General features: G+C 44.8%; 4 protein-coding genes across 9 annotated transcripts; all 4 read left to right on the plus strand.

Moving 5' to 3' along the window:
- The first annotated feature begins 41375 nt into the window (after positions 1-41375).
- Positions 41376-42603, plus strand: LOC133930302 (uncharacterized). Its single transcript, XM_062376931.1, has 5 exons — positions 41376-41639; positions 41734-41821; positions 41925-42049; positions 42147-42218; positions 42329-42603. The coding sequence occupies exons 1-5, from the start codon at positions 41558-41560 to the stop codon at positions 42421-42423; spliced, it is 462 nt and encodes a 153-aa protein (XP_062232915.1). The 5' UTR covers positions 41376-41557; the 3' UTR covers positions 42424-42603.
- A 6943-nt stretch (positions 42604-49546) lies between these two features.
- LOC133930359 (uncharacterized) lies at positions 49547-50254 on the plus strand. Its single transcript, XM_062376995.1, has one exon. It carries the CDS (start codon positions 49665-49667, stop codon positions 50121-50123), a length of 459 nt encoding a protein of 152 aa, XP_062232979.1. The 5' UTR covers positions 49547-49664; the 3' UTR covers positions 50124-50254.
- A 478-nt stretch (positions 50255-50732) lies between these two features.
- Positions 50733-52877, plus strand: LOC133883748 (uncharacterized). 3 transcript variants are annotated; one of them, XM_062323171.1, is made up of 3 exons: positions 50733-51279; positions 51672-51870; positions 52683-52877. In XM_062323171.1, the coding sequence occupies exons 1-3, from the start codon at positions 51172-51174 to the stop codon at positions 52730-52732; spliced, it is 357 nt and encodes a 118-aa protein (XP_062179155.1). In that variant the 5' UTR covers positions 50733-51171; the 3' UTR covers positions 52733-52877. The 3 variants fall into 3 exon arrangements, with proteins under 3 accessions (XP_062179155.1, XP_062179156.1, XP_062179157.1); XM_062323172.1 differs by having other exon boundaries at positions 50735-51279; positions 51741-51870; XM_062323173.1 differs by having other exon boundaries at positions 50740-51279; positions 51792-51870.
- A 155-nt stretch (positions 52878-53032) lies between these two features.
- Positions 53033-87264, plus strand: LOC133883747 (elongation factor G, mitochondrial). Of its 4 annotated transcripts, none has more exons than XM_062323167.1 (20): positions 53033-55788; positions 58506-58727; positions 60836-60957; positions 61049-61199; positions 73724-73795; positions 75065-75160; positions 75434-75522; positions 75655-75721; positions 80509-80547; positions 80674-80734; positions 80812-80921; positions 81010-81084; positions 81158-81226; positions 82338-82459; positions 83653-83778; positions 83861-83981; positions 84090-84190; positions 84514-84590; positions 85286-85339; positions 86913-87264. In XM_062323167.1, the coding sequence occupies exons 1-20, from the start codon at positions 55375-55377 to the stop codon at positions 87209-87211; spliced, it is 2487 nt and encodes an 828-aa protein (XP_062179151.1). In that variant the 5' UTR covers positions 53033-55374; the 3' UTR covers positions 87212-87264. The 4 variants fall into 4 exon arrangements, with proteins under 4 accessions (XP_062179151.1, XP_062179153.1, XP_062179152.1 ...); XM_062323169.1 differs by having other exon boundaries at positions 84514-84574; XM_062323170.1 differs by having other exon boundaries at positions 55656-55788; positions 58601-58727.
- Positions 87265-144179: the final 56915 nt, after the last annotated feature.

A 144179-nucleotide genomic window follows, 5' to 3' on the forward strand; every position in this document is an offset into this window, starting at 1 on the left:
TGCAATGTTAAATGTAGGACTTACTCCAAACTCTACAGGCAAATCAAGCTTATATACATTATCATTAGTCCTTTCCAACACTTGAAATGGACCGTCAGCACGAGGCATTAATTTTGACTTGCACAAACCAAGGAACCTGTCTTTTCTCAAATGTAGCCAAACTAGATCGCCAGGTTCAAATGTAACATGTTTCCTACCCTGACTACCAACAAGTCTATATTTAGCATTCTTGCCCTTAATATTTTCTTTTGTTGTCACATGCATTTTCAGAATTAGTTCAGCACGTTGTTTGGCATCAATATTAACCTTTTCCAAAGTGGAAGAGGCAGCAGATCAATTGGTGCACGAGGAACAAAACCATACACAACTTTGAACGGCACAGCTTAGTGGTAGAATGCACTAAATGATTATAAGAAAACTCAACATGAGGCAAGCATTCTTCCCACATTTTTAGATTCTTCTTTAAAACAGCCCTAAGCATAGAGGATAAAGTTCGATTAACCACCTCAGTTTGTCTATCAGTTTGGGGATGACAAGTAGTATTAAATAGCAATTTAGTCCCCAATTTAGACCATAAAGTTCTCCAAAAGTGGCTAAGGAACTTAGTATCACGATTAGAAACTATAGTATTTGGCAAACCATATAACCGAACAATCTCACGAAAAAACAAATCAGCAATATTGATAGCATCATCACTTTTATGATATGGAATAAAATGTGCCATCTTAGAGAATCTATCCACAACAACAAATATACTATCCCTCCCTTTTTTGTCCTAAGTAGTCCTAAAACAAAGTCCATAGAAAAATCCTCCCACGGAATGCTAGGAACAGGTAGCGGCATATACAAACCATGTGGATTAAGTCGTGACTTAGCTTTTTGACATGTAGTGCAGCAAGTAACGTAGCGTTCCATGTCCCTTCTCATCTTTGGCCAAAAGAAATGACCAGCAAGTATGTCCTCCGTCTTCTTCACTCCAAAATGTCCCATTAGTCTACCTCCATGTGCTTCTTATTGTTATAACAAACGAACAGAGCTAGTGGGAATACATAGCTTGTTAGCTCTGAACACAAAGACATCCTGGAGGACAAATTTGTTCAATGTTCTTCCCTCTTTACAATTCAGCAACACATCTTTAAAATCAGTATCATGTGCATATTGCTCTTTGATTGTCTCTAATCCAAATATTTTGAAATCAAGTTGTGTCAACATGGTATATTGCCTCGACAAAGCATCAGCAATAACATTCTCCTTTCCCCTCTTGTGTTTGATAACATCAGGAAAAGACTCAATGACTTGGACCCACTTTGCATGTCTACAATTCAATGTATCTTGACTTCGAATGTGCTTTAATGATTCATGATCAGAATGTATGATAAATTCTTTGGGCCATAAATAATGCTGTCATGTTTCTAAAGTTCGAACCAAAGCATATAATTCCTTATCAAGGTAGAATAGTTCAAACTAGACCCACTCAACTTCTCACTAAAATACGCAACATGCTTTCCTTCTTTTAACAACACGCCACCCAAACCAATTCCACTAGCATCACATTCTAGCTCAAATATCTTAGAAAAATCTAGAAGTTGAAGTAGTAGTGCATTTGTTAACTTATCTTTCAATGTGTTGAAAGCATTCTCCTATACATCTCTCCACACAAACGGTACACCCTTTTTGGTATGCTCATTCAATGGTGCGGCGATGGTACTGAAATCTTTCACGAAGCGATGGTAGAATCCTGCAAATCCTAGAAAATTGCATACCTTGGTAACCGTGGTAGGAGTCGGCCAACTCTGGATTGCCTCAACCTTGGCCTGATCAACTTCAATGCCCTCGAAGTAATAACATAGCCAAGAAAAGAGACTCGATCAGTACAAAAGGTGCACTTGTCAAGGTTACCGAATAAGCGTGTATCACGTAAAGCATCAAAAACAAAATGTAAATGGTTAACGTGTTCCTCTAAAGATTTGCTATATATCAAAATGTCATCGAAATATACCACCACAAATCTACCAATAAAAACATGCAAAACTTCATTAATTAATATCATGAAGGTGCAGGTGCATTAGTTAAACCAAAAGGCATTACTAACCACTCATATAACCCAAACTTAGTTTTGAATGCCGTTTTCCATTCATCCACTAACTTCATGCGAATCTAGTGGTACCCACTACACAAATCAACTTTAGAAAACACCATAGAACCACTTAATTCATCAAGCATATTATCTAATCTAGAAATAGGATGACGATATCTAATGGTGATATTATTGATTGCTCTAAAATCCACACATATGCGCCATGATCCATCTTTCTTAGGCACTAAAATGACCGGAACAGCATAAGGACTAAGAGACTCACGCACATATACTTTATCAAGTAATTATTGAACTTGACGTTGTATCTCCTTAGTTTCTTCCGGATTTGTTCTGTATGGCGCACGATTAGGCAAAGAGACCCCTGGAATGAGATCAATTTGGTGCTCAATAGCTCGAATTGGTGGCAGCCCTGGTGGTACCTCCTTTGGAAAGACGTCAGTGTACTTCTGCAAAAGGTTAGCATCCACTGGAGGCAAAGAAGATGGAATATACTTGAATGAAAACAATGCTTCTTTGCATATCAAACCATAACAAATGGAATTGCTAACATCTAAAGCTGAGATGTCAGATTTAGTTGCAAGGAAACTGGAACCTTTTAATTTTATTGCCTTAGAAAGACTTGGTTCAGTTTTATTCTGGTTATCAGATTGCTCCAACTCACTTGCTACAATCTGATTTTCAGATTTTGGGGTCTCATGATTTCTACTAGCTCGGACACCCTTCTGGTCTGGTCATCAGCCTGCAGGAGCAGTCTTCACGTGCAGGCGGTGGAGCTCCGCAACCGTAGGTGTAGTTTTAAGTAGGCTACTTTTTGTTTTCCTTCTCTTCTTACGGGGGGTTGGAAACTTAGTCTCCTGATCGCCCTCTCCTGCTTCATGTATTTTGACCTTGTTCACCAAATGGAGCCATGTCCACTCCTGCTTGTGATTTTTTGCGTTGGTGTTGTCCTGGAATGCTCGTGCCCTGTGGCTGACTTGAGTAGGGTTTGCACATACGGGTACGGCAACCCGAAGCTGGAAGGGGCCTCACGCCCGGGCTTGGGAGGCCACCTTCGAGGAGGGATCTAGTGCATCCAAAGCGTCTCAGGAGTGGCGGCAGGATCGCTTTGTTCTGCCTCACAATTCCCAAGGGTGCATGGGTCCGGAGGTGGCCACCCACGTCTTGGTTATGGAGGAACTGGAGGACCCCACTACTTCTATTTCTGCTCTTGCCTCGAAGGTGTGTTTCATTGAGAAGGACGACTGGTGGATAGCCTGGGAGGCCACTAGTTCACATGACTCTCGGTGTTTTATTCTTCCGCAGGGTCCGAACGGGAAGGTGCCTTCAGAAATCCTTGAATTTATCATGGCCAAAGTAAAGGCAGAGGACATACATGTTGCAAAGGCTTCACGAAAGGAGGGGGAGGAGCTGGACTTTTCTGCTTTTGATACGTACCCCTTCCCGACAGAACCTCTATCTTCTCAAGCTCAAGGGGACTCTATTTTTGATATGAGGTCTTCACGTGGGGAGTACCTGCGTCGCCACTCCATGTGCCACTATACGAGTCAATCCTCTAGATCCCGAGGCACCTCAAGGAGGCATGGTGATCCAGCACCCTCCACAACCCAAAGTGCTCTGGGGAGGCGCAACAGGCTAGCACATTTGTTAGGCACGTATTCAATGTATGGCAACTAGCCTTGGGTAATATTTGTATGTGAATAAACTTCTACTATGTTAACCTTGCTCTTTTGTCTTTATAATTTTGATCGTACCGACGCTTCGTTCATCTCCCCTTGCTGGCCCCCTCGCACTCTGTGGCTGCTAGCAGCCAGGGGTGTGATTTTTTTAGGGGTACTTAGCTGTGTTAGGTGCAAGCAGAACGAAATTCTTCATTGGTTAGTGATTCATGTGTTTAGGACTTTAATATACCGGAGGGGTTGGACGACTTTGGCATAGAGGCTTTAAGCCTTCAAGATAGCAGATGATTTGAACCTTTTCAGCACAGAGGCTAGGCCTTTAAAATGCCAGAGGATTCGATTTTTTTATTGGCATGGAGGCTATGCCTTCAAGATGCTAGAGGTTTTCCCCTTCCGTCACGGAGGCTAGCTAGGCCTTCAAGATGGTAGAGAGGCTCCACCACTCCGCCACGGAGGCTAGCTAGGCCTTCAAGATGGTAGAAGTTCTACCACTCCACGGAGGCTAGCTAGGCTTCAAGATGGCGGAGGGTCTATACCTCTCCTGCACGGAGGCAATACCTTTAAGATACCGAAGGGTTCTGCCACTCTGCCACAGAGGCTAGCTAGGCCTTAAAGATGGCGGAGGATCTATTCCTCTCTGGCATGGAGGAAATGCCTTCAAAATGTCAGAGGGTTTTGGCACTTCTCCATTGAGGCCATGCCTTTAAGATGCTAGAGGGTCTATACCCGTTTGGTATGAAGGCAATGCCTTCAAGATGGCGGAGGGTCTATACCCATTTGGTATGAAGGCAATGCCTTCAAGATGGCGAAGGGTCTATACCCCTTCGACATGGAGGCAATGCCTTCAAGATGCTAGAGAGTTTGCCACTCCACCACAGAGGCCATGCCTTCGAGATGGCAGAGGGTCTATACCCCTTTCAGCATGGAGGTAACGCCTTAAGATGCCAAAGGGTTTCGCCACTCTGCCACGGAGTCCATGCCTTCAAGATGGCTGAGGGTCTATACCCCTTCGGGATGGAGGCAATGCCTTGAAGATGCTGGAGAGTTCTTAAGATTGTGAAGAATTTTGATGCCTATGCACTATTTAAGGATAACTTAAGCTAAGTATTGCTGGCTACTATTTAAACAGAGGTATAGCTTAAGTTTGACAGTCTACTGCTATCAGCGAAAAGCTAGTTGCAGCATAGGTTGTGATTAGGTCCGAGGACTATGCTTAGCACATGTCAAACTAAGATATAACTTACGTTTTGATACCTACTACTGTATGCCCCTCTGCCAAGGAAGCTATGTCTTCAAGATGGTGGAGGGTCTACCCTTGTTCGGCATGGAGACTAGGCCCTCAGGATGCTGGAGGATCTATAGGGTACAACTCTAGCTAAGTTGTGTGTGTACTGTTATGAGGGAGCATCTATTTGTAGATATATAAACAAAAACTCTAGCTCAGGTGGCTATTCTCAGCATGTGTCAACCTAAGGCTGTTAGCGAGCCATGTAAAGGTTGAAAACGGAACTACAATGCTGAATTGGAGAGGCGTGCGATAGGGTGTACCTTTTTGGAATAGGCCCCTCTGGGATGCTTGAGCCCAGGGGCCTCAGAATGATGCGGCAGCTGATTGCTGGGGTAGTAGGGGGTGGAAGACTTCTACACATAGTACTTGCGAAGGGTCTCCAGGTTCCAACTGTGTTCCAGAGGGGGTCCCTTCTATGTCCGTCAGACGGTAGGACTCAGGCTTGTTAGACTCGATGAGAAGGTATGGGCCTTCCTATTTGTTGCATAGTTTTCCTGGAGCCAAGGCACACCAAAGTACTAGGTCTCCGGCTTCAAAGCTTTGAGGGGCCAACTTGGGATTATACCAGGCCTTGGTTTCAGCAATGTAATGGTCAAGATTCCAGATGACACGGAGCCATGTGCCTTCAGTGAGGTCAAGGAGAGCTCTCTCTCCAGCAGTCTACGGCAGTTTCACCCGGAGTGAGCGTCCTTTAATCTTGGTTAAAGTCATAGCTTCATCTTTGTATAGGAGGCGAAAGGGGGTGAATCAAGTGGGTCATGAGACCATGCTGCGGAGGGACCACAAAAATTTTGGAAGCTCTTTGACCCATAGGCCTCTAGCAAGGCCTACGAGACAACGATTTAGGCCTGAGAGAATGTTGTCATTGGCATGCTCGATGGCCTCGTTGGACTAAGGATGATGGATGATGTCGAAGCGCAGCTTGATGCCGAGGTTGGCACAGAATTCTCTGAACAGCCCGAAGTCGAATTGTGTTCCATTGTTGATCGTGAGTTATCACGGGACACCGAAGTGGTAGATTATGTTTTTCCAGAAGAACTTTTGGACATTATACGATGTCATTGTCGTGAGGGGCTCGGCCTCAACCCATTTTGAGAAGTACTCTAATGCTACCACCACATACCGAAGGTTGCCCTTGGTGCAGGGGAACAGTCTGATGAGGTCCATGCCCCATCGAGCCTGGGGCCAATATAACCAATCGGCGACAAAAGGGCTGGGGGCTTGTAGCTCCGATGTCCAGTCCATTGGCATCCTTGGCAGGTGTGGACAAGTTCCTCCGCATCTGACATGACCATGGTCCAGTAGAGCCCCTGGCAAAGTGACTTACGGCTAGGGTATGGGGCGCTAGATGATTGCGCAGAGGCCTTCGTGAATTTCTAGGAGGAGGTCGGCCCCCTCCTGCTTGGTGACATAGCAGTGGAGGGGAGCACAGAACCCTGCTTTATAAAGGGTGCTGTCAACTAAGAGGTAGCCCCCGGCATGGTGCTTAATGTGGCGGAGCACAATCGGGTAGTCTGGCTACTCCGTTCCACTTCGGAAGGAAAAGAGAGGAGCCCTCCAGTCCAAGGTTTTGATAGGGAGAACGGTGGCATCCGTCTCATCTGGGGAGTCGGTCCTCGACCTATGGTATCGAAAAAGGCACCCAATGGCAGGTCTCCACCCCGGCAGCAGCATTTGTCAGGGCGTCTGCTTGCCCGTTGTCTGTTCATGGTATATTGTACAGATATGCGATAGAAAGACTATTCAGCCTTGCGAATGGCCTCAAGGTATCTTTCCAGGTTCAGATGTCAAACGTGGAAGCACTTGTCTACATGCCCAGCGACGACTTGGGAGTCGGTCTTGATGATGACTCTAGTGGCTCCTAAGGCCCGGGCCTTCCGGAGGCCCAGGAGGACAACTTCATATTCGGCGACGTTGTTGATTGTGTTGAACTCCAAGCGGGCTGTGAACTTGACCCACTAGCCTATGGGGGAAATAAGGACCGTACCAGCCCCTGCACCGATGGCACTATAAGCTCCGTCGGTGTGTATTGTCCATACATCTAGAGGAGGGGTTGTGGGCGGTCCTGCAGGTGCCAGAGTCCATTCGGCGATGAAGTCAGCCAAGACCTACGACTTGATGGCTGTACAGGCCACAAATTACCACGAAGGTGGCTAGCTCCACTGCCCATTTGCCGATACATCTGGTTGCCTCTCAGTTACGAAACATGTCGCCAAGTGGGTATGAGGTTGGTATAGTGATGTCATGGGCGAGGAAGTAGTGTCAGAGCTTGCGTGAGGCCATCAAGAGGGTGTGTTCTTTCTTCTCTAGCTCAGTGTAGTGCATCCTAGCCACGGCCAGGGCCTCCAACACATAGTATACGACCCTTTACGCAGAATGGGACTGGTCCTCACTCTCCTATTCCCGTATTAGGGTAGCACTAGTAGCAGAGGCAGAGGCGGCTAGGTACAGGAGGAGCCCTTCGCTAGGGAGGTGTATTGCGAGTGTCTTGAGGTCAGAAAGGTGGGTCTTAATGGCCTCAAATGTGGCCTAGCTCTCTGGAGTACACCTGCAAGGGTCAGAGCCCCTCAGCGCTTTGAAAAATGGAAGATTATGCTTGGCTGATTTGGCGAGAAAATGGCTAAGGGCTGCAAGGCGGCCGGCAAAACGCTGGACCTCCTTAGAACTGGTGGGATGTGATATTTCCATGATGGCATGGATCTTACCAGGTTTAGCCTCGATGCCCCTTCAGGAGACAAGGTATCCTAGCAGCCTGCCAGACTTTGTGCCAAATACGCACTTCTGCGGGTTAAGATGCACGCCTGCTGCCCGAAGACTGGTTAAATATTTCTTGGAGGTCGGTGATGTGGTCGGTCTCGAGCTTGCTCCTCACAACGATGTTGTCGATGTAGGCCTCGATGTTGCAGCCCAGCTGCTGTTCCAGGATCTTATGTACCAAGCGAGAGAAGGTGGCCCCAGCATTCTGGAGGTCGAAGGGCATCCGGACATAACAGTATACCTCGAAGGGGGTAATGAAACTAGTCTTGTTCTTGTCCTCCATAGCCATCCACACTTGGTAGTATCTGAAATATGCGTCTAGGAAGCTCAACAACTCACAGCCGACGGTGGAGTCCACTAGCTTGTCGATGCAAGGAAGGGGGAACGAATCTCGATGCAGGCTTTCTTTAGCGATGTGAAGTCTATGTGCATACACCACTTCCCGTTGTGTTTTTTTTTGACCTGGACGGTGTTGGAGGGCTACTCAGAGTGAATGACCTCTCGGATGACGCTGGTCTCTAGCAGCTTCTGGACTTCCTCATTTGCTGCCTTCGCCCGCTCAGGGGAGAGCTTGCGGAGCCCTTAGCGTGTATAGCTTGGCCTTTGGATTGACCCGAAGGGAGTGTTTGATGATGCAATGGTCAACTCCATGATGGTCCTAGGAGGAACATACAAAAACATCGAGGTTGCTCCGCAGGATGGTCAGAAGCTAGGTCTCCTACTCTAGGGCAAGGTCTGCCTCGATTTGGAAAGTACTATCGGGTTGGTCCAGATGTATTAGGACATGCTTTACATCCCCCTCCGATGGTGGCATAGGAGGGCTGCAGTGTCCAGGATGCACCAGTGGGGGATCTTTGAGGCTCTCTTGGGGCACAATGTTTATGTGACAACCATGGAGAGGAGCGGGGTGTACTTGATGCACCACGTCAAGTCTTGGTCACCGTGGATGAATATTAGCCCCTGGGGTCCGGGCATCCTCACAGGTAGTTGTTGATGGGGGATGGCTTTGAATCTGTTCAGAGACCCCTGGCCCAGGATGACATTGTAGGCGTAGGGTACATCCACGACGTCGAAGGTAATCAACTCGGTCCGTGTTGTAGAGCCCTCGCCGAAGGCAACCGAAAGCGGGGTCCCCATTGAACCCCTATAAGGGCCTATGGGCTGGAGAGAGTCGGCTCCACAGAATGCAGAGTTGTTTGAAGGCGTGTATGAAAAATAGGTCCACCGAGCTGCCTCTATCGACCAGCACCCTCTGAACTTCGACCTCGACAATGTTGGCTGAGATGACTAAGGTGTCGAAGTAAGGGCACTTTACATCTTCAAAGTCGTTAGAGGTGAACGTCACGGGGGCATCGACCCATCTGAGGGCCTAACGATGGATGCTGGTTGCCCCGATGTGGTTCACCCAACGTGCGTTGTCTCGCCGCTACCATTTTGAGGAGCAGCCAGAGCTCCCTCCTCCTTTTATGGTGAGGACCACCTGCCTAGCCCGGGGCCCCTCGTCGTTGTAGTGCTCTGTGTATGGTGGAGGCGGAGAAGGAAAAGCTAGCTGGTGAGAGTTCGTCAAGGCTAGGTGATCAATCTGGCGGCCCGCCATTGGTCTGCAGCCTTCGAGCCACCCGTCGTTGGCCCCCTCTGCCATGGTGTGGGCTGCCTGCCTCTCGAGATATTCCTCTTAGAAGGTTATGAGGGTTCGGCAGTCCTCGGTGTTGTTCCCGCATCGTGCCCAATGCAGAGTGCACCAGTGTCCCTCTTCAAGGTGTTGGCCCAGGGCATGGTGTCGCTTAGGAAGGGCTTGGGGGCGCCCTTGGCCATGACCCCTAGGATGGGTTGGGCTCGGAGCCTGTGGCCTTGGTTGATGTTGTTGACGCCATGCTGCTCTCATTGTCGTCCTTTGTGGGCTCTGGAACCATAAGCCTCCTCGGAACCCCTTTTTACTGATGGAGGAGGAGGGACATGTGAAGACCCTGTTTACAAGTTCAACTTCTCGGGCTCGATGCTGGGGATTGTGGTGGCTTGCATGAGCCTTCGACAGAGCTTTTCATCCTCTGCACGTGCGTATTCTTGAATTTCCACATTAGGGCCTCCATCGAGCGTATGGGACACCGGTTAAATCAATCGTACACTTCGGCCATACCCTAGGTTGCGGGGTTGATGACCGACGAATCCAATATGCCTCTAATCTGGGCCTTGGTTTGGGAAAACCTCCGGAAATAATCCCAGAGGGTTTCGTCTAGCTGCTGCCTGATGATGAATAGGCTTCTAGAGGTCACCGGCTCAATGAAGGTGCCCTTGAAATTGTTGCAAAAGAGGTCTTGGAGCTTGAACCATGTAAACAGTCCCAACCTCCAGTGTCTAAATCCATCGGATGGCTATCCCCTCCAGAGCAAGGGGGAAGCACTTAGCCATGGCAGTCGATTTGCCTTTGCTAGTCTCTATAGAGAGGGTGTAAGAACAGATGAATTCGTTAGTATCTGAGTCGCCCTGAATTTAGGTAGCTTCAGGGTCTGGAATCCCTCCAGGAAAGGCACGGCCTGCTGGTCCCACTCTGCAGGGGTGAGTAGTGGTCTTATAACGGGGCCTCGCGATGATGGTCCCAGGGCTCTCGAGCCCGCGCGATAGCCGTAGGGGGCGCTTGGTGGTGACGGGTTATGTCGTTGATGCCCTCGCCGGCCCTCACACGAATGGCTCAAGCTTAAGAGAAGAACTGGAGAGGAAGGAATACCTTGTGTATTGATTGTCAAAAGATTTCATCCATTGGCTTGATGGCCAGGGCTTGTAATTATAGTGCCATTAGGGGTGTAAATATATAAGCATACCCTTATAGAGATATAGATACGAACCATCGCTATCCCACATGGACCCAAGACTGGTTGAATCACACGGCATGGGTCTAGGAAGGATGCATTTACCCCTAATCAAAAAATATTATCTATTATGGCAAATACAGATGTGCACGTAGCCCGAAAGGCGTGGTGCTCGACCAGTCACCTATTGCGGCGCTGTGCTGCCAAGGTATCAGGAAAGTTCCTGCTTGCGCTGGGATGTCAGGATGGCTCCCACCTACATCGGTATCAAATGCTGGTCATTTCCTTGCAGGCGGAGGATGACTGGCAAGCCCCCTCTAGCTGATCTTTTCTCCGATCTTGATGGCTCACTCCTCGAGCTTTGCGGAGCCTACCCAGTCCCCGGGAGGCTAGGGCTCCGGTAGGCTGGATCTCCCAGAGGTCTAAAAGGCCTTCCGGGACATGGGGTTCATAGGCACAAGCTAGCTGGGCCAGGGGCCGTCAGGGGTCCTTAATGATGACCCCCAATATATAGCAACTAGATCTTGTTTGTATGTATATTTTAGCAATTAGATATAGTATTTATACTTATGTTTGGTATTAGATGTAGGATTTAAGTTATAAGTTAGGTAGTAGATGTAGGATTTGGAGGTGTTATATGTAGTGATCCGGGAATATTTTGTTGCAGTATAGAATACATGTTGGGCCTTTCTTATAATGAATTTTTCATTGTAGATGTAGTTTTACATAATTATTTCTGTTTTGTCGTAATAATGTTAGGGTTTTTATCGATGGTTGCCAGGTATGTCAAACTTGTGGTAGTTTAGGATTTTTTATGGAGACAGTGAAATATTATATGGTCCAAAAGAGGTAGTAATGTCTATATTTTAGTTAATGGACAAGGATATCTCTAGATCTATGAACAAAAGTATCAGACACTTGTATGCCAGGCTGATGTGGGGGTTGAAAATAGACTCCAATATTCAAGATATGACCATTAGCATTGTAGGCAACTGTCTAAGAGATGATGTGTACTCGAAAGTACCTACTCAAGGAAGATCAAGTGTGGAGGAGGTACCTGCAGGATATTGTGCAAAGAGTTTGGCCTCTTATGTTGGCCTCTTACGTTGCTTGTGCAATGGAAGAATAAGGAGGCAGTTGGGGAGATGGAGGGTAGGGGTACGTAGAGGATGAGGGTGATGACGAGGAGTATGACGACGATGTCAATCCGGATCCGGATCTAGTGAGGTAGACGAGGGGGAACGAATCCCTTCTCTAATTAAAATAATTGAGCGGGATGATCGTGAGGCAGAACAATGTCAGATGATGAGGACTATGCTCCTATTCCCGCGGGCAGGGATAATCCCAACTTTAATAACCTTGTGGTGAATGAGGGGAATCAGGTGCCCTAGAAGTATACTCAAAATGAGGTGACCGAGGATGCTAGGTAGGAGGTACCTACCAGTCAAGCTATGAAGGATGCTGTGACTCAATGGGTAACATCGCTTCGTCGGCAGTTTAATGTTGTCAAGTCAAGCAAGAAGTAATATGGTGTCAAGTACGCGAAGGAGGGTTGCCCATGGCGGGTGCACAGCTTCAAGGAGAAGTGGGTTGAGTACTGGGAGGTGTCTATAGTGGTGTAGCACAGCCCAGCCACAAGAACATCACTTTAGCCTCTGTCGCCAATGTGATGTATGCCTAGATTATGAACAACTTGAACTATGAACCAAGGTCCGTAATCAGGCAAATTGGTACACTATCAGCTACAGCAAGGCATTAAGGGTGAAGAGAAAGGCAATTGAGATGAAGTTTGGGACCTACGAAGCATCATATGACAATCTTCCACACTTCCTGCAGACCATATCTCAAATGAACATGGGGATGTATTACGACATTGATAAGTACACATTATTGTCGAAACCTGGCAAGTAAGTTCTAAAGCGATGCTTCTTTGCATTAGGAGCATATATCAAAGCTTTCAAGCATTGTCGGCCTGTCATGTGCATTGAAGGTACTTTCCTCATCAGGAAGTACAGGGTCTAGATCCCGACTCCTATTGGGGTTGATGGGAACAACTAAGTTCTGTCGTTGGCATTTACATTTGTGGAGCGTGAGAACACCACCAGTTGGTACTTGCTCCTCTACCGTGTCAACATGATAATTGTTGGTGCTCAACCGAACATGTGCCTTATACATGACCGGCATACTAGGATGCTCATGGCAATTCAGGAGCTGCAAAATTGAACGGACGATGGTGTGATGAGACCTGTGTGGTCAGATCTGCAAAATAGGTGGTTCATGAGGCATTTGGGTGTAAACCTCTTCCGCCAATTCAAGAGCAAGAACCTCATGAACATCTCAAGAGGCTGGGCGGTCAGAACCAGTAGCGGAAGTTTGATACGCTTTGGAAGATACTGGATGAACTGACGAAGAAGCAAACACACGAGCATGCAGGGAGGCCTGTTAAGAATCGGAGGATGAACCAGTACCTCTTGAGTCCCTCCAAACAGACAATGAAGCTAGCATAACACGGAGGACTGGGTCATTTACTAGGTCATTTAGCGAGTGGATTGAGAATGAGCTGAAGGAGAAGTGGGCTCTGCTCTATGACACAAACGGGGCTAGGTACAGCATTATGACAACAAATTTGACAGATGTTTATAACTGGATGATGAAAGATGTGAGGGGGTTATTGGTAGTGGGTATTATAGAGTTCATACTTCAAGGGATGTGCAAGTATTTCATGGACCACTATGCCATAGTGCACCTAGCGCTGAACGATGCTTGTCTAATTAATGGCGCGAAGATGACTAAGTACATAGAAGAAAAGATAGAGAAGGCAAAGATGCGCCGGATGAAGATCATGGGAACCGCACATCACATAAACGATGTTCCAAGCAGGGACAAAGGAAGGAGAGGGGGCATGCGTGTGAGAGTTATCAAAGAGTGCACCATCTTCGATGATAGGTTCATTTGCATCTGCTACAAGTCAATGCTACTGCACAAGTCATGCTCTCATGTAATTGCCGCATGTGTCATGACAGGGATGAGGACTCAGAGAGACGTCTCTGATTACTTCAAGAAGGAAACTATGTTCAACACCTAGAACCATGAAATCTATGGTTTTGAAATTTATGGATCTTTCACGAATGAACCTGGTCCCGATTGTGTTTTCATTCTTGATCCCTACAAGATGAAGCACAAGACAGGACGGTGCCATACTATGAGGCTCCATAATGAGATGGATGAATAAAAAATCAGGCATCGAGTGAAATGGTGCATTAAGTGCAACAAAACTGGTCACACTTACTACCGAGCCTCTGGGGTTCTCGGGTATGGTGACCCGAGTATTAACCCCGTGAAGTAGGTCCTTTCGGCTCAGGTGTAGATGGGAGACATCCCCGTGGTCATCGATCATCTGCTTCGTCGAGTTATATGTTGTAATTCATGTTTTGATGAATATTCATGTGCCCAACATTGTAGTAAACTGTTTATTATTGAGATTTCCAGTATGTTTGAGGTTGTAACATGTTATGTTGGTTTTCGTTAACAAATTTGTGTACGCTTTGAACTTCCAATTATGTTATGTTATATTTTGGACACTTACTTCTTACTCCATGTTTGGTTCCTTATAATACTACAAATAACTTGCAGTAAGCAGGTATGGTGCAGTTCGAGCCGCTTGACACTCAACTCGACCTTAGGCATAACTATGAGTCGTAATAGGCAGGTCTCTGTTGCGATAAGCGGATTCTTGACATGGCAGTTCAACACCAACTAAGCGAGCAACCGAAGAGCTCAAGGATCAAGGTGGATAAGAAGCCTCAGTCATGACGACGATCAAAGTGCCTCGAGACGCAAACCCAAAAACCTGAGGGCTTAGTCCATAACTAGTCCAAAGCTTATATGACAGAACCTACGCTACCCTCAAAGTAATAAGGGTCACTGCTTATCAGCTTAATCTAGCATGTATCGATTAGGTTTAAGATAATATGTCTACATAGCTCGTTGGTCTTCAAAAACTCTGTAAGTCCCAAGTTGATATTATGAGTACCTTTTCACAATAATAAAGAACCTATTGCCTAGACAGTTGATCGAATTCTTTTCCTGCCTTACTCGTCTTCCTATGCACCCTCATGCTTGACAAGCGGGATAAGTCGCTTCTCGGGTCCTTCATCCCAAACGTGCACCCGGCGCGGCGAAAAGCTTTTCTCGATTCAAAGGCAATATGATCTCTCTTTGTGTTATTTCATTTCTACTATTTAAATTGCCTACCCAAAATCCTTCTTTCTGAGTAGACAGTTGGGGGCTTAATAAGTACTAGGCGCTGGAAATCGAAAACAACATATTGTGTACCTTCTGAAAGTATATTCTAGCGAGAAGAGAAAGATCGTTGCGTTGCAAACTCGGGATTTCGAAAAGGCTTATTATCGTGTTCCACGAGTGACCTGGGGCTATGACGCCTCCCACTCAAGCGGACCTAAGGCTAGTCACAATAAGAGCTTCGACTAGCGATCAACGCGTCCCGAACTGATCGAAGGAAAAAGTCAATAAGAAGTCCATGATATGCTATCAAAAGAGTCCAGCACAAAGTACTCCTATCAAACGTGAAAAGCATTTAAATTCCTACTGAACTAACAAAAGCTGTCAAGTGTTTATTACATACCTTAGGATAAAGAAAAAGAAAGAGCTACGGCAAGGGTGCGACCCCGAATTCCATCTCATCCTCAAAGGCTTTGACTGCCCCAGTCGCCTCCTCAACCTTCTGCGCCTCTGACTCTTCCCCGAAGCCCTCTTGGAGAATGTCGATATTGACCTCCAGGTAGATGGCCTTCAGGATGGCAAGTACAAAGGCAACTGCTTGCTCCATGCTCCATCAGGATTGGCTTGAGAGATGCTCGGTCACCTTCCTTTGGTGTCCCCTGAACGACTTGGCAAGCTTGGTCGCCTGAGTAGCTAGTCTGGAGGCATCATCATTACCATCAGCCTCCGCTTGGATCCTAACCCTGGCAAGCACCTCCTGGAAGACGTTCAAGGCCACGATGAGTTGTTGATGGGTGGCCAACATCTTGGCCTCTTCCTAGGCTATGGCTTCTTGGGCCATGGAAAGTTCTGCAGAACGACATGTTAGGGCACCAGGGTGAAAAGATGGCAAGCTGGGAATACCAGAGATGTACCCTTGGTCTGGCCCTACAATTTGACGATAGCCCTTTTCTTCTTAACGATCGCCTGGGAGAGTTGCGGGTGTAGCATAGTGGCGTCTTCTTCAAGTGTGGCCACCCGAGTGGCCGCTCGCTGGGCCTCCTCTCGGACTCTCTTTAGCCGCATCGCCTACACCTGTGAAACCTCATGTTAATACCCATCATTACATCAACTAAGTAATTGTTTTGCAGGAAAGATCTCATAGTGTGGAAGGATGAAAAGATGCTATCGGGATCGTGACCGGGAGGACCTTCTACGATCTCTTCCAAGTAAGATCCTTGGGCATCCCATGCATTCAATTTAGGAGACAAGTTTGGGAGCCAGGGGATCATTTTCCTGGATGTCAGCAACCGTCATCGGGGGTTCGCTGGGCTTTCCCACATCTCCCTCGAAGGAGGTCACGACCAAGGCAAGGGAAAGCTGAGGCTTGGGGCTGCAGTAGTGCTCCGAGTAGCCTGCAAAGAGAAGAATTTGAATAATGTGCTCCTATCGATATGGAAAAGATGTTTGCGGTACTTACACATACCTAGGCTGCTCCTTGGCAAGGGAGGGCTTCACTAGGATCAACAAGGACACCAACCTCTTAAGGGTCTTCTTGGGGGTACCTCCCTTGGTTCCTGATCTCAGCGGTCCTGGCCTGAAGGGTAAATGTGCCCAACGCAAGAATAAACTGGCAACAAAGTTTCTAGGTAAAAGCTCAACTTACCAGAGTACTTGCATCATGACCAGATCCCAAAAAGTCATCGCTATGGCCAGTTCCCTAGCTAGCGGGATCGGCACCAGGTCAACGGTAACTGAGGGGGCTGGGGTTATTGGGGTCGGTATCATCCCCCTCTGGCTCTGCTCTACTGGTAAAGGACGGGGCCTGCAATGATGTTCTGCTGCCTCCGCTCTTGCTTGGGCCCAAACTGCCCATGATGACAATGTCATCGGAGTCTGTAGCCGAGGGCCACATGTTCTCGACCTCTGGATCAGGCAGCCCACGCATGGGAAGTTGTTCAAACCCGCGATGACCATCAATATGGTTGCAGCTACTCAGAAAGAAAACATAGTTAAAAAACGATATGGCTCGTGAGACTTACCGACATGATCCTCCCTTGGGTGTCGGGATCCATCTCCACGATGGGGACTGGGGCTCTCAAGCGGGTGGATGAGGGGATTGTGTTGAAGAGAATCCTGGTTTTCTTATTGGCTACCTCCAGTGAGAGCACTGCAAAAAAGCGACAAGAAAATCATAAAAGCTAAGCTAGCAATTCCCTCAAAAGCGACTACTCGAAGTTGGTAGGTACATGTCTCACCTTCTTGGGCCATACCCATCCCGGTCAGGAATCATCAGGAGTCAGTGATCCTCGACTTTAGACAACTCAGGCGGTGCCTAATGAAGTCCCTGGCAACATCATACGCTGTCAACTTCTTCTCCTTTAAATGTGAATCTCTCTGATAAGTTCTCAGTGGAGAGCAGTCATCACTGGCTCTTCTGTCCATGTGGGCCTCTGCAACGGTGGAAGACCCCGGTATGGGAGCCCCAGTGGACTGGGCTGGCAGTAGAACCACTTCCTTTGCCACCCCAACCAAGAAAACTTGGCAGCGAAGTCGATCTACTCCACCGACTTTCCCTCTCGAAGCCAGAATCCGACGCCGTCAGCGACCTTGTTTTGAAACCCCTTTAGTACGTAGAAGTAACTGAAGAGGTCCAAGGACAAGTGAAAGCCTAGGAACGCCTCGCATAAATGTATGAAGATTCTTAGCATGATGATGAATTTGGGGTTGAGGTGGATGAATTCCATGCCAAAGAAATTAAGCACCTCCAAGAAGAAACGAGAAAGAGGGAAAAGGAACCTACAGCGGAAGAAGTTGAGAAACACCACCCTCCAGGTGGTGTCAGAGCTTAGGATCATCTGGCCCACTACTAGCAAGCAAGGGATTAGAGCTCAAGGAGGGATCACCTCACCAATCTCCGCCTTAATCAAGGCCTCCTCAATGATCTCAGACTCCTGCCAGGTCAAGATCATGTTCACCATATCATCGGTGCCAGAGCTCTCTTTCTCAACCTTCTTCCGACCCATGGCGGTGGACAGATTCGGGGTGGAGCGTTTTCGAGTGGTTTTTTGGGGCAAAGGCATGAGGAGCATGAAGAAGATGATGGAAAGCAAACAATGACGGTGGGAAAGGTGAAGTTGGCTCCCCATCTGCTTTTATACACAACAATGGAGCATGGGGACGTCTCTTCGACTAACATCGTGTCACGACTCGAGGCCACAACCTCTTACATTCCTGTCACATCACATTTAATGCCTGGCGCATGCAGGGTAGTTGGAGCATTGGCTTGAGGAGTTTGGCGCACCGCACCACCCGGTGTTCGTATTTTCTAACTGCAACCTTGATTTCCTGATAAGTAAAAGATTCTCACCACTACCCGAAATTTCTACTGCGACAGTCCAACTTTTGAATACCAACCAGTGATAACTTTTCTCCTCTCTATCCTCTCGTGGGGATGAGATATTTTTTTACAAGCCAATTAGAAAATCTACTCGAATGGAACACCTTCTCGAGGACTCGCTTGAGAACTCGAAGGTGTTCAGAATCCTGAGCAGGTGATATGAGAACCCAGAGAACCTAGTTAGATGCTTTACCCTAATCAGGAACCCAAGTCTTACTCGATGGCATAGTCGGATAAAAAGCTTATCTTTGCTAGCCATGTACTTGATCTGTCGAAGCCTCATTTCACGTATTGATTGGGGGCTTGATGATAAATAGTAGATAATTACCATATTCGGGCACTCCTAGGGTTTCCCGTAATTCTTGGGGCATATTTCTATCTCTAGATGAAAGGTAACTACCTGTAAGTACCAGGGTATCCCGTAAATAGGAAGGTTTATCTTTAAGAATAGGAAGAAAGACTCTGGGACCCTGCAGAGGGGACAAGAGCCATTAGAAGTGAAACAAGCTGCTCAAACCTTTCGACAAGCCAAAAGAAACACGAAGGCGAGCAAGAAAGTTGTCGGCTAAGTTTAGATCCATGTAGGCTAGACACATACCCCCTTGTAACAAGCTCATACCAATACAAGACAAATAGGATGTAGTGTTATTATCTTCAACGAGGCCCGAACCTATATAAAAACCCTTGTGTGTTCTCCTGTGATTTGTCTACTTGAAACATCCCCTACCTTTTCAACAAATTCTTTAGATCAGCGATTAACAAATCATCGATAGGTTGTGTGGGTCTCACGTGGGCCCAAGAACCCGCATGGAGAAGGTGTTCTAGCAAGGCTTCTACTGGCCCACGATGGCTCCAGATGCGGTGACGCTGGTTCATTCGTGCCTAGGGTGCCAGTGGATGGGAAGGCAGTCACACATTCAACAATATGGTCTACAACCCGTTCCCCGATATGGCCGTTAGCACGATGGGGAATTGACATCATTGGCCATTTCCCTCAAGCAATAGGGGATCTTTGGTATGTGGTGGTAGTGGTGTATAACTTCTATAAGTGGCCCGGAGCCGCTCTGCCTGCCCGGATCACAGCAAAGAGCATTCATCATTTCTTTTGGAAAACTATTGTGTGTCGATTCAGAGTTCCTCGAGAAGTAACCTCGACAACAGGACGTGGTTTGACTCCACACTAAATTTATGTGAAGGCTTGGGAATGAAGTTGTGTTTTGCGTCAGTTAGTCATCTGCAGTCCAATGGGGCGATCGAAAGGTCCAATGGAGGTATCTCTACCGTAGTGGTTATGCGGCTGGTAGGGCTACCCAAGGGCAAATGGGTGGAAGAGTTACTGAAGTTTCACACCCTTTCAGCTGTTATTTGGAGATGAGGCTGTAACCTCAGAAGAGGCTAGAGCTAAGTCTTTGAGAGTCTTGTCTGTCGAATCCAGAGATGGAGCATTATCAAAGGACCTCACCGAAGAATCCCGCTTGGTGGCTATCGCAAACCTCGCCAAATACCAAGAAGAGATGAGATGATGGGTGGACAAGAAGGTCAGTGGCACCAACTACTAGCCCAAGGACCTCATACTCCAACGCAAGCTAAACCATGAAGCAATAGGGAAGATCCAGCCCAAATGGGATGGCCCTTTCATTGTGACGGAGTCCCGAAGATCAGGCCTATATCTCTTAGCCACTCTAGAAGGCAAAACGATGTCTCACGCATGGAATGCGGATTCACTCTGCATGTACTGGGTCTAAGGACCACACCTCGTTTTATCACTTTAATAGATAGGCTTAGCTAGGATGTCTTTACTTTTTCGCAACATGTAAAAGTAGACCCCTTCGAAGCTTCACTCTTTTCCTTGCAGGGGAAGCTCCATTCTTGGGTGCAAGATTTTTAACGAGGCAGCCTCCATGTGTAATCCCAAGAGGAATGAAAATGAACTCCCTGAAATGAGTATCCAACTTTGCCTCAAGCACAAAAGATAGCAATCCGAGGACTCCCCTAAGGCCGATGCCCAAGGGCTTGCCGCTTCGAAGGAGACAAGCCTAAGGGCTCTGGAAGGTTGATGCATAATGGCTCGCCTATGACAAAAGACGATAGTAATCCAAGGGCTCCCATATGGCCGATGTCTAAGGATTTGCTCGTATTAACAAAGGGTCGTCGCCCACGTATGGGCTCAACAGCTTAGAGAATCAGGTGAACCTAAGGGCCCCAAAGGGCAAATCTCTAAGGAAACACCCATATTAATGTTGGGTCGTCGTCCACGTATGGACTTGACACCTCAGAGAATCGGGTGAATCTAAAGGCTCTAAAGGACATATGCCTAAGGACTCACCCATATTAACAGAGGGTCGTCGCCCACGTATGGGCTTAACACCTCGGAGAATCGAGTGAACCTAAGGGCCCCGAAGGGTAGATGTCTAAGGACTTTCCCATATTGACTTAGGGTCATCGCCCATGTATGGACTCAACACCTCAAAATCAGGCAAGCCTAATGGTACTGATGGGAAGATGTCTAAGGACTCGCCTAGGTTAACAAAGTACGAGCTCGACACCTAAAAAATCAGGTGAGCCTAAGACCCCCGAAGGGCGACCACCTTAAGATTTCCAGTCACCTGGGATCTGGGGAATCACCTCATATGAAAAACCGAGCCAAGCAGAAATAACGGCTGCGAAGGTTGGCACCACAGGGGCGGGTGGCACATACTGAACCATAGCAAAGGAGGTCTTTGTCATCAGATGCCTCGCTTCGTGTCACACTTGGTTTTATAAAGGAACAAAACCAGATGTAAACCATATGTATGCCAGGATCAAGTTTCATACATGCAGCGATTTCATCAGTGTATCACACGTAATGCTATTATTATAATGTTTAACTTAAACAGAATAGAAAGACCTCAAAATTTTAAACTAAAATACAATAACAAAATACAACGAAGCTTCCATCTTCCATAGGCAAATGATGGAGGTCCACCAGCCTAGCAATCTTCATCTTCATCGATGTAGTAGTTTGGTTCCATGTTGCTATACCATTACCAGAATTTTCTAACTCATAGTTGCATAGTTCATTAGTCATATTTTAGCCCACAACCCATCCATACTCTTGTGCAAGACTAAGCATAAGCTACCCATCATAACCACTACTAACAACTAGGTGACAAGGAATATATGGAACAATGTGTTATAAGTAAATGGGATTCAAAAGTAATAGCATGCATGTTTGAATTAAAGAACGCATTTGAAAAACTAGAATCAGAATGTTCAAGGACACTTTCCTCTTCCAACTTGCTACTCAGACTCTTTAAAGACTTGTCCCGGAGATTCTCAAACTACTCCTTGTCTGCTCTCGAAACACATAGGAAAAATATATAATAAACTAACTAAAAATAGTATACCAAATAATAGCTAACATCTATGAAAAGGGTACTAAAAGATAGTATACGCTACTACGAACACGTGAGCGAGAAAACCATCTAAATCGAGCTAAAATAATAAAGTTACGTAAAAAACGTTTAGGGTTAAATTTGAAAAAGAGAAAGACTTATATTGAATAAATCAGAGAGGGCAGGGGCCTTTCTGTAAAAGCAAGAAAGTTCAAGGGCCTAAGAGAAAATTTTCCAATTTTCTAAATTAAAAAAATAGGTAAATGACTAGGTAAAAGCTCTGCTGACGTGGTGGCTAATTGGGCGTTGGCATGGCAGCTGAGGTGGATGCTGATTGGGTTTATGTAGCCATGTGGCGGCGTTTGATTGGATGGCGAAGGGGTATGTTGGATCTAATCTGGACCACACGTTTTAGATCCAATGGCTGGGGAAGAAAAGGGTGGACAGGGAGGGGTGACCGGCAGCAGGGAGGCTTGGGGGTCACGGTAGAGGACTCGCGAGAGAAACATGAAAACCTCATCACCGTGCACAGAAGACGATGGAGAGCAGCGTAAAATGATGACGAGGCTACAGCAAACTCATTTGACAGCACGGGTGGTGCGGCACGGAAGGGAGGTTGGCGGCGAGAGGGACGGCGGTGGCACACAGGTTCTCGACAGGGAAGATGCTCCGATGGACGAAACGTGAAGACGAGCGCACCAACACACTCAGCGGACGTCAACGAAGCTCGCAGGTGGCTCGGGCAAGGCAAAGGGCGGCGTTAACGGTTGACGGCGAGGTCGACTTAAAACAATGGAAATGGGCGGCGACAGCTCGGTGTGGGGGTGAAACAGATCGAAAGGATGGGGCATGGACTTATATAGGAGGGAGGGGGGTATCTCACATGGCAGTCGGAATCGGCAGGGAGTTTGTTAGGATATGGGCTAGGGGAGGCGGTGGCTCTCAGGTTCAGCTCAGACTCGATGCGGCACATCGCAAGGAAGGAGGTGGCCACATAGGGCGAAACAAACGGGTGAAGACGGCTTTCGTCTGGGGTGCCAACCGGGAGGCGGGTGGGAGTAGGTTGCTGGGCCTAGTCCTCGACCGGCCTAGGAGGGAGTCAGGCGTAGGAAAGAAATGGGCTTAGCCCGAGAGGAGAAAAGGAATGAGCCACAAGGTAAAAGGAAAGAAAAAGAAAAGGGAGGCAATTCGGCCCAAGGGAGGTAAAAGAGATTTCTTTTATGAAAGCCTTTTTCAATTTTTTTTTTCAAAATTCGAACGGTGCACCTCGATGTTTTCAAAATTCATTTTTCACCCAATAAAACCCTAATGCCTATTTTCAGCATGGTTGCAACACAAGATATAACCTATGGCAAAATTAAATTTACTTTAGAAAACAGGTTTTAACATATTCTATTTATTTAAACACTATTTAATTGTGCAAAAATTTTAGAAAAATATAAAAACCAAGGTGTTGCATTTCGAATGGAGAATCAAGCTGGATACATAGCGGAGAAGATTACCAACGCATTATTACAGCATATCATGTCACAAGGTTACAAAGGAGCCAGGGGATCAGCCGAAGATCCCAAAGGATCACTTGGGAACATCACCCTATATTTGCCGCTATGCGCCAGTTGGAAGATGAAGCCATGCCTAGCTTCAAAAGAAGCTTTAGGGTCCATTTCCTTGTCGGACCAATCCCTAGAGTGAAGGGTTCAGAGGCAAAACCTCAACAAACGTGCCAAGCACAGCTGACCCGTCCTCTTCAATAAGCTCATCCTTAGGGATCAGGAGCTCTACTTTTGAAACAGGTCACGCACCCTAATGCTTTCTTCGAGCTTTTAGCACTGAATCATCAAAATTCTTCCAAAACTCTCAAGCCTCGATGTTATAGGTGTCCTGGATAGCCCTTCGCTTGTGATAATAATCGTCGACATTCCTGTGGGGATGCCAACGTAGAAATCTTCACCATGTCATGCGAAGCATGTAAAGACCTTTGTACTCCATGTTCAAGGGCATTACATCGAACACAGTCCTCTTCGGGCTGAGGCCCGATGATAGGGTCTTCTCACGCCTAAAAATAGGGTGAGAGCCACAAGCGGCAGTGCGTTTGAAATGCTAAAAGAGCGAAGAAGAAGCATAAAAAGTATGACCAACAAAAACTTGTTCCATTACCAAAAGTATGGCTTATCAAAACCTAACAAGGACTAAAGTTCTTACAAAAGCAAAGCAAAAGACTCGGCCTACAACCTATCCAAGGACAAAATTGAAGGATTGGTGAACCTAGGGTCAAAAATTCACACCTGGGCTCTGCCAATGTTGACTCCTCTGCTTTGCCCTCCCTTCGTCGTGTCCCTGCCATGCGATTATTCGGGCACAGCCACCACTAATGCCGAGGCACTGGCCCTGGCATTTTGAGTGCCAGTGAAGGCTTCAGCCTGGTCGCAGGAGTACCAGTACTTCTAAAAGAAGGCACGATTGGCTGCCCTCACCCCACAATTAGTAGCCTTCGTGCCAATTTTCATTTGGAATTCATAGCTCAACGCACCAAGAGCTTTGAAGTGGGAGTATCCAATAGCCTTCAAAGCAATGAAGGTACCTTTGATGGATGCCCCGGCGCAGAAGTCGCCGAAATTGCATGTGCTAGACATAAGGAAAGCAATGAGGCGATGAATTCACCCAAGGGCACCCTGGAGGTCTACCCCACTCGGAAGAGGGGGAGCATCACTCACACCCAGGTCACGGAGCAACATGGATACCGCGGCAGAGGTAGTGTGAGCATCCTTCGCAAGAGCTACCAACTCGTTTTTTTGGGCCACTTTATAATGCTCAAGGGCAGCACCAGAGGCATGTCTTTGTCCTCGCTCCTTCTTGAGTGTGGCCTTTGTGGCGAGCCATTTCTCCTCTTCTTCCCCAAGGGAAACATTAGAGGAGAGCCTTCGCTTCTTTTCCCCCTCGACGGCATCATTAGAAGCAAATCATCGTTTCTTTTCTTCCTCAAGGGCACCCTCAACTGCAAGCCGCCAGTTGTGCTCCTGCTAGAGGTTGGCCTGAATGTCCTTCACCTCCTCCTCGGCATGTCAATGCTGATGAAACAGTACTTAAAATGAAACGCACGAAGCCTTACCTTCGTGTGCTCGATAATGAGATGGTCTAATGAGCACATGCCACCGGATGCCCAAATCTGTCCCGACCTTTCACGGTACAATATCAGCAACAAATAGTTCTCTAAAATTTGGCCAATGGAACAGCAACAACCAAACTCGATGCAACTCAGAATTTCACAATCAAACCAACATAGCTGCAACCACAACCAAGCTAGAGAACTTAGTTTGACCAATCAGCAACAAAATAGATAGAAGTGAACACTTACTCAAATAGCAATCCAAAACCCTAGATAGTTCTTCCACCGTGAAAAGAAACCCATGATCAGAAGAAGGGATCCATGTAGGGATCAAACGCGCACCCAAGAATAAGCTCTTGATTATGCACTTCTCTCAATCCTTGAGGAACGACAATAACAATATAAGGAAGAAGGGATCACCTCTTTCTAGGGATTCCTCTAGGCAAAGACACAATAAAAACATGATAAAAACAAATTTGAATACAAGGGGTGGCGCCCCTGTGCTTTTATATGCCCCACGGACCTAACGTAACTCATGAAACGACCTGGACTTGACCTAAGCTAAACATGACTCGAATATGACTCGAACTTATATAAACCATGCCTTATTTAAGCCATTGCGACTGGTACATGATAGATATGATGATGAGGCCAGATCCTTTGGAAAGGACTCGGAGTAAGCTTTCCAAGTACTCATATAGCCCAAATAGATACCATATGAAATATTTACGACGGTTTTATTCTGGACCTATCTGGCGATGATGGGCCTGAGTAGGTTGCCGAATCCGAGTAGATGGTCAAATCCGAGTAAGGTGGTGAATCCAAATAGGTGGGCCCAATTAGGCTTGCTCATCCCTAATGCTCATTGTTTATGTCTTACATCATTTAATTTGGTTCTCCACCACTTTGGTTGCTCGGCACGACTCTTCTTCTCCATGTGCGAGGATGGGATTTCATTAATTGGTGTTTGAACCTTCTTTAGTTCAGTAGTCTTCAATATATTTTTGCTAGGCATGGCTGCAGCTAAGGTTTCCACTTCCTCCTTGCTTTGCTTCAACAAAATGCAAGATTTTCTTTCTTGATTGTTCTTACATGCATAGATTAAAACTTTCAAATGTTATCTTGCTCCAAGGTTGGATACCAACTAGCTCCCTCTCCTCGTCACCATTGCATCGCTTCACAAAATTAGAGGAAGTACCAAACTGAATGGAAACAATGTTTAGAATATTAGCCATGGGCTCATTATCCTCCCCTTCTTTAAACAATGCTGTCCTTGGCTTTGACATATTTTCGACAGCTTTGTTCTCACACAGATCAACTCCTTCAATTATAGTTTGGCATGGCATAGCAGGAACCATGATTTTCTCATCCTTCTTCACATCAACAATGAGGGAACCAACTTCACTAACAAGAGGTTTCACATAATTACCAATTGCAATTTTGTTATTGTTCCAAGTATCTTGAGAAGTAATACATGGAGAATTTATGTTCATATATCATTCTCTCCCCCTTGAGGCAAAGTTGTCCACGGTTTTGAGGTAATTTCAGCAATCTCTTTCTTCTGGTGAACAATTGGAAACATCTCAGCCTTAATAGTGCTCTCTAGCATCAATTACCGTAGATGATAGGCACCCTTGTGCACAAAAGAATAAATGTTGGAACGACCTTCATGTGTAGCATTAAGATTAAATTGCCACGGCCTTCCTAACATCAAATGGCATGCACTCACTGGTACTACATCACAATCCACCTTATCAACATAATCTCCAATAGAAAAATTAACTCGTGCCTTATGAGTAAATTTTCAGCTTACCAGTTTGATTCAATCATTGCATATAGCATGGTGTAGGAAGACTCCGTGTAGACAAGGATAAAGCATGAACTAAATCTGAACTAACAATATTTGTGAAGCTACCTTGTCCTGAATTCTGCACTCCGACTAAATTATATTTGAGCGCTGCCCTTTCACATTTGCAACGGTGCCATCCCATTCTACTTTTTGAGCCAACATAGATAATCTGTTTGGAGTATCATCATTTGCATCAATTGTGGAGTCACCAAGAGCATGATCCGCAGAATCCATAATATGCAGTCTTAGTGGAGAAGAAATTTCAGCATTCCCGACTATAGTCTTCTCCTCTTTCAGTTTAAACGCACTAGCATATTTCTTTACTTGCTGTCTAGGAGAAGAAAGTTTTGCAGAAATATTGGCCTTCTCCTTGTTGCAATCACTTCCACTACTAGATAGAGGTATAATTTGTAGTTTTGGGCCAAGAAAATTCGGATCACCAGTTGCTGCCTTATTTCTTTTCATCATGTTTGACTACAACGGCTTGCTGTTTAAGCACATCTTCGATTATAGATGTAGTCCATGATGAACGCATATCCTTGGTGCCTATAGAATTTTGGCCTCCCGTAGTCGTTGTCTTCTTTTCATAGACAGACTTCTCAACTGGTGGATCGGATCGATCTTGTAACACCACCTTCATCCCTGTCCATGTCCTACAAGGATCTTCACCTCTTTCGAAGTGCCCTCGAAGTGTCCTTGATGTGTTGTACCCACCACTTTGAAACACAATAAAAAAATAATGCCTTACGAAGTATATCTTCATGTGCGATTCCAGTCCATGACCCCACAAGAAATTCTCCATTGCATCTTCACAATCATAGTAGTCAGATGGAGAAGTTCTTGAATAAAATGTCAACACAAACTTAATTTCCTAGGCAAAATTATAGTCAGTCATTGTCAAAACCAAGCAAAAAAAAAAGTTTCAGAAGCACTGTGAGCAACTTAGAATCTGATACCACTTGATGAGCACACGCCTGTAAAGGCCCGAATTTGTCTCGACCTTTCACGGTACAATCTCATCAACAAATAGTTCTCTAAAATTTGATCAAGAGAACAGCAACAACCAAACTCGATGCAACTTAGAATTTCATGATCAAACCAATATAGCAGCAATCACGACCAAGCAAGAGAACTCCATTTGATCAATCAATAACAAAACATATAGAAGGGATTGCTTACTTAGATAGAAATCCAAAACCCTAGATATTTCTTCCACCTATGAGTAGCAACCCACGATCAGAAGAGGGGATCCACACAAGGATCAAACATGCACCTAGGAACAAGCTCCTGATTGCACACTTCTTTCGATCCTTGAGGAACGACAACAACAAGATAATGAAGAAGGGATCACCTCTTTCTAGGGTTTCCTATAGGCAAAGCCATGAGCAAAAACATGATAAAAACCAACATGATTATAAGGGTGGAGCACTTGGGCTTTAATATGCCCCACTGAGCTGACCTAACTCATGAAACAACTTGGACTCGACGAAAACTGAACATGACTCAAATATGACCCGAACTTATACAAACAATACCTTGTTTAAGCCATTGCCAGCACATGACAGATATGATGATGAGCCCAGATCCATTGGAAAGTACTCAGGGTAAACTTCCCAACAAGTACTCATATACCATATGAAATATTTATGGCAGTTTTATTCTGGACCTGTCTGGTGGTGACAAGCTTGAGTAGGTTGCAGAATCCGAGTAGATGGTTGAATCCGAATAGGTGGTCTCGAGTAGGCTTCCTCGTCCCTAATGCTCCTTGTTTGTGTCCTGCATCATTTAGTTTTGTTCTTCACCACTTTGATTGGTCGGCATGACTCTTCTTCTCCATGTGCGAGGATGGAATCGCACTAATTGGTGCTTTAACCTTCTTTAGTTCAGTAGTCTTCAATATATTTTTGCTAGGCATGGCTGCAGCTAAGGTTTCCACCTCCTCCTTGCTTTGCTTCAACAAAATGCAAGGTTTTCTTTCTTGATTGTTCCTATTCATTCATAGATTAACACCTTCAAATATTTTCTTGCTCCAAGGCTGGAAAGCAGCTAGGCCCCTCTCCTTGTCATCATTTCATTGCTTCACGAAATTAAAGAAAGTACCAAACTGAATGGAAACAATTTTCAAAATATTAGCCATGGGCTCAAGTGTGTAGTCATCAACTCAGCCTGGGTCTATTGAACTGATTCACCAAGCGCGAAAAAGGACTTCGAGGTGATTGACCTCTCGGAGAGGCCAGCGTAGTAAAAACCTTCAGAGGCCAAAGCGTTGCCGCTCAACTGTGGCATATCGAGAGTCCCCATAAGCACCTTGCCTTTCCCTAGGCCAAACTGTCCTGGGGGGTAGGATCATGGGGAAAGGTGTCCTCTGCTACAAAATAAGACATAAGAATAGAGAAAGTTACCTGAAGTTTTCTCTCCACCCAAGTCATCCGAGTGGAAATAGGGGCCATCGTTGGGAGAATCCCTGGGGTCGTAGAGAGGGGTGATCCTTTGCCTTCATCGATCTTGTCGCCCTTCAAGTCTGCATCGAACACGCGAAGTGCATTTCGATTCGCATGGCAACCTCCGCTTGTTGGAGGTAAAATGGTGAGAGGAGCCATAGTAATTAGAGAGGTCATCGCGGCCTTTGGGATGGATGAGGTGGCCACTGCATCGCCATCGTTGCCAGGTTTCGTTGGCGTGCCACAATTTTCATCCTTCAGAGCGGTTTGCATATAGTGGTGCAATAATATCCGTCGTGAAGAGCATTCGCAATTCACCCTGTTGGTCCTCAAGAGTGATGAGGTCCATGAAGCCAACAAAGTCTTCTTTTATTCGCTGACAGAAGAAAGACTTTTTAGCATGCATGTCCCGACATTTGTAGGAGGGAGGTTGAGGGTTATAGCCTTCGAGACAAAGCTACCTCATAGGATTCGACTGGCGTGACGATTTTGTAGCTGTGATTGCAAACCCATTGATGGGGGATACCTTCACGCTACTGCGAATCCCAGAGTGGGCCTAAAGCAAACTCCCGTGGGGTTTCTCCGTGCGCCCGAAGGCAGAAGCTGGCGCAGACACCTTCATTGTCATCTACGCATACCATGACCATTACCTCAAGATAGGAGAACACTTCATGGAGCCATCATGGTGGCGCGTGGGCAGCATAGACGGCTAGGTCTCTGAACCTACAGAAGATTTCTAGGCAAAGGCATGGCCCAAAGTAGGAGAAGACGTGTGCATCATTCAAGCAGGGGGGCATGTGCTACTCCTTCGCAACGATAATCTACAGGGCTCACCTCCGAAGAACATTCGGTGGGTCCAACCTCCGCGAGCATCGCCTAGCCTCACAGATCGTTATGTACTTCACGATTAGCACTACGACTTCGCAGCACGTGTGGGCTGATACCAAGCGGACCTTCACGGCAAGATCATCCTTCAGAGTTGGGGTGAAACATGGTATGTGGTCCCAGGAGATAAATACTTCGCAGACCTTCACAAGGACTGCATCCATTTCCTTAGCCGGCACAACCACCACGGTGGTCCTGAGTACTACATGTGGCGGTGGGACATTGCAGCGAATGGTTTGACCATTGTCAAGATTATTCCCGCAATATCTCAGTGGGCACCAAACACTTGGTTTGTGCCAAGCCTCAAGTAATTCACCTCACAACAAGGTAACAGTAGCTTGGTATAGAAGTCACGAATAGCTATTTTGTATAGGCCACGTGAAGGGCAGGGCCACCTAGTGCTAACCGTGCAGGTCATCTTATCATGCAAATGATGTATTTTGTTCTCACCGTATGATAAATGGAGGGGTATATTCTGGATTAATGTATGCATCTTTTTTCTTCCGAATCATGAGTTAATTTTGTTGCTTTTGGGGGTTGACTTCGGCTAGCTGAAGGGGGGCTCAGAAAAGGGTACCCATTGTCTAAAGATTCTTGACATTGGCCCTCCAAAGTTAGGACCAAAACCGTGAATGAGCCACTGTTAGGGGAATGATACCACGTTGGCCCCTACCCGTTGACTTTGGTTATATCAGCCAACCTCAAAAGCAAAGTAAGAAGACCAATATCAAGATGAAGATGTTTTTCCTAACCTACAGGGATTAGGCCAAAGTGAAGGTGATATGCCCTAAGGCAATCATAGAGATAATTGTATCACACGTCTCTGTTCATGTACTACCGAATAATGTGTTATTTCAAGAATGACTGTCGTTTACATTGATTAGCAAGTATGTGACTTATTCATGAAACTCTTTGTTTATTTCATGATGTTATTCTTAGTCGATCTCTGATCGTATATCATTGTGATGATATATAAGACCAGCACATATATTGATTGATGATCACGTTTTATGGATCGTAGGTATAGAGATATCAGGTCAATAATATGGATATTTATGTTAGAGAATATGATGTTGATAGACTCACCTTAAGATACTACTGAGATTGTTATTTATGATGTGCTATCAGTTATTATCTCAAATAGTATACCTACAAGATCCTTATACCTGAGATCGTCATTGATTCCCAGAATATGTAGTGGCATATTTTGATGCTGCCAAATGCTATTCCATAACTAGGTAGTCATAAAGGTAGTTTTCGGGTTTGTCATGAAACATGTCGTGGGGTATGAGTGATCAAGATGGAATTTTCCCCTTTGATAACGGAAGAGATATCTTTGAACCCCTTGATGTAGTTAGATTGACAAAGTGCATGACCATGCTAATATGATTAAAGAGTTAATCATGATGAATCCACTACTTGATCGAGTGAATGGTCAAGCTATTACAAGGGTGACACGTATCTCGCCTTGAGCTTGATAGGTATCGTGAGGCGAACAGATCGGTGCATGTATGTATCAAGGTTCAGCCGATATGATCTTTTATGTATACTCGGGAGTCAACATGTCCTGCTAGGGACCACTATTTGGAAAGGGTTTCCGAATCGTAGCCGTTTGTACATGAACCTAACGGATCACATACTAATGGGTTGGAACAAAAGATGTGAATTGGATCCGTATATGGGTTTTTATTGGATTGTGATCCATGAGAAGTTAGAGTTCTAAAGGGCTTCCAACGTGGGAGTCCACTGACGAACTCTATATAAGGAGAGGCGTGGGTAGGGCGTGCAGAGGTTGAGCTACTCCGAAACCCTAGCCGCAGCCTTCCACACGATCTCTCAAAACCCTAGCTGCGGGTGCGATGCTAGCACATCGGCGCTCGATGTTTCTGCCCAGTACGTGTGGATACCGTAAAGGCACTGCTGCTATTATGGTGTTGATCTTCTCAACGAGTTGAACGTGACGTGTTCGGGACTGGTCGAGGACGCGATTGACCTGATCAAGAGCTGGTCGAGGAATTGGTCGAGGAGCACGATCACCTGACCGGAGTTGGTCGAGGAGCACGACCACCTGCTCGTAGTTGGTTGAGAAGCACGACCACCTGCTCGGAGGTGGTCGAGGAGCACGCCACCTGCTCGGAGGTGGTCGAGGAGCACGACTACCTGTTCAGAGCGGATCGAGGAACTGATCAAGAAGCTTCTTGAGGAGTTTGACGCGCACGACGTTGGATCGATCTACTCCAACTCTTCTTTTGTTGCACTGCACGTCGAGTGGTAACAATCTATGATCTCATACTAGCATGATTTTCTGGGTGAATGCGGTAGAAAATTTTTGTTTTAGGCTAGCGGTCCGTTCCCCAGCACGAAGGGTGTACAATGAAGGACTAGAAGTCCGAGGATGCAAGCGATGATCTCAAAGGGATCATATGAAGCAATGAATACCAAAGGGCGAAAGTGGTAACAAAGCTCGTGATACGAAGCCTGGACGCGAGGGTCGAAGGACAAAGGGATGCGATGAAGCCCGAAGGATGAAGGGTATAACAAAGCCCTGAGGACAAAGGGGGCGTGATGCAAGGACCTTCAGTAAGAGAATGAAGGCCTAACCTAAGAGAAGCATGTGGGTCAGGAAGAATCCAGCGAGAAGATAACCAAAGGGAATCCGCTAGTAGCCCTAAAGGGAGACTTGATAGGGTTCCTTTTGGACATGTGTCGAGTCTAGATAGTACATGATAATGAAAATGTACAATGAAAATCATACCACAAGGAATATCTGATGATTGACGCGGTTGAGGTATGTATATAAATACCCCACCTGACTGATGTAATAACAAGAAGAAACAATTATTACATTCACTGTTATGAGTCTATTATCACTGTGTTGCAATCAAGATCCCAACAATTGCCCATCAGCTAGCTACTACTACTCCAGTTCACTTGACAAGGTGAACCAAAACAAGCAGAACACGAAGAATGGTGATCGCAACACACAATACAAGCACTTTGTTCCCTTGTGCACAACAAACTCAATCTTTAGTTCAGCAAGAGCAATCTCCTTCTTCAAGGACCCGAACTCCTCCTAAAGGTCAGCATGAGCTTCAAGCAAAAGTCTGGAATAGCATCTGCGATGCTAGTGGTGTCAAATCGAATGAAGCCTTTCTGCTGGAGGTACTCTGCATACTGCTCCTCCCACATGAAGAAAGAACAGAGTGGCAAAAACAGCAAAAGTCCCAATTTCAGCAAACTTGTAATCCTACATTCCCAATTCTTCCTATCGGAGACCAATCAGTCCCAAAATTTAAGGAGAAAATTGACTAAACTAACTCACATCTTGATCGTTTTGTGGCATTTGGAGAACCTCTCCATATAGTGCGCTAGAGTCATAGAAATGAGCTCGACAACCTTCTCCATTTTGCATCTAGGGCATTTGATTAGTGGCGAGCCACTCACGACTTACCTCATCTATTACTATATATGAAAGCGGCGCGTGTCGGTGGCCAGCCGTGTGGTCCATGTCAGCGAAAATCATTTGATGCGTGCGATGCGCGTCGTGCAGCCCTCGCCGTGCGCAAAGCGCTCCGATTCGCGTCAAGCTAGTGCGGTCCACGCGACGGCTGATTGATTCACCATGGTAAAATATCTCCTTCTAGAAGCCTCGATGCCCCGTTGCTCCCTTCTCCACCTCGTCACTCTTGCCCTAGTGCTGCTCCACCCTCCCCTCCTCACGCAATCATCGCCGCATCCCCTCCCATGGCAGCCCTGTTCGGCCACCTCCCTCCCGGCGGTGCTTTGCGCATGCCGGTGCCACCACATTTTCGCGGTGCATCACCCCTCACGGTGCCATCCCCTCCTCCCCATACCGCACCGCCGCTGCTGCTCCCGTGTGGCCGCCCCGCCCGATCGCTTCCCTTCCGGCGGAGTGGTGCGCCTGCCAGCGCCATACCCTTTCTGCGCTGCGCTGCCCGTACCGGATTGTCCGCTCCTTCTCCCATGTCGACTTCTTCCACTGTTGAGGCCACTGACGAACGTCCACACGCTGTTGCTCCCCTCCCTCCTATGCATCCTTGACATCAATGGATTTTGCTTCAGTGGCCACATGTCGTGTTGCTGATTCCTTTGCTAGATTGTCTGGTTCAGTTGAGTGCGTTACTGCACACGTATGTGCTATCGTTCATGATTTGAGCTTGGTATTTTTTTATTGATTGGTTGCAGAGATAGAATAAATGATAGATGGCTTGTGATCGCGGAGGCTTGACAGGAGCAGAGAAGCCCACCCCTAGTGGCAAGATTGTGATGTCCTGCTCAAGTTCTGCTTAGGTTAGTCAATTCGTTTCTTGCCCCCAATCTGTTCGACATAATGTCAAATTAGTTTCAATTACCAATTATGCTTTGAGGTTGGTGTGCTTCTGTCTGTATAGAAATAGCAACATGATGTGCTCTTGCTAAGCATCGCCTATCCATCTCCTTACTTGCAGGCTCTTGAGATTTCTGGAAAGAGTAAAGTTGTGAATAGAAGCGAGCTGACTAAAGTACATCTCTACTGATGATTGATTGTTGCTATTTGATAACAACTAGGATCCAATAGCAATATTTAGAAGCATCTGTGCTACAGTGATAAGACATATTGAGGTATTCCTTCGGTTAGCTAATTTATGGCATCGGTTAGAAAACTTTGCTAAAAATTCCCCTGTCAAAAGCATATTGGAGATATATGTCTGATCTGAACCGTTTTACAGTCCTTGCATCTTTGTTCGTTATGTAATGTTCACAACTTCAAGTTCTAGTGTGGTTTCTAATGCAAATAACATCTTAATGGCCTAGCATTTTGATGCAGTGCACTTGCTAAATGATTTAGATTTATAAGACAACCCTTCTGATTTTCATGCTTCCTTACCAATTTTCCTTTTTTGGCATAGACTAAATATTCTCATTGTAAATTTCTGAAGTTACAAGCTCGAGCCTGCTGTGTAGTGGCCCTATATTGGTGCTGATAATATAATCATGTATGCCTCCATCAACATGTCTGTTTGCTTTTCTTAATTGCTTTTGTTTCATGTTTAATGTTCACATCTTCAAGTTCTAGTGTGGTTTCTAATGCAAATAACATCTTAATGGTCTAGCATTTTGATGCAGTGCACTTGCTAAATGATTCAGATTTATAAGATAACCCTTCTGATTTTCATGCTTCCTTACCAATCTTCTTTTTTTGGCATGAATTAAATATTCTCACTGTAAATTTCTGAAGTTTCAAGCTCGAGTCTGCTGTGTGGTGGCCCTATATTGGTGCTGATAATATAATCATGTATGGCTCCATCAGCATGTCTACTTGCTTTTCTTAATTGCTTTTGTTTCATGTTTAACATCTGGTTTTGCTCCTGTTTGAATTGGCAGTTGTACTAAACTGCGTTACTAGCTCAGTCTGATACACTCTGTGCAGCGATAAGAATAAGAGCTGCAGTGCCCTTTGCACCAAGGTCTACAGAAAAGTGATACAAAAAAGGAGAAAAATATTAACCCATCTTTCCATATTAACACATTTCTGACTACTGATTGCTTTGTATGCAGGCCTACGATATTAATGGTGTGGTTATTATTTTTTTTCGCTAATTACTGTAAAACTATTGTGTCATCAGACAGGTGCAATCTAATAAATGGGTCCTCGGGATTTATTGCTCCGTAGTAACATCAAAGCTCAAGGTACATAACTTATCACCCGCCTTATCTTCCATAGCTGTACAATAAAGTCAACTGCATGAATTGTTTTACTAAAATACATATTGCCCCCATATACCTCCAAATCTTAGTATGTAACATATTTTCTTCCCGTAAATAATACTAATACTTTTTGCATCCCCGTTACCTATAACATTTCATTCTTAGAAATGAGCAAGACAAAAAAAACTGCCATAGATTTAAAAAATGTTTACACAGATACTGAGATATCAAAATGTAGCCATGTTAAGAGGCGAAGTGCAAACATCCAACAAGCTTCCAACAGTTACCTACACCTCATGGTATGGTACAATACTCTTCGGAGTATAACCAGTACTTAAAAATAATTATATAAATCGATCATACTATGATGTAGTCCAATACAAATGTCAATATTGCAATGCTATATTCTAGAAAAAAATGATGGAGTTAAGCGAGAGACTCGCCCATAACAAAAAAAATTATAATCTGTGTTGCAAAGGAGGGAAAATATGTATTACAGTGTTTAATACACCTCCAACCTTTACAACTATGAAAGACGGGAGGCTCAAAGGCCAGCCACGGCGTCCACGTCAGTGAAATTCTTCTTGATCGTCCGATATGGATTGCCCAGCTCTGCTACCGTGCACCCCCACCAACCCAGTTGGTAATACGGTCCATCTGTTGTTGTGGGATTCGCCCGCGCGCAGGGGTGCGCGCAAGTCACTAGTCTCTCCTACTTAAAAAAGACGCAAGGCGTGTTCCGTCCGCCAGAATATTCCTCCGCTCTTCTCCGATCCGTCCGAGCTTCGTGACCTCCGCTCCGTCGCCGCCTTCTCCGCCCCCCCCCCCCCCCATACGCAACAGTCGCGCCATTTCCCCCTCCGCTCCGTCCGATCTCCGCCTTCTCCGCTCCCACAACAGCGGCGCCTTTTCCCCTCCGCCTTCTCCGCTCCCACCCCCCCCCCCCCCCGCCCTCCCCGACCCCCCGGGAAAACCCGCTGCCGCGGAGCTCCCGCAAGCCGCCTTCTCCGATCCGTCCGAGCTGCGTGACCTCCGCTCCGTCGCCATCTTCTCCCCCCCCCCCCCATCCGCAACAGTCGCGCCTTTTCCCCCTCCACTCCGTCCGATCTCCGCGACCCCTGCCCACAACAGCGGCGCCTTTTCCCCTCCGCCTTCTCCGCTCCCACCCCCCCCCCCCCGCCCTCCCCGACCCCCCGGGAAAACCCGCTGCCGCGGAGCTCCCGCAAGCCGCCTTCTTCGCTCCCCCCGCCTTCTCGCCCCCCCCCCCCGCTCCGGGCTTCTCCGCAACTGTCGCTCCCTTCTTCGCCGCAGATCCCGTGCTTTTTCCGCTCCATCCGAGCTCCTCTACCCAGCCCTGTACGGGTAAATCTGCCGTCGCCGCCTTCTCCGCTCCCCCCGCCCTACCCGGGAAAACCCGCTGCCGCCAGTCCCGCCCACCCGTACCCGGGAGAAACTGCTGCCGCCATTCCCGCCCCGGGCTTCTCCGCAACACCCGCCACAGCCGCTTCGGGCTTCTCCGCAACAGCCGCACTGGGTTCCCCGCCCACGTGTGGTCCCATGGAGGAGACCCCACTGCCACCAGACCCTCCCTATAAGTACCTCGTCATCGACGGCAACACCACGGTGGAGACGGCGAGTACACATCCTCCGGCCCCCTTGCGAGGTAGTCTATGTTCCTTTCTCCCTAACAGATCATGATTGAATTTAATTAAAATGCAATGACTTGGTGATTGAATTTCATTCTCTGTTCCTTTCACCCTTCTTGATCATGCTCAGTTGATCGATTCTGTAACAAGGTGGAGGCGCTGTACGAGCTGTACAAGAAGATCCCTTCAAACTGGTATGTCCTGGAATTTGGCCTTGGTGCCTCTTGTCGAACTGATGCTTGTTGTGAATGTGTTCACCCGGCCCTAGCTTGGCTGCAATACCAGATTCGCTGATGTAGTAGAGGTTGCATTTGCTTGCGATAGATCGCTCTCTGGATTTGGTTGTCTATGTGGTTCATTGTATATGAGTGTACAGTCGTTTTATGAATGTCATATACTGGTGCCTCTTGTTCAATTCTTTGATGGATGGCTTTGATCCTGCGGGTCTGCCAAACTCATGCTCTGAACCACATTGCGGGTATTGCAGCGGAACGACGACGCTTTACATCTTCATTGATTCATTCCATCACTTATTTGTGAATGTGTTCACCCGGCCCTAGCTTGGCTGCAATACCAGATTCGCTGATGTAGTAGAGGTTGCATTTGCTTGCGATAGATCGCTCTCTGGATTTGGTTGTCTATGTGGTTCATTGTATATGAGTGTACGGTTGTTTTATGAATGTCATATACTAATGCAAGTACTTGGTTTGCTTACAATTTCTCCCTTCCAGAGTTGGTATTTAATTAAAATGCAAGTGCTTGGTATACAATGACAGTACCTGAACTTTATGTTTCATCTTTTTTTTGCTTAGGTTGGATAATGTGGTAGGTTTTGTAGTAGAGATTGAACACGTACAAATGGATCCACCGCTGATAAACATGGATATCACTTATTAGATGGGGCAATTTAGTAGCAGTTTAATGTGGAGAGCTCATGGTTAAGCTCAATTAAAATTTTCAGAAATTCTCAGTATATTAGAATTGAGTAGTATATCAGCCAAAAAAAAAAAAACACGATGTCAGAATTTCTGAGAACTTGTTTTGTTTGAACTGAATGACTTGGTTCGATGTTATTGGATTGTAAGACTTAAGATTATAGTATAGTATGTAACTAAAACTTAAGCAGTTCTGCTACCCTCAGTCATATACTAATGCAAGTACTTGGTTTGCTTACAATTTCTCCCTTCCAGAGTTGGTATTTAATTAAAATGCAAGTACTTGGTATACAATGACAGTTGTTGTCGAATCATGCTCTTGGTATTTCATTAGATCTTATTTACTTTTAGCACGAACTTGCACTCACTACAGTTTAGCCATTCAATTTTTTGCTGTTCTTTTACGGGCGCGTCGGGTTTCAGGCTGGGCATAGGGCTTTTGCTGATTGCATGAAGCTGGGCTCCGGCCTGACGTTTTGACCCCATGTTTTTTTTCAGACCAACAGATCTAGCACTGAATTGTGGCCTGACGTTTTGATCCCTTCAAACTGGTATGTCCTGGAATTTGGCCTTGGTGCCTCTTGTCGAACTGATGCTTGTTGTGAATGTGTTCACCCGGCCCTAGCTTGGCTGCAATACCAGATTCGCTGATGTAGTAGAGGTTGCATTTGCTTGCGATAGATCGCTCTCTGGATTTGGTTGTCTATGTGGTTCATTGTATATGAGTGTACAGTCGTTTTATGAATGTCATATACTGGTGCCTCTTGTTCAATTCTTTGATGGATGGCTTTGATCCTGCGGGTCTGCCAAACTCATGCTCTGAACCACATTGCGGGTATTGCAGCGGAACGACGACGCTTTACATCTTCATTGATTCATTCCATCACTTATTTGTGAATGTGTTCACCCGGCCCTAGCTTGGCTGCAATACCAGATTCGCTGATGTAGTAGAGGTTGCATTTGCTTGCGATAGATCGCTCTCTGGATTTGGTTGTCTATGTGGTTCATTGTATATGAGTGTACGGTTGTTTTATGAATGTCATATACTAATGCAAGTACTTGGTTTGCTTACAATTTCTCCCTTCCAGAGTTGGTATTTAATTAAAATGCAAGTGCTTGGTATACAATGACAGTACCTGAACTTTATGTTTCATCTTTTTTTTGCTTAGGTTGGATAATGTGGTAGGTTTTGTAGTAGAGATTGAACACGTACAAATGGATCCACCGCTGATAAACATGGATATCACTTATTAGATGGGGCAATTTAGTAGCAGTTTAATGTGGAGAGCTCATGGTTAAGCTCAATTAAAATTTTCAGAAATTCTCAGTATATTAGAATTGAGTAGTATATCAGCCAAAAAAAAAAAACACGATGTCAGAATTTCTGAGAACTTGTTTTGTTTGAACTGAATGACTTGGTTCGATGTTATTGGATTGTAAGACTTAAGATTATAGTATAGTATGTAACTAAAACTTAAGCAGTTCTGCTACCCTCAGTCATATACTAATGCAAGTACTTGGTTTGCTTACAATTTCTCCCTTCCAGAGTTGGTATTTAATTAAAATGCAAGTACTTGGTATACAATGACAGTTGTTGTCGAATCATGCTCTTGGTATTTCATTAGATCTTATTTACTTTTAGCACGAACTTGCACTCACTACAGTTTAGCCATTCAATTTTTTGCTGTTCTTTTACGGGCGCGTCGGGTTTCAGGCTGGGCATAGGGCTTTTGCTGATTGCATGAAGCTGGGCTCCGGCCTGACGTTTTGACCCCATGTTTTTTTCAGACCAACAGATCTAGCACTGAATTGTGGCCTGCCATTGTGTTAAGCTTTGCGCTGGATGATCAGCCAGAAGGTGCAGGACTGCTGAGGTGCAACTTGTCGGCATTGTATCTTTGCATTATCAGGTAATAGAGTTCTTTCTTCGTTATCATATGGAATTAATGCAGAATGGGCCTATTTTATTATTTGGAGGTATGCGAAGTAAATTAGTGTGACAATAATAATTTTTTTGCAAAGTTGGAATTTGTTGTAGTTGAAGTTCCGCACGTGCAAATAGTTGAAGTTCCGCACGTACAAATGCATACTTTCTGTTTCATCTTTTTTTTGCTTAGGTTGGATAATGTGGTAGGTTTTGTAGTAGAGATTGAACACGTACAAATGGATCCACCGCTGATAAACATGGATATCACTTGTTAGATGGGGCAATTTGGTAGCAGTTTAATGTGGATACTTTCAAAAATTAGATATAGTGACACATTGATTCGTAAACTATTTTATCTCGTGGAATCTATATATTGCGTGTCATATTTTTGAGTTGTTGCAACGCACACAGTACCTGAACTTTATGTTTCATCTTTCTGTTTCATCTTTTTTTTGCTTAGGTTGGATAATGTGGTAGGTTTTGTAGTAGAGATTGAACACGTACAAATGGATCCACCGCTGATAAACATGGATATCACTTATTAGATGGGGCAATTTGGTAGATCTTTAATGTGGAGAGCTCATGGTTAAGCTCAATTAAAATTTTCAGAAATTCTCAGTATATTAGAATTGAGTAGTATATCAGCCAAAAAAAAACACGATGTCAGAATTTCTGAGAACTTGTTTTGTTTGAACTGAATGACTTGGTTCGATGTTATTGGATTGTAAGACTTAAGATTATAGTATAGTATGTAACTAAAACTTAAGCAGTTCTGCTACCCTCAGTCTTCGGACTCTTACCCAATCAGAAAATTTTTCATTTCCTAAAACTTTAGCAGTTCTTACTTTCCTTAACCACCGTCTTGTACTGCCAGCCCAATGGTGCCAACTAATGTTACTCAAAAGAGAACATTTGCAGACTTCTCCTACCGCCCAGCAGTTCCTAGGTGAGTTCAATTTCACCTGTCAAATCAAAATTAAAATTAATCATGAATAAGTAAAGCTAAAAATATGTTTTTTAATACAGATTCCAATTATTCGACGACATTGAATATTTGGACTTGGAGAGATTAAGGAGTGTCGTTGTTAGGGTAGATGTCAAGTTCCCGGTCTCTCGTCATCGTGATAGCCAACACTTTATTCTCATGGATATCAATGTAAGTCACCTGTCTAATGGACATAGAGATAACAATCGTGTTATAAGAAATCGTATCACAACCTAACTTTTCCTGTTATTAAAATTTAAGGGATCCAAAATAGAAGCTATTGCATCGAACAACAACGTTGAGAGATTCAACACTTTACTCGCAGAAGGGTGCGTTTATACCCTACATGATGTGAGATTTCATCCTAACTTGGAGGAGGCGGTGCTGCTTCGTAATATTGGGCATCGGTATGAGTGTGCCTTGAACGATCGCACTAGGGTTGAGCCATATACCATGCCTATTCAATTTCCGCTCTATCCGAAGCATCTCATGCCAATCCATGAAGTGTACCGACGTCCAAACAAGACGTTTGTAGGTAAGAATTAAGTGTGAAACATTTTCTTTTGTCTATTATATTGAGAGAAGCATGATTGTTCATTTAATAAACTGATAATTAATAAATCATACAGATATAGCCGGAGTTGTTGTGCACTGGTGTAAACTTGAGCACGTTGGTAACAAAAAACCCTATAGGGAGGTCATACTCATGGACGAAAGGTATACTTTTGTTGATATGAATAGAAATTTGTAAACTCCAGCTTTATATAGTAGAGATAATAAGTTCATACATAACAACATAGTTTTTATTTTTAAATTGTAGGTTCAACCTCATAGTTGTTGGAATTTGGAGTGAGCTTTTAGAGCAGTATACGATAAGCTTGCAATCTGCAGGAAATAATAAACATGTTATCATTGGCACTATGCTAAAATTGAACAAGAGACACAGTGAGTGATTCATCACCTTTCTTTTTAAAGATAAAGAATATTGATAATTTCTACATATATAAATGTATAGTAACTAAGAAAGTTCAATTTATGATAGGGTGTCTGGAGACTTCAGTTCACACGAGTTTTGCATTCAATCCAACTAATCTACAAACCCGTAAACTGCATGGTGAGTAGTTCTAGAACCATCTATAAAATTTTGTCCATGAACTCAAGTACTAAAAGGATGCTAAATCAAATAGTTGAATTAATTGAGAAATCCCTGATTGGATAATGCAGCCTTGCAGCGGTCGTTAGTCACGGGCAAGTGGGACCTCAGATTCGTGAACAGATTTATTGAAAAAAGATGGGCGTACCTAGCAACAGTGGTGTGACCTATGGAAGATACTTATGGATTTATTCATCGCGAAGGATATTTTTGTAACAGATAGTGCTAAATAATGTTTGAAGGATATTTTTGTAACAGATAGTGCTAAATAATGTTTGGTTTATAATTTTAGATGAGACATGCTGTTATGTTTATGTTTATGTTTCATTGGATGTTTACTTCATCATGAATTGAGTGAGATCTGCTGCAATGCTTTTGGTGATTTCCAAGCTTTCTTGCTCTCACGTAAGTAACATAGCACACTGCTAAAAGGTTTTAAGTAGACAAAATCTAGCAAATTTGTTGTAAAGGTAAGTAAGTCTATATGCGCAAACTTTGTTATTTTATTCTATTATATACACTATTAAATATGGATCTATATATAAGTTTGGATGGTACGATATAGCTGATCTATATTAAGTTAGTGGTTGACTATATTATTGCTTTAATGTAGCCGGATGTAAAACTTCTTTACTTTATTTCCTTAACGAAGGGTGGTGCTCTTGCCATTTGCGAAAAAATCGAAGAGCATCGTCACGGTATACTTTTGCAAAATTAGTGTGGCTTTGTAAGATCATTTCTAAGCAAATTCTGTCAGGGACTAAATTAACTTTACGAAAGGATTTTTTTCTTTCAGCGTTCCAACAGTTTTCTTCACGATTTCCGTCATTCCCTTTAGGACCGGATTTTATCTACTTTTCTTTTTACGAATTTTTTCGATGAAAAGCTATCAGGTATAAGAGAAAATAAAAAAATGAAAATGAAAAGAGAAATCGGAAAGAAACTAAATGAAGGAAATGTGATTGGTGATGGGGCTGTGATTGGTGATGGGGAAGCAGCGGTGCGGTTGCGCGAACGGACCGGTGTTCGTCGGCGGCAGGGGCTGCGGCGGGTGCCGCGCCCGGCTCCGGCGTCTGCGGCACCTACCTCTCCTGAAGTCCCTGATCGAGCGGGCGGTCGCCCATCAACGTGCACCCGCTGTACACTTGCACGGGAGCGGTGGGCATGCGTGTAATAAGGAGCTGAAATTGAAAGCTTCACTGGCCCTGCACCATGGCTGCTCTGGTCTCTCTTCTCTCTTCTTCTTTTTTCCTAGAACTGTTCACTCTGCTTGAGCGCTTGTGCTTTTCTCCTACTACACAGCATCCTGTTAATCAATAATCAATATTGTAATTAGTTGAGGAGATCTGCTGCAATGCTTTTGGTGATTTCCAAGCTTTCTTGCTCTCACGTAAGTAACATAGTGCACTGCTTACCACTCCTGACATATACATAGAACATGGTTCTGGACAATATCAGACTGTAGAAAAGAACACCTTAATTCACTTTATTCTAAAACTGGAATCACAATTGGTACAATTTCTTCACACAGTACAACTAAACTTTGAAGATAACTAAACTTTGGAGAGGGCAGAATCGGTCATTTTATGGCTTTGGAGTTTGGAACTCGAAAATTCTTTTCAGCGTGCGTGCGATTCTATTGATGGATACGAAACTGAGATCGGTTTCTTAATTTTATATTCATCTAAGCATCAGAGATGTTACCACAGGTGTTCTTCCTCGCATATGTCATCTTCGAATAATTTTGGGTGTCGCGCACCGTTCGGAGACATATCCAACACCACCAGTTCACAGACGGCCCTCGCAGACCCTAAAGAACGTAAAAGGCAACGGGATCGGGAACGGTATGCGCAGAGAAAAGATGAAATACTAAAGAAGCAACGTGAAGCATACCATCGAAAGAAAGCTGAAGCCGCCTTTATAAATGTCCACCAGCATCAAAGTGCTACAACAAATACCTCTGTCCATTTACCAGGTACTTTGAAAAGTAATCAATGGTCATTATTGTTATAGAAGATACAAGTTATTAGTTGAAGCTACTGAATTCTTATAGTATTTTCTTAGTTAACCCCAACATTATCAACAAAGAAAATGTGGCTGTCAGCGGAAGCACAAATTGGCAACAAGTTTGTACCTCGTATAATGGCCAAGAAAACATCGTCAACAGTGCAAAGACAACAAATACTAACTCTGGTCAATTGCCAGGTGGACACGAAAGCATCATAAACGTCACTACGAGTCCAAATTGCCATATCTCAGGTACATACATTGACCTATTTTTGCGTTATTACATTCCTGATGTTGGCACCTGATCCCATTTTAGGAGAAAAGCGTGGTCGCATCGCAGAGCAACATAGTACCATGTCAGAAGAGCAACTACCACTACAATGTACCCCTGATATCATCCAGACCGTGACCATTGATGATTGTGCGACCCATACTCTACCTGCTAATAATTCGCAGAGGGTAGAGTTAACAAACAGGCAAGTTGAAGCTAAACGAGTGAGGGATTGTGCACGATACGCAAATATGACACCTGAACATAGGCAAGCAAGACTCGATCGTCAAAAGGTGTCCTACGCAGTGCGACGCAACACCCTTAGTGAGGAGCATATTGAAGCAAGTCGCGAACGTCGAAGGGTGCATAATATGACACCTGAAAACAATCAGGCAAAGAGATATCGCGATAAAGCATGGAAAGAGTTGCGCCGCAACACTCTAAGCCAAGATTCCATCGCAATGCAGAACCCATTGTATGTCCCTGAGGTTGTGCCACTCACAGTGGATGCATCCAGTCCACATGGATCCACAATCACACGTGATTGGTCAATTCCTGCGGTCAAAGGTAGCCCTATTTACATCCAGTCAGCAGGTGAGCAAATGTTGGACATGGAGATCCCCGATATGGCTGCCAGTCAAATATCACGTAGACAACGTGTAACACCTGGAGAAAGGCAAGCATTGCTAGCCCATCGTAACGTGCACTTTGCAACAAGGCGTGACAAGAAACGGTCTGCCTTGACAGAAGAAAGTCCAACTAAGACTGCGGAAGACATCAATGGTTTAGAACCTCCAACACAATCAATCGTCATTAACAATGGTAATGCTCTTACATGTGTTGTTCTTTCCTCGAAATCCAATACAATATAGGTACCGATTTACGGAACTCGTTTTGTATTGACAGAAAATACCCATCTGACCCCCCGAATTGACAACGCCGCCATGCCTCCAACACAGCCACCAGTTAATGCTGATGGTAATTTCATTGATTGTATTCATTTTATATTTCAAATGAAATGAGGACCCTCATAAAAATTTATATTACCGCGACAGGTGATGATGATGGCGTCATATTCGAGGAGGATTCCGAAGATGAGGAGGGCTACATGTTCGGTGGTCAAGGTACTTCTGACATTGTTTCACCTTCTGTCCATATCTTGTGTAGCATTATCTAACTACTTGATGCTAAAAATATCTTCAGACGGGGACGCCTTTGAGGATGTTGAATTCGATCAAGCTGACGATGCCTCTGCTTCTATCTCTAGCGTACCTGATCTGTACGACCACGTGTATAGCAATATACCCCCAGCCACGCACATGCTGAAGCCTATTGAAAACTGCCAATATTGCAATGCCAAGAAGTTCAAGCATGAGACAAAGGGGTTCTGCTGCCGTAATGGAAATATTAAACTATCCACCCCAGATACGCCACCTGAGCTCGTGAGGCTATGGTCGAGTGTAGACTCTGATGCTAGGCACTTCCGTGACAATATTAGGTTTTTCAACGGTCATTTCTCATTCACCTCGTTGTACTGTCACCTTGACAATGAGACCACTGACATGAGAAAACATGGTATTTACACGTTTCGTGCCCACGGCCAAATGTACCACAACATACGATCGTTCGGTAGAGATGGTTCGGAACCCAAGCACCTAGAGCTTTATTTCTACGATGATGATCCCAGTCTAGAGCTTCGATTTCGTCGATGCCGCAAAGAGCAGTACCAGCAAGACAAGGATGTCATCAGAAAGTTGGTCGACATACTGCGTGGTAACCCGTACTCTGAACAACTCCGGTGTATGGGACAGGTCGAGGACCTTGATGACTATCGTGTGACACTGAACCTTGATCATAGGTTGGACCAGAGAACATATAACGTGCCGGCCACTTCAGAGGTGGCCGCTGTTTGGGTTGAGGGGAGTGAACGCCGAAGGCAGTTTGACAATAGCGTTATCCTGCAAGGGAAGAACAGAGAAGTATATGGCATTCAATCATATCATGGATGCTATGATGCACTGTCATACCCTCTCTTCTTCCCTAGAGGAGAACTCGGCTGGCATACCGGCATCCCAAAGGTTGGTGTGTCCATCGATCAGGTGAATGCGGCTCGTGCGGCTCGTAAGGCTCGTGGTAATAATGATGACGACCCAGGTAAGTGTTCTCAAAAGACGGCATTTTCACTGTCAATACTTGCCACTATACTCTCTTATGTACAACACTAGCCTCTAACGTAATATGCTCTGTGCAGATTCTGGTGGCAGGCTATGTGTGTCCGTGCGGGATTACTACTGCTACAAATTCCAGATTCGGCAAGGGATATTCAACCCAATGTTGTTTGGCAAGCGTCTTTTTCAGCAATTCGTGGTTGACACATACATCAAGATCGAGAGCTCGCGGCTGGACTACATATGGGCTCATCAGAAAGAGTTAAGGGCGGACCTGTACCAAGGCTTGGTGGACAGCTTGCATGCCGGTGAGGGAAGAGCGGACGCTATTGGAAAACGGACTGTGCTGGCTACGTCATTTATTGGAGGACCTCGAGACAAGAGGCGTCGGTACATGGATGCTATGGCTTTAGTGCGGAAGTACGGGAAGCCAGACATCTTCCTCACAATGACATGCAACCCAAACTGGGATGAGATCACGCGCGAACTCTACCCTATCCAGATACCCCAGGATCGTCCGGATCTCGTGGTGCGTGTTTTCAGGGCGAAGCTAGAGGAACTAAAAAAGCAATTGCTTGAAAAGGACATTCTTGGCAAGGTGAGGGCCTATGTCTATGTGGTGGAGTTTCAGAAGAGGGGCCTACCGCATGCCCACTTCCTGCTCATCATGCAGGGGCGGTACAAGCTCACGTGTCCCGAGCAGTATGATTGTCTCATCTCAGCCGAGCTCCCGGACAAGCATAAGTATCCAGAGCTCTATAAGATGGTCGCCAAGCATATGATGCATGGGCCTTGCGGTGTGCTAAACCGCGATTGCCCGTGCACAAAGGATCGTTCGTCATGCAAAAATCATTATCCGCGTCCTTTCAACGCGACTACCTTACAGGGCAAGGACTCCTACCCGGTGTATAGGAGACGTGAAGATGGCCGCTGTGCAATGGTTCGAAAACACCTGCTGGACAACAGGTGGGTCGTCCCTTATAACCCTTACCTTCTGCGGCTGTTCAACTGTCACATCAATGTTGAGGCGTGCTCGAGCATAAAGGCTGTTAAATACCTATTCAAGTACATATACAAGGGCCATGACCGGGCCTCTGTGACTGTGAGCGAGGCTGACAAGGCAGACAACAACAACAACATCGATGAGATCAGGCAGTATAGAGATGCGAGGTGGGTGACCCCTCCAGAAGCCTTGTGGAGGATATACGGCTTTGAATTGAGCAAGAACTTTCCACCTGTGATGCAGCTGCAACTTCATCTCCCAAACATGCACATGGTTTCGTTTCAAGAGGGCCAAGATATCCGACAAGTGGTAAACCGTGAAGGTGCCGAGAAGTCAATGCTTACAGAGTACTTTGAGGCGAACAGATTACATGAGCATGCTCGGGGTATCTTGTACCGGGATTTCCCCGAGTGGTATACTTGGCAGAAAGGCAATAAAAAGAAATTCTGGCAAAGAAGGGTACGAGAAACAGGAGGACAGGTTGGTAGAATCGTGTCAGCTCATCCGGCAGAGGGGGAACGCTACTATCTCCGGGTTCTCCTAAACCACGCATCTGGTGCCACCTCCTACGATGATCTAAGGAGGGTTGACGGCGAGATCCTACCGACGTTTCGTGAAGCTGCAGAGAGAAGGGGCCTGATTGAAGCAGACAACACACTTGACGAATGCCTTACGGAAGCCGAGTTGTTCCAGATGCCACCATCGCTCCGAAGGCTCTTTGCAACAATATTGGTATTCTGTGAGCCGAGTGACGTGCGAGGACTCTGGCACAAACACCTAGAGGCAATGTCGGAGGACTATCGCTGCAATAATCTATGCACAATCGCCGTAGAACAGATGGTTTTGATAGATATCAGGAATATGCTACAGTCAATGGGGAAGGATATAAGGTCGTTCCCTCTTCCCGAGATCGACGAGGCACATGATACGGCCAACGGTGTGCCCAGGGAGATCTTCGAGGAGTCCATCATCGAGCTCAACGTTGAGGACGCAACTCTATCGGACTCCCTCAACACTGAGCAGAGGGCTGCCTATGATGAGATTCTATCTGCTGTTGACAGCGACAAGGGCGGCGTGTTCTTTGTGGATGGACCTGGAGGCACCGGGAAGACTTTTCTATACAAGGCGTTGCTCGCAACGATACGCGGTCAAAATAAGATTGCCGTGGCAACAGCTACGTCCGGTGTTGCAGCTTCCATAATGCCTGGTGGAAGAACTGCGCACTCGCGCTTCAAGATACCACTGAGTATTGATGATGGTGCATTCTGTAGCTTCACAAAACAGAGTGGGACTGCCAAGCTCCTGCTGAAGGCTTCTCTCATTATTTGGGACGAGGCTTCCATGACAAAGAGACAGGCTGTGGAGGCACTGGACAACAGCATGCGTGATATAATGAGCCGACCAGAACTGCCGTTCGGTGGGAAGACGGTTGTGTTTGGTGGAGATTTCAGGCAGGTCCTCCCTGTTGTCCGAAAGGGGTCAAGGGCTCAGATAATTGATGCATCGCTGTGTAGGTCATACATTTGGGATTGCATGCGTCACTTAAAGCTGGTACGTAACATGAGGGCACAGAGTGACCCGTGGTTTGCAAAATACCTATTGCGCATTGGTGGTGGCACCGAGGAGACCAATGGTGATGGCGACGTGCGTCTTCCTGATGAGATATGCGTGCTGTATACAGGGGAGGACACTGACTTGGATAACCTTATAGATAACATTTTTCCAATGCTTGATGATAATATGTCGGATCCAAACTATATCACCTCGAGAGCCATCTTGTCCACACGAAACAATTGTGTGGATAAGATTAATATGAAGATGATCGATCGCTTCCGATGGGAGGAGGTGGTGTACCATAGCTTTGATCGTGCAGAAGACGATCCCCATAACTACTACCCCCTGAGTTTCTTAACTCGCTGACACCTAACGGGCTGCCTCCACACGTTCTGAAGCTCAAGATGAACTGCCCTATCATATTACTCAGGAATATTGACCCCGCGAATGGACTTTGTAATGGGACTAGGCTGGTGGTCCGGGGGTTCCAGAGAAATGCCATCGATGCAGAGATTGTGCTGGGGCAGCATGTTGGAAAGAGGGTTTTTCTACCTCGGATCCCCCTGTGTCCTTCTGATGATGAGATGTTCCCTTTCCAGTTCAAGAGGAAGCAGTTTCCTGTCAGGCTCAGCTTCGCCATGACGATCAACAAGGCACAGGGACAGACCATCCCCAACGTCGGTATTTACCTACCCGAGCCAGTGTTCTCTCACGGTCAGTTATACGTCGCGCTATCTAGAGCCACCGCCAGAGTGAACATCAGGGTCCTCGCTGTCCAGTCTGATGACAAAAAAAAGAAGTTCTTAAAGCAAAATGGTACGTACACGATGAACATCGTCTACAGAGAGGTCCTTACAGCATAAGCGAGGTATTTGTGGCATATTTGTCGTTTATACTCTACATAATCATGATTTTTTTTTTAATTCTATCCATCTGTTTATGCACTTCTTCTGACAATTACAATGAAATATAATGCGTTTACAGGATGTGCACGAACTAAGAAAGAAGTTTCTGGTTGACCTGCTAAAATACAATGGGAATGAATCTAAAGACAACATCCCTGAAGTTGTACGAGAATTTGTTAAACGTATTAGATAGTGTATTGTTTCGGAATGAGATATAAGTTGTACTATTATTTTTGCTTATGACTATTGTACTATTTACCGTTTATTTTGCTTATTATGACTATTGTACCATTTGTTAAACGTTATATCGGATGCTGTTTTACCTTAATGTAGTATTTTTCTGAATTTTTCTCTTTTTTTATTCACCACATCATCGTATTATTAGTGTATTTGCTTTTTCAGAGAAATGAATTTTGGTGGAGTAAAAGTCAGGATCCGGAGCCTTGAGTCCTCATCTTGTGCTTTCTTCTTCCTTTTACTATTTCTCCCGTTGCAACGCACGGGCAGAAAACTAGTATACTAGTAAATGCGTCTATTCTCTGGATCGGCGTTGAGCCATGTCAACATCAAAAGGTGAGCCGTCTGATCAAGCTAGCAACGAAGGAGATCGAGTAAATATGCAGTGTCCCATTTCTTCTTCTTCCTCCTACCTCCGGTCATCTCCTTCGGTGACAAACTAGGCGGATGTCCCGCAAAACGGGTTCACCCCCCTATAGAGCCTCGTCTCGTCCTTCTCGTAGAGATCTGTAACCCCCTAGCACGACCCCAAAGAAGCTTCGGCGAGCCGCCGTAAAGACCTCCCTGTGGCTGGCGCCGGGCTAGCACGACCTCGATCCGGGTGCTCCTCGCCTCCTCCAGATCTAGACCATGGCAAGGCGGCGGTGTTGGCCGGCACCAGCAGGTCCAGAGGCTCGAGGTGGTGCTGCTCACGCTAGCCAGCGCCGGGCCCGGGGACGGGGTCGCGCACCGGAAGTTCCTCACCGCCGACAGGAAGCAGCTCGGGGAGATGCTCAAGCAGCCGCCCTACTTCCTCACCACCCCTGCCCGCCTCCAGGTCCGCGCGGGCGAGCGATCCACCGCGGTTGTGCACTCCGGCACCATCCTCCCCATCAAGGTAACCCATAATTTCTCGTATCTCCATAATATATTGCATCCATTTGCTGTGAGGCATCCAGAAAATGCATCGTTAGGTTCTTTTGGGCTGGGGGTGCAAATTTGCTCACCTTGTGTTTGACGAAATGCGCGTCAGTGAAATTGTTGCTCACATATGCTTCTTGCTGAATGATGGGATGTAGGCTTATATAGAGTTACTCTGTATCTCTTGTGGTACCTTCAGATAAATTGTCGGTCATGTTTCCTTCTTTTATTTGTTGGGCGGTCCAAAGAACCAATCCTTTTGTTTGTGATTGTTTACTGATCATCATGTGCTTCACCTGTGTGTTTCTATCTAGCAATGTGATGGGGAGACACTGATGACAAGGTGGTTTAAGCAGCATGTCTTTGCAGGAATTGTCTATGTTGTTGATATTTGGCATACCATGCACTGTATGCAATTTGTGCGGTCTTTGTGTGCAGTTGCATAGAGATGAAACTACAGGGAATATATTGAACTTGGTAATGGTGCAGGCAGATGAGGGAACAATGCTGAAGATGAATTTGCCTGTTGAGTTCAACGGGGTGGATGCTTGCCCTGGATTGAAGAAAGGTATCGTCTTTCTCTTTCTTTTCTTTTTTGGGCAATTATCTTTGGTATAGTCAGTATAGAAGTTAAGATAACATGCCTACCTAGACATGTGCATTTTTCAATATTGAAACACGTACTAAGAATTATCTTCATCATAAACAGATACCCGGCCAGTTACCAAAATACCATGGCTGCATAAAATTAATTACTCATAGTAGTTGGTGTAACTGCCTAACTGGCACTTATTGACTTATACTGTATCACCAGCCAATTTAAGCATCACAGAATCAGGCCTAATTTTAAGTGTTGATCGTTGCTGAAAGGTTAATCTGATGATGAGGAGTTGAATATATCCTCTCATCTATTGCGGTTGTCAAATAATAATGCATTTGAGACAAATTCTTTGTTTCTGGAATGGATCTTTCTACAGTGGATAACTGGATATCATATGTTGAAATTTCATCCCAAGTTTCTCGGCTGAGTGCTTCTTTTAATCTGCACAAGTTGATTTATATCATACCGTGTGCCTTCTAATATTATTGCTTTCCTGAGTTTACACGAAGAACAACAGACCATTAGATGGTAAAGTTGGGAGGGAAAACTGTTTCAATCTGAGGCATATGGTGTTTCCTCTCTTAAACAAGAGTAACTATGATTGGCGTCCTTTTCTTGCATCAAAAGTAAAAAATGGTGGCACCCTATTGTTTGACATTTATAGTTTCAAAAACTCTGCCGACATATTCGGATTGCCATCTTTGTTTTCTGTCGATATTTTTTAGCAACTGCCTGATTACACTAAACCTAGAAACTGAACTGTCTGTTATTGTTGGCAGGTGGGCCGTCTGTCTTGCAGAATATGAAGAGAAAGATGTGCTACGCTTAGTCCCTTACTGCGGTCACAATTTTCACACGGCCTGTATAAAGATATGTGGCTAGAGCTGAACTCAACCTGCCCAGTCTGTAGAATCTGATTGCGTGATAACCCTGATAGCAAACACACTGAGAATATCCAAAGCTTCAGTGATGCAGGATTCCTCGCCAAGCCGTGTAAAGTTCATAAGAGAGCTTCTGACCATAGAGTTACTGTACCCAATAGGGGTTTGTTGAAAATTTTAGTATCAGGCCTCAGCAAATGACTTTAAATGGTGGGTTTAAGATTGTTGCCATGCTTCCGTAGATTTCTGCGCCGGGTGTGGGAGGTGGGGTAGGGCTGGAAATAAAGCTCGAGGCTCGCGAGCTAGCTCAGATTTAGCTCGGCTCCGCTCGGTGGCTAAACGAGCCGAGCCCGAGTCGCCCTGCCAGCTCACTTGCCAAATGAGCCGAGCTCGAGCTGGCTCGTGAGCGGCTCGGTGGCTCGTTCGGCCCAGCCCACCAGGCCACCACCCACTAGCCCGGGCCTCGGGACATCCTTCCAAAGGAAAATGTTAACACCGCCACCCGCACCATTCTTATGACTAATCAATCTCCCAACAACTCATCCCTCGCCTCGCCTCCACCATCCCCAACCTGTTCCTGCGTTGCCTCATCCATCTACACGCCACCACGCTCTCGCCTGAGGAGGTGCTGTCGCACCTCGTGGCTGCAGACGGGGAGCCCGTGGCAGCGGAGAAGGCCGTGCACTTGTTGGCGACTAAGATCACGTTGGAGAAAGGGAAACAGGCATTTGTCGCGTCTGCTAAGACTGCCTATCTCGATTCTGCTGTACCGATTCTCCTCTCCTTCGCGAAGGGTAGAGCTTGACACGCTCGTGGACACGGTGAGGATCTTGGCTACCGTGGTTCCCAAGCTGGTCTGTTACCTCACCGAGGACGGGGCAGAGAAGCATCGGAGGGTGAAGATGGCCGTGGAGGCGTTGGTAACCGTCTTGTCTGCGAACGGAGTTACGGAAGAGGCCAAGGAAACCCTCATTGCCTCCCTCATGGCTGTCGTCACTCCACCCGGCGCTGTTGCCCACCCACTCGTGATCGTCAGCCGCCTAACGATTTGGGTTTCTCACTTGGCTAGCGAGCCAGCAGAGCCGGCTTGAGCCAGCAACGAGCTCAAACTGAGCCCTTTTTTAGTTTGTTCATCTAACTGAGCTGAGCTACAAGCTCGAACAGGCTCGGCTCACACTCAGACGAGCTCGTATAAATAAATGATTGTAAGTAACACCTCTATTGTTATCACCTTACTGACGAATAATTATAAATAAAATGAGAAACTGGATTGGCATTTGGAAGGAGCTCTGCTCATCTTCGGTCCATCGATGGGTATGCGAGTCTTGAGTGTGGCTGCATGGGTATTGGATGGGGGAATGAAGAAATTTAAAACATCACTTTTTTCAGTGAGGCTTGGGCTTGTCATGAGCCCAGAAGTGAGATTGGGGAAGTGTGGGCTTCTTTCTGCAAAATTGGCCTAATCTTGTTTTAGAGGTTACTTTGAAAAAAAAAACTTGTTTTTTGATGCTTAAGCTTAAGTAGTTAACCCGTGTCGTGCGTGCATTGGCCCGCCGCAACATTGTATTAATATGAAGTGGCAAAACTGAAATAGATTGCTACTACAGTTGTGTCTGAAATGATTGAGCTTTAATCCATGTTATGCTTAATGTATACTTTGTTATTTTCCAGCTTCATTCATTTCTAAAAATATAGTTAGTTTGTATCTTTTTTTTACATAATATAATGTTAAGAATTTTATTAGTGTTGTCTTACTTCAGTTTTTTTCTAATGGGTATTCTTTATCATCGAATGTGCTATTTATATGTCTGTTTAACGCAACAGAAAAAACACAAATTATAAAAACCAAGCAATTATGACAAATAGATAATGTTTTGAGGTTTTAGATGGACCATTGAAAGATATACGAGTGAGTAAAATCTAGATACTAAAATGATTTCATTTAGATATAAAGTTGTTGTGTTAGAAGATGACCTTTGACAAATATTATCTGTTACTGGAAACTATATTCAGATTATAAAATTGATAGAAAATATGAGATTAAAAAGTAAAATAAATAATACTATTAAATATTAGGAATTAAAGACTTAAATAAATAAAAGACTCAACACATATACTAAGACCTCAGTATCCGATTAAGGCTTGCCCAACAGTTTCTCTTCGGGGATGAAAATCCTGTCGTGAAAGGATTTTCATTTCTTTCAGGGTTCAACGGTTTCCCTTCACGACGGGATTTTCAGAGTCATTCTCTTTATGATGAGATTTTCTCTCTTTTTTCTTTACGATTCCTCTCGAAGAAAAGTTATTAAAGATGAAAGAAAAATAAAAGAAATGGAAACTTGAAAAGATATTGAGAAAAGAATAAAATGAAGAGAATATGATTGAAGATAATATCATCTGAATAACTACAGCACACCCGACATGATCATAGGCCGATAGCCATCGGGGGCGGCAATTCCGCGCCGAACTTCAGGGAACCTCTAGGTCGGTGAAATTCTCCCACTCGCTTTTACCAGGCCACCGAAAGGTCCAAAACCCCTCGTCGCACCGCGCCGCCACAGCCGCCGCCGCCGAGAAATTTCTAGCGGCGATGGCCATGGCCCGGCGCTCGGCCTCCAGCCTCCTCTCCTCCTTCCGCCCTTTCTCCCTCCTCCTCCAGCAGCCCCTCGCCGACGCCCCCTCACCGGCTGCCGCAGCCGCGGCAGCCTCGGCTCGGCGCGCGATGTCCTCCGCCTCCGCGCTGCGGGCGCGGGACGAGAATGACGTGGCGCGGTGGCGGGAGTCGATGGACCGAATGCGGAACATCGGTATCTCCGCTCACATCGACTCCGGGAAGACGACGCTAACGGAGCGGGTCCTGTACTACACAGGCCGGATCCACGAGATCCACGAGGTGCGTGGCCGCGACGGCGTCGGCGCCAAGATGGACTCCATGGACCTAGAGCGCGAGAAGGGGATCACCATCCAGTCCGCTGCCACCTACTGCACCTGGAAGGGTTACCAAGTCCGTTAATTTTCAAACTCTTCACGCTTTATTTTCTACTTGATCCTTTTCCCTTTCGTCTGCCCCCCGGATTATCTTGAGTTCGTTATCGGTTAAAGAGAAATTGTGGAATTCATGGGCATGTGAGATAGATCGGCTGTGAGACAATACTATGAAAAGTACCAATGTGCTTCCTCATTGGGGGCTATTCTTAACTATGTTCATCAATACCACACTGATAACACACTGAACGTTGTTTACTCTATTTAAGCTTCATTCACACCAACGTATAGTGTCCAACTGTTCATCATCTAGATGCTCCACATTAGGTGCATAGGATTATATACCAAACAAATTCCTTTGGTGAACACCCCCACCCCAACTGAATAAGCTCTAAAATTCCAATCTTAACCCTATAAGTTTATTTTATTTTAATTGTGTTGGCTTAGTTTGTTCCAATTGTTTAGTTGGGTTGACTCTTTTTTTTCCACAATGTGTATAGCAGTATAAAATGTATGAAGGAAATTTGTGAAATTGAGACAAATTGTGATTTCATTCATAGAAAAGTAAAAGAGAGGGAGAAAGGGAGGAAAATGTTGTTGTTACTTGGGGATTTGAGGATTATTAAGGCAAAACATAGCAGCCTCATGAACTACAGAAGTACTGTGACCAGGTAGGGGACCACAGCTGATGGAAAATTTCTGTTAGATATTGATATGATCTCACACTCCATGGAGCTGCCAGCCACTACCAAAGATAGGACTAGGAGTACCAACAATTGCCTTTTTGTGAATTCTTAGAGTAGTTCTGGAGAAGCTGGCAATGTGCCTTGTGGGTTCTTGTTCATGACATATTTGTGGCTCTTGTTAGTGGAGAAGTGGTTGATTGTTGTGCACTATTGTAAATGTGTGCTTTTGATCCACATGTTTTTCATGGCAACTATTGACCGATTACATTGGGCGACCTGATTAGTGATTACTGGTTTCAAGCTGTGCGGTTTTGGGCAGTGTTACCGAGACCCGTGTGTCTGAAATTTTTTGTGTGGTGTTGACGCGTATCCGCGAGTCGACTTGCGTCCGACGTTGTGCGACATGCATTCGCCACATTGTACCTACAACATTGGAGAAGCCACACCGAGCACGTTGTTGTGCGCCGGCGGCCCAGCTCACGTTGCCCATCCCCTTTCACCGGCCACTTGCACTGTCATCGTGCTAGATCCGAGCCATCGCCGCCCAAATTTGAGCCACTGCCTTCCCCTCCCTGATATGATAGGTAGCTGGCGCTGCAAACCCTAACACCACTGCCGTCGCCTCCTAATGTGAGCACAAGAGAGAGAGAGAGAGAGAGAGAGAGAGAGAGAGAGTGGGCTAAGAGAAAAGGAAGGGGAGTTGGGCCAGCATGGGCTAGATGGATCAGCAAGAGAGACTAGTTGCTTGCTTTTTTATATAAACCTGAATGTATTTTTTACTTTAAATACATATATATTCTAATATATAATTATATATAATGCTATTGTACATAGCCCAGCCCAATCTCCTCCCATGCCCGCGCCTACATCGAACTGCCGCCACGTGTCCAGCGCTGCCTGCCCGCCTGAGCACGCGCTAGCACGCGCCTGCGGCGCCACTTGGCCACCCAATCGCACGTGCCCGTTTGCGCTAGCACGCGCCCGCCTACGGCACGTGTCGCTCGTCCTGTGCCGCGGTGCTCAGTAGTGTTCAATAGTTTCCCAGTAGCTATCGTTTAGTAAATCTTTCAACAATTTCTATGATTCAGATGCTCAATATGTCAGTAGTTTTGTTATGTAGTCCCACTTAGTAGTGTTAATTAGTTTTTCAATATTAGTTATCGTCTAGTAAATCTTCAGTAATTTCTATGATTCAGATGCTTCAGTATGTCAGTAGTACCCGCTAAGTAGTGTTCAGTAGTTTTTAGTATGATAGTAGTTTCAAATCATTGAAAAACTGTTTAGTAGTGTAATCGCTCAGCAATTTGTGTCAGTAGTGTCACTAGTTGTCAGTTGTGCTAGTAGTGTAAGTAGATTGTTCAATAGTGTCAATAGTTTTTGTCAGTAGTTGTTAATAGTTCCAAGTCATTTAGTAGCTTCGATAGTTTTTCAGTAACTGATTTGGGCGGAGGGGGTGGGGCGTGGTGGCTGGAGCCAAGGGTGCTGCGGTCGGGGGCGGCACTACAGCCGGGCGCGGGGGCAGGGCCGACACGTGGCGGGCGCAGGGGCAGGCGTACGCAGTGCGGGGGTGTGCAGGGTAGGGTCGACACATGGCAGGGGCGGGGGTAGGGGTGCGCGGGCCGTCGGGTGGGGTGGGGACACGTGGCGTGCGTGGGGGTTGGCTGGGCTTTTTTGGGCTAGGGTGTAGAATAACTACACCCTGGGTGTTGAATAGCGCTCCCGTATATACACACACATAACCGATGAATCCCCAAGTCTTGCTTTTTAGAGTTTTTTAGAATTTGCCGAATTGGACACCTGCACCCGAGTCGAACAACGACACCCATGTCCATATCCGTGTAACACTGGATTTGGGTCAGTATGACTGATTGAGATAGCTCCATGAGACAACCCCCGCCCCATAAGTCTGTGTTATGTTGTCATGTTACAAATTCGCCTTTGGTACTTTTTTTTTCTTTGTTCAGCCATCGAAATGATTCTTCTGTTTGGATCTACATTAGATTGCTCTCGTAATATGGATTTTAAAGCACACGTTATAATTTGAATGCAGGTTAATATTATTGATACTCCTGGTCATGTGGATTTCACCATTGAGGTTGAAAGGGCACTCCGTGTTCTTGATGGTGCTATACTTGTGCTATGTAGTGTTGGTGGTGTACAAAGTCAATCCATTACTGTTGATCGGCAAATGAGAAGATATGAAATTCCAAGGGTTGCCTTCATCAACAAGTTGGACCGTATGGGGGCTGATCCATGGAAGGTTCTTAACCAGGTGAGCATGAAGCTGACTTCTGCAGATTATGCTTTTATGCTGCTGACAGATCATATCCCTATAAAGTGAATAAAGATCTGTCTTATTTCATTCCATGTATTCAATGTGTATTAGAATTTTGTACTGAGAGGACAAACTTCAGAAATTGCCATGGTAGTATCATATCATTAGCTAAACTATGTTCACATCATTGGGAATGTAGAAAATGGTATGACAATGAACACTACCTTTATTTCATCTGAAAAGCCATGCTCAAGGTTTTACTACTCTGCACTGTAGTGCTTAGTAAAAAACTGTATCCATGTATCTTGCACACGAATGTTAGGTTTGAAACCTTACTAATATATTATTAGTTGAGCCTGATACAAAATAGTCGATGAGCTCATTCATCACCATCTGCAACTTGATTCTGAAACTTTTAGTCTCTTTATTTATAGAGAGAATTCCTCATGTGCTACTGGATGTTAGCGTTCTTCCTAATTTGCCATTATAAATTTGCACTTCCCTCAAGTACCATCAGATCACTTTGGTTTGTCCCTCTCTATCTGCATTTCCCTCTAGTACTACTTGAGCTAACTGAAGTTTCAAGGAGGGCAAGCAAAAGTAAACTAGTAGCACATAGTGTTGGGTGCAAGTAAAAATTTTGATCGCAAATAGAGGAAAGCGCTAACATTCAAAGGCACAAGAGGATTCCTCTCTTATTTCTAACACCAGCTTGTGATCCCTCTTGTATCCAACTTTATGAGTGTTTAAAGTGCAAGCTAGAAATTGCCCAGTTCAAATTAAAGGGGTCCATCCAACTTTACGAGTGTTTAAAGTGCAAGGTAGAAATTGACCCATTCAAATTGAAGGGTCCTCGTGTATTATCATTTTTTTAATACTGTGATATACAACCGTTTTTTCTTAGCATCCAGTCTTAATTAACTATTGATAATTGGTAGTCTTTACATGAATTTTGTAAATTTATGTCTCACTGTGTAGCTATATTATCTAAAATAAATAGTCACGGATATATTTTGAAAAAGGAATGGGTATGGTACAAACAACTAACTAAAATGATTTTCTTGAACTTTTCTTCTGATATGATTTTTTTTTTGCAGTTCCCACTTGTAGGATTATTAGTAGATATTGGGGAAAAATTGATGTATAAACCATAGAAAGTACCCCTTTCGGCCCAACCATATATGCCCAACACAATAGCTATATCCTAATCCCTCCAACCCCTTCCACATTGCAGCCACTGCAGCCGGCAGCACACTGCCCCTCGCCTCTTCCTCTCACCCACACGGTCCTGTTCTCTCGCTCCTCCCCTTGATTTTGGTTAAAAACCAAAATACGAAATAACCAAACTGAAACAAATAGGTTATTAGGTTTGGTTTTTTATGGTTCTTAGTGTAAATCGGTCTCAGTTTTTAGAAACCAAATTTTTTATAAACCAAAAATATCGATCCGAAGCACGCGTAATAATCGAATGCCCACCCATTTGTGAAGTGCATAAAAAGACACATACATGCACCAGAATCACTCTTTTTTTAGAATATTGTCACAACTAGCTACATCAGAAGTACTACTTAATAAATGTTTTTGGAAAAGTGTAATTCACTCCCAGAGTTCTCAATAGTAGGCGTGTAATATGGACTTTTTTGTTTGAAAACCAGCTACCACATAGCCTCTTTCTTTCTGAAGATAGACTACACGTTAAGTGTTGCCAATGATTCTGCCCTCCGCTACTTATTAATGACGGCAATAAATTCAGGTGGTGAAGCATGAACTAAATTGAAGGAGGGGCAATCTAATGGAATATATACGTCTTTACGGTAGAAGGCCATATAGCATTTTTAATGGGAACTAAGTGGTAAATCAGGCTTACATTTTGATTCTGTGGTGGCTTTTGGTTGAGACCACTGGAAACCATCATGTATGCAACTTATTTTTAGGCTTGCCATTTGTCCTAATGTTGTGTTCAGTCATATCCCTACTTGCTTTAATATTTTTTTGGGTATTTAGTATTATTTACTTTTGGTTATCTTCTAGTTATGACTTCTTGCGTTTATATGTTGGCATCAGTTTCTCCAGCTGATTATTGCTTTTATTCTTTCAATGTGAAGGCGCGATCCAAGCTCCGGCACCACAATGCAGCTGTACAAGTGCCCATAGGATTAGAGGAGGAGTTTGAGGGCCTTGTTGATCTTGTCGAATTAAAGGCTTATAAATTTGAGGGTTCTAGTGGGTGAGTCCTGTTCTCTAGAAGAATTTCATACTCAGGTCAGGTCTATATGTTTCTGGAATCTTGGATGACACATCTTATTTCTAATGTGCAGCCAGAACGTTACTGCATCTGATGTTCCATCAAACATGCAAAATTTAGTCATGGAGAAGCGACGTGAACTTATTGAAGTTGTTTCCGAAGTAGATGATCAGCTTGCTGAAGCTTTTCTCAATGATGAGCCAATACAATCTAATCAGCTTAAGGTTCGTTAACTTTACCTTCTTAAAATTTGTTTTTCAATTTACTATTGTGCATATATTGTCGAATATCTAATTATAGGGTATATGCGCATAAGGACTATATTATAAAGGAACATGGTATGTACAACACATATTAAGGAGCTTTAGATATTATGGAACCGAATCAGCGGTACCTGATACACCTGGAATTAAGGAAGTACATATCAAGAAGGTTTCGACTGGTTACCTAACTCGATATGATTAGTACTCAAAACAGATTTATCTATTTGGACGTCAAGGAAGACAACTCCCTATCGATCACGGTTGGATAGGAGTCGGTACCTTACCCCTATATAAGGCGAAAAGACGGGGGAGGGAGAAAGAGGAGAAAAACACAGGAATAGATAACTCGAGGCAAGCATCAAGACCCTAGCAGAGAAGGTACTCGGCGACCTTAGCTTTAGGTTAGATCAGATCTGATATACACTTTGTAATAGATTTAGTCCCATTGCTTTACTTGAGATCATCAATATACGACAGCAACACTTCCACAAGACGTAGGGTATTACTTCAATCGAAGGTCCGAATCTGTATACATCGATTGTCCCGTCTCGTGATTAATCCCTGCACTTGAAAGTACTCAGTCAATTTACGAACACATTGTCAGGAACAAATCTTTAACAGTTTGCGTGCTAGGTAGGGGTCTTCTTCTGCTTTGCAGGATTAATCATGTCTTGGGCTCACGTTTACGTTGGATTCTCTGACGATGACTTCTATGACCACTTCGAGATGACGGTGGATAGCTTCGAGTCCCCTCTCATCGACTCGGAGATCATCTTCGGAACCATGGTTTTCCGTTGGGACGGCCAAGGTGGACTAATCCATACCGGTACCACAGAATCTAGACCAGTGGATGCGTACCGTGAGGTGGGACATCTCGAGTGGGATCCCGCAGAGCTTAATGTTCTCCACTGCATAGACACCGACAACGACGAGGGTGGCGATGGTGATTTTAACACTAGCCAGAGCAGCCGAACAGATTGATTCGTGTATATGGCTAGAAGCAACGACCTCCCATCGGCTGACCCAATGGCGATAGATCTAGAGGCCGTAGTCGACCATGGCACAGAAATTCCCAAAGATCTGGCGAAGCTATCACCACCAACGGTACTGGCGCCTTGTTACCACCAGAAACATTCGCGGCTGGAGCCTTGCGTGCACCCGATACGACCCTTTACCGGCGGACCATGGGAGAACAGATGCCTCCTGGCCTCTCCCGGTGAATTTCGGTGGGTACGCCTCTGCCCGTGACGACTCATGGCTCAAGGGAGAAGCTCCCTCCGAGCAGTCACCATGAAGCCTCGTCGGCTCGACCGCCACCGAGCCTTGGTAACGACGTGTTCAATACTTCGGATGCTAACATACGAGGAGTGCATCTGATCCTTAGATCCCTTCTAGAGTTGGATCCGGCGAATCCACTAACTTCTATGGTCAATCAAGTCAAGTCTTTACTCGATGCAGCTTAGATTCAAGTTGCTCGAGCAAATAATCCCAGCAATTCTAGGCCCCCCCAGTCGGTACGGTCCTGGCTCGAGGAGCTACGGGCGGGAATGCTCTCGAGTAAGGGAATCTCAGACGGGAAGCTCTAGGCCGCCCAATGCTGGGCAAGTTCATGGCGGTAGTTCACTATGCTACCAAATGCTCAAGATCCCATGTCCTAAGGGGGTCATTATAGTTAAAGGGGATTAGCGCGTAGCAGTCAAATGCGATAAGCAAAGCTTGAATATGGTCGAACACTTCGGTCGAGTGGCTATCATCCCTAAGGATGCAAATTCTAAGCGTCAAAGGTACTAAGATGTCGTCGAGGCCAAAAACTTCAGGCTCGTAAGTCTTGCTAGCACCTCTGAGTCCGACGACGCTAAAGGAAAAATCAAGATGGCGTCAACGATAAGAAGACCGGTGGTTGTGTCAAGGCAGTGCCCCTCGACCCGTCTGAACCATCTAAGACGGTTAAGATCGGAGCCAATCTTGATCCCAAATAGGAACTCGAGCTCGTCACCTTTCTCCAGGCAAACCAAGACGTGTTCGCATGGCAACCGTCCGATATGCCTGGGGTCCCCAGAGAGGTGGTCGAGTATCGACTAGCTGTTAAACCCGGCGTCAAACCCGTGGTGTAGAAGCAGCGAAGATTTGCGAAAGATAGGAAACAGGCCATCCAGGAGGTCAATAAACTCCTAGAGGTGAACTTCATTCGAGAAGTGCGTTATCCTACGTGGCTCGCGAATCTCGTCATCGCCAAGAAGGCCAATGGCAGATGGAGAATGTACGTCGACTTCACTGACCTTAACAAAGTTTGCCCCAAGGATCCTTTTCCCCTCCCGCGCATCGACCAGATCGTCGACTCTATGGCAGGCTGCGAATTGCTATATTTTCTAGGTGCCTATTCAGCGTATCACCAAATTAGCATGGGATTAGAGGATGAGGAAAAAACAACTTACTACTCCCTTCGGTGTATTTTGTTATGTAAAGATGCCTTTCGGTTTAAAAAACGCTGGTGTTACATATCAAAGGTGTATCTAAAACTGTCTACTACCCAAATCGGGCACAATATAGAAGCATATGTCGATGATGTTCTAGTCAAGTCGGAAACCAGAAACGCATTGGTTGACGATCTCTCGGAAACATTCGACAACCTCAGGAAGTATCGCATGATGCTTAACCCCAAAAAGTGCATGTTCGGTGTGTTGTCTGGTAAACTTCTCGGCTTCCTAGTGTCAAGTCGAGGCATTGAGGCCAACCCGCGCAAAATTAAGGCTCTCGACCAGATGCGGCCACCTCGAATACCGAAGGAGGTTCAGAAACTGATAGGTTGCATCGCTGCTTTTAGTCGATTCATTTCAAGGATGGGCGAGCGAGGAATGCCTTTCTTCAGGTTGTTGAAGAAACAAGACCGATTCGAGTGGACAGAGGAAATGGAACGCGTCTTCCAGGACTTAAAAATATACTTATCTTCTCCATTGATTCTTACACCGCCTAACGAGAAAGAGGAACTCTTTTTGTATATTATAGCTACCCTACAAGTCGTAAGCACGGTACTGGCGGTCGAACGGGAATGCCTCGAGAAAAAGGCCAAGGTCCAAAAACCTGTTTATTACGTGATCGAGGTTCTACACGATTCTAAGCTACGATACCCTCAAGTACAAAAGCTGATATATGCAGTCTTGATGTCTTCTCGAAAATTACGGCGCTACTTTCAAGCGCACGGTCATAACGATGTATCCGCTGAAGGATGTAATACACAATCGGGAAGCTACTGGACGAATTGCGAAATGGGTGGTAGAACTAAATAAGTTCGATGTAAGCTACGCACCACGCACAAGCGTGAAATCCGGAGTGTTAGCAGATTTCATCGCCGAATGGACAAGCGTTGAGGAAAAAAGGCTAAACATGGTCGAAAATCACTGGACGCTCTTTTTCGATGGATCACTCACGCTCCAGGGCTCGGGGTCTGGTATTGTGCTCAAATCTCTAACGGGCGACGAACTCGGGTACGTTGTTCAGTTAGACTTTAAAGCCTCTAATAATGTTGCAGAATATGAAGGACTGGTAAACACGCTCCGCATAGATGCATCGCTTGGGATTAAATGACTTCTTGTGAATGAGGACTCACAGCTAGTCGTAAACCAAGTTCAAAAGAAGTACCAGTACTTGGACGACAACATGGCGGCTTACTTACTTGAGGTACGAAAGCTCGAGCAAAAGTTCGAAGGGCTAGAAGTGACACATATCAGAAGGAGTGATAACTCTGGTGCGGATGAACTTGTTAGACTCGCTTGTTCTCGAGCACCGGTACCCATATGGGTCTGTTTGAGAAACTTGTTAAACCATCTGTCCCGACAGTTCGATGAATGGATGCTGCCCAACCCGACCAGCAGTCTGGTCAGGTCAGCGAGGTAGAACCCGCAGACACGGATGCTGCACTACTCGAACGTAACCCGACTTGGATGACTCTGTACCAAATCTATCTCGAGGGTCGAGACATTCCTGACGATGATACGCCTGTAGAGAAAATTGCTCGTAAATCCAAGTTCTACGTTTTGGTAGACGGCAAGCTCTATCGAAGGGGGAGTAACGGAATCTTGACGAAGTGCATCACTCAGGAAGAGGGCAATAAAATATTGCTCGATATCCATGGAGGCATATGTGGAATCATGCGTCTTCTCGCACCTTGGTCGGAAAATTTTTTCGCCAGGGATTCTATTGGTCGACTGTCCTCCAGGATGCTTTCGAGCTGGTCAAAAAGTGTGAAAGCTGCTAATTTTTTGGAAGACAGACCACTCGATCAGCCCATGCTCTACAAACACTCCCTCTTTATTGGCCTTTCTCCGTCTGGGCTTGATATCTTGGGACTGTTTCTAAGGGTCCAAGGTAGTTACAAGTTTCTATTCGTGGCTATCGACACGTTCACCAAGTGGATAGAGGTCGCCGTAGGAAAAATAACAGCATAAGCAGCCAAGAGGTTCATGAGGAGCATAATTACTCGATTCGACATTCCGCATCGGATAATCACGGATAACGGTAGCCAGTTCAGAAGCGGAACCTTTATTGTGTTCTGCGAAGAATTCAGCATTATGACTTGTTTCGCCTCAGTGGCTCACTCGCAGGGTAATGGTCAAGTTGAGCATGCTAATGGTATAGTCTTGCAGGGTATCAAAACTCGGGTCTTCGACAAGCTAAAACCCTATTCGAAACGTTGGGTAAAAGAGATTCCCTCGGTATTATGGGCCGTTCGTACGTCGAGTAATAGGGTCACCGACTGAGTTGCAGTTTGGATCACCTCGAGTGGAAAGTTACTCTGAAGAAGGGCAGGAGCACTAATGAGCGGATGACATAAATTTACTCGAGGAGTACCGAGATCTAGCGTTTATTCGAGCGGCTAAGTATCAGCAGACGTTGCGTAGATATCAAAACCAAAAAATTCAACCCAGGCAACTCGCTGGGGATCTCGTCCCACGAAAGGTGCAGAAACAGGCCCAACGTCACAAGTTATCGCCTAAGTGGGAAGTACTTTACGTAGCAGTCGAGGTCACTCGACCTGGGTCGATACGGCTATCTACTCCAAACAGTGAGATACTCGAGCACTCGTGGAACATCGATCACCTCCGAAAGTTTTATTCATAGAAAAGTAGGTTACAGAAAGAATCAGCTTAGATCTTTAAAAAAAACTTTATTCGCCCTTGAACGAGTCGAGGAACCATTTATACTCCTCCCTCAGGCGGCAGTTGATCATTCTAGGGACCGGCCGCCGACTAGCATAAGGACCAGGGAATGTGGCTGAGGTGAAGACCCTGCTAAAGTTGCTGGCCGACGCCGGTGATGCCGAGTGGTCTTCTGCGTGGTGCAAGGGCGATCTGGCGGTTGTCGACGGAGAAGAAGACCGCGCCTCCCTAGCCGATGATCACCTGAAGGCTCCACCGCCGAAGACCTCGATGGTGGCTTGGTCGATGATCCGGTCGAGATCACCACCATCCTCAACCCTCCCCTGTGCAGAGTGTTGCGCCGTCTGGCTTGAAGCATAGGTCTTGATGTAATGGCGAACATGCTGAATGAGGGGATGGCAATTATCTGCAGTGGACACTTCTTTCTTCTCTGTCTTAGGCCTACCACTCGAGTCCTTATCGTCGGAGGAAACGATGATGATTTCAGAAGGGACCATAGCGAGAGGCTTAGGGGAAAGGACTTCTGGGATTAGTTCACGAGGTGGAGATGGAGTGGAGGCTATGGCTTTAAATCTCTACAAATCCTAGAAGGCAATGGGTAAAGGAAATAAAGGCTTCGAGTCCCCTCTATCTATAGCTGGGGGAATGGGTCTTACTGTATAAACGTAGTCGTCAGGATCCGAAACGATAGCGTCGTCTTGTGCGCGTAGCGCGTTCGGCGAAGTCGAGACGTCATGATGGTATTATGGCTTGTCTCATCTCTGCAAAGAGGGATGGACGGTCATTATGACGCGTCAAATTAAGATTGCAGTGAAAACGACCATAAATGGGAGTGGGTTTTTAATGCCCACCTACCCAGCGGTTCGAGCTCACTCGATATTCACATCGCAGTTAAAACAATAATGCTCGGGGGTTTGCACTCTCGAGTATTCAGTCGAGGATGGTGTGTTGATGCATATGCTCTGCTCTCTGTCTTGATTGCCACATCAAACAGAGTCGGGGTTACATCACATACCTTCGATGCTGGAACTTTACTTTTTGTTTGACTACATTATCGACCAACGGTACATGTATGTGTTTTTTTACTCTCCGATCGAGTAATTTCTTCCTCGACCATAGAGTTGGGGGCTACATTATAATACCATATTTTTTGCAAAATTTTATCTGCCTCTGCGTCGATCACATTGAATATAACCAACGAAGACATGTGTTAGGTCGATGACGGATGATCATACCTCAGGAGGCATAACGGCACAGAGATTGCCAGACATCTCACACCTAACAGCCAAAAGGGTTCTGAAGTCCTAGTCTGCCTCGCGTGTGCTCTCTATCGAGTTTATGTTTATGTGTTGATTGAATGCGCAAGTTGATAAAAGTTCACAGAAAATCTGATATGCTCTAAGCTCTGTATTAGTCTTTTTCCTTACTATTATGGTCTTCTAAAGTGCTCAAGGGCAGCGCATCTAATAGCTTATCTAGTTAAAATTTTAGGTTGACAGATGCATAATTGTATGGTCTTGAGAACGATGATAACATGTATCTATCAGTTTTTGCATCTACTTATGCTAATCCTATTTCATCAACAAAGAAATAGCAGACGAAAGCATAATAGACTGAGAAAGTATAGCATTATTGCGGGCATTCTCAGATCATAAAATATATCTTACAAGTGCCATAACAGGCTGGACCATCAGTTTGAGGGACTCTCCACTATCATCATTAGGCAAACTAAGCCTCAAAGATTCGACAAATGCTGGAACTACCGGCTGAACGCTTTCGACCGGTTTTGTGGCTTCCTCGCTAGTACAATTGAACCCGATTGTCACCAATGAGGTATCGAGCGTGGAGTTATAGCTCTTGAAAATACCCTGTAATGTGGCAGCACTTGCAGAGGCTGCTTGTGACATAAGGTCGAGGGGTTAGCTCTTTCAGCTCTTGAAGGGCCAGAACAACAGCATCCTTTTCAGCCATCATCGCCTTCTTTTCAGCTCGAGCAAAGTTCGCTAGATTCTTGAGTCTCTCCCGAAACTTGACATCGTCGTTAACCTCCTTCATTGCGTCAGCAAGAAACTTTTCCTTGCTGTTGCAGGAGGACTCAAGGCCTTAAAAAGGTAAATCGAACAATAATTCTTTGCTAGTCTAATCGAATCACGCACTTGTGATCAAGAACAGACTTACGTTCAATTTTCTCCCTCTTGGCTTTGAGCTTTTTGTGGTGGTTGGCCTCTGCGGCAGCTACTTGAGCGCTTGTAGCCTGGAGAAGAGCATTTATCGCTGCCCACGGATCATCAGTCGGAATTGGTATTGAAGTTTCACTTCCCTTGAGTTGCGGGTCTTCTTCGGGCGCGCTCGAGGCAGGATCTCTGATTGGAGCCGAGGCCAAGTCAGCTGGAGAAGTTAGCCCTAGATGACTGGTCGAGGCGCTGGCAGCCTTGGTCTGCGCCTCAGTCGATAGTCTGCAATCAACAGAATAAAAGAAAAGGAAAAGAAAGGATTGCTAATTGATCAGTCGAGATTAGAATCCAAGACAAACCTCTTTGAAATCGGAAAATGTGAAATGATGCTTGGCTTTTGCCTTTTTGTGGTCACCTTCTTTGTTGTTGGTCTAGTAGGCGGAGCCGGTGGAGTTACATATGGATCAGGCAAAGTCTAGTCATCAGTAACCTGCAAAGAACCAAATAATAAGAATGCATTATTAAGTGAAAGTATGACTAATTAAAGAGCGATAATTCAACTGAAATTACCTCTTTAATCGAGTCATCAGGCATGACGGTCCCTCGAGTTGGCGATTGCGAGGACGCACCAGACGTCCCTAAAAAAGAGAGCCATCCATGCAACTCGTCATCAACAGAATGACCGAAAGGAAATCGATGACTCGATAAGAGTTACCTTTTCAACCAAATCATCGAGAGCGACGGTTGCTCGAGGAGGTGATTGAGCTGGTACACTCGTCGTTCCCTAACAAGAGGCCACTCATCCAAACCGAATGCATTCAGGTATATATTTAATAATTTGAAAGGAAATAAGGAGATAATAAGAACTTCAATCAGTATACCCGAGGACTCCTTCGCTTGCGCTTGAGAGGGCTCGGATCAGGCAGCAGTTGAGAAGATGAGGATAATCTATTCGATCGAAGAGACCCCTCGATCTCCTCATTGGCTGATCCCTTTCCCTTGTCGATAGCATCAACAGAAGAGGTGCCGTCAAGATTAAAGATCTCACTCAAAAGGATGTGTTCTTGGCGGAAGACTGGAGCCTACGGTCATACAAACAAGTCAGATTAAATGGACGATAACTGGTCCTACTTTTCAACTACTACCCTTACATCTGGTCGAGGATTCTCAAGGGAGTAAGGCAGAATATCACACTGGTGCGTCGGAATAAAAAAGCTTGTTCAATTGGGCAGTGATATGCTGAGGAGGCATAGCTGAAAAAGAGAAGAAAAGCTTACTCGATAAAACTCTAAATTCATAGCGAAACGAAAAGGGCAAAATGTCAATTAAGCATTACATCTGGCTGCACCCTGGAAGCATCCTCATTCCCACTATATTCCCAAGCCAGGTGTGTTCGCGTCTTCAAGGGACTTAATCTCTTACAAATGAAGTCTCTAGCCACATGCTACCCGGTTAGGCCAAATTGCCTCAACATGCCAATCCTGTTGGCGAAATAGGTTGTGTGGTCGGATTCTAGGTGATCTTATGTCCAAGAAGGATTTTGGACGGGAAAAAGACCTCTATACATTAATGGAAAGCCAATCGGGTCATGATTGGAGACGTAAAATCAAAGTGTTTTCCAATCTTACGACCAAAAAGAAGTTAGGAGAACCAAGATATAGGAATTGTTCATATTGAATACATATAAGAGGTTAATTCATTTGAAAAATGAGTCCACCTTATTGGTACATATTCTGAAGCTGGTCTAGCTATCTAGCTGCTAAGCAACTTGAACTAGCCATGTTAAAAGCATTGTGGTGGTTAGATAGTGGTTATGTTTTCTAATTGGTTAATAGAGCCTGTAACGAGTGATAAGTATGTATGGAAGACAATTCTTTAAATGTTTCCACTAATCATGAGCATGACGTAGCCTAACTGGTTTTGAACATTGTTCAAAAAATCGGTGATTAGTAGTTGGTCGGCTGGCTAGGGAGTAGGGTTTAATCGGTTAATCAGAGATTAATTGAATTAATTGGTCGATCATTAATCGATTGGTGTAAAGTACTTATGTAAGAAGTAGCAAGGAGAGGAGAAAGGAGAGGAGGGAAAAAAAAAGAAAAAAGAAAAGAGAAGGAAGAAATGAAAAAGGAGAAGGGATTAGACTGGCCAGCCCACCTACCCCTTACCTTATCTACTCCAGGCCCACTAGCCCACTCCACCTACCCTAGAATGGTACCCTCATCCTCTCCACGAGCAGCAAAGGCACTTCCACCAGTCGCCTCTTTTCTCTCTCTCTCTCTCCACAAGCAGCAAGCAACAAGGCACCTCCACCAGCCGTCTCTCTTCTTCCTCCCTCCTCACTACAGCAGTAGAGCATCCCCCATGGCCCAACTCTACGGATCCTCAGCAGCATCTTCTTTTCCTCCCCCTCGCTCACATAGTTGATCGGCGAGCGGTGGTGATGAACAGCGGCAGTGGTTATCTCGTGCTTCGTCCTCCCGCTCTTCCTCTCTTCTCCCTTCTCTCCCTCAGCGGCGTGAGGGGTGGGTGCTCGAGCGGCCGGCTACTTGGGCTTCAGGAGGGGTGATGGAGCGAGGAGCGGGCGCAAGGGGCGGCGGCGCGAGACGCTGGCGCTACTGAGGCTGTGATGAGTCGTTTTGAGGGAGGAGATTAATCGGTGGTCAAGGTATTAATTGGTCTGACATCCCGATTATTCGGCAAGCCGATTTTTGAGCCGATTCCACCCTAATCTACTCGCTGCCTTGCCGATCAGTGATTACTCGGCCGATTAATCGGTTGATTGGCTGATTTTTTCAACACTGGTTTTGAACATTATCACAAGACCTGTAATTTGTGACACAATATTCTATTTCAAATTTATTGACATATAAGTTTATGATCAAACTCTGCCTGTGATTGTACCTTTATCAAAACCCAATGGGAAATGATTATACTAATGTTTACACTGATCGTGCTAAAATATGCATAAATTGTATTTTCGAACAGCCTTGAACCACTCGGTCATCTCTCCTACATAATCTTCTTATTGACCTGAAATTGAGTGAATAGCGAGTTTTCATGTTCCTGCAAGTACAATGGTTATTGAATGGATGTGATGTCCGTAGTCCTTGTTATTGGGAATATAAATCCATGCATTTTGAAGTCTTTGATCATGTGCTATGGCAAATAGTTTTACACATTTGCATATGCTGAAGGAAAAATAGGCCTCGTTCATGTGTGGTACTGTAGCACAAGATTAGATTGGTTAGTGATAGGGTTAGTTAGATTGGTTTGTTAGTTTAAATCAGATTGTTAGAGATAAGATTAGAGATTTGTTAGTTTAAATCAGATAAGAGTTAGAGATAAGTTAGAGTTGGATTTAAATTAGGACTCTGTAGGCCAGCTAGCTGGCTATATATACACGACGCCAGTTGTGATTAAGGAATCAGGCAAGAGAAATCAATCTAGTTCCTAATCCTCTTCTCCTATATCTGCCCTAATGTTCTAAGTCTCCTTAGTCTATAGTCCAATCCCTCCCCTAACAGCTGACGTCACCCGGCTATCCTCCCGGCAGGTGTTTACCCTAACATTTGGTACTAGAGATGTCAGGTTCCGAATCTGGTGTTTTTCGCATAACGATGAGCTACTTTCTATACCCAGTGATCGAGGAGATGCTTCACCAAGTCTTCAATTCATATGGCGCTAAGTAGGTGCAGTTGTTCGTGGTGGCAACATATGTGGAGGCACTTGTCGGTTCCAATTAGCACATGACGCAGGTCAAGCTCATGGCGCACTCCATGGTCATTGCATCTACGACGGTGGTTACCGGTTGGACATCCAACACATGCAACCAACACCAGCACCTTCACCGACAACAACCTTGCATGGTTCCAATTCCGGTGAGCTCTCACCATCGAACTTTTAACCAAGCTGGTGGCCAACATGCATAAGCAACTCGGTGAATTAGCACAACAGGTGGCTACCATCAACAAGCGTTCGCTAGATACTGCGAGTCAGCTGGCCACGTTGCAAATCAACATATCATCCAGTGTAGCGGCTCCTTCACCGGCGGAGACCTCGGCATCCATGGAGGCCTTGGCGACACGACAACTGCACTGCGGACGTACTCCACCATCACCACCGCGAGCGACACCACCGCGAGCGATGCCACTGATGTGGCTGCGTCGAGAGTGGACACCATCGTTGACACCGAGCCACCTGCCATGTGTTCGACATTGTGCCCGAGTGGCGGCAACAACGCCTCCAGTGCTGCAACCATGTAGCCACCGGTGATCATCATCGACGTCTACCACAGCGTGGTTGCTGCTGCTCCAAACAAGGGAACTTGGTGCTCTCACGTGAAGTGATGTCGACGCTACAACCATTCATCAACATCAGGATTTTAGGGGCTACAACCATGGGCCGCCACCACAGCTCGAGGATGAGCTGTCTTGCAAGGAATTGTTTGGTGCTGGAATTACTGTAGCACGAGATTAGATTGGTTAGCGATAGGGTTAGTTAGTAATCTGTTAGTTTAAATCAAATTAGTAGAGATAAGATTAGAGGTATGTTAGATTAAATTAGATAAGAGTTAGAGATAAGTTAGAGTTGGACTTGAATTAGGACTCTGCTGGCCAGCTGGCCGGCTATATATATATATATACATGGCGCCTGTTGTGATTAAGGAATTAGGCAAGAGACCGTCCCTTTCTCCTATGTCTCCTCCAATGCTTTAAGTGTCCCCAATCTATAGTCCAATCCCTCCCTTAGAAGCTGACGTCGTCCAGCTATCCTTTCGGCGGGTGTTTACCCTAATAATATGAATATACATTTTGAAGTCTTAGATCATATTCTACGGCATATTTTTTACATTTGTATGAGCTGAAAGAAAAAAGTGCTGCAAGTGACTCAATTAGAAATTCGTTATAGGATCTGCATGTTCAAACTAGGTAGACGATGCTTTTCTTATCGGTATTTGAATCTTATAACAGGAAATCTTGTATATTTATTGACATATAACTTTATAGTCACATTATACATTCGATTGCATCTTTCCTCTATTAGATTTCAGGTAATGCACGATATTGTGCACGATATTGATAAATTGATGACCTGTTTGTTGTTAGTCACTCCTAAATGATTTTCATGCCACGTGATGCCATATATTCTTGACCAGGCAGCTATTCGAAGAGCAACAGTGGCACAGAAGTTTATACCAGTATACATGGGAAGTGCATTCAAAAATAAGGTTCATGGCTGCAATTTTCTGTCCATTCCTGCATTTTTCTGTTAATTTTTAATCCTTTTGCCAGTGTTTCTGAAAGATCCATACTACCTTTGATTATGGCAAAAAGGCTTTAAACATAATAGTCATGCTTTAGAATTTAACATTACTAAGCGCTCAGTGGATAGCTGAAATGTGAGTTCTAAAACTAACAGCAGTGATTGAGACGTACCGTACTGCTTTTCTGTCAAATAGATATTGGCTTATTTGTTTGGTTTAAAGCAAATCGATTTGAAGATTTTGTTGTGTGGAAATTCATGTAGCCCATCTTCACCTTCAAATTGCATACTACGATATTTGTGTTTCATTCTGACAATTTTTTAACCCACTAATGTAGGTGAACAGTATGTTAAGGCTTACTAGATTAGTTATCAAACACAAAATTGAGGGTATGCTAACCTACCTAGTTAAGGTCAGTTTATTCAAACCCCAAATGGAACACAGCCTAAATTTAAACATATATACCTATTTTGCTAATGCTGCAAATACAGGTAGACAATCCGCTCTAATATTTTGAGAATGCATGCCTGTAATTTCTCTCTTAGTGTTAGTAGAAGATACATACATTGTCCTAAACAACCATATGCAAGCAATCCTGTTATTCTAACTTCCAAGTGTTGCACTACTGTAAATTTGTTTGTGCCAATTCATTTCTTGTGTCATCTGCCATCTTGGGACCATGTTTAGCCCCTCAATCAAGCACGACACTACAATTATACAAATGACGAACATGAAAGGAGACTGATATTTAGGAGCTAAGACATTTGAATAGTCCATTGTGCAATTTTGGTGCAGATTTTTGTTACAAGTCCATATTTGTATGCTGGAGTTCTATAGTTTTAGCATCGCTATTGTACAAGCAATTCATCGTGGTTATTCAAGAATGACTCAAAACAAGTGGACAAGAAGAGTAGATATAGTAATAGTATTGGATTGAACATTTGCTTTGCACTTTTTTGCTGCTTTCAGCACCAACGTTGTAGGGTATAGTCAATTTGCCTACAGACATTGATGCATTTGGACTGTTTAATTCAAGAATGATCACCTCTAAAAGTGGGTATTGGCTGATTGTCCAACTTTGCGGTTCTTGTGACTGCTCTTGGATGAGAACTTCTGTACAAGCAGCTTAAATATGGCAGCTATACTGTTAATGCTAACAGTGAAATGTTTCATAAGATGATTGCTGGATGTTTTAGAGCTTACACTCTTTGACCCTTTCAATTGGTTTTATAGGGTGTTCAACTGCTTCTTGATGGTGTGCTTGACTATCTACCATGCCCAATGGAAGTTGAAAACTATGCCCTTGATCAAAACAAATCGGAAGTGAAGGTACCAGATCTCAACAATACATTTAATATTATAACTGTTGTTCAAACCTTTTATTTGCACTTTACAACACTTCCCATCTTGTACCACACATCCTGTAAGTGGTAGTGAGTTGAGATGGTAAAGTATGTAAAGTGGAGATTGGAGAAAGGTTGAAAAGTTTTTATTTCAGTGTCGAGCATTTTCACCATAGCCCTCCCTTACATTTAGTAACAAACTTTGTTAGATTTATGGTTACTATTATTGTTTGAGCTACTCTTTTTGGCTTGATGTTAGGTGTTATTGGCTGGAACTCCAGCTGAGCCACTTGTGGCATTAGCGTTTAAGCTTGAGGAAGGTCGTTTTGGTCAGCTGACGTATCTAAGGTGATTCTTGCTCTTCCACTTACTGATCTGTTGCATTGTCTTGCTGATTTATCACTCTGTAGTGGAATACAGCTGTACTATGATATTTTATTCGAACTAATCACTTCTTCCTCTTATTGTTTCTCTTTCTAGAATCTATGATGGTGTGATACGGAAGGGTGACTTCATACACAATGTTAATACAGGGAAGAAAATCAAAGTGAGAATTAATTCCAACTTCTAAGTCCCAGCAAGGCAGTTGAGCCATTGCTGCTGATTGTTCTTTGAACAGAGATATTTAACAGTAGAAGATAACATTTTTTTTTTTAAATTTTGAGGGACCATAAAAGATTAATGGTTGAATATGCTCTAAGGAAAATGGAAGGGCTTACTGTATAGAAAATTAGAAAGAAGTCAGTATTTCAAATTGTGGACTGTGAAGCCTTCGAGATCTTACAGCATAGACAAATAGATGCTACAGGAATGACCGCTATAGGATAGTGGAAATGGCAGCCATTTTACGACTTTTTTTTTTGAATTTTTAGTAACAATTTAATGTATTGCTAGTATGTTTCTTGTTAGGGAACCAAAATAGGTTACTTTTATACAATTGCAGAATGGTTCTTCACTTGTCATTTTCAATTTGAATTTGATTAGGAAACCATTTGTTGCAGCCTATGTTTTCAATTGGGACATTATAAAAGTAGTTAGTTAGAGCATTTAGAACTGAAACGTAGAGTACCATCTAAATGTTAGTTTGTAAATTTGAAGATTACGTATCTGCTTAGTTTATTATTATTTTTTACTTTATGTGACATTTGAAGTTTGGGTTTGTTTATCTTTAATTTTTCATTTGTTATTATTTAAACTTGGCAGTTAAATATTCTCGATAAATATTACGCTCATTTCACCATTTTTTAATTTAAAAATTCTGTACCGATGTATGGAACCTATTTTTAAAAGAGTTCCGTGTTAGGAATAACAATTTTTATTCAATTACCTTTGGGGGTAATATATAAAGAGTACATGAGGGAGTACAAGATAAGGAATCTAGTAACTTATATGTAAGGGATAAGGACTATATTTCTAACACCTCCTCAAATGCAAGGCGTATGCAATAGTGTTGCATTTGAAAGAGATGACACTAAGTAACAAACTTAGATTAATACATCAAAAAATTGTCTCTTCAAAGCCGTCGTAGAGTGAAGTCTTGTAATCCTGTCGAATCAAGTCGAAGAAGTGCATAGCGGAGCACAATAGTAGATTCGTGATGATGACAATAAAGAGTGCCCTCGATCAAGTATCACAACAAAGTAACAATGAGTAGTAAGACAACAGATGTAAATTGTCACTAAAGCTACGGAAATACCAAGACGACAAAAGAATGCCCTAGACGAAAAGTAGCAATACGACAAATGAAGTTGCCTCAAAAGCTACAAAAAGACCTAGATGGCATGGTTGCATCAAGAGGGAAGTATTAGCCAAACAAAGATGGGGAAGGATTAACCAAACAAAGACGTATATTTGGCTAAACACAAAAGAAAAACGACTAATGAACGAAGGAATATGAGGACTCGCACGACATAGATGAACTTAAAAAGATACTAAGACTTGGATATGGATGCAGTGGAATTGCAAAGACTAATACAAGACTAAGACACTAGCACAAGCAATAGTAGGATACTAGCAACGAAGGTGGAAGCAACAAGGGTAATACCTAAACAACAATCACTAGCAAATGGCACAACCAATACGAGACTAAGAAGGTTGCAGCCAATAAGCAACAACACAAGAGAGACCCCAAACATCATCAAGAATTAGCCGAACCACCTCAGTAGTAGCCCAACACCATAAGCCTATGATAAACATGGCCCAACACAGTAGCCCACGTAGCCCCAAGTAGTAGCAGTGGTGCAGGCCTGTAACATCAAAGCACAAGCCTAGCAGATTCTTGAGCAGCACAATCGACCCATGAGAGGTAGCGGTAGCGGCGGAGTCAAGCCGACGGCGTTGAGGAAGAGCCGCGCAACCCGGCGGGCAGGGTAGGGCTGTCAGACTGTGAGGCGCCGGATTGGGGGCGGGGTTGCCGACCTGGGAGGCACCGAAGAAGCAAAGCCGACGACGGATTGTCTCCTAGTGGCCCATCGCCGACATGTTCCCCGTGGACCGTCGCGAGGTGAAGAACTAGCCATCCTGAGCACCCGAACATAAGGGTCAGCGACTGGTTCTGAGCACCTGAGCAGAGGGCTCAACGGAGTGGGGGGAGGGCTCGGCCGGTCCAGAGCAGAAGCGCTCGGGGACAAAGCTCGTCGGGCTGGGCGGACCAGAGATGCGCCGGATCTGAGATCAGGTAAGGGGTGGGTGGATGCTGTCAGCTCGAAGGAGCCGTTGGCGTGGAGGAAGCTGTCGACTCAAAGGAGACCACCGGCGTGGAGGAAGTCGTTGGCTCGAAGGAGGCTGCCAACCTGCTGAGGCGGGTAGGACAGGGCGCGACATGGGAGGCTGGGCGGAACAGAACGCGTGCGGGAGGCTGGGCGGAACAAAGCGCGTGCGGGGGCGGGCGCCCAAGCGATGCAAGCGATTGAGCGAGGGGGGCGTCGAGCGTGGGCATCATGGTTGTTACAGTGGCGTGGCGAGTCGCGGCCTTCACAACTTTACATCACCATGGCGCGTGACATGTTGGCGCCATACACGTGGCGAGTACACATTATTGTCTAGATATTGGCAAATGGATGCAACAAGGTATGCCACAATGCTTAACAACATGCTAGAGGTATAAGACATTCGAATCAATGCAATACTAAATGATCTAAACAAAATCTGAAAAATAACAGCCATCCGGAGTATCTGGGTTAGTTCGGAGTATCCGGGTCCGAACCCTCCAGGTAAACCTTCGGAAGAGGCGTTTGGTTACTGCCTTTTTGCTTGTCTGACCCGGAGTATCCGGGTGAATCCGGAATATCCGGGTTTCGGAGCCTTCGGGTCATTCTCCGGTGAAGGTGCTCGGTTAGCCACTATTCTAACTTAACCCGGAACCTCCGGGCTGGTCTGGACTATCCGGGTTGTGCCAAACACTCCGAGTGAGGCTCTGGGAGAGGCTCTCGATTAATCGTAAACGCAATTACCCCGAGTCTCCGGGTTTACCCGGATTATCCGGGTGAGGCAGACTTATGTTCTTCCACAACTTTTCCCTTGGTCGATTCGACTCACTTTACAAATCTATGCTACACAACCGCGTATATGCCCTATTCAAAGGAATCTAAACCCATCTTGCATCCTAAACCCTAACAAATTTCTAACATAATTCGACGGACGATTTTTGCTGAACCCGGAGTATCCGGGTGAGTCCGGAGTATCCGGGTTAGCCCAGAAAAGCTGCTCTCGAGTGAATTTTTGGTCGATTCGAGTTGCGATCTTCTCCAAGTCTAAAGGGAACATGTTAGGGATAGTCCAAGGGTACTAGCACTCACTTATCAACTAGCAACACGACTCTATAGCTCAACTTTGTCCAAAACTCTATTTTTTACTCCATAAAGCTCAATTACTTCAAGAACTTTAAGAACTATTCGATTCTCCTACGAAAACAAAAATGAATTGGATAGGTAAGCAGCTCATGAGCTAGAGAAGGCAATGTTACCACATGCATATCTTGACCTTGCTCCTAGAGAGAGAAATCCAAGGGAGAGAGAGAGCTTGAGAGGGGAGTGTGAGGGGGCTGTTGCAGCTGCTATGCTGCTGAGTGGGAGGCGTGGGGAGAGGGAGGAGAGAGAGAGGGTAGGTGAGGTTGCCCACTTGAGTGGTTGGGATGGTGGGGCCACTTGTGGGCCCACATGTTAGAGAAAGGAGGTATTTTTAATGTGATTTCTATTCTTTTCTCTCTCAATTTTCTTTCTCTTATCCAAATGATTTTAAACGAATTGCTTAATGGTTACAAAGCAAAATCACGCAGAACTAAACATAATGCTTCAGAATCATATTTATGCTTGATTACGCAATTACGGATTTTAGGATGCGATACTCATCCCCTCGACTTAACCAGTATGGTGTTAGCCATACGGAAAAGGACGACAAAAGACACCTTATTGGCGCCACGGAGACGCCATACACGCCATACGGAAAAGGGCCACAACACCGGAGTGTATGGCGTCTCCGTGGCGAGGAGCAAATCACAGCCACGCCACCATATCGTCATTGTGGCGCTGACATACGTCGCCATGATAACTATGGCGGACATCCAGCCGCGCGAGTGGGAAAGCAGCGGCGGATTGGGGGGACCGATACCACCACGGCCTAGACAACATGGAATCGAGGGATGATGAAGAGCTGGTAGGGAGGGAAGAGAAGCCGACAGGTAGAATAGATCTAGATCAAATGAGTTGTTGTGTCTCTGAAAAACCTAGCTCTGATACCATATTAGGAATAGGACCTTGTATTCAATAGTAGTCTTTGGGGGCAATGTATAAAGAGTGCATAAGGGAGTACATGATAAGGACTCTAGTAATCTATACGTAAGGGATAAGGATTCTATATTCCTAACATTCCGTATTGAATTCAAATTTGAATGTTTCAACTTATTTTTAATATGTAGTAAGTTTTTAATATGTAGTAAGTAAACATTCATATATCTAAAATTTCAATATAATTTGTCCGTTTGTATTTTGCAATTTAGATAAAAATACAGCAATTTGCATTTTTATCTTGGAGAATGCCAAACTTTTGGTAGTGTGTTCTTTTGGTGCTTCCTCTGTTTTGTATAACTCTAAAAAATCCGCAGGACATCGTTAAAAATGCGCGTCATTACTGTGTGACAGCACTGATTGTGATAAATAGCATTTGTTAAAAGTAGCAGTGATATCAGAAGACAGTGAATGCCTGAATTCTGGATCAGTACAAGTATCTTTTGTTTTTCCATAACTTTTAGTTGGTGCATGGGGCACTACTATTAAATACTCATAACATGGTTGCCTTATCTGAATCTCTGTTGTAATTGTTGTTACATGTTTCTAGGTTCCTCGCTTGGTAAGGATGCACTCCAATGAGATGGAAGTAAGTTGTACCAGATTTTTTTAAGTTAGCTCTTCAATAGCCTTGATTTCAATCAGAAGATCAATGATTTTCTTTTCTTCGCATATCAATTTAGGGATTTGTATGTATTGATTTTGTTCAATTTAGGATATTCAAGAAGCACATGCTGGCCAAATTGTTGCTGTCTTTGGTGTTGATTGTGCATCAGGTAAATTGATGAACAATGTATAGGATAATACTTTTCCTTGGCCTGTTCAGCATTTGACTTTTTATTTTTATCAATAGGCGATACATTTACAGATGGGACAGTGAAATATACTATGACTTCAATGAATGTCCCTGAACCTGTGATGTCCTTGGCTGTTTCCCCTATATCTAAAGATTCCGGAGGACAAGTACATTGTCACATCTAAATAGTCCAGTTGTTGTATATAATTTTGATATCTTAGATGTCCTTAACAATTGTTTATGTTTGCTTTTCAGTTTTCGAAAGCACTGAACCGATTCCAAAAGGAGGATCCTACTTTCCGTGTGGGTTTGGATCCAGAGAGTGGTCAGGTTTGTCATATGATCCAGGTCATTCTCTATTTGTATTTTTGTGAAGTTCTTAAAACATGATATTTGCTTGTAGACAATTATTTCAGGGATGGGTGAGCTGCATTTGGATATATATGTTGAACGTATCAGGAGAGAGTACAAGGTATGGAAACATTTAGTTCAAGGGCATACTTTGGTCCCTTGATTATTTTGGTGAAAAAAGCTTCATATAGATGGGGGTTTGCTAACTTTGTCCGAAACTTGCTATCCGAAGCTAGAGTACTAGAATGGTTGAGGATATCCTTTTTCTTGACAGACAGTCAAACCTATCTATTCTTTGCCACATAAGCTATTTTGTGATTGTCCATCACATGCCTATTTTACCCTTGCTTTTCCCATTAAAGAGGAAGCTAACCCTGATTTCACTAAACCTGAGGATGTACACATATCAAACAGAGTAAAACAACACATCTGTTTTACTGCTGGCAATCATGAAAGATCATTTATACCCAATTAAGCATGGGAGTCAAACAGCTACCTTGCATGCTTCAAGAAGTAACAAGATAAACTAGAACGCTGGGCTTTCCTACATAGTTTGCTTACATTGCCAAGGATGTTATTGTATTAGTATAAGTTCAAGTCTATAAAAATGAGGAATTAGGCTATCCTCTTCAAGCCATAGGATTTTTGAAAATTTGCTCTAAATGGGATGAGTTGGTGACGTTTGAGATCATCAAGCCATCCTCATGACTACAAGTTTATGACATTGAGGAATTAGGTTATCCAACAAAACCATAGGACGATCATATGATGAACTAACCCACCTTAGGATGGGTTGATTACTGAAACCAAACAGCCTTCATGCTCAGATATCTTTTATTTTTAGGAGAGTGCAGCTGGCTGTAAGGTGACCTTTAAGGCTCGGAAGCTGAGAGAAAACATGATCAAATCCTAGAAACTTCACAACAAACCCACCTAATAGCTATTGGGATCCGAACTGTAGCTGTTTGCCACAAATAGGAGTGTCATATTGTTCGTCTAGTTACCTTTTTCAACTTGACATATGTTGATCTTGTGCTACTGAAAACTGTATGTTAAGAATTCTTACCAACTCCTGGCCTGATTGAGCTTCAGTTGTTATACTTGTATGTCAAGAATTCATACATATTCCTGCAAGCCTGATTGAGCTTCTGTCGTTATACTTGCATGTCTACAACTTTGTCCAAGTGCTTCTCATTCCTATAATGAATGCTGGAATTTTGAAAATTTTGCAGGTGGATGCAAAGGTTGGGAAACCTCGTGTGAACTTCAGGGAAACTATCACCCAGCGTGCTGAATTTGATTACTTGCACAAAAAGCAATCTGGTGGTCAAGGTCAATATGGACGAGTTTGTGGGTGAGTTCAGATTACTGTCTGCTTTTGTCACTTGCTTCTGTCTTCAGTTTGTTTGCTTCAAAATAGTAACATTTTCTGATTAACATATATGGTGGTAGCTGTGATAGAACACTTTCAATCTTCAAAACTGTAATGCTTTCTGACAAAAACCCTAATCCTCTTCATGCCTTACCCTCTGAGGCTTTGGCATGCCTCTATGCAGTAGTTATCTTGTTAGGTGCATCCACAACATCCGATTATTCTCCTTTCTTCATTTTCTTCCCATCAGCCTCATTTTTCTGGGGAAAGAGCAGAGAATAGGGAAGAGAGGAGACAAGGATGAAACCAACAAGAGACAGGGCTGAAGAGAGAAGAAAGAAGAGATGAAAGAGACGTGGGAGCTGTGATCCTGGGGGAGTACAAAGAGATGGTGCGTGGCGGAATGCCGGTCTGTCTAGGTTTTTGCATACACTTAATCCGTCTTGATCTCCCTAAGCTCTTCACCCTTTTTCTTCTGCTGACAGCTCTTTCTGTTTCCCTCAACCTGTTATTTTGAAAGTCACCCTAGATGTTCTTCGTTTGTTCCATTTGGCCACCAAGCATCATCATAGTGAGACTTGGGTTCTCAACCGGCCAACTAATGCACCTGGCAGAGCCCTGGACCCTTAAGACACCTTGAAAAAACTGAAGTACACAAAATACGCCACTTGTGTTCTACTCCCTCCATTCACGAAAACATGATGTTTTGAACATGCTTCCGGTCAAGCTGTTGGAATTTGACTATCAATATTTTTCAAAATATACATATTTGAAACATGAAAAATCATGTGTAGATTTGTCTTAAAATGCACGATATTATAAATATGTTCCAATAGAAAATAGTAGTCAAAGCTAAGTTTTGAAGACCGAGTCATTATTATTTGTGACTGGAGTGAGTAGTCACTAAGTAAACTTAGTAATAATAACATCTTTCTTTCCCTATTTAGTTTACTTTGTATGAATGGTATTGTCAGAGTATTGGAGAATTGCTCCTTTCTTGTAGAGGTTATGATGTTAATATGTAGTACATCTTGCAAAATTTATATGCTCAGAGCGCAAGCGGGTACCTGTTTCTGTATCATGTCTTCCTGAGATTTTTTTGTCCAAATAAATTCATAGCATATTTTGTTGACACTTAGAATTGTAATGACAAATTGACAAGCAACAATATGCAGGTACATTGAGCCTCTTCCACCAGGTTCCGATGGTAAATTCGAGTTTGACAACATGATTATTGGACAAGCAATTCCTTCAAATTTTATACCAGCGATAGAGAAGGGTTTTAAGGAAGCTTGCAATTCGTGAGACCCTGTCTTACTTTTTAATCTATTTTCTATTTTATTAGCAGAGTGATAATTTTTTTTTCCATGCTACTTACTGTAGGGGTTCATTGATAGGGCATCCTGTTGAAAATATTAGAATTGTACTGACTGATGGGGCCTCACATCAAGTGGATTCCAGTGAACTTGCTTTTAAGCTAGCTGCTATCTATGCTTTTAGACAGGTGAGCCAAGTCACTTATTTTGGATATGAATTATGCTGTGTCTAGTGAACTCTGACGTTAGTGTGACATGAATGTTAAGTGTCTACAATATCTGTTTTCCTTTTTCAGTGTTACACTGCTGCTAAACCTGTAATATTAGAACCAGTGATGAAGGTGGAACTGAAATTTCCAACAGAGTTCCAGGGCACAGTAACCGGTGACATGAACAAGTGAGTGTTTGATCCCAACAAACTATGCTTCTACTGTAAATTATGGTTAGCACATGAGTAGTTGATTTCATGCTTAGTGTTCCTTTCTTTCAAGAAATGCAGATATTTCTGTGCAGTTTACTTAGGGGTAATTGCTTCCTTACCACTAAACAAATCATACTTTGCTAGAATGCCATTGGCAGTGATGATGACAAGTTAGGGCTTGTACCCACTTGTCAGTGACATCCTTAGTGGTATTTTGGCAAAGTACTCAGATTGAGTTTTGTAGGGTCATCCTTCAATTTATGCTATATCAATTCTCATTTTATTCATGTGAAAAACAGGAGAAAAGGGATCATTGTTGGAAATGAGACAGAAGGTGACGACACGGTTGTAATTTGTCATGTATGTAAAATGCCTGGTACCTTCCTGATTTCTGGTTTCATATGTTTTTCTTTTCACATATTAGTGCTTTTTACTTCCTTTTATGTTCTTCCGGTTTTCTTGCAAATATCTATGGTTAATTTCATCTTAGCAAATTTGTATCCTTGGTCTGTTTATATGAAGAGATTTCCTGTCCACAGATGGAGCTTAAGCTTTTTAATAATGAAGCCTTGATTTATTTATTTTGTGTCAAACTTCCTGTCACAACATTCTAATTGTTTACACTTTACAGAGTAACGTGAAAAAGTTGTTATGCTTGTAAAATTCCAGTGGTAGCCGGTGGTCAACAATAGTAATCTAGGAGCTGACTTCGGCTCTATACAGTCTGTACAGTTGAGTGTCTGGGATAACAACTGAGAAAATAGGAAGCAACAATGCAGTACCAACCACTTAACACAATGGTATAGAGGTTTGTAATTGGTCCAAGATCTAGAGGTGGTTACCATGGGGGTTGTATTAATATACGCTGACATCTTTGGCTACATTTGCACCATAAGCTTAACGTTGGAACTTGTATCACTTTGATCTTTGTCAATGCTACAGTATGTGCAAGGTGGGTTGACTAGAGACAGGGAACATATCTTTTGTAATTCATAATGTTGGGACAAGTACTATGTAGACTGCTTCTGCAATTTATTAGTACACTTATCATCTTGTCCTGCTCTCTTTCAGGTTCCACTAAACCATATGTTTGGATATGCAACAGCGATTCGGTCAGTGACACAGGTATTAATTTTTTTGTTCATAATCTACGATGTTTGTCTCCTTAAAATATGATGATAAAGTAATTTTGATATTGTTATTCAGTTGTACTTTGTCTACCGCTCACTCAGACACACTGTCTAAAGTACTTAGTAGAAGCAACGTGTAATCAGCTGTCAAGTATATTATGATTCACAAGATTTGCTACTTGCATGGGTAGATACCTACCTGCTTTTGAGAACATGCATAATGCTCTACTCCAAAAATTGTGAAAAAGAATAAGAGATTATTACATGTGATTTAGCATACATGTTCAAATTTGCATTAAATTCCTCCTTGTTCAGTCCGTTGCAAGAACTATAAAAGATGGTCGGTGCATATGCATCATGTAGTACATTCATCCTTCTTTTTTCTTTTGGCTGAGAAAATATTAGTATTTTCTGTTCGCTTAACTATTATCAGTGGCGGATGCTGGACAAAAAACAAGCCTGGGTTAAGTCAGAGGGATCTCTAAGTCAGATATGCATCTGTAAAATTGTCAATTGCACTAAAACAATGCAGAAAGGAACTAATAAATCCACAATTTATTGTTCCACATTTTCTTTTTAGGTGCCTAGATGATGAAGCATGACTAAAATGTGCTCCCACACATTCTTATACACAGTAGTAATTTCTTTTGGTCGATGTGGATGTCTTATTACATCTTCAATCCCTTCGAGCACTCCCACACAATCTAATTTTATGGAGAAGCTGACTCTAGGGAGAAACTGCCAAACTGGAGCCCAGAAGATGGGTGGGTAGTCTTGGCCTAAATTCTGGTTTATCCACCATGCCTCCACTCTGAAATCTTGTTTTGTTAACCCCTGCTCCCAACATTCCACAAAACGTATAGCACAAAAAAACTGAAAGAAAACATGCGTCTCCAGAAGTAACACATCACTATTCATGCATGATACATTAACCATGATAATATTAGTACTTTTCTGATTTTATTCAATAGAAGAGAAATGATTAATGGCAGTAGAATTCTAGTACTTGTTGACATGGGTACTTCGTCAGTTTCCACTTGTTCAGCAAAGAGTTTGGACATAATATTAGTATGTTCATCATTCCACCCGACATCTAATTCCAGAAGCATATAGTAAGCATTCCATTTGACAAATAGAGACCATATCTTATGAAAAATGTCGGAGCACCCAACTAACGAGGGCCACAACACTTTGTTGTTTCCTTATGCTATTAACTATTTTGGTATTGAGTAAATATTTTGGCCTGTGTGAGCTTTGCTTCCAGGATCACGTTGAGGGCTTGTTTGGAATCCAAACTTTGGATGGGTGGGGATTTGTTCCAATCCCTTAGGAAACTGAACTGATTTCCTTTTCATAGCGCTTTGCAATGTATTTCCTATCCAGATAGGCTCTTAGGTGTTGAACAGTCCGACAGCTTGTGGGCTTGAGTTTCTGCCGTTCCCATCCGTTTTCTAACAGATGCCACTACTATATCCTTCAGTTCAACTTTCTAACTCCTACATACGAGTACTGTCTGTGAATACTGGAGAAAAATGTGTTTTTTATTTGTTTTCTTGCATATCCTGCAGGGGAAAGGCGAATTTACAATGGAGTATCTGGAGCACAATATTATCTCGCAGGATGTACAGATGCAATTAGTGAATGCATACAAGGCCACCAAGAGCACAGAGTGATTCTCTTGGATTACAGAGGAACAAATTTTGATTACAGTTTATACGTTAACTTTGTATTCCTTAGTCCTCTAGACATCACTAATAGACAATGCTTGAAGAACTACATGGGTCTCTCAGCACAACAATCTAAGTGTGCTGCAATAATCTGTAATCCCGCGGGACAATTGTACAAACATTTATATTGCAACTCATGATTCAAAGTTAATTAGTGGATATACTCCGTTAGCAAATATGATTCTTTTGTGAAGGCTATGGTGTCGGAATTTGCTCATGTTTCCTTTGTAATATTTACTATGTAGTGTTTATCTTGGTATGAGAAGTTGAGAACGGATCTAGTGCTACAACCGCTTAGTTACCATGCTACCATTATTTTCCACAATTGGTCAAGCAAAGTCTTTTTTGTTATATAGCAGTGATGTAATTGAGGCAATTTAGCTAATAATTTCTCCTTTTTTCCTTCACCTTTTTGGGTTTCCTTTTCAAGGAATTCGGTTTTTATGTTTCTTGACTTGGAGATCGAGTTAAAGTTAAAAGTTTGTGTCAGCTTTATTTATTTAGTTATCTATGTTGTCCAATTGGGAATAGTTGCCATGAGCAGGTAGAGGTGGCTGGCGAAGTCATTTTAATAAGAGTGAATTGTGTAAAACTATATATATTATGTTATTTGTAATATAAAATTATAACTATTATGTCTAGTATCACCAAGTTAGAAGTATTTTTAATAGTTGTAGTTTTGTGTTACAATCAAACTAATGGGACACATGAATAGTTGTAGTTGTGTGTTATAAATGATACAATATATATAGTTTTGTATAATAAATAGTACAATACTTGTAGCTCGGTGATATTAAATATAATAGTTATATTTTTTTATTATAAATAGTACAATATCTAGACCTTTTGTGCAATTCACTCTTTTAATAATTGTGACATCGTCAACGTAGAGTGAGAATGATAATCGTTGCTTGATGTGCGAGATAGTAATGCTGAGATTATGCTTACATGGCTCTGACGTTAAATAGAAGTTTAAACAAATCAGGAGACGTTAGATATTATAAATCTAGAAAAACATTTTCTGGACTGGTCATGTCTAAGTTGTCGGGTCAGAGTCTGGGGGTTACTTGGAATTAGGCTAGCGTGTTCTCAACCTTTTGCTACAATACACAAGGGTTAACCCAAGGTGACTCGGCTTTCAGCGCTTTTTCACTGGCTCCTCGTCGTGTCTGGTATCCTCCTCGACGTCGGAGGGGATGGGGAGCTGCGAATTCAGCCATCGAGGTATATATTTTCCTTTTCTTGCTTACATCTAGGTAGGTTAGGAGTAGATGTGCCCATGTTGATGCATTCGGCGGGGCTCTTTTGCTGCTTCGGCTCCTCTGATGATGACGCTGCTTGCGTTGTTTTCTTTGGCAAAGTTGATCCTCCGTAGCCGATCTGGTGGATTTGGTGGTGTCACTGGTGCTATGTTTCAGAGGTAAGGTTAGCTCTACCTTTGTGCGAATCGGGTGGAGATTTGGGCATCCCCTTCGATGGGGTTCGTTTCTGGATGGCCAGTGTCAGTGCTGACTATCACGGACCTTTGCTTCAAGTTACTAGCATCGAGCAGTGAGGCTGGTAGCGCCTGTGTGAGGAACGTTGATGTCCTAAGAGGGGAGGTGAATAAGAACGCTTAGAAATCTAAAATAAATTGGCTCTAAAAACTTCACAAGATAAACCTATCTCAAATTCTATCTAAATGTGCTCTAGGTTTATGTAGTATGTCTACTCTACCGCTCAAGAGGATTGCAACCTACTTTAACAAGATAAAGTACAAGTATGTAAATGCGGAAACGTAAATAAGGTAGAGAGATAAACTCGGTATAAGGGATTTTTATTCCATAGTATCAAGGGTATGAATGCCACTCTTAGTCCACATTGGAGCTCCACTAAGGATATGTTTTCGATTGGCACCCGATCATGACTCTTGAGCTACAAAGCTACCAAGGCAAGACCTCAAGCTAGATAAGCCGCCAAACCACCAAGGCAAGGCCTCACCACTTCAGAGCTTGAGCCACCAAAGCAAGTGTCTTCGCGTCCCCATACACATATCTTGCCACTGCTCCACACCAAGTCAGAGGGTCAACAAGCTTGAGCCACCAAGGTACAAGATGCCGACGAGTCACTAAGACTCCAAGGTGCTAACATACCACTCGATACAAGCTAGTATCACTCTTTGATCCCTTCTTCAAGCTGCATCACCTAGCTACAACTCACTCTAGACCTATAAGCATTAAACACTCTCTAATCTTATACTTAATCATCTTGAATGATCATTTTAAGCACTTTGGTGGCTCAGATATTTTCTCAAGTGTATATGAGCTTCCTCTAAACTCCAGCAGCATACCACACCTTCATTCAAATGACTGAGTGGTAGGGTATTTATAGCCTTAAACCCACCAACTAGCTATTTTTCAAATGACTGAGTGGAGGGTGCTTCACTTTTCAATTTGTACTTTGGAAGAAGAGCTTAAAATATTCTTCTCACCACTTGATCATCATCAAGTTGCATCAAACCTAATCCATTGATCTCATTGATAAGAATATTCAAACGTGAGTACATGCCATTAACACTTTCATGGGTATATTATTTGATGCTACTGAGCTTAGTAACAATTACATGATATTTCTCATTGTGCACATCCTTTATGTCTTCATGAATTTTATTGAGACTAGTCCAAATATCATGTACATTGGTAGAAAATAAACACGATTAAATATATCAACATTTCAAGATGATAAAATGATACTCTTCGTCAATGCATCTAATTATCTCTCCTTGTTTGTGATGCGAGGTCTCATCCCTTCCTTGATGACTCTCTAAATATCTAGACCTTTGGCTTGCAAAATACAAGACATTAGAATTTTTCAACGGGAAAAATTTGTGCTATTGAAAAGTGAAGCACTATGGGTATCCATCTCAACCCTGGATGTCACAACTCTATGATGTTAAATCTATCAAGAGCACAAGGCTCTGATACCAATTATGAGGAATGATGACGTCCTAAGAGGAGGTGCGAATTAGGACACTTAGAAACCTAAACTAAATTGGCTCTAAAAACTTCACATCTCAAATTATATCTAAATGTGTTCTAGGTTTATCTAGTGTGTTTACTCTGCCACTAAACAAGATTACTACCTACCCTAGTAAGGTAAATTGTAAGTATGTAAATACAAAAACGTAAATAAGGTAGAGAGATCAACTCGGCATAAGGGATTTTTATCCCGTGGTATTGATAGCACATGAATGCCACCCCTAGTTTATGTTGGAGCTCTATGAAGGATATGCTCCCAGTCGGCACCCGATCATAACTGTTGAGCCACTAAGCCACCAGGGAAAGGCCTCAAGCTAGATGAACCATCAAGCCATCAGGGCAAGGTCTCACAACTAGCCTCTCTTCCAGTCATTTGCCGTCGTGATCACTTTGGAGTTTGAGCCACTAAGGCAAGGATCTCTGTGCCTCCATACATGTGTCTTTCCGTCACTCGACACTAACTCGGAGGGTTAACAAGCTTGAGTTACCAAGGCCCAAGATACCGGTGAGTCACCAAGACTCCAAGGCACCAACGTACCACTCGGTACAAGCTCGGATCACTCCTTGATTCCTTCTTCAAGTTGCAACACCTAGCTACAACTCACTCTAGGCCTATAAGGACTGAACACTCTCTAATTTTGTGCTTAATCACCTTGGATGATCACTTTAAGCACTTTGGTGGCTTGGATGTCTTCTTAAGTGTATATGAGCTTCCTCTAGTATTCAGCAGCATGCCACACCTTAAAATGACTGAGTAGAGGGGTATTTATAACCTTAAACCCGCCAACTAGCCGTTTTTCTAATGGCTCAGAAAAGCTGTTAACACCGGATGATCTGGTGAGAACAGTAGTACTAATACAAGATCTTCGGTGAGTACAAACTCAGAAACTAGCCGTTGGAACTCCACTCAATGCCTTTGTGAACACCAGACAATCCAGTGTACCTTTAAATCCATCACCGGACCTTTCGGTGAGTTATCTTGAGCCATCCGAGCCTTTGCAGCATCTCTGTGTAAGGAGAATCCTCATCAGATTCATTATCACTTACATCGATATCCATACCTTTGTTCATAAGGTACTTGTGCGATGACTTGTGCGATGATGACTTTCGTGATGATAACCTTGAGGAAGAGTTTCTCTTGGAGGAGTGGGTGGCGAAGCTCTCATCACTTTAGCTTGAATCTTCATCTTCACTCACCCATATTTCGATGCTTGCAAATGCTTTGGCTATTCTCCTTGTCTTCCTCTTGCTCTTGGTCTTCTTCTCCTTCTTAATGCAATCAATAATTTTGACCAAGTCTTTCATGGAGATTTGTTGATCTATCTTGGCATTGATCTTCTTGATGTTCTTCTCCACTTGAGAGATGAGCTTGGCGACTTCGAGATCCATTTCTTCATCACTTGATGTGCTTTGCTCATCATCTTCATTGCTCTCTTCATCTTCATCTCTATCATCTTCATTTGAGCTTGACTCTTACTCTTTCCTCCTCATCTTTGCTTTCATGTGTGAGTATGGTGCTTGATTGCTTGTGAGAGTAAGGTTTTTAGCGTTGGATGAGGAAGAGGTTCCACCCTCATGTTTATGGTCATCTCATGGGTGGTGATCATATAGAGCACTTGACTTGGAGTCATCTTCTTGATGTCGTTGTTGTCGTAGATGATAGAGACTACCAATTTGTACTTTGAAAAAAGAGCTTGAAGTATCATTCTCACCACTTGATCATCATCAAGTTGCGTCAAATCTAACCCATTGATCTCATTGATAAGAATATTCAAATGCGAGTACATGTCATTAGCACTTTTATAGGCAAATTGTTTGATTCTATTGAGCTTAGTAACAATCACATGATATTTCTCATTGCGTACACCTTTTGTGCCTTCATGAATTTCAATGAAACTAGTCCAAATATCATGTGCATTGGTGAGAGAATAAACATAACTAAATACATCAATATTTAAAGATGATAAAAGGATACTCTTCATTAATGCATCTAATTGCCTCTCCTTGTTCGTGATATGAGGTTTCACCCCTTCCTTGGTGACTCCAAATATATGGACCTTTAGCTTGCAAAAAACAAGACATTAGAATTTTTCAATAGGAAAATTTGTGCCATTGAAAAGTAAAGTACTATAGGTATCCATCCTAACCTTGGATGTCACAACTCTAGGATGTTAAGCTTATTAAGAGCATAAGACTCTGATACCAATTGTGAGGAACGATGACGTCCTAAGGAGGGGGTGAATTAGGACACTTAGAAACTTAAACCAAATTGTCTCCAAAAACTCCACAAGATAAACCTATCTCAAATTCTATCTAAATGTGCTCTAGGTTATCTAGTGTATCTACTCTACCGCTCAAGAGGATTGCAACATACTCTAGCAAGGTAGATTGCAAGTATGTAAATACGGAAACGTAAATAAGGTAGAGAGATAACTCGGTACAAGAGATTTTTATTCTATAGTATCAATAGTATGAATGCCATCCCTAATCTACATTGGAGCTCTACCAAGAATATACTCTCGATTGGCACTCGGTCATGACTCTTGAGCCACCAAGTCATCAAGGCAAGGTCTCAAGCCGGATGAGCCACCAAACCACCAAGACAAGATCTCACCACTAGTCTCTCTTCCGATCACTTGCCATCGTGATCACTTTGGAGCTTGAGCCACCAAGACAAGGATCTTCGTGTCCCTATACACGTGTCTTGCTGCCATTCCATACTAAGTTAGAGGGTCAACAAGCTTGAGCCACTAAGGCCCAAGATGCTGAAAAGTCACCAAGACTCCAAGGCACTGAAATACCACTCGATACAAGTTAGGATCACTCCTTGATCCCTTCTTCAAGTTGCAGCACCTAGCTACAACTCACTCTAGGCTTATAAGCATTAAACACTCTCTAATCTTGTACCTATTCATCTTGGATGATCATATTAACCACTTTGGTGGTTTGGATATCGTCTCAAGTGTATATGAGCTTCCTCTAAACTCTAGCAGCATGCCACGCCTTCAAATGACCGAGTGGAGGGGTATTTAGATCTTTAAACCCGCCAACTAGCCGTTTTCCAATGGCTCAAGAAAGCTGTTAACATTAGATGATCCGGTAAGAACAATAGTACTAACAACGGATCATCCAGTGAGTACAAACTCAAAAACTAGCTATTGGAACTCCACTCAATACCTCTATGAACACCAGATAATCTAGTATGCCTTTAAATCCATTACCGGACCTTCCGGTGAGTTATCTTTAGCCATCCGAGCCTTTGTAGCCTCTCTATGCAATTATCTCTGTAATCACCGGACTATCCAGTGAATTGATCTTCATTCTTTAGTACTTGCAGTCACCTCTTCAAGAAATGCTCCAGTGCTATACTCTGGTGTGCACAAATCAAGACCAAACTATTCGGTGGGTTGATCTTCAGTCTTCTGCATTGCATTTTTCTCTACAGGAAATGCTGTGGTGTTACCTTATGCAGATCACTAGGCTATCCGGTGAGATCCTCAGCCTTCTCCTTTGTCAGAAATACTTCGGTGAGTTTAATACACAGAGCACCGGATTATCCAGTGAGACTATCAGCCTTTGTGCACAATGCTCAGGTGAGTGCAAACTCTTCTGCACTTGAGCTTCCGGTGAGGTTAATTCTCCTAGGACTTCTCCAATTCAATCAAATTTTGTCTCGGCTGTGGTGGCTTCTTGATGTATTGCATCCATGAGGCTTACTAACATATATTCCTGACAAGCATATTAGTCCCAATAACTATATTGTCATTAATCATCAAAATCACAATTATGGCCTAATAGGGTAATTTTCGCTACAACCGGTTTTTTTCCTCCTACTCCGACGAGAAGATGGCCGATGTTCTTTCAGTGGTGCCAGATGCGTCCTAGCAGGAGATCTGAGGCACTGGATCTTGCAACATGTCCAGCGTTTGGAGTCTTTCATCATGTAGATGGGTGGATTTGGCTCCGGTCTTGTCGTCAGTGGGCGGCGCCACTAATCTGAGATGAAGACGATAGATGTGAGGACCTCAATGTAATCTTCGTTATTTCCTTTTCTTTTAGGGTCCTTGCTGTGAAAGGGATGTACTGAATGTACTGTGCTTCATTAATATTACTCTACCCCATTCGCAAAAAAAAGAGCTGTCGGGTCAGATGTAGTCACTACTGGATCCAGACAAAAGCTTAGTATTGAAAGTAAATGTCTTGTAGGCAATCATGTAGATCACCACTTCTACATCTATTATGAAAATTTGAACATTATTATGTTCCTTAAATTAGATATCATTAACATGCATTAACAGGTATATAATCTGTTGGTGTTACTAGTGAAACCACATGTGGATGAGACCTATGGCGTTCTCCAATGTGATGGTAAGCTATTGGCAATTTGATTTGAATAATTTGGAGTTGGAATAGGCTACTCTAAAGCATTATGAAATGCAACATTTGTTTGATTGTGGGCTAATGGCACTGAAGCACTAGAAGCTTCAATGATCAGAAGTACATTTTAGCACTGATTTGAATCGCTTCTAAGGCCACGGATCAGGAAACAAAGGTTACCGAACAGAGTTCACAGTGTTTTCATGTATCTCTTCAGCAACGCTTGTGGATATAGTTCGTAGGGTCGCATGCGAGCAGGTGAAATGTGAGTTGGTGTGAGTATGAGGTATCTATGCGTGCATTCAGATACAACATTTGTACCAGGAGGGGAGGCTTAAAAGAAAAACTCAAGATAAACCGTGTCTCCTGAGAGTTCGGGCCCTCTCATGTGGTCATGCCTGAAAGTGCGCCACATGACAAATGGTTCTTGCACTTTAAGCGACAGTACTCTCCGAATAATCGTAGAACACGCTCCAACAGACGGTCTGCCGCTCAGGTGCAGATGAATTGCACTGTAGTTTCCTGGACAAAACTAAGCACAACCAAACCTTGAGCCCACAAGACCTAGCGGTTGATTTGCTGCATGATTACAGACGGTTGGCCGACAAGAAAAACATGCGGACAACATGGTCACTACAAAGATCCTTTTTAGGGTTTTAGGCGCTTTATGGCCACACACGCCAAGTGATCATTTTGCGGCAGGCAGTGAACCCGTCGCAGAATTCGCTGTCTTTATCACACAGCTCCCAGTTCGAATAAGCTCAGTGGAGTATGGTGGATTGAGTTCCTTTGGTCGGAAAGCCAACAGGGGCTGCATGGTCCTTCTTCAGCTTTCTTGCTACCTTAGGAACCAGAACAACAAGGACGTTCCGGTTGAATCCAAAGCATGCCTCGTGGGAGGCTGCTGGGTAATTTGGGGATGGAACATTGGTAGTGGCGTGGTGATGGAATGACACAGATCAGTGGGTTGGGAAAAGGCTCCTCCTTGTTCATCAATGAAGCACCAGTCAAGTTGATTGGAGGTGCTTGCTGGCGAATCCATGACAGGGGAAGCTACTAGTGTTGAGAAACGGGTAGGCTATGCTAGCACAAAATAAAATTTTCTATCGTGTTCAACATAAAAGCATATGAGTAGGACATTATGGATCATTACCACTAGACGTGCAGTACAACAGAAGAAGAGTTAGAGTAGACCGATCTAACATCATGCGTGTCGATATATTGGAAGTAGTCAAAATTAGTAGGATTGTCGTAGACGATCGACCTACTAGTCGGGATCAACTTCTGAGTCCAGCTTCCTTTGTCGGGAGTGTTCCGACTACTTAGTCGGGAGTATTCCAACTAGTTGTGATCACCTTGTCGGGAGCGACATTGAGCCGATCAGCACCGCAATAGCAGCTGCACCTCCATGTGAAGGTGATATGCCCTAGAGAAAAAAATAGAGATGATTGTATCACGTCTATGTTTATGTACTTTTGAATAATGTGTTATTCTAAGAATGATTATCATTTACATTGATTGACAAATATGTGACTTGTTCGGAACACTTTGTTTCTATCATGATGTTATTCTAAATTGATCCCTGGTCACGTATCATTATGATGATTGATAAGACCAGCACATGTATTGCTTGATGACACGTTTCACAAACCATAGATATAGAGATACTAGGTTAATAATGTGGATATTTATGTTGGAGAATATGATATTGGATAGACCCACCTTGAAATACTGTTGAGACTGTTATTTATGATGTACTGAGACTGTTATTTATGATGTACTATGAGTTGTTATCTCATATGGTGTACCTGCAGGATCCTTATACCTGAGATCGTCATTGATTCCCAGAATGTGTAATGACATACTTTAGGGGTACCAAACACTATTTCATAACTGGGTAGTCATAAATGTAGTTTTCAGGTTTGTCATAAAACATGTCGTGGGCTGTGAGCTATCAAGATGAAATTTGCCCCTCCTTGAGAATGGTAGAGATATCTCTGGGCCTCTCGAGGTAGTTGGTTTGAGAAAGTGCATGATCATGCCGATATGATTAAAGAGTTAATCATGATGAATCCACTACTTGATCGAGTGAATAGTCGATCTATCACAAGGGTGGCACGTATTTCGCCTTGAACTTGACTAGTATCGTAAGGTGAAGGGATTGGTGCATGTGTATATCAAAGTTCAACTGATATGATCTTTGTGCATACTTGGGAGTCAATATGTCACGCTAGGGACCGCTATTGATTTCGGTTTGTTAAGGGTTTCCGAGTCGTAGCCATTTGTACATGAACCTAACGGGTCACACACTTAATGGGTTGGAACAAAACATACAAATTGGATTGATATATGGGTTTGATTGGATTGTGATGCATGAGGTGTTAGAGTCCTAAAGAGCTTCCAACATGGGAGCCCATTAGCGAGCTATATATAAGAAGAGGCATGGGGCGGGGCGTGGAGAGGTGCGCCACTCCAAATCCATAGGCGCAACCCTCCACACGATCTCCCAAAACCCTGGTCGCGCGCTAGCACATCGGTGCTCGGCGATCCTACCAAATACGTGTGGATACTGTAGAAGAGCTACTGCTATTGCGGCGCTAATCTCCTTGGTGTGAATATTGCGACGCCTCTATCCGACTGATTGAGGACCTACTCGGCTGGTCGACATACCTGCTCACCTGGCCGTGGAGCATGACGTGACCACTTAGAGCTAGTCGAGGAAACGATAGACCTGCTCGAGGAACTGGTCCAAGAACTAGTTGAGAAACTTGACCACCTGCTCAGAGCTGGTCGAGGAGCATGACCACCTACGTGGTGCTGGTCGCAGATCTGATCGAGAAGCTGCTCGAGGAGTTTGACGCGCACGATATTGGATCGGTCTACTCCAACTCTTCTTCAGCTCCACTGTGCATCAAGTGGTAATGATCTATGATCTTCTACTTGCATGGTTTTCTAGATGAATGCGGTAGAAAAATTTTGTTTCTAGGATAGTGTAGCCAACCCGTTCCCCAACAGTAGTATCAGAGCTTAGATAAGTAGTTTTTTATCTGGATTGGTCACATATTGATGATATGTGGTAGTAAAAAATTGGATTTGGATTGATTCATGTGATGGATTGGTTGTGGCACGGTTTGTTGTAGTTGGGGTCAGATGAGGTGTGAGTCGATGGAACCATATGACCAAAAGATTAGCTCGATCTCCCACTTGGCCACGCTTGTGTCTTGCCCCTACTGGCTAGAATCACCATCGGGGCTAAGAGCACACGCTACTACATGGTTGGATGAGCAGTAGATCGAGGTTGTGTATGTTGTTGTTGTTTCTGGTAAACCTCACACAATGATCAATATGATTGATCTAGTGGAAATTGAGACATTATGAATGACTCAGAATCAGCTTGATATGATCAAATCGATGATATTTTCATAGCGGTTCCATAGATACGATTTATGTATTTCCAAGAGGTTAAGGATAACATGTTTACATCATGTTGTTAGAATTCGATTTTGCGCTTAACTTGTTTTTGCAGGGAATGATGTGAATAGTATGGCCTTTATGTGTATATGATGCATGTTTGTAATTTTCATGGCTTGCATGTCATGGTTAATTATAGCCAAGGTTGTCGTGTTATTGTATAATGGCCTGCGTGCTGACTTGTGATACTTTATATTCTCATGTAATTCGTTACTAGCTATTAAGAGTAGTAGTCTAGTACATCAATCATCATGGAGACTTGAAGCATGATGACCTGGAGGACAATCACCATATGAAGGGGCCATACTATATCACAATTAATAGGATTGCTTGTTATGTTTATCTATGTTCTTATCGTGCTATTTTATTCATGTTTTCTATGAGATGGATATGTTTGCATGATAGAATAGCCTCCCTAAAAAATTAAGAATACTTGATGCCCTTCTAATAGCTACACCTACATAGGTTTTGATCATTGTTTCGTAGGTTTGTCAAAGGATGGTACCATCATTTATCTTAACCAGTTAGGGTGGATGTTAGACATCTACACGCATAGTATTGGTTTACTTAACAAAGCTATCAAAATGGTTTTGGGCTTTGGGACATGGTGTTAGGTACCGGGGCATTGGATGTCACCCAACAAACAAGAGTCATATAGGATATGTTAGCAAAGTGTTGCTTACCTATGCCACTAGATTTCTAGTAGTGATGACAAAGCTCACTAGAACTTAGTTGAATATGGATCTTGACCTGTTATATGTTTTTAGAGGGAGACAACTTCATATAATGAGAGTATCTTTTGTTAAATTGTTTAATGAAAGATTTACATAAAAATAGTGTTGACCTTTACATATTTATTTTTTGTTGTAGATCATGCCTGAGAATTGTTCTCAAACAAGAAAAAAAGAGCATGTTCTAGAGGCTCCCTATCCTAATGAACCAGCTGATAATGCATCTACCGCTGATCGGAGGGCTTACGAGAAGCACACCAATGATTCACTTAATGTTAGCTATCTCATACTTGCCATCATGTCCTCTGAGCTTCGGAAGCAATGTGAGAACACAGATGCCCATGATATGATTTTGGGACTTCGAGGCATGTTTGAGAACAAAGCTAGGGCCGAGAGGTTCAACACCTTCAAGTCCTTGTTTGCGTGCAGGTTGATAGAAGGTAGTCCAGTTAGTCGTCATGTGATGAAGATGATTGGTTACATTGAGAGCCTAGAAAAACTTAGTTTCCCCTTAGCCTTGAGTTGGCTATGGATGCGATTCTCCAGTCGCTCCCTGTGAGCTTCGAGCCATTCATTTTGAATTTTCATATGAATAGCATGGAGAAGAGCATGGCTGAATTGCATGGGATGCATAAGACTACTGAGGAAAGCATTAAGAAAAGCTCTAGTCATGTGACGATAGTTCATAAGGATAGCAAGAAAAGAAAGCGTAAGGCCAAGGCTAAAGCATTAGATGAAATCTCGAGCTCAAAGTCTAAACCTATTAGAAAGTCCAAGGCTAGCCCTGCTACTTCTGATGCTTGCCACCACTGCCATAAGCCTGGCATTGGCGGAGGAACTGCAAGCTATACTTGCAAAAACTCAAAAATAAGAAGAGAAGTAAGATTTCTACTTCAAGTATAAATGTTATTGAAATTAATCTTGCTACTCGTCCTAATGATTCTTGAGTATTTGATACTGAGTCGATGATTCATACTTGCAAATCATTGTAGGGAGTGAAAATGACTAGGAAGTGTGCGAGAGGCGAGATAGATGCTCGTGTTGGCAATGGTGCAAAAGTTGTTGTGTTAGCCGTTGGTGTTTATTCCTTATTGCTACCTTCAGGATTAGTTTTGGAATTAAATAATTGTTATTACATTCCTACCTTGGGCAAAAATATTATCTCTTCTTCATGTTTAGAAGAAGATGGTTATGGATTCATGATAAAGAACAAGTGTTGTTCGATTTATTTGAATGGTATGCTCTATGGTATTTTTCTATTGGTGAATGGACTATATATTCTAGGTCTTGAGGAAGTACCTATCTATAACATTAATGCGAAGAAGCCTCGGCTTAATGATTTGAATCCCACTTTCATTTGGCATTGTTGCTTATGTCATATAAATGAGAAGCGCATGTAGAGGATCCATAAAGATGGTCTTCATGATTAATTTGATTTTGAATCATTTAATACATGTGGATCTTGTTTACTTGGCAAGATGACTAGGGCGCCTTTCACCCATCAAGGAGAGAGGTTGAGTGAGTTGTTGGCCCTTATACATACGGATGTATGTGGACCAAAGAGCTCTACCACCAGAAGTGTTTTTCAGTACTTCATTACTTTTATCGATGACTTTAGTAGATATGGTTACATCTACCAAATGAGGCACAAATCTGAGTCCTTTGAAAAGTTCAAGCAGTTTCAGAATGAAGTACAAAATCAACTTGGCAAGACAATTAAATTTCTATGATCTGATCGTGGAGGTGAATATTTGAGCCATGAGTTTAGTGATCATGTAAAGCAATGTGGAATTGTTCCACAGTTGACTCCGCCGGGTATGCCTCAATGTAATGGGGTGTCCGAACGGAGGAACCGAACTTTGCTAGACATGGTCCGATCCATGATGAGCCAATCTGATCTTCCAATATCCTTCTAGGGATACGCTCTAGAAACTGTTGCATTCACTTTCAATAGGGTTCCATATAAAGCTATAGAGAAGACACCATATAAGATATGGACTGGAAAGTATCCTAGGTTGTCTTTTCTTAAGATCTGGGGTTCTAAGCCTATGTAAAATGTTTGACGTTTGGTAAGCTCACTTCGAAATAAGATAAATGCTTATTTGTGGGGTATTCTAGGGAAACCAAAGGATATTACTTCTATAACCGGGAAGAAGGCAAAGTGTTTGTCGCCCGGAATGGTGTTTTTTTGGAGAAAGAGTTTCTCTCAAAGAAAGTTAGTGGGAGCATGGTACAACTCGAAGAGATCCAGGAACCATCAAAAAGTGTTTCAACCCCTATTGAATCACAACTAGATATTGCAAAATATGTTGTAGAGACACCAGCCCTATGACGGTCAGAAAGGGTTAGTTGTGCACCTGAGAGGTTTATGTTTCTAACCACGTAGCAGTGCGACATACTATTGTTGGACAATGATGAACCCCAGACCTACTTGGAAGCGATGGTGGGACTGGACTCTAAAAGAAGGCCTGAAGCCATGAGATTCGGGATAGAATCCATGCATGATAATTAAGTTTGGAACTTGGTTGATCCACCCGATGGTGTTAAAGAAGTTGAGTGTAATTGGGTTTTAAGAAAAATATAGACATTGATGGAAATATTCACATCTATAAGGCATGATTGGTGGTGAAAGGTTTCAGGCAAACTCAATGTGTTGATTACGATGAAACATTTTTGCCCGTTGTAATGCTAAAGTCTATCCAGATCATCCTACCAATTGCCGCATATTATGACTATGAGATATGAAAAATGGATGTGAAAATGACATTCCTCATTGGAAACCTAAGTGAGGATGTGTACATGACACATCCTAAAGTTTTTATCGATCCGAAAAATGCTGGAAAGATTTGCAAGCTGCAAAAGTTCATCTATGGGCTAAAGCAAGCTTCTTAGAGTTGGAATCTTTGTTTTGATGAAGTGATCAAAGGGTTTGGTTTCATCAGGAATGAATAAGAGCCCTGTGCTTATAAAAAGGCTAGTGGGAGTACACTTGTGTTTCTGATCTTATATGTAGATGACATATTGTTGATTGGGAGTGATATTCCAATGCTTGATGCTGTCAAATCTTTGTTGCGAAAGGGTTTCTCAATGAAAGATCTTGGAGAGGCAGCATACATATTAGACATAAATATCTACAGAGATAGGTTGAGAAGGATAATTAGATTAAGACAGAGTATGAACATTAACAAGGTATTGAAATGGTTCAATCTGTAGGATTTCAAGAAAGGTTTCTTACCAATGTCACATGGCATCACTCTCATTAAGAGTCAATGTCTTTCGAGCTCAAGAGGATGAGTGCGATCCCGTATGCTTCCGCTATCGAGTCCATCATGTATGCCATGCTTTTTACACACTCAGATGTTTCCTATGCTCCAAGTGTTACGAATAGATACCAATCAAATCCAAGTGAAGTTCATTGGGTAACAGTAAGGAATCTCCTCAAGTTATTGAGAACAACTATGGATATGCCTAGTCTATAGAGGTGAGGAGGATGATAAGAACATGACTCCTACGGATACAAGAAACACTTCTACTAATTCTCAAATCGTACAAGAGCCAATTACAAGAGTATGTGCGAGATAATTAAACCATCAGGTGAACTTGTTCCCTACTGTTCATGCCTATTTGGATGAATTGCTACTAAATTCTTGTGATGTTTTATTGCTTAGGAATATAGGAGAGGCATCACAAGCTCACCTTTACATAATCACTCGAGTACCAAGTCTACTCAAACAACAAGTCGAGCTCAAGTCGGACTCCAAATTTGCTCAGAATCTTAGGACAACACGTTAGTAAAACGGTCATAATTCTCGCATACAAAGTCCGATTGAGGCAATATTTGACTTGATGGAAATATTATGACGAGTCATTTCCAATGGATCTATGCTCGACCAAATATTTCTTATATTTTTGTCAGAGTCGAAGGAATAGGGTGCTACATCACCATTTTGGACCTTATCGGGTCACGTAACCGTGTCAGGGTTGGAGTCCAAGTTGTGTACGTCTCTTCTCAGGTCCACACAGCCGAAGGATGATCTCTTCATGTCTCCCAATATATACATAGTAGCCGTCATAGTTTAGGCTTGAGTTTTGCTTAGATTATTTTGTTTTAAACAGTTTTGTCGCATATCGATTTGTAGAACCTCAAAGTCAAGCACTTCATTAGTAATCAAAATATTTAGATTTCATCTACCTGTTCTTGCTTGTGTTCTCGATTTTCTTGTAGGAAAAGCCTTCTTGGCAAGGTCAACCACGTATTTGCATGGTTGATGACCAAAGAGTAGTGGTGTAGCGGTGGCGAGGGTTTTCAATCTGTTCTGGTCGAAGCTTTTGGATCATCAACGTCGAAACTCCACCAAATTGACTTATCATATTATCTTCAGAAGATCAGACAGACCCGCATCAATTGGTATTAGAGCTTCGGCTGCCTGTTAGGTACTCTCAGTTATCCCCTTTGTTTCGTCGTATTCCATTACCCAGACTCTAGAAAATCCCCCCACAGAAAAAGGATTTAGATCTTAGTTTTTCCGCTATTGAAAGCACTTTGTGCCCTTCGCAATCTTGTTCAGTTTTCACGTTGTTGAGTTTCAGTCCATCGTCGGTGTCTTTGTTGCTGGTCAAGTCATCGCGTTCTAGTTTCTAGTGTCGAGTATTTGCTAATTTAGTCATTGAGTATCCTGGCTTAGCCTTGTTTGCTATAGTCAAGATTATGTCTCTTGTCGAGTCAACCATCAACTCGTGTTTGACCACTAGTAGCATCAACCATCTACTCGAGTTCGACCACTAGCCGAGTCGACCTTCTACTAGGGCTTGACCACAAGTCGTTTTGACCATCTATTCGTGTTCGATCATTAGTCGTTTCGACCACCTCCTCGGATTCAACCACTTAGTCGGATTCGACCATCCTTTTGGGTTCGACCATCTAGTCAGATTTGACTATCCACTCAATTTTGCCTCCATAACCTAGTTGGAGTCTATTTATTTCTGGCTGCACTCGGACCCCCCCACACACGCTTCATATCGAGCATTGTCCGACAAAGTTTGAGTAGCAACTCCTTAGCCCAAGTAGAGCAAGCCAAAGTTCAGAGAGAGAGAGAGAGAGAGAGTAGAGGAGTTTTGAGTTTGTGTCACATTCATAAAAAAAGGAGAGTACAATAAAAAGGAGAGACAAAATTCAGGTTTGCATTGCGAATTTTTTTCCATTGTTCTTGTGTCTGTTATAGTCTTCGGTTTGCTTGAGCTAGTTTTAGGAACACGTTTGGACCAGCAACTGTGACGAGTATCGTGGACTTTTATTCTGCTTTGCTAATCTGATTTCATTAATTGCCATTTCTTGCTACTAAATATTGCCTATCTAAGCTCTACCTTCTCAGGATCAAAATAGTACTCCCTTTGCAACTGCCTCACTCGCACTCGATAAGGTATCACGATCCAGCCATCGGTTGTGCCATCTATTGCGATTGGTAAGAACACCTACAAGAGCATAGTAGAACGCTTGAGAGTGTGTGATTCCACTTCAATCTCCATCACTTAGTAGTCGATAGGGATAATATATTTTTGTTGCCTTTTGTTTGCTACTAATCATGATAGGTGAAAGCATCGGATGCGAAAGAGTGTTTTGAGGGAAGAACTCACAATGTTGTTGGATGATCATCGACAAGCTATTAATGATGACATTGATAAGAAGCTTGTGGGAATAAATATCGTATTGCAGCAATTCAATGATAGCATTGCAATGCTCAATATACGCTTTGATCGGTTGGTCACTCAAGCCCCGAACAATGGCCGTATGGACCCTCATGGTACATCCCATGAACATGACAAGTCCGTCATCGATAATGAAATTTTGAGGCAAGAACAAGATGCATTTGATGAATGACAACGGGACCGATTAAACTTCAACCAACAAGGAATGAGAGGTAATAATTTTCAGTAACATAACCTACGTGTTAATGATGATTCATTTGTTAAGGTTGAGTTTACTATACCATCTTTGCAGGTGCCTATGATGCTGAAAAATATTTAGATTGGGAGATGACGGTCGAGCAGAAGTTTAATGCTCCTTTAGTCTTGAGGTGCATAGAGTTAGGCAAACCACTAGTGAATTTAAAGAGTTTTCAATTATTTGGTGGAATATAGTATGCAACGATGGATTAGCGCCTACTACATAGAATGCTTTAAAGATTGCTATGGGTAATAGATTTATTTCATCCTCTTTTAAATGTGATTTGCATAAGAAATTACAGCGCATAAATCAAGGCAATAGATCCTAGAAGAATATTATCAGGAGCTAAAATATTGAGGATGAAGAGGCTGCCATGACACTCTTTTATGAGGGATTAAGATGTAAAATTCAGGACATAATTGATTCCAAAGACTATAATAGTGTTCCTAGATTGGTCCAACTTGCATCCTGTCAAATCCCTAAATTTATCCCCCTCTTTCTCCCCCTTTCTCCCTCTTTCTCTCTCTTCACTCTCTCTCTCTCCCCTCCCCGTGACCCGACTGCCACCGCCGCTGTCGCGCCGCACTGTCCCATTGATGCGCCGCGTCGACAGTCGTCGTGCCCCGCGCTGCCTCGCGCCCCGTGCAGCCGCCTCGCGCCCTGCGCCGTGCAGCCCTCGCCCCGCGCGCCCGCTCCGTCGCCGGGCTATATAAATGATGAACAGTGCTTCTTCCCCACCTCACTCTCCACTCCCTCTCTCTCTCCCCGAGCCCCTCCGCACCATCGCCGCCTCACTCCAAGCGCGTCGCCGCCGGTGAGCATCCCCCCGGCCCCTTTCTCTCTCTCCTTCTCCCTCCTTTCCCTTCCCTGTAGACGTACCTGGGTCCCTCCGCCGCCGGCCGCCGCCGCTCTGTCGTCGGTGCGCCGTCGCCGCTTCCCCGCGCCGGCCGACACCGTCCCTTGGTCCGCCGCCTCCCTCGCGCCCGTCGCCTCTCTCTCCCTCCTGATCCCCCAACTACCCGAGCCGCCCTCTGCTCTCTCTCTCTCTCTTTTATCTCTCTCCCCTCTGTGTAGCTGACAGGTGGGCCCCTTTGCTAGCTGAGCCGAGCCGCCCATTTTAGCCTGAGCCGAGCCGCCGAGCCCACCGACACTCGAGCCGAGCTGAAAACCGAGACGAGCCGCTGAGCCTGAGCCGAGTCTGAGCCGAGCCGCGAGCCACGAGCCGAGTCTAATCCCGAGCCGACTCAGCCGAATATTCCTGGAATATTCTCCCCTTTTCTTTTTTCTGAATTTTTTCTCCCGGCAAAACTTCTGAAGCCCGTTTCTCCTCCGTCCTAACTCCGTTTTCATCGATTCTTCCATCGATATTCATCTAAATTCGAGATCTATCCAATCATGTCAATTTCATAATTTTTGTAAATTGTTTGGTTATTGTTTTAATTGTTTGATTGATTATGCCTTTGTAGTTGTTGCGATTATTAGAGGAAGGAGCATTCGAGGAAGACCCCGAGGACTCGGAGTTTGAAGAAGGAGCAGACAAGGACTTGAACGAAGGCAAGTCCTACAACCGTTGATCATGTTGATCCTATGTTTTTAAATACAACCCGTAGAGTCGTTGTTTCAAACAATAGGAGTATGCATGATTAGATTAATAGTTGTGATCTTTAAAGAAATGCTAAAATAGTTATGACCCAGCTTGTTTATCCCATGCCTTGTCATTGTTACCTTTATTCCGTTGAAACCTTAGAAGGATCCCAACATCAACTATAATGATTGTTTGGATGAATGCTTGTTTACTAGTATGCTTAGGATTGCTTTGCTCAAAAGAAAGAACTAGATTATTTACATGTAATAATCATGCTTTACAATGTGAAGTGATGTGTGCTTGGTGCGTGTGCGTGTAAAACTTGTGTTCTTGGGAAAACTCTAGAGTAGTGTTGACGAGGATGAGTAAGGTGCCCCACGAAGGTGGGAGCTACCTTGGAGCAAGGTTCGCCTTTGTGGTGTTCTTGCTGGGAGACTCTTGCCTCGGTTATATAAGGACCGGTTCGCTGTGACATCTCACCTAGTATCCACTCGTACAACCACATGGCCTGTATGGGTAGGACTTGACCTAACTCCTCTGACTTAGTGCGGTACCCACCCGGAGGCCAGTAGTGGCAATGGGGACCAGGAGAAGACTTGGGTAGTGTGTAGCCCAAGGTCCGGCTGGTGATATTGTTGAGGCTAAGTCAAAGCCTTGGGATTGCTAAGTGATCTTGCCCGTGAATCTTCTAAGGCCCCTGGTATCTTAGTGCCCCATGGGTGGATATTGTGGCTTCGTTGTGAGGTCCTTGCGTCTCGTTATGACGGCTTCACCAGTTGCTATGGTGGGAGCTTGTGCATATCTTGTGGGTAAAGTGTACAACCTCTGCAGAGTGTTAAACCTATCCGGATAGCCGTGTCCTCGGTCAAGGACATGCTATGGTTTGGTCACAATGATTAGCTTGTCGTTGTGAGTATCTCCTTGGTGTGTGAGTGGGCTGTGTGCCCGTATTTTCGAAAAGAAGGATTTTGACTTTGTACCCTAAAGCCTCCTGGACTGTGTGTCCGCTAGCAAAAGTCTTGTGGGAACTGGCGGGATGGATGTATCTCCCCCAGGGCCGTCAACCCCCATAAGCTCAACTCATGTATTTCTCTTCGGAAGTGTTTTTATTAAAAGTTAGTCTTTGCAAAATGAACCTTGCATCAATAAAACTAGCTTTCCGCAAAACCTAAAAGACTCTATAGCCTCATCCTTGATCTACCTTTAAGCATCTAATTTTCCCCCTTGAGGTAGGACTTGCTGAGTACCTTATGTACTCACACTTGCTAATTGTGGATCCAGATGATCCAGAGGCTGACTTCGTCGAAAGAGAAGATGAAGATTAGAGAAGCCGATTTCGTCTGCACTCAAGCTGCCTGTAGGGCTTGGGTCGCTTTTGTGTGTTTCCGCTGTGCTTTGAGGGTTTGATTAATTTATGCCTACGGGCTTCTGTTGTAATGAACTCTGTGTTGTACTCTATTATCGTATTTATTCGATGTATGACTGTGATGTCTACTTCTGTTGGAGTTCGTGCGTACCAGCTACTGATCTAGGGACTGGTATGAGCTACACGAGGTGACCCCAATGGAGGGGTCCGACAGAGTGGTATCAGAGCCATGCTTGACTGTAGGGCGAAACCTTAGGATTGGCCTAGTAAAGGAGTGATAATTTTATAACAAATTATTTTGACAAAATTTTCTTACCCCTATTGCCTATATACCTTGATGCTCCATTTTAACAACAGTTTTTACTCAATCCCGACTTATTTCTGTTCTTCAAAACTTTGGCAGATGGAAGGAGACGGATGGACCGCCACCTACTGCTTGGACGTGCAAGGCTTTCCCCTCATCCTTTGGGAGACGCTGATGAGGTTTGGGTATACTCAGCGTCCAGAGTACCGTGGACGAGAGTACCAAGAGCATGGCACCAACAGATGTGAAGTCCCTGTCCTTGTGTTCGAGACGCCTGAGTATACAGACTGGCAGTCATGGAGTATCGTTGCCTATGGAGCTGAGTACAGTGACACCTAGCAGGCTGCAGCCCGTAAAGCCCTGCTCCACTTCTGTGAGAAGCATGAGAAGGACACCGGACGTACCCCGGTGAAATTCTTTCCAGTGAGTGACCGCTCCCGCCCAGTGTGGCGTAATAGAATGAGAAGGTTGGAAGGTCTGGGTCAAAGAGAGGACGACCCTACCCTAGTTGCTACGGTGAAGTACCTACTCGCACTGGACCATCTATATGAGACTCACCGCTTCGAGTGGAGGGCAAGCGTCCAGAGGGCAGAACACTCAGAGACCCGAGAAAGAGCCCTACGGAGGCAGCTGCAACAAGTCTGAGAGAAGGCCGTAGCTACAGAAAAGCGTGCCGAAGACGTCACCAAGGCACTCATGGAGACCTCAGAACACTACGTCAAGGAGCTTAACAAGACCTACTTGACTTGCCACAGGACACACGGGGGACCCCACCGCAAGCTCACCGTAAGAAAGAGGACCTTCCACTTGCCTCCCCTTGACAGCGTTCAGCGCTTGGAGTTACCAGGAGTTCCCCTCCCCCCCCCAGGAGTCGCCAGCGCAATCGCGTCTAGCAGAGTTATACCAGCACCGGTCGCAGTGCCGCCACCACCTCCACCAGCTCCCGGAACAGAGCCAGAAGGCCAGATGTACGAAGATGGATCCGAGGAAGAAGAAGAAGAAGAAGAAGAAGAAGAAGAGGAAGAAGAAGAAGAAGAAGAAGAAGAAGAAGAAGAAGAAGAAGAAGAAGAAGAGGAAGAAGAAGAAGAAGAACCCGTCGAGCGTGAGTTTGTACGCGACGATGACTCGGAGGATAGTCAGGAGTCTGTGGGAGAGAACATCATTGACTTGGATGGTTATGAGGAGGACATGGCTAGAACCTTTGATCAGATGCATGACTTGGAACTAGCTAGCTATGACGACATCGACCTCGCTGCAGAGTGGAGTGCAGCCCGCCCCTGAAGACCCTCTCCACCATCAACAACGGCGCAATTCAGGAACGCCTTCAAGACCGATGTACCGCTTGCTGACCGCGTGTTAGACTTCCAGTAGTGTGTCCAGTGATGTAACCCTTGTATCGTGTTGTAGTAGCGTGTTGTGTCTGTAGCAGTTCTGTGTTGCTTGGAGCCCTTAGCTCCAATGTTCGTGTTTGTACTGAATCTTGTGTAATGTGATGCTATGTGATTGATGTTCGTGCTAATGCTGTGTGCCTTAGTCAATCAAGTACTCTTAGAAGAACCCTAGTAACCTAATGATCAGTTATCCCCTCTGGAGCCTTACCTTTTCTCCTACCTTCAAGCAGATGCCGCCTAAGAGGACAACCCGGATCCAGCCACGCCAAGGGCGTCAAGCTCATGAAGGATACGAGGCCGCTAGTGAGATTCAAGTGGGACGACAACCCAGAGGAAGACCACGAACCAGAGGTGGAAATCAGAACCGAGGTGGATGGGTTAGGCAAGCCCCACTGTTTCCCCGAGCCCAAAGAGCAGTCATGGAAGAGCTGGACCATGATGAAGAAGTAAACCAAGAGCCAGAGGGTTATGGCCAGAACAACCAACTGAGAGGACAACTGCCACCCCCACCGTCTGTAGAGGAACTTGTGGCTTTGATGGCAAATCGTCTAACAGAAGCCATAGCACAAGGCATTCAAGGCAACCGTGGGCATGGTTAGGGGCCACAGTCCAAAATGACTGAGTTCATGAGACTGAGGCCAGCCACCTTTGACCACACCGAAGATGACCCTTTAGCAGCAGATGATTGGCTAAGGGGCATAAACAAGAAGCTGGATGTTGTAAACCCCAGCGACCATGAAAGAGTTCTTTTGGCATCACACCAACTAACAAGAGCAGCCTTAGAATGGTGGGAAAACTACCAAGAAGCAGTAGAGGATGCTAGTGCCATCACATGAAAGGAATTCCAGGAGGAATTTAGGAGGTATCACATTCCCGAAGGGATCATCGAGATGAAGGCAGCAGAGTTCCGTGACTTGAAGCAAGGATCCATGACCGTGAATCAGTACATCCGCAAGTTCACCAAGCTCTCTCGCTATGCTCCTGAGGATGTGAACACAGATAAGAAGAAGCAGGACCGCTTCAGAAGGGGACTGCATAGTACTCTGAAGACACACTTGTCTGCGAGTACCTACCCGGACTTCAACACGATGATGAATCGAGCCATCATCGTAGAGGAGGCCAAGACTGAAGGAGACAATGACTGAAAGCGTAAGTTTTTAGCACAAAAGCAAAAGCAGTAGGAAAGGTTTGCAAGGCCCAGATCTAGCCACTACCAGAAGCCAAAACACCAACCAACCATGCAGTATCGGTCTCAGGGATATAACCAACCAGCAAATTCAGCCTACCGCAGCCAGCACCCAGCAAGTCAGCAGAATAGCAGTGGAACTGTTGCACAGGTGACGGAAAGGAATAAGGACAGAGTCTGCTACAATTGTAGGGAGCCCGGGCATGTGATAGCCAACTGCCCACACAAGAACCCCACCGCAGCACGAGCCCCGACGAACCCCGCAGCAAGTGCTAGGACAGCAGCGTCGGGAGTTGGACGTGGTGGACCGTAAGCCTCAGGACAGCAGAAGAGGACAACACAATCCTTTGGAAGAGGCCGCGTCAACCACATCGATGCTCGTGACGCCCAGGAAGCACCGGACGTCGTCTTCAGTGAGTTCATTGTCAATTCAACTCTAGCAACAGTACTATTTGATTCTGGAGCTTTGCATTCATTCATATCATCAAAGTTTGTTGCTAAGCATAGAATTCCAACTGTTATGCTTAAAACCCCCCTTATGATACGCTCTCCCGGAGCGGAAATCAAGTGCCTATTAGGATGCCCCCGGGTTAAAATTATAATAAGTGGGGTAGAGTTCCTAGCGGACTTAGTGGTTCTCCAATCTGATGGAATAGATATCATCCTTGGGATGGATTGGTTAGCCAAATGTCAAGGCAACATAGCTTGCGGCACCCGAAAAGTCACCCTAGTTAACAGCCATGGTATTAAAGTGGAATGTCAGCCTAAGGGACCAAAACCCAAGCACATGTTGTGCAACTTGGAAGCCACAACTCCGGACAAAGTGCCCATAGTGAAGGAGTACCCAGATGTGTTCCCAGAGGAACTACCTGGAATGCCACCTGATCGGGAAATAGAATTCATCATAGATCTTATCCCTGGAACATCCCCAATGGCCAAGAGACCCTACCGTATGGCAGCAAATGAACTAGTAGAGTTAAAAAAAGCAGCTAGGAGAGTTGCAAGAGAAAGGATATATAAGACCTAGCTCATCCCCGTGGGGATCGCCTGTCTTGTTTGTGAAGAAGAAAGATGGTGGTCAGGATGTGTGTAGACTACCGAGCCCTAAATGAAGTAACAATAAAGAATAAATACCCACTGCCCAGGATCGATGACCTCTTCGATCAACTGCAAGGAGCCAAGTTCTTCTCTAAGGTTGACTTGAGGTCAGGGTATTACCAGCTAAAGGTTTGGGAAAGTGACATAGCTAAAACAGCCTTTGTAACCCGGTATGGACAATACGAGTTCACAGTAATGTCCTTTGGATTAACCAATGCTCCTGCTTACTTTATGAGCTTAATGAACAAGGTGTTCATGGAAGAGTTAGATAAGTTTGTCGTAGTCTTCATTGACGACATACTCATCTACTCTCAGAGTGCCGAAGAGCACGAACAGCACCTAAGAATAGTCTTAGAAAGATTAAGAGCCCATGAGCTTTATGCCAAATTTAACAAGTGTGAATTTTGGCTAAAGAAAGTTGCTTTTCTTGGACATGTCATAACGGAAGAAGGAGTAGCAGTGGATCCTGCTAAAGTTAAAGCAGTCGCGGATTGGAAACCGCCGACTAACGTAACACAAATCAGAAGTTTCCTTGGATTGGCAGGATACTATCGGAGGTTCATAGAAGGATTCTCGAAAATAGCAAAACCTATGACTGAACTGACCCAAAAGGAGAAACCCTTTTAGTGGACCAAGGCTTGTGAGAAGAGCTTTCAAGAGCTAAAAGATAGATTAATCACAGCCCCAGTGCTAACCTTGCCAGATATTCACAAGGATTTCATGGTATTCTGTGATGCCTCTAGGCAAGGGTTAGAATGTGTCCTAATGCAAGATGGTAAGGTAGTTACCTACGCATCTAGACAGTTAAAAGAGCATGAGAAGAATTACCCGACCCATGATTTGGAACTAGCAGCCGTAGTGCATGCCCTTAAGCTCTGGAGACACTACTTAATTGGAAATAAGTGTGAGATATTCACGGATCACAAGAGTCTGAAGTATATCTTTACCCAGCCAGACTTAAACCTAAGGCAAAGAAGATGGTTGGAATTGATTAAGGACTATAATCTGGATATCCAGTATCATCCAGGCAAGGCCAATGTCGTAGCAGATGCCCTTAGCAGGAAGGCTCATTGCTACAACCTGAAAGTTCAGAAACGAAAGCCAGAGCTACTTAAGGAAATTCAACGCCTAAACCTCCAAATAGTCAATGAAGGTTGTGTCAATACCTTGATAGTCCAACCTACCTTAGAAGGCCAACTCCGAAAAGCTCAAGAAGAAGATGAAGAGCTACAGAAAATTAAGGTCCAAACTGGAGAAGGCAAGGCACCTGGATTCCGAGTAGATGACCAAGGAACTTTATGGTACAAAGATAGGATCTGTGTTCCTAACAAAGAAGAGTTTAGGAAACTCATTATGGACGAAGCCCATAACACTGCCTATTCGATCCACCCCGGGTCGACAAAGATGTTCCTAGACTTAAAGGAGAAATACTGGTGGTCAGGAATGAAGGACATAGCTAAATTTGTTGCATATTGTGATATATGCCAAAGAGTTAAGGCAGAACATCAGAAACCAACAGGATTATTGCAACCACTTCCTATCCTAGTTTGGAAGTGGGATGAAATCGGGATGGACTTTGTTGTGGGATTACCCCGTACTCAGAGAGGACATGATTCTATATGGGTCATAGTAGACCGTCTGACCAAGGTAGCTCATTTTATACCGGTAAAAGTAACTTATGGAGGAGACAAGCTAGCATAGTTGTATGTGGACAATATCCTCAAGCTTCATGGTGTCCCGAGTAGAATTGTATCAGATCGCGGTCCTCAATTCACCGCAAGATTCTGGAAAAGCCTACATGCCACCCTAGGAACCAAGCTGGACTACAGCTCAGCCTATCACCCATAGACCGATGGGCAGACAGAAAGAGTGAACCAAATCCTAGAAGATATGCTAAGAGCTTGTGTGCTCACGTATGGAAAAGATTGGGAGAAAAGTTTGTCTTATGCAGAGTTCTCTTATAACAACAGCTATCAGATAAGTCTGAAGATGTCACCCTTCGAGGTATTATATGGGAGAAAGTACCGAACCCCTCTTATGTGGTCTGAGGTTGAAGAACGCTGTCTCTATGGGCCAGCCTTGATAAAGGAGACTGAAGAGCATGTAGCCAAAGTAAGAGAGAATTTGAAAGCAGCTCAAAGCAGACAAAAGAGTTATGCCGACACTAGGAGGAGAAATCTTGAGTTCGAAGTAGGAGATCATGTGTATCTGAAGGTATCACCAATAAGAGGCACACGAAGATTTCGGATTCAAGGAAAACTAGCACCACGATACATTGGACCATACAAGATACTAAATAGGATATGTGCCGTGGCATACCGCCTCACACTTCCAGAGGAAATGGTGGACATTCACAATGTCTTCCATGTATCACCGTGCAGCCCTCACCCCGCGTGCCCGCTCCATCGCCAGGCTATATAAACGATGAACAGTGCTTCTTCCCCACCTCACTCTCCACTCCCTCTCTCTCTCCCCGAGCCCCTCCGCACCATCGCCGCCTCACTTCGAGTGTGTCGCCGCCGGTGAGCATCCCCCCGGCCCCTTTCTCTCTCTCCCTCTCCCTCCTTTCCCTTCCCTGTAGACGTACCTGGGTCCCACCGCCACCGGCCGCCGCCGCTCTGTCGTCGGTGCACCGTCGCCGCTTCCCCGCACCGACCGACGCTGTCCCTTGGTCCGCCGCCTCCCTTCGGCCGGTGCTCCACTGCCGTCCTCCGCCGACGAGGCCCGCCGTCGCCCTCAGCTGCTGCTGCGCCAGCGCTGCCGCCACTCGCGCCCCATCGCCTCTCTCTCCCTCCCGATCCCCCAACTGCCCGAGCCGCCCTCTGCTCTCTCTCTCTCTCTCTCTTTTATCTCTCTCCCCACTATGTAGCTGACAGGTGGGCCCCTTTGCTAGCTGAGCCGAGCCGCCCATTTTAGCCCAAGCCGAGCCGCCGAGCCCACCGACAATCGAGCCGAGCCAAAAACCGAGCCGAGCCGCTGAGCCTAAGCCGAGTCTGAGCCGAGCCATGAGCCGCGAGCCGAGTCTAATCCCGAGCCGACTCAGCCGAATATTCCTGGAATATTCTCCCCTTTTCTTTTTTCTGAATTTTTTCTCCCGGCAAAACTTCCGAAGCCCGTTTCTCCTCCGTCCTAACTCCGTTTTCATCGATTCTTCCACCGATATTCATCTAAATTCGATATCTATCCAATCATATCAATTTCATAATTTTTGTAAATTGTTTGGTCATTGTTTTAATTGTTTGATTGATTGTGCCTTTGTCGTTGTTGCGATTATTAGAGGAAGGAGCATTCGAGGAAGACCCCGAGGACCCGGAGTTTGAAGAAGGAGCAGACGAGGACTTCAACGAAGAAAAGTCCTACAACCGTTGATCATGTTGATCCTATGTTTTTAAATACAACCCGTAGAGCCGTTGTTTCAAACAATAGAAGTATGCATGATTAGATTAATAGTTGTGATCTTTAAGAAATGCTAGAATAGTTATGACCCAGCTTGTTTATCCCATGCCTTGTCATTGTTACCTTTATTCCGTTGAAACCTTAGAAGGATCCCAACATCAACTATAATGATTGTTTGGATGAATGCTTGTTTACTAGTATGCTTAGGATTGCTTTGCTCAAAAGAAAGAACTAGATTATTTACATGTAATAATCATGCTTTACAATGTGAAGTGATGTGTGCTTGGTGCGTGTGCGTGTAAAACTTGTGTTCTTAAGAAAACTCTAGAGTAGTGTTGACGAGGATGAGTAAGGTGCCCCACGAAGGTGGGAGCTACCTTGGAGCAAGGTTCGCCTTTGTGGTGTTCTTGCTGGGAGACTCTTGCCTCGGTCATATAAGGACCGGTTCGCTGTGACATCTCACCTAGTATCCACTCGTACAACCACATGGCCTGTATGGGCAGGACTTGACCTAACCCCTCTGACTTAGTGCGGTACCCACCCGGAGGCCGGTAGTGGCAATGGGGACCAGGAGAAGACTTGGGTAGTGTGTAACCTAAGGTCCAGCTGGTGATATTGTTGAGGCTAAGTCAAAGCCTTGGGATTGCTAATTGATCTTTCCCGTGAATCTTCTAAGGCCCCTGGTATCTTAGTGCCCCATGGGTGGATATTGTGGCTTCGTTGTGAGGTCGTTGCGTCTCGTTATGACGGCTTCACCAGTTGCTATGGTGGGAGCCTGTGCATATTTTGTGGGTAAAGTGTACAACCTCTGCAGAGTGTTAAACCTATCCGAATAGCCGTGTCCTCGGTCAAGGATATGCTATGGTTTGGTCACAATGATTAGCTTGTCGTCGTGAGTATCTCCTTGGTGTGTGAGTGGGCTGTGTGCCCGTGTTTTCGAAAAGAAGGATTTTGACTTTGTGCCCTAAAGCCTCTTGGACTGTGTGTCCGCTAGCAAAAGTCTTGTGGGAACTGGCGGGATGGATGTATCTCCCCCAGGGCCGTCAACCCCCATAAGCTCAACTCATGTATTTCTCTTCGGAAGTGTTTTTATTAAAAGTTAGTCTTTGCAAAATGAACCTTGCATCAATAAAACTAGCTTTCCGCAAAACCCAAAAGACTCTATAGCCTCATCTTTGATCTACCTTTAAGCATCTAATTTTCCCCCTTGAGGTAGGACTTGCTGAGTACCTTATGTACTCACACTTGCTAATTGTGGATCCAGATGATCCAGAGACTGACTTCGTCGAAAGAGAAGATGAAGATTAGAGAAGCCGGTTTCGTCTGCACTCAAGCTTCCTGTAGGGCTTGGGTCGCTTTTATGTGTTTCCGCTGTGCTTCGAGGGTTTGATTAATTTATGCCTACGGGCTTCTGTTGTAATGAACTCTGTGTTGTACTCTATTATTGTATTTATTCGATGTATGACTGATGTCAACTTCTGTTGGAGTTCGTGCGTACCAGCTATTGATCCAGGAACTGGTATGAGCTACACGAGGTGACCCCAAAGGAGGGGTCCGACACATGCTTGGTAGAGAAAGAATTGTAAGGACAACAACAAAGACTCTAGAAATATTTTGGAAGCACGACTACTGCAAAATCAATGCTGGGACAAGTCAAAACAACCCCACGTTTAGTTACACAGTCTGCTGCCCCTTCTCAAGTAGGGAACATTCAGCAGCACCTCCAACCCCATCACTCGGTTCAGTGGTAAGCAAATCTGCTAATGTTCAGGCTCCAGCCAAGAGTTCTTCTTTGTTTGCTTCTACATGCCATTCGACTAGAATTGTATGTCACTGATACAAGGGAATGAGCAACGTCATGAAAGATTATCCAAGTTGGCGAGCGTACATTGCAATAGAAGACGGCGGCGGGTATGTAACTGCTAGTGATGTTGAGGATGAATATGCTCTTGTAGCTAACCATACTGGAGATGAGGATGAACATGAGACAAAAATTGACCACGAGGAAGAATTGAGTGCCACTGCCATAGAGGATTACAGGATCCTCATTGTGCAGCGAGTGTTAAGCACTCAAATGGAGCAAGCGGAATAGCTACAATACCATAATTTATTTATATGTTTCTTATAGTAAAGGATTACCATTTTTGAGTCATTATTGATGGAGGGAGCTAAAACAACTTGGTAAGTTCAGATTTGATCAAGGAGCTTGAATTGCCGACAATGACACATCATCATCCTTCCCAGATTCAATGGTTCAACAATAGTGGTAAGGTGAAGGTAATGCAAATAGCTAGGGTGCATTTTTCTATCGGTTCATACTATGATTGTACTGATTTCAATATAGTTCCCATGCAAATATGCTCACTTTTATTAGGTTGACCATGGGAATTTGATACTGATGCAACACATCATGGTAGGAGTAATAACTACACTCTTATGCATAAAGTAAAAAATATATCTTTTCTACCTTTAACCCTTGCTGAAATTGTGAAATGTGAACAAGAGATAGCTGAAAATAAGAGAAAAGTGCGTGAACATGAATATGAAAATCAGCAAGTAACAAAAAGTAGAAATAGACTACAAGTTCTAAGACCAATGAAATTAAATTGAAAGGGTGTGTTATGCTTGCCACTAAATCTGACATTGCTGAAATTTATGATAACAAGCTGCCTTGCTATGTTTTGATATGCAATGATGTCTTATTTTCACTTAAGGATATATCTAGCTCTTTGACTCCTACTGCTGCTAACCATTTACAGGAGTTTGTGGATGTATTTTCAGCTGACGTAGCCCCGGGATTACCACATATTCGAGGAATCGAACATCAAACTGATTTTATTCTAGGAGCAACCTTGCCAAACTATGCTGCATGTAGGACCAACTCGGAAGAGACTAAGAAAATTCAGTGACAAGCCCAAGACCTTTTGAATCATGGGTACGTACGAGAAAGTTTTAGTCCTTGTATTGTTCCCGTTCTTTTGGTTCCTAAGAAAGAAAGAAATGCAGTAGTTGGTACATGTGTGTTGATTGTAGGATCATCAATAATATTACTATAAGATATCATCATCCTATCTCTAGGTTAGACGACATGCTTGATGAGTTGAGTGAGTATATAATTTTCACTAAAATTGACTTGCGAAGTGGATACCACCAAATTAGAATGAAATTTGGAGATGAATGGAAAATTGCATTTAAAACTAAGTTTGGCTTGTATGAGTGGTTAGTAATGCCTTTTGGGTTAACTAATGCACCAAGTACTTTCATGTGACTGATGAACGAAGTTTTACGTGCTTTTATTGGAAGATTTGTAGTGGTTTATTTTGATGATATCTAGATTTACAGCAAGTCATATGAACAACACTTTGATCACTTGCGTGCTGTTTTTAATACTTTTGAGAGATGCATGTTGTTTGGTAACCTCGAAATGTGCACCTTTTGCATGGATCGAGTCTCATTTCCTGGCTATGTTGTTACTCCATAGGGAATAAAGGTGGATGAAGCCAAAATCGAAGCCATAAAAAGTTGGCTAACTCCTGAGATTGTCACATAGGTGAGAAGTTTTCATAGCCGTGCGGGTTTCTATCGGCGATTTGTGTGGGATTTTAGCATCATTGCTACTCCATTGAACGAGTTGACAAAGAAAGTAATGGTTTTTCTAATGAGGACCTGCACAAGAAAAAACATTCAAGTTATTGATAGAAAAGCTCACCCATGCTCCATTGCTCCAATTCCCGGATTTTGGTAAGACTTTTGAACTAGAGTGTGATACTAGTGGGGTTGGAATTGAAGGTGTGCTAATTAAAGAAGGTAAACCTGTTACTTATTTCAGTGAGAAATTAAGTGGGCTTGTCTAAACTATTCTACCTATGATAAAGAATTGTATACTTTAGTTGATGTGCTTGAAACTTGATAACATTATCTATAGCCCAAATAATTTATTATACATTCTGGTCATGAATTATTCAAACTTATTAGAAGTCAAGCTAAACTGAATAAATGACATGCTAAATTAGTAGAATATATTGAGTCATTTCCGCATGTCATAAAGCATAAGAAAGGAAATGACAATATTATTGCCGATACGCTTTCTAGGCGCTATACCTTGTTATCTCAACTTGACTATAAGTTTTTGGTTTAGAGACCAACAGGATTTATATGCTGCTGATTTAGACTTTAAAGAAGTGCTTGAACATTGTAAAGAAGGGAAAATATGGAATAAATATGTGTTGATTGATGGTTTGCTCTATCATGCTAACAAGCTATGCATTCCTGCTAGCTTTATCCGTCTTTTGTTATTGCAGGAGGCACATGGAGGAAGATTGATGGCACATTTTGGAGCAAAGAAGACTCTACGTGTCGAGCTGCACTACTTACAATAAACCTAAGTCTTGTTTAAATCCACATGATTTTTACCTACTTCTTCCTGTTCCTAGTGTACCATGGAAGGATATTTTTATGGATTTTGTATTAGGTTTGCCTATGACAAAAAGGGGGAGGGATACCGTATTTGTAGTTGTGGATGGATTTTCTAAAATGGCACATTTTATACCTTGTCACAAGAGCGATGATGCTACAAACATAGCTGATTTGTTTTTTTCGAAAATCGTTTGACTACATGGGGTACCTGATACTATCATCTCTGATCCTGATGCAAAGTTTTGAGCCACTTTTTAAGATCCCTTTGGAACAAACTGGGGACAAAGCTCCTATTCTCTACTACATGTCATCCCCAAACTGATGGACAAACCAAGGTCGTCAACCACATATTATCGACCATGCTACGGGCTATCTTAAAGAAGAATTTGAAGATGTAGGGAGAGTATTTAATTTACTTACAGCAGGTCGGTACACTCCACCACCAAGGTAAGTTCATTTCAAGTAGTTTATGGACTTAATCCCCATGCTCCTATTGATTTCCTACCTTTGCCTACTTCTGAAAGAGTTAATTTGGATTCTAAGAAGCGTGCTGAATTTATTCTTCAGTTGCATGAGACAACTAAAGGGAATATAGAGCACATGACTGAAAAGTATAGGATTGCTAGAAGTTCTGGTAGGGAAGAAGTAAAATTTGAATTAGGTGATTTAGTTTGGTTGCATTTGAGAAATGATAGGTTTCTAGAAGTAAGAAAATCAAAGTTGATGCCTAGAGCTGATGGTCCATTTAAGATCAAATGACAATGCATACAAATTGGACCTACCTGCCATTTTGGGGTTAGTCCCATGTTTAACGTTTCAGATTTGAGGCCATACTTGGGAGAAGAAGATGAGCTCGAGTCAATGACAACTCCAATTCAAGAGAGGGAGGATGATGAGGACATGACTCCTTCGGATATAAGTAACACTGCTAATAGTCCTCAAATTGTACAAGGGCCGATTACAAGATTATGTGCGTGACAATTAAACCACTAGATGAACTCGTTTCTTGCTGTTCATGACTTCTTCCATATTGCTTAGGAATATGGAAGAGGCATCACAATCTCACCTGGATGTAATCACCCAAGTACCAAGTCTAATTGAATAACATGTCGAGCTCAAGTCGGACTCCAAATTTAGCTCAGAATTTTAGGATAACACGTCACTAAAATGAGCATAATTCTCACAAATGAAGTCCGATTGAGGCGATCTTGGACTTGTTGGAAAGCCTATGACGAGTCCTTTCCAATGGATCTATGTTCGACCAAATATTCCTTATAGTTTAGTCAGAGTCAAAGGAATAGTATGCTACATCACCGTTTTAGACCTTGTCGGGTCATTGAATCGTGTCGGGGTCAGAGTCCAGGTTGTGTACGCCTGTTCTAAGGTCCACATAACCCTAGGGTGACCTCTTCACACCCCCTATATACATAGTAGCCGTCATAGCTTAGGCTTGAGTTTTGCTTAGATTATGATGTTTTAAATAGTTTTACCGTATATTGGTTTGTAGAACCCCAAACTCAAGCACTTCATTGGTAATCAGCAATATTTAGATTGTATCTACCTATTGTTGCTTGTGTTCTAGATTTCCTTACAGAAAAAGCTTTCTTGGTGAGGTAACTGTGTCTTGACACAGTTGATAACCACATAGTAGTGGTGTAGTGGTTGCGAGGGTTCTTGATCTATTCTGGTCAGAGCTTTTGGATCATCAATGTTGAAACTCCATAAAATCAACTTATCATACTACCTTAGGAAGATAAGGTAGACCCACATCATACCGATGCTAGCTTCCAAACCGACAAGGATGATTTGAGACCGCAATCTGGTTTGTTTTTTGCCTCAATGGAGAAGCAGTAAGTTGGAAGAGTTCCAAGCACGAAACAGTGGCCAATTCCACGATGGGGGCTAACTATATCGCAGCTTCTAAAGCTACAAAGGAGGCTATTTTGATCAAAATGTTTGTTTCTAAGCTTACTGTGGTGCCTAGTGCTTCTAATCCAATGAATCTCTATTGTGATAATAGTGGAACCATTGTGCAAGCCAAGGAACCTAGGTTGCACAAGCAGTCCAAACATATACTGCGGCGCTATCACCTTATTCGAGAGATTTTAGATCGGGGTGACACGAAGATATGCAAGGTGCACACGGATTTGAGTATTCTGATCCGTTGAAAAAGCCACTCCTGTGGCCTTAGCATGAGATGCACATAAGAGCTACAGGTATTAGATACTTACATGATTGACTTTAGTGCAAGTGGGAGATTGAAGGTGATATGTCCTTGAGGAAATCATAGAGATGATTGTATCACGTGTATGTTTATGTACTTTTGAATAATGTGTTATTCTAAGAATGACTTTCTTTTACATTGATTGGTAACTATGTGACTTGTTTGTGAGATTCTTTGTTCCTATCATGATGTTATTCTAAATTGATCCCTAGTCACATATCATTATGAAGATTCATAAGACCAACACATGTATTGTTGATGATCATATTTCACAGATCATAGGTATAGAGATACCAGGTTAATAATATAGAAATTTATGTTGGAAAGAACATGGTGTTGGATAAACTCACCTTGAGATAATGCTGGGATTGTTATTTATGATGTGCTATCAGTTATTATCTTAGATAGTGTACCTGCAGGACCTTTAGACCTGAGATCATCATTGATTCCAAGAATGTGTAGTGACATACTTTGGGGCTGCTAAATGCTATTCTGTAATTGAGTAGTCATAAAGATAGTTTTCAGGTTCATCATGAAACATGTCATGGGGTGTAAGCGATCAAGATGAAATTTGCCCCCTCCTTCATAACGGGAGAGATATCTCTTGGCCTCTCGAGGTAGTTGGATTGAGAAAGTGTATGACCATGCCAACATGATTAATGAGTTAATCATGATGAATTCACTACTTGATCGAGTGAATAGTCGAGCTACCACAAGGATTAGTGCATGTGTATATCAAAGTTCAGCTGATATAATCTTTGTGCATACTCGGGAGTCAACATGTCACGCTAGGGACCACTATTGATTTCGGTTTGTTAAGGGTTTTCGAGTCGTAGCCAAATGTACATGAACCTAACGGGTCACACACTTAATGGGTTGGAACAAAACGTACGAATTGGATTCATATATGGGTTTGATTGGATTGTGATGCATTAGGTGTTAGAGTCCTGAAGAGCTTCTGACGTGGGAGCCCATTAGGAGAGGCGTGGGGCGGGGTGGGGCATGGAGAGGTGCGCCACTCTGAATCCATAGGCGCAACGCTCCATACGATCTCCTAAAACCTTGGCCACGCGCGTGGTGCTAGCACATCGGTGCTTGGCGATCCTGCCCAGTATGTATGGATACCGTAGAGGCACTACTGCTATTGCAGCGCTGATCTCCTTGGTGTGAAGATTGCGATGCTTCTGTCCGGTTGGTCGAGGACCTACTCGGCTGGTCAACATATCTGCTTGCCTGGTCATGGAGCACGATGTGACCACTCGGAGCTAGTCGAGGACGTGACAGACCTGCTCAAGGAATAGTTGAGGAACTAGATGAGGAGCATGAACACCTACTCGGAGCTGTTCGGGGAGCATGACCACCTGCGTAGGGCTCATTGCGGATCTGATCAAGAAGCTACTCGAGGAGTTTGATGTGCACAACGTTGGATCAGTCTACTCCAACTCTTCTTCTGCTGCATTGTGCGTTAAGGGATAACAATCTATGGTCTCCTACTTGCATGGTTTCCTGGGTGAATGCGGTAGGAAACTTTTGTTTTTAGGCTAGCATAGCCAACCCGTTCCCTAACACCATGGTATCCACACGTCCTAGGATGGAACGTCGAACATCAGTGTACTAGTTTGAGATGTCGGGTGGAGAGGTTGCGGCTAGGGTTTCAGATTGGCTTAACCGTTCGCACCCTCCACACGGCTCCCTTTAGATATCCTAATATAGGCTCCCACGTTGGTATCCCATTAGGATTTTAATTCCTCACGGATCACAATCTGATCAAACCCTCTTACAAATCCAATTTGTTTGTCCTGTTCCAAGCCATGAAGTATGTGAGCTGTTAGGTTTATGTAAGAACAACTATGACTCGAAAATCCCTTTCTGAACCAAAATCAATAGCAGTCCCTAGCATGGCTTATTTACTCTTGAATATACATAAATATAATACCGGTTGAACCTTGATATACACAAGCACCAATCCTTTTGCCTCAAAATACCAGTCAATCTCAAGATGAGAAACATGACATCCTTGTGATAGCTTGACTATTCACTAAATTCGCGATTAACTCTTTAATCACATTAGCATGACCATGCACTTTTAATCCAACCACATTGAGGGGCTTAGAGATATTTCACTTGTTATATAGGAAGGGTGTTGGGGATGATCTCCCGCCCCTCCTCTTCAGAGGGTAGCTCGAAGTCTACTGGAAATATCGCATGCTTGTCATTGCAATTTCGTTTCAGGGACCTCATCTGAAGGTGGTGAAGATTACGAAGCTCCATCGGTTGAAGCGTGTGGGCGCACCCGTAGCCTCGATTTTCGGTGCCAGCGAAGACGGAGGCGAGCCTTCGACCGAAGGACGAAGTCTGTGCCAGCGGTCCTGAGTGATTGCGGCGGGCGAAGGTAGAAGCCGACCTTCGCTCGGGGGCCAAAGGGCATCGGACGGATGACGGAATGGAGAAGACTTCGGCGGATCTTCGGAGACAAAGATCACGACGGGACAATAGGGCCCGCTTTAGTCGTTCAGGGCAGACTTGTAATTATGTAAATATGCTCACTTATACCATAATGCCCCCGGATATTCCGAGAACGTAGCAGGTAAAGGGGTAGGACTTGTAAACCACGCCTGGAGTGGTCGCGTACGGGCTATAAATAGGGCCATACTGTACCTGGAAGAGGAATCAATAAACTGTTTCACCCCAAACATGTGTCACCCCGAGGACCCTTCGACATTCCCGTAACCGAAGGTCCATAATGTCTGGGATCTCGGTCCCAACAGTTGGCACCATCTGCGGGGATCGAACACTTCGATGCCATGCCACCCAAGAAGAAATCGAAGCCAACCGGAACAGTGGAAGCGTTGCCGGAACCTTCGGCCGAAAGACCCCCTTCGGCGCTGCTAGGATCAAGTAATGCTTCGGAAGGTGGAGCTTCGGGTGAACGCGAGCAACGCTATAGATTTGAAGTAGCGCCACCCGAAGCTAATGATGACCGATACGACGAAGCGGTCTGGATAAATGCTGAGCTGGTGCGGGTCATGGAACCAATTGATCGCACACACTTCGATCCTTCAGGAAAAGAAGGCAAAAAGGTGCAAGACGAAGAGTGGGAAGACCTTGATGACTTCGCAGAATATGAAAACGAAGATGAAACACAGGAGGAAAGAACAGCTAGGCAAGAGGCCGAAGAGCTGGAAAGGCAGATTGTGCAGAAGAAGCGCATGTTAGATAGCTTGGCAGCGAGTCGAAAAGCCGTAGAATATCGTAGACGGATAGATGAAGGTAGGAAAATATTGGAAAAAATCCAAGTGGAAATTGATATGCTACATCAGGCGAAAGGAATGTCTCGCCAGGTGACGCCGCCAGGAGACACGACACGAACTTCACAGGATCTTCGGCAGCGATCATCAACCAGAGACCCGGAATCTCCGCTGGCCATGTATCTGCAGAACCAGTCGTGGCCACCAGGTTTCAAGATGCCCAGAGTGATAATGTTTGACGGAGAGTCAGACCTAAGGGAATTTGTAATGAGCTTCGAAGCGACTGTGGAGTCTGTCGGAGGGGATGGTACAACGCTAGCGAAAGCCTTCGTATTGGCCGTAAAAAGGATAGCAAGATCCTGGTACTCCGTGTTGCCCCCGGGATCCATATAGATGGGAGCAATTGTGTAATGCCCTATACAGCAATTTCCAGGGAAATCGTACAGACAAAATCATCGCGAGTGACCTCTTCGCACTGAAGCCACAGCCAACAGAAACTTTGCAGAGCTATATGCTCCGCTTCGTGCACATACGTTGTCAAGCGAAGGGGCTGAGCGAAGATACAATCATCAATGAGGTGATACAGGGCATCAGAGGGGGGCTATTAGCAGGAAAACTCACAAGAAAAAGACCCGGGAGTGTACAAGAGCTGCTTAATAAGATGGAAGAATACTCGAGATCTGAGCTCATCTTTGAAGGAAAAATGAAATGGTAGCCTCCAAAGTAAAACCACATACATCGGCCAGAGAGGCAGGCAATAGCAATCCTAGAGACAGATTGCACCATGCGAGGAAACTCGAAATTTCTGACTACACAAGGCAAAAAGAACTCAATTAGATAAAATCCAGCCCGTTTGAAGTCACTCAAGTGGCAAGCGAAGCTCACAATACGGCTACTCGAGGAGGCCGAACCAGTAGAGGAAGGGGTCGCGGAGGCCGAGGAGGACGGGTCCCGCAAGACCCAACAACGTTTTACTGCGAGCTGCATGGCGAAGGAGCCGGCCACAGGACTAAGCAGTGCCCACAGGTTGTGGCTATGAAAGAGAGCTTGGTGAAGCAATGTCTTGACCACGCAAGAACCATACACCACGCAGCAAGTTTCGGGAGAAGCGAAGTGTGGGAAAACCACAATCAGAACACGGCGTTCGCAAACCAGTGGTGATCGATGCTGGCACCACAATATGCACCTGCAGCCTTGGCTCAGTTGGATCAAACAAGGCAAATGACTCTCCAGGAGGAACTACCTCCGCCACCACCAAGGCCTGCGATCGAAGCACCACTAGAGAGCAGTAAGTCCGTGAACACGGTAAATCATGGATACAATGTGGTGTTAGCTATCTCAGGGGGATCTAACCAGCAGACAAAATCTAAGAGACAACGGAAAGAATACGTGCGAAGGGTCAACCATGTCGGTATGGGACCAACGTACATTCATTCATGGTGGTCAAATGTTCCCATTACATTCTCGCAAGAGGACATGAGGGTCTTAGACTACCCACACACAAATACCTTCGTTATCACAACAAACATCTCGGGAAACGAAGTGCATAGGATTTTGATAGATGGTGGAAGCTCAGTGGATATCATCTTCGCTGATGCTTTCGACAAAATGGGTCTACGCCAAAGCGACTTGAATCAAGCTGGATCACCATTGCTAGGCATCGGCGGAAATGCAATCAACGCTCTGCGAAAGATAACAATCCCAGTGTCATTTGGCGAAAGGATGAATTTCTGGACGGAAAATATTACCTTCGATGTGGTCGATATTAATTACCCATATAATGCGATATTTGATAGGGGAGTCCTGAATACATTCGGAGCAATACCGCACCACACGTACTTGTGCATGAAGATGCCTGGTCCTGAAGGCGTCATAACGGTATTGGGAGACCAGCGAGTGGCTAGACGAATCAAAGTGGGAATCACTCCAGGAAGGTGAAATGTCCACATGGTGATAGAACCTTCGACAAATCGAGAGGAAAGTGACATCTAGCCGAAGATAAACAAAGCAGCGAAGGCTGCACCAGAAGGAGCAACAAGAATAGTGCCGTTACATCAAGAAAAACCAGATAAAAAAGTCACCATAGGAGCAGAGGCCCTGGCGAAGGAACAACAACTCATAATGTTCATCCGCAGTAATGACGATGTCTTCGCTTGGTCTCCAAAGGACCTACAAGGAGTAAGCAGAGAAATCATTCAGCACAGCTTAAATGTGGATCCCAGGGTGAAGCCAAGGAAGCAAAAGCTTAGAAAAGCTTCGAGCGAAAGAGAAGAAGCAGCAAAGGCTGTGGTGAAAAAGCTGCTCGATGCCGGAGTGATACATGAAGTCTTGCACTCAGAGTGGCTAGCTAACCCAGTGTTAGCCAAGAAAAGCAACAGAAAATGGAGAATGTGCATCGACTTCACAGACTTGAACAGGGTTTGTCCGAAGGATAATTTCCCATTACCTAGAATTGATCAGCTGGTAGACTCCGCGGCTGGTTGCGAGATGTTAAGCTTCCTAGATGCATACTCAGGGTACCACGAGGTCTGGATAGCAAAGGAAGATGAGGAGAAGACAAGTTTCAGAACCTCCTTCGGCATATACTGCTTTGTGAGGATGCCCTTCGGCCTCCGCTACTGGTGCAACCTTCACCAGGTTGGTGCAAACAGTGCTAAGTTCACAATTAGGGCGAAATTTCCTAGCTTATATTGATGACATAGTGGTCAATAGTGCCAAAAGGGGCCAACATCTCGAAGACCTGCGTGAAACCTTCGGAAGCATGCAAAGGGTAGGGCTAAGATTGAACCCAGAAAAATACGTCTTCGGAGTACAATCCGGAAGGCTACTAGGGTTCTTGGTGTCAAAGAGAGGCATCGAAGTGGAACCCCAAAAAATACAGGCGATAATAGATATGAAACCCCCACAAAACAGAAAGCAAGCATAACGCTTGGCAGGGAGGTTGGCGGCACTAAACAGGTTCATTGCAAAATCTGCAGAGCGAAGTCTACCTTTCTTCAAAATTTTGAAAAGCTCCAACCCATTCAGATGGGATGTGGAGCAACAAGAAGCCTTCAATGAATTGAAAAACTATTTGACGAAGCTCACAGCACTTTCCAGCCCTGATCCAGGCGCGGATTTTTTATTATACATAGCAGCATCCCCTTCGGTAGTGAGTGCTGTACTTGTGTAGGAAAGACACGGAAACAACAAATTACGACAGTTCCCAATATATTATGTGTCAGAAGCTCTTGCAGGCCCGAAAAAGACGTACACAGAATTGGAAAAAGTAGCATATGCACTAGTCATGGCATATCGCAAGCTTCGCCATTACTTCACAGCTCACAAGATCACAGTACCAACTTCCTTGCCCCTTCGCGACATGTTTGAGAACAAAGAAGCCATAGGAAGAATGGCAAAGTGGGCCGCGTAAGTCACCCCATTCATGATTGTTTTTGTGGCAAGAATATCGTTGAAATCGCAAGCATTAGCAGACTTCGTAGCGGAATGGACTTCGCTAACCGAAGCCTCGGAAGAAGAACCATCAGAACCGGTCTGGACCGCTTATTGCGACAGGGCTTGGGGAGCTACAGGAGCAGGCGTAGCAGTGGTATTATCCTCACCTTGGGGCGCAAAGCTGAGATATGCTGCCAGATTAGAATTCTGGTCGACAAACAATACCACGGAGTACGAAGCGGTCCTCCTCGGACTTCGCAAGGCAAAGGCTTTGGACGCTCAAAGGGTGCTGGTTAAAACAGACTCAAATGTAATAGCAAGCCAAATTGACAAGACGTTTCAGGCAAAAGATCCAGAACTGGTTAAGTATAGAGCAGTAGTACGAAGAATGGAAATGTACTTCCTGGGGTTCACAGTCAAGAGTATATAAAAAATGATGACTTCGAAGCAGATGAGCTAGCCAAAGCTACTGCACAAAACCTGCCTATGCCATCAGATGTTTTCTACCAAAAGCTGATTGAACCAGTTGCCAAAGACACTTCGAAGCCATCACGTTCCGTTGCTATGATCGAAAGCGAAGATTGGCGCTCGCCGATATTGGCTTATCTTCATGGTCACCACAAGCCCGAGGATCATGTTGAAGCAAAGCGTATGGCCCAGAGAGCTAGAAACTACAAAATTGTGAGAGACAATCTGTACAAGGCCAGAGTTTGTGCACCATTGTTGCGATGCATATCCCAGGAAGAAGGACAGAATCTACTAAAAGAAATTCACAGTGGACTGTGTGGTTCGCATACGGGTACACGAGCTTTCATTGGAAAAGTATATAGACAGGGCTTGTATTGGCTGACGGCGGTCAGTGATGCGGATCACATATTTCAAAGTTGTCAACAGTGTCAGTTCTGGGTGAAGGGGTCAAACAGACCTTCGGCGAAGACACAATTAATTCCACTGGTTTGGCAGTTAAGATGGTGGGGAATTGACATTGTTGGCCAACTACCTGCCGCTCCAGGAAATTTGCGATATGCCCTCGTTGCAGTCGAGTACTTGTCCAAGTGGGTGGAGGCCATGCTACTCGTAAGCATAACATCAAGAAATATACAGAAATTCCTGTGGCAGAATGTCATATGCCGCTTTGGAGTCCCGCGCGAAGTAACAATAGACAATGACACTCAATTTGATAGTGCAGGATTCAGGTACTTTTGTGAAGGTCTGTCGATCAAAGTGATTTTCGCATCTGTATACCACCACAGTCTAATGGGGCCGTCGAGAGAGCGAACGGCATCATCTTCGCTGGTGTCGCGAAGCGCCTTCAGGGATAGGCAAAAGGGAAATGGGTCGAAGAGTTGCCTAAAGTATTATGGTCATTAAGAAAAACGGTAGCAAGACCAACCGGTTTCACGCCCTTTCGCCTCCTCTTCGGTGAAGAGGCAATGATGCTAGAGGAATGCAAAAACAAATCATTTAGGGTCGTGAACGAACCAGATCAAGGCGAAGAGTCAGCGTCAAAGGACTCCCTTGAGGAAATGAGATTGCAAGCCGCCGAAAATCTGGGTAGATATCAACAGGAGACAAGAAAATGGAGAGACAAGAATATATCCGAAAAGATCTTCATCCCCGGAGATTTGGTGCTGCAAAGATTCGGTAATACATCATCAGTCGAAAGCTACAGAGCAAATGGGACGGTCCTTTCTTAGTCAAAGGGTCGTTAAGACCCGGCTCGTATCATTTGGCTAATATGGAGGGGGAGGAGCTTCCACATACTTGGAATGCGGACAACCTTCGCAGGTTCTACGCCTGACAGCAATGACGACCAAGACGAAGGCTCTTGTGTAATTTTTCTTTATGCAATTTTTCCTTTAATGTAATCAAATTGTACGAGAACTGCACTCTTTTCCACACAGGGGGACGCCTTCGTTAGGGGGTGAGGTTTTTAACGAGGCAGGAACCCTTGTAAACATTGATATAGTAGTACCCCCAGAAAATATTGTTTCTTTCGAGTATTGGTAACTCATCGTCGAAGTGCGCCAGCCTAAGAGCGGGGTGACGCACCAATCGACAAGTGAAGGGCCGCAAGTGGACGGCGCAAATAGAGGTGCGAAGTGTCAATGAAAAAAGATGTACACTATATATATATATATATATATATATATATATATATATATATATATATATAAGAGAAGCCGAAGTGTCGCTCGACCTAAGAAAAGGCGACGCACTTCAAGCCAAAGTCGGGGGCTAAGAGTGCCTGCCCCCGCACCAAAGGAAAAACAAACCTTCTTAAGAGAAGCTGAAGTGTCGCTCGACCTAAGAAAAGGCGACGCACTTCGAGCCAAAGTCGGGGGCTAAGTGTGCCTGCTCCCGCACTGAAGGAAAAACAAATCTTCGGAAGAGAAGCCGAAGTGTCGCTCGACCTAAGAAAAGGTGACGCACTTCGAGCCAAAGTCGGGGGCTAAGAGTCCCTGCCCCCGCACTGAAGGAAAAATAAACCTTTGGAAGAGAAGCCGAAGTGTCGCTCGACCTAAGAAAAGGCGCCACGCTTCGAGCCAAAGTCGGGGGCTAAGTATGCCTGCTCCCGCACCGAAGGAAAAACAAACCTTCGGAAGAGAAGCCGAAGTGTCGCTCGACCTAAGAAAAGGCGATGCACTTCGAGGCAAAGTCGGGGGCTAAGAGTCCCTGCCCCCGCACCGAAGGAAAAACAAACCTTCGGAAGAGAAGCCGAAGTGTCGCTCGACCTAAGAAAAGGCACCATGCTTCGAGCCAAAGTCGGGGGCTAAGAGTTCCTGCCCCCGCACCGAAGGAAAAATAAACCTTTGGATGAGAAGCCGAAGTGTCGCTCGACCTAAGAAAAGGCGATGCACTTGGAGCTAAACCCGGGGGCTAAGAGTTCCTGTCCCCACACCAAAGAAAAATAGAAACCTAAAACAACCGCCTTAAGAGCGTTTGTTCAACAAAATAAATTTCTATCAGCCGAAGTTACCCGCGACCAAAAATCAGGTGGGGGGGGGCGGCGTTTTTTAAAAAGCTGTTCTATCACAGTCGCAGGTACCTGCGGTGAAAAATCGGGGGGACGGCGTCATTCAATACATTGTTGCCGAAGCGACGCCCCACATGAATAATTGAGAATATCATTCGCCGAAGATAACCCCGCTCGAGTAAGCGATAAGGCGTTCCTAACATCTGAAAACATCACGAAACGCCAATGTCACTTCAAGCGCGATGCCACCCAAGTGCCCAAAAAAGGAAAGAAGTAATACTATGTGTACGCCGAAGATCATCTTCGCCGCCGGTGTGTTCAACTAGTTGCGAAGAGGGGCCACGGCGATAGCAAATCTGCGCTCGGTGAAGTGGAAGCTCGTCGTCGTCTTCGGGCTCAATCTTCGGCTCAAGGAGCATAGCCAGACCCTCGACGTCTCCGCGTGCGGTACGGCGCAAGTCGCGTTCAGCTCGTTGGTTAACTAGCATCGAAGGGCTAAAAGACTTCAAAAACGCTTTGGTCCTAGTATTCATAGCATTGTACGCTTTACACTTCACATGCCAATACCGCTCAAGCTCAACATCGGGATGACGGCGGCGAAAAGACTCCCAACAAGACCAAGACACAAAAAAATTGTCCTCATCATAATAGGGGGGACAGCCTCTTCGGCTACCTGCGCAGTGTCCGAAGGGAGGACTTGTGTAGGGAGCGCAACAAGTCAAGAATATTTCGTAACAAATGTAAAATATATTACGTCGCCAATGTATAATACATTGCCCCATCACAAAAGGAAAACTCAAAACAAAAGGATGCTTCGCGCTGAATCGTCCCACCTTCCTTGTATCTTCAGCCGCTGCAGTTGTAGCTTTAGACAAGGGATCATCCCTCTCCTTTGCCTACAAAAGAAATATTTCATAAAAAAATATATATGGTACGACCAAAAAGACAACAAAACAAGTAATATGAAGCAACGTACTCGCTGCCGGTTCATCTCTGCCTCTCGGAGGGCGAGCTCGCTACCCTGTTTGCACCAATAGTTGGTGGTAAATGATCGGGCGGTGATCTTCGACGCCCTCGTGACGGCCAAAGTTGACATGTCCGTCGGGTACCGGAAGGTAGGCTTTTGAAGCGTGGTATGATGGTCGCAGCCGGTCATTTCAATTGACTTCACAAGACTTCGGGCAGCGACCATCGCGCAGAAGTCGCCGTACAGCTGAGCGGCCGAGAGAAGGCTCCCGCTGGTTTCACTAATCCAACCTATAAGTCCGCCCAGCCCAACAAGATCGATTGTTGGGGGCGTCGCTGAGGCACCAATACCTACGAAGGTATTGCTGATAGCTTCACACGCAGCGACAGCCTTCGGCTCGAGCTCCCCAAGCACGTTCAGAGCATCTTCGGAGAGAGCCTTCACCTCGCTCAGTTCTCCGTGCAACTGCTATGCCTTAGCACTCTCTGAGGCGCAAAGCGCCTGCAGGTCACATACTTGCGCCTCAGAGGATTATAGGTTTTGGCGCAAACATTTCACCTCCTCTTCGGCCACTTGCTTCTCCGAGAGAAGGGCGTTAAGTTCCTTCTCAAGCTGTTCCAAGCGTGACTCAGCTTCCCTCGCTCGGCGCGAGAACTCGCGTTTCTGGTCTTAGGCTTTCTCGGCACGCTTCTGCAGCATATCAATTTGTGCGTCTGTGCTCCGGGCGCGGGCTTCAGATTTCTCTGCCTGCTTGCGCTGAGCCCGCGATATAAGAAGAGCCTGGGATGTCGCACAGATATGAGCAATTACCATAAGGACAATAATAATAATGGAACATGCTAGTATACCTTTGTAATTGCCACATCAGAAGCGTCGAGAAATTTGTTGACGGGTTTTCGGCCGAGTGAAATTTCAAGCTCAGGGAGGACGAAGGTACTAAAAATCTTCTTTGCGTCATTGACCTCCCCGGCGCTTGGTTGAAAGAAGAAGCCTTGAACGCCTCGGGCGCTATGGCCTTCGCGTCAAGTAGCCCGCCATGGCCCATCAACCCTTTTCTGCCACGGTGTGGCGTGATCGGGGTCGACACCTCAGTCCCGGAAGAGGAACTCGAAGGCGACAACGGCGAAGAATAGGCTACCACTTCAATATTTTCGGCTCCTTCGATTTTGGTTTCCCGGGTGGTAGCCTCAAGGATGATTCCCGTCTCTGTTAACTCCTCGTCGTCACTCAGAATCAGCGTGGGGAGGTCCACGCGACAGCAAAACAATGACTTCGGAGGTCGGGCCTCCTGGGTGCCTTCTGGAGTTTCCCGCCTGGGCACGTCGTGTGATGCGGCCGAACCCTCCGGAGACATTTCCTCGTGGGCAACATCGAAGGCAACTTCGCGTGGCCTCTTCTGATGAGGACATCGACACCTATATATCAGCCCAGACGCCATCCACTCCAGCCCAGGTGCCATCTCCATCAGCCCAAGTCCACACGCCATCTCCATCAATCCAGGCGCCACCAGCTAGGCCAATGACTCGGGCCCGTGCACAAGAATTAAAGATTGTTTTGGTGCTGAAGAATGAAGGCCCAGAAGCTCAGTTTGACCAACAGAAGGCCTAAAGACTGATGTGGACCAACTTGGGCCAATCTGGCCAAGGCGGCCCAAAGGAGGGCGCCCCTAGGGGTGCGTGCCTCTCCCTCTCCTAGCCGGCCCTAGGGGCTGCGCCCCCTCTTTTCCACCCTATAAAACCAGGGGCTGCGCCCCCTATTTTACTTGAGTTTTGTTTAATTGATAGCCTAGCTACAATCCGTCCTTCGACGTGAATTCAGAACTCCACCTTCGTGCAATACATCAGATTGCTCGCCTCTAATTCTTGCTCGTTCTTCGATTGCTTGCAAGAATTGATCCTCGTGATCAGGTTGATCTTGTTTACCGCAAGGTTAATATCCATCGGAAGTTGGTTCAGCGATTGCATTGGCGCTTCGGGCTTGCTCGTCGTAGTCGGATCGTGAGGGTCGACGTCCACTAATCGAAATTATCATCACTCGCCGAAAGATCGGGCACTCTACACCTATCATCTTCCCAAGGGCAAGCGCCTTCTTTTTCCGACCACCCTGCGGTGATCGCTCGGACTGTTTCCTTTTCTTTAGAGGGCCAGTGGCAACCTCTTCACCGACATCTTCTGCCAGAGAGTCATCTCCGGCACCCTGCAGCACTGCACAAGCCTTTAGCCTTTCCCAGTAAGAAAGGCCCCTATATTCCAAGACTCGATTGAGTCTTCGAACGAGGCCTTGTTCGGCACATAACTGTGCTTCGCCTGGTGTAAATTTGCCAACAAGCATTATAGCTATGTCCTCAACTTCGGACACCGACAAATCTGAAAAAGAGTCCAGCTCGTTTTGGCTACCGCGCGCGAGAGTCCTGTTCGGTTCCGTTTGCCGCGCCACGCGATCCGGCCGTCTCCTACCCGGTCGCGCCGCGTCCTTTGCTCGTCCAGATCCGCCGCGACAAGCACAAACCAGCTCAAATTTTGACCCTACTCTTTTAATTACCGTTTTACCCCTGCCTCTACAAAAAAAAAAAAAGTGTGTGTCATCAATTGCTCTTTTGAGGTCTCTTTGTTCATATATTCAGATTTTACGTTCCCCTGAAGAAGAAAAAAAAAAGAAAAAAAAAGAAAAAGAAAAAGGGGTTGTTTATCTTGACCGATTACCACTCCGTTTTGCTCGTTGGTTTGTTGGAAAGATCGCACTCGCCTTGGTTTCAGGCGCGTCTGGCAATCGGCCATCAGTTTTCCACCGGCGGTTCCTACACCTTTTACTAGCCTTTCGCACTTGTGCCGGCAGCATCTGTTCGTGTTTAGCACTATTATTCAACTTTGCAGTTATTGTTTGAATTGTGCTAACCCTTGGATTGAGTGCAGCCTCCTAGCTCCACAAATTTTCTACTACGAGCAGGTTTTTGTTTCACCACGCAATCGCTCCTCCAATCTTCCACCGGTTTTACCTGTGGTTGCAGTTCACGCTTGCGTGCTTGATAAGAACGGGTAAGAGTTGATAACAGCTTTCTGATTGAGCTTTTTCATCCATTACTCACCTCTCGTCGTAGGATCTTTTTTTTGTGGTTGTTTTTGTTGGTGTTTCGATGACAGAAAAAGGCTCGCAGTCGGAGGAGCTCTCCCTCCAGGATGTCCAGGCGCAGGTTGATGGGCTCAAAAACGACATGAAGACGATGCACGAGAGATTTGATTCTACGATCACTTCGTCGAATGCGCGTTTTGATCAGCTCGACCTCGCTGATACAGCTGCCCACACCACGCTCGAGTCGATCACGACTCGTCTTGAGGCCATGACGACACAGCTTCGGACCATGTCGACACAGCTCACGGAGTTGCAAAATGCACGTGACTACGGCGCCGACACCGAGCTAGATGAAGACAATCGTCGTGGTCGTGCTCGTAGGGTACGTGTTCCTATTAATGATTCTTTTGCCAAAATAAAATTTAAGATTCCTACTTTTACTGGCAAATATGATCCGGCTGCTTATCTTGATTGGGAATTAGAAGTTGAACAAAAATTTGCCTGCCATGATATTCCTGCTAATTTACAAGTTAAGGCTGCTATTAGTGAATTTACTGAATTTGCTTTAATTTGGTGGCGTGAGTATAGACAAAAATATCCTGATAATATTCCAGCCACTTGGACGGCATTAAAAGCTGCTATGCATCATCGTTTTGTGCCGTCATATTTTGCTAGAGATTTGCTTAATCAAATGCAGCGTTTTCAACAAGGTTCGCTTTCCGTAGAGGATTATTATCAAGCTTTGCAAAAGGGTATGATTCGCTGTGGTTTAGTTGAACAGGATGATGCTGCTATGGCTCGTTTTAGAGGTGGTTTAAACCGTGAAATTCAGGACATTCTTGATTATAAGGATTATGATGACATGACCACCTTATTTGAATATGCTTGTAAAGCTGAACGCGAAGTGCAGGGACGGCGATCTTCGACACGCACTAATCATTTTGCAGGTTCGAGCAAGGCTCCTACACCAGCCCCACGGTCGACGCCCCCTACTTCCTCTTCCACCCCGCGCGAGTCGACCTCTTCATCGACCGCACCTTCGCGCGACTCGTCGGCCAAGCCGACCGCGCCTCCGGCCAAGCCCGCGCCGTCATCTGGACGTGCTCGCGATATTCAGTGTCATCGTTGCAAAGGGTTTGGTCATGTAATTCGAGATTGCCCCAACAAACGGACCATGCTGATTCGTGACGACGGTGAGTATTCTTCCGCTAGTGATTCTGAGGATGTTCAACATTCTATGCTTGCTACTGACCATGCAGATAATACGGAGCTTCATGTCGACTCTAGTGCCGCCGACAGGTATGCAAATCTTGTTGTGCAGCGTGTTCTTAGTACACAGGTCGTTCAGGACGAAAAGAATCAGCGCCACAACATTTTTCATATCAAAGGCGTCGTGCAAGAACGAGCGGTCCGTATAATCATCGATGGTGGCAGTTGCAACAATTTGGCTAGTACGACCTTGGTGGAGCAGTTGTCATTGCCAACAAGGAAGCATCCACATCCTTATCATGTTCAGTGGCTTAATGATGGCGGCAAAATAAAGGTAACGCGCTCGGTACGTGTTCCTTTTTCTCTTGGCGCCTATTCTGATTTTGTGGATTGTGATGTTGTTCCAATGGAAGCATGTTCTTTGTTGCTTGGCCGTCCTTGGCAATATGATGTTGATAGTGTTCATCATGGTCGTTCCAATTATTATTCCTTCATGTTTAAGGGTCAGAAAATTGTTATTCATCCTATGACACCTGAACAAGTTCTAAAAGATGATATTGCTACAGCGGCAAAAGCTGCAAAATTGATTAAATCACCTCCTGTTGCACCTGTTCAACCTGAGATTAAATTGCATAACCCTATCTTGCTTGCTACACGTGCTGATTTTGATGAATTACATGATGCTAATTTGCCTTGTTATGCGCTCGTTTGCTCTCGTATGCTTGTTTCACTAGATGAGGCGCCTACATTGCATATTCCTCCTGCTGTTGCTAACCTTTTGCAGGAATATAAAGATGTCTTTCCCGCTGAATTGCCACCGGGTCTTCCTCCTATTCGTGGCATAGAACATCAAATTGATTTAATTCCAGGCGCACAGCTTCCTAATCGCGCTCCGTACCGCACAAATCCTGAAGAGACGAAAGAAATTCAGCGTCAAGTCCAAGCGTTGCTTGACAAAGGTTACATTCGTGAGTCTCTTAGTCCTTGTTCGGTTCCTGTTTTGCTTGTTCCTAAGAAAGATGGTTCATGGCGTATGTGTGTCGATTGTCGTGCAATTAACAATATTACAATTCGTTATCGATATCCTATACCACGCCTTGATGATATGCTTGATGAACTTAGTGGTGCCACAATTTTCTCTAAGGTTGATTTGCGTAGTGGTTACCATCAGATTAGAATGAAACTAGGAGATGAATGGAAATCGGCATTTAAAACAAAATTTGGCTTGTATGAATGGTTGGTTATGCCGTTTGGTTTGTCTAATGCTCCTAGCACTTTTATGCGCTTAATGAATGAAGTTCTTAGGCCTTTCATTGGAATATTTGTTGTTGTTTATTTTGATGATATTCTTATATACAGCAAATCCATGAATGAGCATTTAGATCATTTGCGTGCTGTTTTTGATGCTTTGCGTGCTACTCACTTGTTTGGTAACATGGAAAAATGCACTTTTTGCACGCAACGTGTTTCGTTTCTTGGCTATGTTGTCACTTCACAGGGAATTGAGGTAGATGGCAGCAAGGTGGACGCCATTCAAAGTTGGCCTCAACCGACGACGATTACACAGGTTCGCAGTTTTCTTGGTCTTGCAGGTTTCTATCGTCGTTTTGTGAAAGATTTTAGCACCATCGCTGCACCGTTGCACGAATTGACCAAGAAGGGTGCGCCATTTGAGTGGGGCGCACCACAGGATGAAGCCTTCAACACTTTAAAGGAACGGTTAACTCATGCTCCTCTCTTGCAATTGCCTAATTTTGATAAAGTGTTTCAATTGGAATGTGATGCTAGTGGAATTGGGTTAGGTGCTGTTTTATTACAAGATCATAAACCCATTGCATATTTTAGTGAGAAGTTAAGTGGTGCTGCTCTTAATTATTCTACTTATGATAAAGAACTTTATGCTTTAGTGCGAACTTTGCAAACATGGCAGCATTATCTATGGCCTCGCGAGTTTATTATTCATTCTGATCATGAAGCTTTGAAACATATTCGAACCCAAACTAATCTGAACCATCGTCATGCTAAGTGGGTCGAATTCATTGAGTCTTTTCCGTACATCATCAAACATAAAAACGGGAAGGAAAATGTGATTGCTGATGCTCTGTCTCGTCGTTATACGATGCTGTCCCAATTAGACTTTAAAATCTTTGGTTTGCAAACTTTGAAAGATCAATATGTTAATGATGCTGATTTTCATGACATTGTTTTACACTGTAAAGATGGCAAACCTTGGGGCAAATTTCATATGCAGGATGGGTTCCTGTTTCGTGCTAACAAGCTGTGTATTCCAGCTAGCTCAGTTCGTCTTTTGTTGTTGCAGGAGGCGCATGGAGGTGGTCTGATGGGTCACTTCGGCGTTTTCAAAACACACGAGGTGTTGTCCGACCACTTCTTTTGGCCACGGATGCGCCGTGATGTTGAGCGCCTTGTTGCACGTTGCACTACATGTCAGAAAGCTAAGTCTCGTTTGGGTAATCATGGTTTGTATATGCCCTTGCCTGTTCCCTCTTCACCTTGGCATGATATTTCGATGGATTTTGTTTTGGGATTGCCTCGCACTAAGAAGGGGAGGGACAGTATTTTTGTGGTCGTTGATAGATTCTCTAAAATGGCTCACTTTATACCTTGTCATAAAACTGATGATGCCTCAAATGTTGCTGAATTGTTCTTTAGAGAGATTGTTAGATTGCATGGAATTCCTAAAACAATTGTCTCTGATCGTGATGCTAAATTTCTTAGTCACTTTTGGCGTTCTCTTTGGAATAAATTGGGAACTAAGCTGCTGTTTAGTACTACTTGTCATCCTCAAACTGATGGGCAAACTGAGGTAGTAAATAGAACTTTGTCTGCTATGCTTAGAGCTGTTCTAGATAAAAATTTGAGACGTTGGGAAGATTGTTTACCTCATGTTGAATTTGCTTATAATCGTGCTACACATTCTGCCACTAAGATGTGTCCTTTTGAGGTTGTTTATGGCTATATTCCTAGGGCGCCTATTGATTTGTTTGTTATTGATGTTGAAGATGAACCACATGTTGATGCTCTTGCTCATATTGATCACATGAAACAATTGCATAAAGAAACACAACAAAACATTGCTGTTGCTAATAAAAAGTATCAAGTTGCTGGTAGTAAAGGTCGAAAACATGTTTCTTTTGAACCTGGTGATTTGGTTTGGTTGCATTTGCGTAAAGATAGATTTCCTACTTTGCGTCGTTCGAAATTGATGCCTCGTGCTGCTGGTCCTTTTAAAGTGCTAACCAAAATTAATGATAATGCTTATGTTCTTGATCTGCCCATGGAGTTTGGTGTTTCCACTAGTTTTAATGTTGCAGATTTGAAACCATATTTGGGCGAGGATGATGAATTGCCGTCGAGGACGACTTCACTTCAAGAAGGGGAGGATGATGAGGACATCGACACCTATATATCAGCCCAGACGCCATCCACTCCAGCCCAGGTGCCATCTCCATCAGCCCAAGTCCACACGCCATCTCCATCAATCCAGGCGCCACCAGCTAGGCCAATGACTCGGGCCCGTGCACGAGAATTAAAGATTGTTTTGGTGCTGAAGAATGAAGGCCCAGAAGTTCAGTTTGACCAACAGAAGGCCTAAAGACTGATGTGGACCAACTTGGGCCAATCTGGCCAAGGCGGCCCAAAGGAGGGCGCCCCTAGGGGTGCGTGCCTCTCCCTCTCCTAGCCGGCCCTAGGGGCTGCGCCCCCTCTTTTCCACCCTATAAAACCAGGGGCTGCGCCCCCTATTTTACTTGAGTTTTGTTTAATTGATAGCCTAGCTACAATCCGTCCTTCGACGTGAATTCAGAACTCCACCTTCGTGCAATACATCAGATTGCTCGCCTCTAATTCTTGCTCGTTCTTCGATTGCTTGCAAGAATTGATCCTCGTGATCAGGTTGATCTTGTTTACCGCAAGGTTAATATCCATCGGAAGTTGGTTCAGCGATTGCATTGGCGCTTCGGGCTTGCTCGTCGTAGTCGGATCGTGAGGGTCGACGTCCACTAATCGAAATTATCATCACTCGCCGAAAGATCGGGCACTCTACACCTATCATCTTCCCAAGGGCAAGCGCCTTCTTTTTCCGACCACCCTGCGGTGATCGCTCGGACTGTTTCCTTTTCTTTAGAGGGCCAGTGGCAACCTCTTCACCGACATCTTCTGCCAGAGAGTCATCTCCGGCACCCTGCAGCACTGCACAAGCCTTTAGCCTTTCCCAGTAAGAAAGGCCCCTATATTCCAAGACTCGATTGAGTCTTCGAACGAGGCCTTGTTCGGCACATAACTGTGCTTCGCCTGGTGTAAATTTGCCAACAAGCATTATAGCTATGTCCTCAACTTCGGACACCGACAAATCTGAAAAAGTTCAATACGCGTAAGCAAATGCCGCCGAAGTTAAAACTTATATATGGATGTTTTACAGATAATTGCATACCCGTGAAGCCATGCACGGGAGGACGAGGTCGGCAAAGCCCCTCGGGTCCTTTCTCCCCAAATTCCGGGATACTCCAATCCTGGCTAAGGCCATCTCCAACAGTGTCTTCATTGCAGTCCCAAGCGGCATCCACGTCGGATGCCGCTCGGCGTTACCCGGGAAACGCCTCCAACGGAGTTGCTATCCACATCTACAGGGAAGCCACGGCTGTTTTGCTCACCTCAAAATTGCTGGCATCGCCGAGCTTCGGCATCATTGTTCCTGCACACGTGGCACCGAACGGCCGCTGCCCCTGCCAACTGGAGGAAGTCCAGAGTCGCGCGAATAGAGGGGGCGGATGGAGGAGGCCGCGGTGGTTGAGGCGCCGGAGGGGGAGGCACCGGAGGGGGAGGGGCGTCCGTGCACGCAGCCGGAGGTGGAGGACCGGGAGTGCATGCAGCCGAAGGGGGAGGCCGTCGGATGGGGAGACTCTGGAGGTGAAGGGAGGCGGAGGGAGGTGCGGGAAAGGGGGAGGCACCGGCACCGGAAGGGGAGGCATAGGGAAGGAGGAGGCACCGTCACCGGAGGGGGAGGCGCCGGCACCGGAGAGGGAGGGGGAGGCCGCCAGACGGGGAGGCACCGGGGAAGGGGGGGCTCGGGAGGGGGAGGCGCCGGAGGGGGAGGGGGAGGCTCCGGGGAGGGGGAGGCTCGGGAGGGGGAGGCACTGGAGGGGGAAGGGGAGGCGCCGGAGGGGGAGGGGGAGGCACCGGAGAGGGGAGGCTCGGGAGGGGGAGGCTCGGGAGGGGGAGGCTCCAGAGGGGGAGGGGGAGGCGCCGAAAAGGGGAGGCGCCGGAGGGGTAGGGGGAGCTCCGGGGAGCGGAGGCGCCGGAGGGGGAGGCGCCGGAGGGGAAGGGAGGCGGAGGGAGGCCGAGGGAGGGGGAGGCTCTGGAGGTGAAGGGAGGCGGAGGGAGGCGCGGGGAACGGGGAGGCACCGGCACCGGAAGGGGAGGCATAGGGAAGGGGGAGGCGCCGTCATCGGAGGGGGAGGCGCCGTCACCAGAGGGGGAGGCGCCGGCACCGGAGAGGGAGGGGGAGGCCGCCAGACGGGGAGGCACAGGGGAAGGGGGGCTTGGGGGGGAGGCGCCGGAGGGGGAGGGGGAGGCTCGGGAGGGGGAGGCATTGGAGGGGGAAGGGGAGGCGCCGGAGGGGGAGGGGGAGGCACCGGAGAGGGTAGGCTCGGGAGGGGGAGGCGCTAGGTAGGGGGAGGCTCGGGAGGGGGAGGCGCCAGAGGGGGAGGGAGAGGCGCCGAAGAGGGGAGGCTCCGGAGGGGTAGGGGGAGCTCCGGGGAGCGGAGGCACCGGAGGGAGAGGCGCCGGAGGGGAAGGGAGGTGGAGGGAGGCCGAGGGAGGGGGAGGCACCGGGGAGGGGGGAAGGTGAAGGGAGGTGAGGCGCGGGGGGGGGGGGGGGTGGGGAGGCGCTGGCACTGGACGGGGAGGCGGAGGGAGGGGGAGGCTCGGGAGGGGGAAGGCACCGAAGAAAAGAGATAGAGGACGGCGGAAAAATTAAGAGAGAAGAGAAGAGGAAGGTAGTTGAAGGAAAATATTACAATATAGGAGAGAGAAGAAGTGGAGTGGGTATATGGAGTATCTGTTGGAGATGGTTTGAAAAAATACTGTAATACTGATAGTGGATGATGTAATAGTATTATAGAGGATGAAATTTTGAGGTAACTGTTGGAGATGGCCTAAGGGGCCAAACCCCAGCAGCTATAAATTCCTCTACCAGGTCGCGGGTGGATAGATACTTCGCGCACCTGGCGAAGGCCTCGAGAGCTGTCAGTTGGGATGCTTTCAATCGCACGTCTGGCGCGCGGTTTCCCCTGACCTCCTCACATTTCGACACAAGAAACTCTTCGGCATCCACCTTGTGGTAGAACCACCACCGAGTCCAGTCGCGCGGCCATTTGTTCTTGTACACGACGACGGGCGTAGTTAATTCAGCGCGGTACGTGAAGTTCAAACAACCGTAATGAGCCTCGCTCTGGACTTCTCGGGCGAAGACCGGTTTTGGTTGGTGATGAAGACGATGAGCAGCAGCGAAGGCCCTCGCGGATGCCTTCGCTCCCTCTTACTGAGCGGCCCAGGCGAATGCCCCATCCTTACTATCGCATTGGGCGTCAGCTGGTGGAGATAAACTTCGAATAACTTCAGCACTTTAATAACCATATCATCGCATGGTAGACAAAGACCTGCTCGGAAATAATGAACAAATACATCCGCTTCGTCGTTAGCTGGCTCCGGTGTCTCCTGCTCGCCGGGGAGCTGAACTTTGGAAACATCATTAATCAACCCCTCCTTCACGAGGCTGGCTAACACTTCGTCATCCACCTTGGACTACCCAATCAAGTAAGTCTTCGGGCGAGAAGACCTGGCCTTCGGTGCCATTCGGTCAACGGAGATGCCTTAAACAGGAAATTACACGAAGAGCTGAAAGGGGGCTTCGTCCGAGAAAGACTCAGAAGACCATAAGAGGCTTCATACGAGAGCGAAAGCTTCAGCAAAGGTGCAGTAAAAACAAGTGACCGCGGGGCGATATTTATAGCAAGTGGGGCCACAGTTAAAATTACGTGCATCGGAACTTGAACAGACGAGGAAAAGTACGCTTCGGTATACATTGAGGACATTAAATGCATATCAACGATACACTTACCAAGGGGCCGCATGGACATTTAAAAAAAATCAACGAAGTGCATCCGCCACATTAGACTTCGAGAGGCCGAACGGGACGACGTTGAGATACATCTTACAAACTACAGGTTCGGCCTATCGAAGATAAACCTTACCAGTAGGGGGCTACTGTTGGGGATGATCTCCCGTGCCCCCTCTTCGGAGGGTAGCTTGAAGTCTACTGGAAAGATTGCATGCTTGTCATTGCAATTTCGTTTCAGGGACCTCATCTGAAGGTGGCGAAGATTACGAAGCTCCATCGGTCGAAGGGTGTGGGCACGCCCGCAGCCTCAATTTCCCGTGCCGGCAAAGACGGAGGCGAGCCTTCGACCGAAGGATGAAGTCCGTGCCAGCGGTCCTAAGTGATCGCGGCGGGCAAAGGTATAAGCCGACCTTCGCTCAGGGGTCGAAGGCCATCGGACAGACGACGGAATGGAGAAGACTTCGGCGGGTCTTCGGAGATGAAGATCACGGTGGGACAGTAGGGCTCGCTTTGGTCGTTCGGGGCAGAGTTGTAATTATGTAAATATGCTCACTTG

This window comes from Phragmites australis, chromosome 10, assembly GCF_958298935.1.
Source record: "Phragmites australis chromosome 10, lpPhrAust1.1, whole genome shotgun sequence".
In the NCBI taxonomy this organism is placed as follows: Eukaryota; Viridiplantae; Streptophyta; class Magnoliopsida; order Poales; family Poaceae; genus Phragmites; species Phragmites australis.

Excerpts from the sequence above, each read along its gene's own strand:
- LOC133930302 (XM_062376931.1), top strand. The coding sequence starts at position 41,558 with ATGCCTATTCAATTTCCGCTCTATCCGAAGCATCTCATGCCAATCCAT. Across the intron at positions 41,822-41,924 it reads GTCATACTCATGGACGAAAG|GTTCAACCTCATAGTTGTTG; the intron begins GTATACTTTTGT and ends TTTAAATTGTAG. Across the intron at positions 42,050-42,146 it reads AAAATTGAACAAGAGACACA|GGTGTCTGGAGACTTCAGTT; the intron begins GTGAGTGATTCA and ends AATTTATGATAG.
- LOC133930359 (XM_062376995.1), top strand. The coding sequence starts at position 49,665 with ATGAACTGCCCTATCATATTACTCAGGAATATTGACCCCGCGAATGGA.
- LOC133883748 (XM_062323171.1), top strand. The coding sequence starts at position 51,172 with ATGCTCAAGCAGCCGCCCTACTTCCTCACCACCCCTGCCCGCCTCCAG. Across the intron at positions 51,280-51,671 it reads GCACCATCCTCCCCATCAAG|GAATTGTCTATGTTGTTGAT; the intron begins GTAACCCATAAT and ends ATGTCTTTGCAG. Across the intron at positions 51,871-52,682 it reads TTGCCCTGGATTGAAGAAAG|GTGGGCCGTCTGTCTTGCAG; the intron begins GTATCGTCTTTC and ends TATTGTTGGCAG.
- LOC133883747 (XM_062323167.1), top strand. The coding sequence starts at position 55,375 with ATGGCCATGGCCCGGCGCTCGGCCTCCAGCCTCCTCTCCTCCTTCCGC. Across the intron at positions 75,161-75,433 it reads AAAACAAATCGGAAGTGAAG|GTGTTATTGGCTGGAACTCC; the intron begins GTACCAGATCTC and ends GCTTGATGTTAG. Across the intron at positions 83,982-84,089 it reads CTATCTATGCTTTTAGACAG|TGTTACACTGCTGCTAAACC; the intron begins GTGAGCCAAGTC and ends TTCCTTTTTCAG.